The sequence below is a fragment of the Rana temporaria genome, chromosome 4, assembly GCF_905171775.1.
Source record: "Rana temporaria chromosome 4, aRanTem1.1, whole genome shotgun sequence".
In the NCBI taxonomy this organism is placed as follows: Eukaryota; Metazoa; Chordata; class Amphibia; order Anura; family Ranidae; genus Rana; species Rana temporaria.
In genome coordinates, this window is record NC_053492.1 from 3,689,973 (window position 1) to 3,813,868 (window position 123,896).

Genomic DNA, 123,896 nt, shown 5'->3' on the forward strand with positions numbered 1-123,896 from the left:
CCGGGACAAGCCTAACGTAAACGTCATAACTTTACTGCGTCGGCCGCGCGTACGTTCGGGAATTCGCGTATCTAGCTAATTTGCATACTCGACGGGGAAAACGACGGACGCGCCACCTAGCGGACAAAAAAAAATTGCATTTAAGATCCCACGACATAAGAGACTTACGCCTGTCGGATCTAATGGATATCTATGCATAACTGATTCTAAGAATCAGTCGCATAGATACGACGGCCCAGATTAGGACTTACGACAGCATACATGGCGCTGCGCCGTCGTAAGCCCTTTGAGAATCTGGGCCTGTGTCTCTATCTATCTATCTCTCTCTAACTGTCTGACTGACTTCTCTTTAACAAAGCCGGAACACACTACACGCGGCCGCCTTGCAGGCGGCCTTATATAGTGTGGGGCGTGTACTAAACCCCCTGAGCCATAATTGGCCAAAGCCACCCTGGCTTTGGCCAATTATGGTTCAATTTTTGCGTGCTGTGATTGGCCAAGCATGCAGGGTCATGGTGCATGCTTGACCAATCATCAGCGCGCAACGCCGCAGTGAATTATGGGCCGACGCGCGTCACTCGAATTTGGCGCGAACGACCCGTTTTGTTCGAAATTCGTCGAACGTACGATGTTCGAGTCGAACATACGTTCGAGTCAAACGACAAGCTCATCCCTAACAAGGACGTGTTCACAGTACAAGGGGTGCAGTTCCTCTGAGATCCACAAGGTGGTGATCTCACCTCTACTCAGACAGGAAGGGATGTCAGGTACAGACAGGAAGTTTCGGGTGAGAGGAGAGTCGGGAGGAAGTAGAGAGAAGACATCACTGGAAGGGCAGCAGAGGAGGTAATAAGATCGTATTTTCTATTTACACCCAGTAACCCCGTCATGTCCGTCCTCTTCCTCCATAGTCACTGTGACGTCTTTTATCTCCAGCAGATGATGATACACACATATATAGTGTGGAAACCTAGATTAACCCCTTCAGGGTCAGAATATTTAGTCACTTACGTGGCTGGAACATTCTCTTTATTTTGAAGATGTGTCACCTTTCCCACCAATCACCTTCTCACCTCATCGGTCTATACTAATGGATTATACCACTTTTATTAGTGTCTAGGAATGGAGAATGCTATGACATCACACCGACCTTATAGCCCCTCCTCTTAATGTCCCTCCATCTGGCATTTTTTTTTATTTGATGGTGTTAGGATGTGGGCAGAACCTTTGCATCCTCACAAGCAAAACAGGACTGTTGTTGTAATGACACCCTAATTGTTTTACCTACACAGTGGGGGTCCTGTGTGGGGAAATTATACCTCAGCCTGAAGTGGGGCTTTAATAAAATGGACGTCTGAATGGTGAGGTGAATGAGGAGGATTCTGGGAACATTGATGGATTGATTTTACTATTTGTGTTCAGATGTAGAGTTTTCCTCCTTTGAAGTCTGGAGATCCTATGACCATCACATTGCCTCCACCAAATAAAAAGAAGATTCTAGAAGTCACCAGAGAGATGATGGAGGAGAGGTGAGCGGTGCCGGGAATTCTGGGACATTATCCAGTAACAGACAAGGGATGTGTCTGGATGGTGACTGTATCATTGTGTGTGTCAGGTTCCTATAAGGTGTCAGGATATCACTGTCTATTTCTCCATGGAGGAGTGGGAGTATTTAGAAGGACACAAGGATCTCTACAAGGACGTCATGATGGACAATCAGCCGCCCCTCACATCACCGGGTAAGAGGAGACTTTATTGTAAAGGAGAGAGCAGTACGGAGGCTCCACCTAGATCCCCCATCATCTGATAAACACAAAGAAACAATTAGCCAGCTTCAGGAAACTTACGACGGGCGTATCAGTAGATACGCCTTCGTAACTCAGAATCTGCGCCGTTGTACATTTAAGTGTATTCTCAAATTGAGATACGCTTAAATGTAGCTAAGATACGACCTCCTACGCCGTCGTATCTAAGCTGCCTATTTACGCTGGCCGCTAGGGGCGTGTACGCTGATTTACGCCTAGAATGCGTAAATCAGCAAGATACGCCTATTCACGAACGTACGCTTGCCCCGTCGCAGTAAAGATACGCCGTTTACGTAAGGCGTTTTTAGGCGTAAAGATATTCCACCAAAAGATGGCGCAGCCAATGTTAAGTATGGACGTCGGTCCCGCGTCTAATTTCTAAATGTTTATGTCATTTGCGTAAGTCGTCCGTGAATGGGGCTGGGCGTAATTTACGTTCACGTCGAAACAAATGAGTCTTTGCGGCGTAATTTGGAGCATACGCACTGGGATACGTCCACGGACGGCGCATGCGCCGTACGTTAAAAACTTAATTTACGTGGGGGTCATGCTTTATTTACATAAAACACGCCCACCTCTTCACAATTTGAATTAGGTGCGCTTACGCCGGCACATTTACGATACGCCTCCGTAACTTAGGACGCAAGTGCTTTGTGAATACAGCACTTGCCTCTCTAACTTACGGTGGCGTAGCGTATATGAGATACGCTACGCCTGCCTAACGTTAGGCAGGTCTACTTGAATCTGGCTAAATGTATTCAGTCAGTGTGTGTGTTTCCTACAGATGGATCCAGTAATGGGAACCCACCAGAGAGATGTCCCCGTCCTCTGTATTCCCGGGATTCCTCACAGGAAGGTCACGCCATCCCCCACCATCATCAGGTAAATGATTGACAATTATTGGTAGATCTGATTTATACACAGCATGTTTGTTACAATGAATGTTTGATTTTATATTCAGAGTGGAAACCTTGAGGGTTATATTATTGTTGTTAAAGAAGAGTATAAAGAGGAGGATGAGGAGTATGGAGTGATGGAGGAGTTATCAGAAGGACACAAGGATATGATGGAGCCACCTAATACCAGGAACCCACCAGAGAGATGTCCCCGTCCTCTGTATTCCCGGGATTCCACACAGGAAGATCACACCATCCCCCACTGTTACAAGGTTGGTGAGATGGAGCATCTAGAACAAGGACACGTGGAGACAACGTGTGGATTTTTTTTAGCTTATATTTTACATATGATGTTTTCTCATTCTCTCGGTTTAGGGTGAAGATCTGTTAGATTTAAAAGTTGAGGTCAAAGAAGAAGAAGAAGATACGTATGTGAGGGATGATCAGCAGTCTATGGAGGAGGATGGAATAACGGGGACATTTATAGAGGAGGACACTCCTACAGAGATCAGCACAGGTGGGTCATTAACACTAAATACATTCCTCCACCCATACTGCTCACTGATTGGTCCAGAGTAGGGCGGGGACTGGGTGATATCAGCCTGTAATCCCCTGGTCACTTTCCTGAGCTGTGTTCCCCGTCCTGTATTCCTGTATTTTTCTCGGATAATCTTCCTTCTCTGTGCTGCAGACACAATTTATGTCTCTAGACTGGATTTATGGAGATTCTGGGGTTCAGCTGGCAGCAAAATGTTGATTTTCCAATAGGAGTAACTGGATCTAGGAATCTGAGGTACTGTATGTGCTTTAGGTCTTTTGACCCATTCCCAGGTCTAGCATAATCTCTGACAGAACAAAACTCCCAGGGTTACTTGCCCTGATGTTTGCTTGTTGTGCCAGTTGGAGGGATATGTCTGTATAGAGTTGGTTGAAGAGTTTCAGCCCAGCAAACAAGCAGCTCATACATTGTCCGTTTAGAAAACACCCAAATTTGCGTGGCGTTCAGTGGAAGATTCGCCCGCCAAACCCCCCACAATGCATTGCACAGTGCATTCTAGGGCCATAATTGGATGAAGCAATGCACCCCTGGTCAGGTGCAAGGCTTTGCCCAGTCAGGGCATAGAGCACAGTCAGAGCCATGATTGGACAAAGCCATGATGACTTTGCCCAATCACAGCTCAGTGCTCGTAGTCCCACCCTACATTATAAAAGGTTCCTTCCCACAAGAACCTTTACCAGTGTGTTGTTGGTGTGGAGATGGATGGAGCAGGGCTCAGTTTGCTACTATAGCTACTTAATGTGTTATTGTACAATACAGAGTTACATAACATTTAGTGCTGTATACCCTTTTTTTTGGTTGCTGCATTTTTTTGTTCTTTTTTTGTCCCCTGTCTGCCCCTCTTTTTTTTAATTGTCATCTGCAGTTTTTCTGACATTGAGATTGGGCTCAGGTAAGTATTGGGGGGCTGGGGGTGGCACTGCATAAGAAAGTTTTTTTACCTTCATGCATTGTTCAGCTTTTAGAGCCACTTTAAGCTACCACAGATTACTGAACAACATTACACTTGTAGCGCTCACCCCCAAGGTGAGCACAGTGATTTTGCCCCAGGTTCTTTTCCTAAGCTAGCTCAGTGGAAGCCAGGAACATAGTCACTTTTCTGGAAAGTGGAAAGATAGCGCTGGACCAGTAGGGTTATCATACTGGTATTGTTATCTTAGGACATTAATGTGTAATTGATCTGATTCCTGGGCAGGTGGCTTCTACACCCCAGAGGATCTCTACAATCTTCTTGGCTTGTAGTGTAAAATAATGAGAATTAAGATTGAAGTGCCACACCACTGCTAAGAGGTCCAGATACAACTTTATTCCATTAAAAGTCAGGCGTGCAATCCAAAAAGCAGCCTACAGGTTTCAGGGGTCCAAGTGCCACCTTAATCAGGGCTTGACTGCCAACAATGTGAACAAACCAGAGGTTTGGCTGCCAAACAAGCTGCTGATAAATCATGTGCTTGTAACAATACAATTGTAGGTCCAAGTCACTTCTGGTTTGTTCACATTATTGCTATTGATGTTCTGATGAAGGAAGCGCTTGGACCCTGAAATCACATTGGCTACTTGGATTGGACCCCTGACTTTTAATGAATAAAGTTGTATCAGGGGGGGTCGGCTGTGCGGGCATGTGAGCAGATACACACTGCACGGAGCTCCTGCTGTGATCCTTCTACATTGATTTTCCCCCGCTTCCTTTCTGTCTCAGCATCGGCTCCAACTACCCAGAAGATAATTGGCACTGACAGCTCCTCTCATACCACCACACAGATGAACAGGAACAGGGGGGACAGGCAAGCTTACCAGGATTAGATGACACGCTGCCCGTGGAGGTCTCCCCAGTTCCTAACCCTGACATTTTTGATCTCCCACTTGATAATACCAAACACTTACTGACATTCTACAGGCGGGCCAGAAATGCATCGCCTCGGTGGATGACCTTAAGGAACGGTTCAGGAAGACATACGGAAACAGTTTCCCTTCTCAGGCAAGACCTCCAAAACATTAGAGAGAGAACTACAGCTGTGGAGGGCAGAATCAGTCTGGAAGATCAACTACCGCCTCTTATCAGAGACACTAATAGCCAGATTCACGTATGGCTGCGTATCTTTATGCCGGCGTAGCGCATCCCTTTTGCACTACGCCGACGTAACATAGTGAGGCAAGTACTGTATTCACAAAGCACTTGCTCCCTAAGTTACGTCGGCGTAGCGCAAATGGCCCGGCGTAACCCTGCCTAATTCAAAGTATGTAGTGGGCGGGCTTCATTTAAATTAACCGTGACCCCATGTAAATGAGGGCCATTGGTACGGCGCATGCAAGCTCATTCTCAGAATCACATCGCAAATACTCATTGCTTTCGACGTGAACGTAACCTACGCCCAGCCCCATTCACGTACGCTTACGCAAACAACGTAAAATCCGACGGCTGTTCTGTCGTCCATACCTTGCATGGGCTGCGCTATCTTTTTGGTGGTTTATCTTTGCGCCGGAAAAACGCCTTACGTAAACAGCGTATCGGGCGCAAGTACGTTCGTGAATTGGCGTATCTAGGTCATGTGCATATTCGACGCGTAAATCCACGTACACGCCCCTGGCGGCCAGCGTAAATATGCAGCCAAGATACAACGGCGTAGGAGACTTACGCCGGTCGTATCTTGGCCAAATTTAAGCGTATCTGGTTTCCAGAATACGCTTAAATATACGACAGGGCGCATTCAGACTTACAACGGCGTATCTACTGATACGTCTTACTGAAGTCTTACTGAATCCGGCTATAAGATGACAGCTCAACAAGTCATGCAAGCTAATAACAAAACTGATGACATTGAAAACTGCCTAAGGCGTAATAACGTGCGTATAGTGGGGCTCCCTGAGAAGTGTCGGAGATCCTACTGCATTCATAGAACAATTGCTGCAGGAAATTTTTGCCAAGAAAGCCTTCACTCCGTTGTTTGTGGTAAAGTGCGCCCAGCAAACACCGCCTCGGCCCCATCTGCCTGGCAACCCACCTAGACTTTTATGCTAGGTCAATCTACCTTCTTTGAAATGGCTTTGGAGGCTGCTGCCTGACTGGATCACAATGATCTCTGACGCCGCCAAGCTGATGACAGGGGGGACTGACTTCCACGAAACCTCTCCTCAATAACCAATATGGTGCCTTATGTTTACTCTTAACTTACCTACTTCTGAAAGGGGACATGTTCCAGTTGGCTCAACTCAGCAATTGAAATAGCTCCTCACATACTGTTGGGTACAATGTTCAATGTACTCTACAAGCATATGAACTCTGATGCACCCTCTGCGATATAGCCTGTCACGGATCTTGTGACAATCCTACCTGTGCCTGGTTGGCACACAAGCATATATTTACAGCTGCCCATTTGGGATGAAAATGGTGGTGGCTCTCGCTCTCTTGTTAGGCCGCGTACACACGACCGGTCAAAACCGATGAGAATGGACCGAGGTTCAGTTTCATCGGTCCAAACCGACCATATGTCCTTCGGACCAAAATTTTAAAACTTGCTTTAAAATCGAACCGATGGACCGCTGACCAATCGGACCAAACCAATGGTTGGTACACAAAAGCATCGGTTCAAAACCCGCGCATGCTCAGAATCAAGTCGACGCATGCTTGGAAGCATTGAACTTCGTTTTTTTCAGCACGTCGTGTGTTTTACGTCACAGCGTTCTGACCCGATCGGTTTTTGAACTGATGGTGTGTACACACATCAGACCATCAGGCCACTTCAGCGGTGTACCGATGAAAACGGTCCGTCGGACCATTTTCATCGGATGAACCGGTCGTGTGTACAGGGCCTTAGAGATCGTGACCCCTCAGCATCTCATTGCGGTATTACTCTTCATAGATACTATTGTTGCGCAGTTACGCCACGTTATGCAAAGCCTGTGCCAATATCTCATCCAGTTTTTTCTTTACCACCTCAGTCCTCCAACTCCACTTGAAACAAAATGTGGATTAAAGATCACCAAGAAACCTTATTAAGGTTTCTTAACCCACCCTTCCACCCCGCCCAACTATTGAGAAGCAGGCTGGCTTCGCAGGACTTCAATCCTCCTGGGCTATTGGACTATATAACTGGAACTGGCAAGCATGGACTACACACAGCATGAGGATTTGCTACAACCCTCCCTTCTATGAGACAAGAGGTGGGGAGCATACTGATGAAGGGCAGCTACATCCTGCCCATTGATTGCTATATGTCATTTATGTGCTGCATCCTCACCAGTCTTTATTCACCCAGAAACATGTGGCTGTGAATCTCCTGTCAGAGGGTTAACTTACTTCTGCTGTTTATCCATAGACCTCATTCAAGGAACAGGCAGCTACTCCCATTTCCATCCCTCCCTTATCTCCCCATCCAGCCTGCAATAACCTCATTGCGGTTCTATTGAACACTCAGTTTCAGTTGCATTCTATGTGGATTGTTATACCCTTCAATTGGAGTAATTCCAGGGTTGGTCTCTGAGATTTACCATTGGAATAATCTCATCCTTTTTATCCCACTGTCTGTGGAAGAACCCATATATCCCCATAGACTTATTGCAGTGTGGACTGTGTGTGGTGGTGTATGAAGAGTGCTGCCAGCAGATATCTGAGTTGTTTGACAATGTTATAATTTTTTAATGTTGCACTAGTGGTAGTTTTTTGTATCAATTATTTAATAATTTTCATTAACCTTCTCACTACCGGCCGCCGTCAATTGACGACGGCACGATACCTCTCTTGTTTTGAGAGGACATCATATGACGTCCTCGTCTTTCAGAGCCGCTAGGGGGCGCGCGCGCGCCGCCGGCACGTGCACCCGCCGCGTTACTGGGAAATCGATGCGCGTGCCAGGCGGCCGCGATGGCTGCCGGGCACCCGCGATTGCCCAGCAACTGAGCAGGACCGTGGATCTCTGTGTGTAAACTCTGTGAGATCCATGTCCTGTCAGGGAGAGGAGACCGATGCTGTGTTCCTTGTACATAGGGACACAGATCGGTCACCTCCCCCAGTCAGTCCCCTTCCCCCACAGTTAGAAACACTATGCAGGGCACACATTTAACCCCTTTCTTGCCCCCTAGTGTTAACCCCTTCCCTGCCAGTCACATTTATACAGTAATCAGTGCATATTTATAGCACTGTTCGCTGTAAAAATGTGAATGGTCCCAAAAATGTGTCCGATGTGTCCGCCATAATGTCGCAGTGCCAATAAAAATCGCAGATCGCCGCCATTACTAGTAAAAAAAAAATCATAATTATGTCCCCTATTTTGTTTTGCGCAAACCAGTCACCGCTTATTGCGATTTTTTTTTCTTTTTTACCAAAAATATGTATAAGAATAGGTATCGGCTTAAACTGAGAAAAAAAAAACGTTTATAGCAAAAAGTAAAAAATATTGTGTTTTTTTCAAAATTATCACTCAAATTTCACCTGGGCAGGAAAGGGGGTATATGTGCCCAGTAAGCAAGTGGTTAAAGTTGTTTTTTTAAGTTCAGAGTGTTCCTTTATAAGGTTTCTTGGTGATCTTTAATCTCTATTTTTTTTTCATGACCTTAAGGAACCCCAGCATAGGGATACGGTTCTGACCTTGAACCACCCTGTGCATCAACTAATTATCAGTCTGCCTGGGTGTCTTTTTATAAATTCTCCAGTTGCATAATGAAGACCTTCAGTCAATCTAGCTAGTGGGTGCCTCCTCCTGAGGAAATTGATATTGTACGTTGCCTACCCTAAATGATTTTCCTACAGGTACACTATGTCTACTACCTCAATAGTCTCGTGGAACATCCAAGGAGTGCATAATCCACTAAAGCGCACAATGATTTACTCCTGTTTATGGAAATTTCACTCGGCTTATACTTGTAATAAATAAATAATCTTGGGCTTTATTTCAAGCTAGGAAAATTATTCTTATGGGGTGAAAATCAACCATCCCATCATTAATTAAATCCTGGATGCCACATATGGGAATACCCTCCTCCTTGAAAGATATATATATATACCAGCATAGGGGGAGGCCTGGCTGATTTGAAGAACTGTGGGCCCTCTGGCCTGATACCCCGGGACTGAGTCCAGATGAGACTTCTGCAATGTCTGTGAGGTTGAAGGTTTATAGGCGGATTGATTGTAGGGAGGATATCAGCATGTTTTAAAACTACACGGTGTGATGTAACATTTGTACACTCACTTTAATTGCAGCATCTTATGACTTCAGGCTGGGAAGTTCTCCTCCAGGACATGAACAGGACCGCCTCAGGCCCCAGACTATTTATGCACTCCCCAGCCACCTACTAGGCACTCTCCTCCAGGGATTGACTGAGTTCACAATAAAATATTAGGGCTGTCAATTTGCCTCTTCCAGCCCACTACATTTTAGAATATTTCAGAAGGCAGGGGAAAGCAGTACAAGCAGCGGCCTGGGAAGCCTATACACTCCAAAGCAATCACATACTGCTTTTCTGATTACAGGGGAGACAAAAAGAACTAAATGTACCCAGCCTATCTTATCTAGCAGCCTATCTAGGAGGGTGTTGCACACTACAAAATGTATATTACATACCCCTAACCCCTACACTATATACTCTATGTTGTACATTACATAATTCCGATACTAATCTGTTGTATCTTATACAATATGTTGTACATTACATAGTCCTGACTTCTGCTCTCTCCCCTCTACCCACTGCTATATATACACATAATATGTATGATCTTTTGTTACACCCATTTTCTATCAAGTGATAGAGGGGGTGGGGACACTCGTCCTATAATCCCCTCGTCACTGTCACGCCTATAAAAGACAGTTCTCGTTGTTTCCTCACTCTCTGACTAAGGTCCATGAATAAAGAAATGATCTGGTAGGAGATCAGATTAGCCATTTACTAGTTACCTTATGGGGGGAATTGTAAGATCCTCAGAGACAAAGCTGCCTGATGTGGGCGGAGTCCTGGTTTAGGGGAACCAATCAGCTCATGTCTAGTAATAATCTTTGTATTTTTATTTTAGTAGATGGACGGGAGATGAGGAAAACCTCAGAGGATTGTCTCACTTTGTCTCCAGACTGTAAAGTAGAAGATGAGGACATCACACAGTATAGTCCAGCAGAAAACCCGACTACCTCAAATGTCCATCCGACACCACACAGTGTAGATGGACCATCGTATTGCTCTTATCCTGAGGAACCTCAGACTGTGAGGGACGGTGCTGGACCATCGTATTCCTCTTATCCTGAGGAACCTCAGACTGTGCGGGACGGTGCCGGACCATTGTATTCCTCTTATGCCGAGGAACCTCAGACTGTGAGGGACGGTGCCGGACCATCGTATTCCTCTTATCCTGAGGAACCTCAGACTGTGCGGGATGGTGCCGGACCATCGTATTCCTCTTATCCTGAGGAACCTCAGACTGTGCGGGATGGTGCCAGACCATCGTATTCCTCTTATCGTGAGGAACCTCAGACTGTGAGGGACGGTGCCGTCCTTCCAACAGAGAAGAGCTTTTCATGTACTGAGTGCGGGAAGTTTTATTATTCTAAATACAATCTTAATGTCCATATTAGATCTCATACGGGGGAGAAGCCGTATTCCTGTGCTGAGTGTGGGAAATGTTTTTCAGAGAAGTCCAGTCTTTCCAAACATCAGAGATTTCACACAGGAGAGAAACCATATTCCTGTCCTCAGTGCGGGAAATGTTTTTCACAGGAGTCCAATCTTTTTACACATCAGAAATCTCACACAGGGGAGAAGCCATATTTCTGTCCTGAGTGTGGGAAATGTTTTTCAAACAAGACCAGTCTTTACACACATAAGAGATCTCACACGGGGGAGAAGCCATTTTCCTGTGCGGAGTGTGGGAAATGTTTTTCAGAAAAGTTCATTCTTTATGCACATCAGAGATCTCACACAGGGGAGAAGCCATATTTCTGTCCTGAGTGCGGGAAATTCTTTTCACAGAAGTCCAGTCTTTACAAACATCAGAGAGCTCACACGGGGGTGAAGCCATATGCCTGTGCCGAGTGTGGGAAATGTTTTTCAGACATATCCAATCTTTACAAACATCAGAGATCTCACACAGGGGAGAAGCCGTATTCCTGTTCTGAGTGTGGGAAATGTTTTTCACAGAAGTCCAGTCTTTCCAGACATCAGAGATCTCACACGGGGAAGAAGCCACTTTCCTGTCCCGAGTGAGGGAATTGTTCATCACTGAAGTCCTGTCTTCCTGTACATCAGGGATCCCACACAACCCTTGAGGTGTATTAGTGCCTTGAGTGCGGGAAATGTCTTGTATATGAATGTTGCTGGACATCACAGCTCTCATGTGGGGAAGAAGCACACCCTGATATACACTCCATGGCTGATCTTCATCATGTAAGAAACAGTTCATAATCAGAGATCACCAAAGACATGGATGAAGTGTTGTACCGTGTTGGCCATTGATAGCAGTATAATAATAAAAAGTCATTCCCTCTCATTGGCTGAGTAAATTTTGTGATGAAAGCTTTGCAAACACTTATGCCCTGTACACAAGAGCGGTTTGTCTGACGAAAACGGACCGATGGACCGTTTTCATTGGACGAACCGATCGTGTGTGGGCTCCATTAGAAAAAAACGATCGTCTGTGGGGAAATTCATTGGTCAAAAATCCATGCATGCTCAGAATCAAGTCGACGCATGCATTGGACTTCATTTTTCTCAGCACGTCGTTGTGTTGTACGTCGCCGCGTTGGACACGATCAGATTTTTAACCGATGGTGTGTAGGCAAGACTGAAAATGAAAGTCATCAGATATCTGATGACAAAATCCATCGGTTCGTTTTCATCAGATGAACCGATCGTGTGTACAGGGCATTAGAGGTTTATTTAAAAAAAATGTGACCATCATTCATTCAGCTATGACAATTTTTGGTCATATTATGCACAGTGGTGTAGTGGTTAGCACTTTCACCTAGCAGCAAAAAGGGTCGCTGGTTCAAATCCTGACCACAACACCTGCCTGGAGTTTGCATGTCCTCCCTGTGCCTGCGTGGGCTTCTCCGGGTACTCCGGTTTCCTCCCACACTCCAAAGACATGCTGGTAGGTTAATCAGATCCTGTTTAAATTGGCCCTAGTATGTATGAATGTGTGTTAGGGACCTTAGATTTTAAGCTTCATGAGGGTAGGGACTGATGTGAATGTATTCGTAAAGCACTGCATAAATTGACCGTGCTATATAAGTACCTGAAATAATAATAATATTATATTTTATACACTGTTTTCCTTGGCTCCATCTAATGGCCATAATGTGGTATTGCACTATTTTTTACTGATTGAGGTATTTCAGGGAAAAAAAACAATTATGTCCACTAGATGGAGCTGATGATCATAGGAAATCACTGTGTTAAATGATGGCCAGAATTTGTAAAGGCTGGATGAAAGATTGACAGATTCATTCAATATATATTTTTTATAAGTAGACCCCTTAGGGTTTACACTTGCTTCAAAACATGGCTTCAGACATGCTTTGTTAAAGCTCTCTGAACGCCAGTCAAAGCTCCTGTCACTAAATGATATGGTTAGCTTACAGTCCCTGTTTACACCTTGCTTATGCTTGGTGCTTTGATGAGGCTTCAGTGGAGCTTCGATGAGGCTTCAGTGGAGCTTCAAGCAAGCTTTGCCATAGACTTCTATGGAGGCTTTGAAGCACCACAAAAGCTGCATGGGGTATCATTTTTAAAGCAAAGTGTAAACAGGACTGTAAGCTAATCATTTAATTTAGTGACAGGGGCTTCGACCGGCGTTCAGAGAGCTTTAACCACTTCAATACCGGGCAATTTCACTCCTTCCTGCCTAGGACAATTTTCAGCTTTCATCGCTATTGCACTTTGAATGCCAATTGCGCGGTCATATGATGCTGTACCCAAACTACATTTTTATAATTTTCTTCCCACAAATAGAGCTGTCTTTTGGTGGTATTTGATCACCTCTGCGTTTTTTCTTTTTTGCGCTATAAACAAAAAAAGAGTGACAATTAAAAAAACTGATGGGCACTGGTAGGCGCCGTTGATGGGCACTGATGGACACAGATAGGCAGCACTGATGAAGAGCTACTGACAGGCATTACTGAGTTGCAACTGAAGGGCACTGACAGGCATTACTGATGGGGCACTATACAGGAAGAAGGAAACTGTAAGCGCAATCACTGGTGTACATATATCTAAAAATGTATTGCAGGGCACAAGTGAAAAATAAATCAGTCCATAATAGAAGGTGACAGTTCTTAGGGGGATGTGGTGGGCGGCAGCTGTCCTCAGAGAAAACCAACTCTGCAAGCAGGATAAGAGAGAAAAACAGGAAGTGCCACATAAGGTTGATTACAATTTATTTATGCACAAGTAATGCACTTACAACAGGTCGATTAAAAACAGGCTCATCTGTGACTCTCGGTGCAGTCCGGTGTCCTAGGCGACTCGTCCATGAGTAGTCAGAAGTCTGAAAACGGCAGCCATAAGTCCTGTGGCCCTCAGGAAGTCAGTCAGGGCCAGCGTGGAATGCAGAGGGATGACATCACCGGAAATGGAAGAGCATCGAGGGAGGAAAGGCTGGAGAGACAAGGATACGCACTCGGAGCATCGGCTCCTTCTACTGGCCTACAGGGGTACTAGCCGTGTTGTGCTATTTATGTGTCAGAGCCCTTCATAGAACAACAGGCTCCAGCACACCAACAGCAGTATATAAATGGCAACAACACTGAATAATTGATTCGACCAACCTTAATCTCAGACACATTAAACGATTTGAGTGCATGAATAAAAATAAAGATGAAAACAAAAAGGGGGTTGGTGGAGAAAGAACAAAAGGGAGGAGCACATTGTAAATAAATACTAACTACTTCCTGCTTCCAAGCATGCGTCGACTTGATTCTGAGCATGTGTGGGTTTTGAACCGATGCTTTCTGTACTAACCATCGGTTTGGACCGATCGGGCAGCGGGCCATCGGTTCGATTTTAAAGCATGTTTTAAAATTTTGGACCAAAGGACAACAGACCGATGGGCTATACACACGGTCGGTTTGGACCGATGAAACTGAACCTCCATTCTCATTGGTTTTGTCTGACCGTGTGTACGCGGCCTTAGAGATTATTTTTCAGAGAAGGCGGATTAAGCTAAATAAGATTACAAGTAACATCAGTAATCTCAAACAGAGTATGGACCCAAATGCGGATACAAACGACTATAAAGCTTGAGCAAAAAAATTGCAAGATTTTTTGGCAAAATTGGATAATGAAGTAAAAAACAAAAAGGTAAAAAAGTACCAGAGAGACAAGATGGACTATATAGCAGGGAAAATTTACAACTGGCAGGAGGTGGAAAGAGTGACTAATTCCAATAATACCTCACTAAACGATGAGGCAGAACAAATAGAGGAAGAGGGGGGGGGGACGACAGCACAAGCAAAAACCCCAGGAGCACCTATAGCGAAAAAGAAAGGTCCGGAACCTGCACCCAAGGATGGAACACATAACAAACCTACCCCAAAAAAAACAGAGCAAGGAACAGCACCCCAACCTTACCAACCGCCAATGGGCCAATACTATAGGCCATGGAGAGGAGACAGAGGGTACTATGGACAAAACTACGGACCCCCTCAGTGGCAGGGGGAATGGAGGGAACCCTACAGACCTCTAATGCCGGTTTTTCAGACGAGCAGAGGGTGGAAACACGACCCCCAAGAAGGAGAGGGGGAAGCAAAAACAATGGGTTATGAAAGGGAATTTTTAACCTAACCAACATTGTTTTTTCCCCAGGAAGAATTAATAGTATTGGACAAAGGTATAAAATTTGCGCCCAAGAAATCCTTTAACAAATTTGAAACCTTCATAGACCTGCAGAGGTTTATAAGAAAGTTGAACTTGAAAAAACATTTTGGAGCAAACGAAAAAAGAAATGAACAACAAACTACCTCAGAATACACACACACAGCACACTAAAAAAACAATCAACTTTTAATCCAAAATCCAACTCCTATCATTACAGTAGGTGTTTGTGATATTGTGCTTTTAGCACGACAGCGTCGCGCTGATACTCGGCGACAGGGTGCCGAGATCGCGCCGACATCTCACACTCACTGGAATAGTGACAGCACATCCCAGCAAGCGCGTCATAGAAGCGACGGGAGATCCGACTTGGATTCCCGCCAATTCTACACGTGTGCGGCGTTTGTTATGAATCCTGAGGGGGAAGTCCCCGCCGGATTTTAAATAAAAATCCGGCATGGGTCCCCCCTCAGGAGCATACCGGGCCCTTAGGTCTGTTATGGGTTGTAAGGAGAGCCCCCCTACGCCGGAAAAAACGGCGTAGGGGGTCCCCCTACAATCCATACCAGACCCGTATCCAAAGCACGCTACCCGGCCAGCCAGGAAGGGAGTGGGGACGAGCGAGCGCCCCCCCCCCCTCCTGAGCCATACCAGGCTGCATGCCCTCAACATGGGGGGGTTGGGTGCTCTGGGGCAGGGGGGCGCACTGCGGCCCCCCCCACCTCAGAGCACCCTGTCCCCATGTTGATGAGGACAGGGCCCCTTCCCGACAACCCTGGCCGTTGGTTGTCGGGGTATGCGGGCGGGAGGCTTATCGGAATCTGGGAGCCCCCCTTTAATAAGGGGGCCCCCAGATACCGGCCCCCCACCCTAAGTGAATGAGTATGGGGTACATCGTACCCCTACCCATTCACCTGCAAGAAAAGTGGTAAAAACACAAATAAACCACACAGTGTATTAAAATATTTTATTTTTCTGCTCCGGAGGCCGCCCCCTGTCTTCTTTATTAGCTCTTTTACCAGGGGGGGCTTCTTCTTTGACGTCTTCGGGTGGGTGGGGGCCGCCGTCTGGTTCTCTTCCACCGCCGGGGGGGGTGGCTTTTAAAAAAGCCCCCACCCCCCGGCGGGTTTCCTCCGGCGTCTTCGGCGGGGCTCTTCTTCTTCCGCTATCCCGACGGGTCTTCTCAACTCTCCGGGGTTCTCCTTCTGTCTTCGCCGCTCTCCGTTGTTGACTCGGCGCACCCCGGTTCTTCGTCTCGCTGTCCGGTGTCTTCTTCCGTGATGTACGTCTTCTCCTTCCGTGCTGTGATGAGTTCTTCTTCCGTGCTGTGACGTCATGTTCTTCACTTCTCTCCTTCTCCCGATGTTGCCACGCCGGTCCTCCTCGCTGAAATGACGGATGCGAGCCTTGCATCGGACCTATATAGGCCTCACAGTCCCATCATGCTCTGTACCTACCCATGTGATACCTACCACGTGGGTAGGTATCACATGGGTAGGTACAGAGCATGATGGGACTGTGAGGCCTATATAGGTCCGATGCAAGGCGCGCATCCGTCATTTCAGCGAGGAGGACCGGCGTGGCAACATCGGGAGAAGGAGAGAAGTGAAGAACATGACGTCACAGCACGGAAGAAGAACTCATCACAGCACGGAAGGAGAAGACGTACATCACGGAAGAAGACACCGGACAGCGAGACGAAGAACCGGGGTGCGCCGAGTCAACAACGGAGAGCGGCGAAGACAGAAGGAGAACCCCGGAGAGTTGAGAAGACCCGTCGGGATAGCGGAAGAAGAAGAGCCCCGCCGAAGACGCCGGAGGAAACCCGCCGGGGGGGTGGGGGCTTTTTTAAAAGCCACCCCCCCCCGGCGGTGGAAGAGAACCAGACGGCGGCCCCCACCCACCCGAAGACGTCAAAGAAGAAGCCCCCCCTGGTAAAAGAGCTAATAAAGAAGACAGGGGGCGGCCTCCGGAGCAGAAAAATAAAATATTTTAATACACTGTGTGGTTTATTTGTGTTTTTACCACTTTTCTTGCAGGTGAATGGGTAGGGGTACGATGTACCCCATACTCATTCACTTAGGGTGGGGGGCCGGTATCTGGGGGCCCCCTTATTAAAGGGGGGCTCCCAGATTCCGATAAGCCTCCCGCCCGCATACCCCGACAACCAACGGCCAGGGTTGTCGGGAAGGGGCCCTGTCCTCATCAACATGGGGACAGCGTGCTCTGAGGTGGGGGGGGCCGCAGTGCGCCCCCCTGCCCCAGAGCACCCAACCCCCCTATGTTGAGGGCATGCAGCCTGGTACGGCTCAGGAGGGGGGGGGGCGCTCGCTCGTCCCCACTCCCTTCCTGGCTGGCCGGGTAGCGTGCTTTGGATACGGGTCTGGTATGGATTGTAGGGGGACCCCCTACGCCGTTTTTTTCGGCGTAGGGGGGCTCTCCTTACAACCCATAACAGACCTAAGGGCCCGGTATGCTCCTGAGGGGGGACCCATGCCGGATTTTTATTTAAAATCCGGCGGGGACTTCCCCCTCAGGATTCATAACAAACGCCGCACACGTGTAGAATTGGCGGGAATCCAAGTCGGATCTCCCGTCGCTTCTATGACGGCTCTGTATCCATCGCGGCAAGCCAGCTCGGCGCTGGCTCCCGCGATGGGGCTCGTAGGTGCTCAATCTCGCTGAGAAAGAGAGCGAGATTGACACAAAATCGGGTTCACCTACTGTATATAGAAGTTTTTAAGAAAATGGTAGAAAAGGAATTAAAAAACATACAACCACAAAAAAAACATGAAACAAGACAAAGTATGGCAAGGAATAAAAAAATTAGAGAAACGGAACAACGTAGTGGTGAGACCAGCAGATAAGGGGGGTTTGGTAGTTTGCTAATTTTGACCAAACAAGACTATATGGAAGAACTAAACAGGCTGGTCAACGATATCACCACATACAAACCTTTGAAGAAGAACCCCAATAAAGAATTAAAAATAAAATTGAGAGAATTTTTGAACCGTGGGATAGCGGACCACATAATAAGCAAGAAAGAAGGAAGATATATATTGCCTAAAGCACCGAGAATCCCTGTAATCTACCAAGTTCCAAAAGTACACAAGAACAAGACTAAACCACCAGGCAGGCCAATCATCAGCGGCATCGACTCCATACACTCTAGATTGGGTGAATACTTGGATGTATTTCTCCAACCCCTTGCAACAAAAGGAGAAGCTTTCATCAAAGACAGCAAGGATGTCATAAACCTACTTTCAAAAATTGAGGTAGATGACTCCACGTTGTTGGTAACCATCGAGTCTCTATACACCAACATCAAGCAACCAGATGCAGTCGCATGGGCCCTGAAACATCAATCCGAACTAAAACTTAAACAGAGAAAGTTTATTTTGGATGGCCATGGGGAATAACTTTTTCTGGCATAACCACAATTATTACAGCCAAACCAAAGGAGTGGTGATGGGGAATAATATGCCCCAAGCGTGGCCAACATATTCCTAAACAAGTGGGAAAAGGAAGAAATTTTTGGAAAATGTTGGCCACACCTCCTGACCTACAAACGGTTCATAGATGACATCTTGATCGTCTGGAAGGAGAATGGAGGCGAACTTAAGGAATTTATTGAACACATTAACAACAACAAATATGCAGGGCTCGAGTCCTGCGGGAACGCATGGGAACGACGTTCCTATACCTTTTCCACAGCAGGAACGTCGTTCCCATAGTAACCAAGGCGCGTCCGTCCTCCCCTCCCTCAGTCCGCCTATTCCTCCTCCTCCAGCGACCGCCGTAACAAAGTCTCAGGTCTAGTGATGGGGTGCAGTTCACCCTAGCACCTGCAGAGGTAGGGCGCCAAAGTGCCATAATGCTCCCTTCCATCCTCCCTCTCCTTGTTTGTTTCACACACGAGTCGGGCTGTATCTGTTTGTCTTCCTAGCTCATCCCCCACTCGGCCGTCTGTCCAATCCAAATTCCTCCTCCCCTTTGTTTCCGCCCACACTCCAGCCTGCATGGAGCCTCCAGCATGGACTTATATGACTAACCTGAGTTGTAAGGTACGTGAGCTATCTGCAAAACTCCCTCTCCCCCCTGAATTATTATTTCTTTGCCTCTGCTTCTCTCTCATTTCTTCCCCCGTGCAAACTGGGGGGGGGGGGGGGACGTTGCGGTAATTGTGCAGACTGAGGGAGTAATTGTGGGGGATGGGGGGAGTAGTTGTGCAGACTGGGGGATGGGGGGAGTAATTGTGCAGACTGAGGGGATGGGGGGAGTAGTTGTGCAGACTGAGGGGATGGGGGGAGTAGTTGTGCAGACTGGGGGATGGGGGGAGTAGTTGTGCAGACTGAGGGGATGGGGGGAGTAGTTGTGCAGACTGAGGGGATGGGGGGAGTAGTTGTGCAGACTGGGGAATGGGGGGAGTAATTGTGCAGACTGGGGAATGGGGGGAGTAGTTGTGCAGACTGGGGGATGGGGGGAGTAATTGTGCAGACTGAGGGGATGGGGGGAGTAATTGTGCAGACGGGGGGATGGGGGGAGTAGTTGTGCAGACGGGGGGATGGGGGGAGTAGTTGTGCAGACTGGGGGATGGGGGGAGTAGTTGTGCAGACTGGGGGATGGGGGGAGTAGTTGTGCAGACTGAGGGGATGGGGGGAGTAATTGTGCAGACTGGGGGATGGGGGGAGTAATTGTGCAGACTGGGGGATGGGGGGAGTAGTTGTGCAGACTGAGGGGATGGGGGGAGTAGTTGTGCAGACTGGGGGATGGGGGGAGTAGTTGTGCAGACTGGGGGATGGGGGGAGTAGTTGTGCAGATTGGGGGATGGGGGGAGTAGTTGTGCAGACTGGGGGATGGGGGGAGTAGTTGTGCAGACTGAGGGGATGGGGGGAGTAATTGTGCAGACTGGGGGATGGGGGGAGTAATTGTGCAGACTGGGGGATGGGGGGAGTAGTTGTGCAGACTGAGGGGATGGGGGGAGTAGTTGTGCAGACTGGGGGATGGGGGGAGTAGTTGTGCAGACTGGGGGATGGGGGGAGTAGTTGTGCAGACTGGGGGATGGGGGGAGTAGTTGTGCAGACTGGGGGATGGGGGGAGTAGTTGTGCAGACTGAGGGGATGGGGGGAGTAATTGTGCAGACTGGGGGATGGGGGGAGTAATTGTGCAGACTGGGGGATGGGGGGAGTAGTTGTGCAGACTGAGGGGATGGGGGGAGTAGTTGTGCAGACTGGGGGATGGGGGGAGTAGTTGTGCAGACTGGGGGATGGGGGGAGTAGTTGTGCAGATTGAGGGGATGGGGGGAGTAATTGTGCAGACTGGGGGATGGGGGGAGTAATTGTGCAGACTGAGGGGATGGGGGGAGTAGTTGTGCAGACTGAGGGGATGGGGGGAGTAGTTGTGCAGACTGAGGGGATGGGGGGAGTAGTTGTGCAGACTGGGGGATGGGGGGAGTAATTGTGCAGATGGGGGGAGTAATTGTGCAGACTGAGGGAAGTTTATTTGTTAAAAAAAATTGTACATAAAACACACACATGCAATTTTTATTTTTTTGAGGCGGGTGGGGAATCTTGGGTGAGTTCCCACACTTTTTTCCCCAGGACTTGACCCCTGCAAATATGGAATTGCATTTACGGTCAACATACAAAAAGTCTGCCCACAGTTTTTGGATTTGGAGATTTTTAAGGCGGGAAATAGACTGCACACCAAAACGCACTTTAAGGACACAGACAGGAATGGGTATATCCCATATAGTAGCTGCCATCACCCACAATGGAAGCAGGCCATACCAAAAGGGCAATTTATTAGGATCAGACGAAATTGCAGTTCTATACTGGATTATGTTGCACAAACCAATATCTTGATTGGTAGGTTTGTGGACAAAGGATATGAGAAAACCAAACTGGAAAAAACTAGGGACACAGTCGGAATGATGACACGAGATAACATACTGAAAGAGAAAGTAAAGAAAAAAGATGGAAACAATGGCCTGACCTTCATAACAGGATTCAATACAGAATACAAAAAGTTTGAGGGCATTATAAAAAAGTATTGGCCCATTATTCTTGAAGACCCCCAACTAAGGGGTATTTTACCTCGAAAACCCACGTTCTTGTACAGAAGGGCAAAGAGAATCCGAGACACTATTGTAAAAAATGTCCTGGACCCACCCAAGAAGATAACGTCCTTCCTGGACCAAAAAGGATTTTATAGGTGCGGACAGTGAGTGGTCCTAGAAAAACCACACAGTTTAAATCTAATACAAACAAAGAGGAATATAAAATAAATAAACTAATAACTTGTAGCAGCACTCATGTAACTTATGTGTTGGAATGTGGACTACAATATGTGGGTAGAACCACCAGAAAGCTCTCAATTAGAATAGGGGAACACATTAGAAACATAAAGAAAGGTTTTAAATACCATAGCGTTTCATTGGACTTTAGAAAAATGCACAATAGAGATCCAACAAAACTAAAAATTTATGCCATTGATAAAGTAGAAAAAAATTGGAGAAATATTAACCTAAGAGAAATTTCAAAGAATTAAACATATTGGATTTTTAAATTAGATACACTCAAGCCTAAAGGAATGAATATAGAGTTGGATATAAACTGTTTTTTGGAAAAATACTGAGGAGCCAAAAATAGCCACACTAAATTTCCATTTCCATTTTATTTTATTATTTTTATTTATTATTATTATTTTTAATTTTATTCTATTTTTCTATTTTTATTATTTTATTTTTATTTTTGTTTTTATATTCTAGTGAGTGAGTGAGAGACTTGTAAAGCGCAACACATGCGAACTGAATCGCCTCTGGGCGCTGTATCCATTTCATGGGTAAGGAACCCCTTGACCTCAGAAGAGATGGGTTTTAATCTTTCTCCTGAAGGCCAAGTGGTCCGACTCCAGTCGGATGGTGGTTGGTAGTGCATTCCACAGGCAAGGTCCCTGGACTGCAAATCTTCGATCTCCTTTGGACTTGTATCTGGCTTTGGGTATCTGGAGTAGGTTTTGATTGGTGGATCGCAGAATGCGATTTGGGTTATGGGCTTTTATTTTTTCACATAGATATTGGGGGGCGTTTCCTTGAATACACTTATGCATTAGGCAGAGTGCATTGAAAGTGATTCTGTCTTTTACTGGCAACCAATGAAAGGATCTCAGCGAAGGTGAGATTGATTCCCATGTTTTTTTTCCAGTCACTAGTCGAGTGGCCGTATTTTGAACGACTTGCAGACAAGTGATTTGGTATTTGGGGAGTCCTAGATAGAGGGCATTTGCGTAGTCGAGTCTGGAATTGATGATTGTTCCCACCATGACTGCAATGTCCTCTTTCGGGATAAAGGGCGTGAGTCTGCGTAGTAGGCGCAGCAGATGGTGGGATCCGCAGACTACTGACCATGTAGACACAGGGTGATTTTTCCGGTTAGCGTGAAACAGGAGAAGTTCTGTTTTCGAACCATTAAGTTTAAGATAACTGTTTGTCATCCAGTTATCTATTAGGCCTTGTACACACGAGCGGATCTGTCCGATGAAAACGGTCCGCGGACCGTTTTCATCGGACATGTCTGCTCGGAGATTTTGGTCTGATGGTTGTACACACCATCAAACCAAAATCCGCGCGGACAGAATACGCGGTGACGTGAAGGCGACGATGACGTGGCGACGTGCGCGAACCCGGAAGTTAAATGCTTCTACGCATGCGTCGAATCACTTTGACGCATGCGAGGGCTTTCGGCCTGAGCGGACATGTCCGGTGAGTCGTACAGACGACCGAACATGTCCGATGGACAGGCTTCCAGCGGACATGTTTCTTAGCATGCTAAGAAACATTTGTCCGCTGGAAACCTGTCCGATCCCCCGGAAAATTGTCCGGTCGGCTGTACACACGACCGAACATGTCCGTGGAAACTGGTCCGATGGACCAGTTTCAGCAGACATGTTCGGTCGTGTGTACGAGGCCTTAGAGTAAGGCATTTCTCTAGACCAAGAGAATGATTATTTTTGTTGCAGATGCGGAAATACAGTTGTGTGTCGTCTGCATAGGAATGGTAAAGTAACTTCTGGTTACTGATGATTTCAAAGAGAGGGCGAAGATAGATATTAAACAATACGGGCGATAAGGGAGATCCCTGAGGGACTCCGCATGATACCGTACATTTTTCAGAAGTGAAAGACCCCAGTTTCACTATTTGTGATTGGTTTTCCAAGAAGGAGGAGAACCAGGGTAAAACACCTTCAGCGACTCCGGCTACTTCAGCTAGCCTAGCCAGTAGTAGTCCGTGGTCTACAGTGTCAAAAGCCGTGCTTAGGTCCAGCAGTATCAGGAGACAAGATTCTCCTTCATCTGCGGCCTCTAGAGCGTCATCCCATATTTTGAGCAGCGCCGTTTCTGTTCCGTGACCCGGACGGAAGCCTGATTGAAAGGGGTCGAGTAATTTATGGGTGTCTAAATGCAGTTGCAGCTGTTGTACAACTACTTTCTCCATTACCTTAGAGAAAACATTTAGACCTGTTATGGGCCTCCGGTTGTTTGGGTCTTTGGGGTCGAGGGTAGTTTTTTTTTAGAATTGATTTTATTGTACCTTGTTTCAGCAAGGTGGGCACCATGCCCTCCTTGAATGATTGGTTTATGAGCTGCGTGATAGCCAATATATCGGCACTTTCTTTCTAGTGTTGGCAACTAAGGAATATGCAAATTTGAATACATGTCCGAACATAATAAATTTAGATTACATTTTAAATATCAAACTTTAAACTGTAAAGTATCAGTATATTTTTATAGATTTTAACCTTTAACTTGTAAAGTCTGTCCATAGTTACCGCTTAATATAAATAATTTACCATATAATAAAGTAGCCCACAATGAAAATGGCGGAAGGGGAACATCCGGGATTAACATGAAATAAGCAATGGCGGAATAAGCACTTCCGGTAACAACAAAACACGTAATTGGCTAATGCAACAAGCATTTACTATAAATATCCACAAGAAGTAAACACCCACAGCTTTCTGATGACGCATGCGTACATACGAAACGCGTAGAGGCTTATGGGTAATACTTCACGAACGGAACTACGTCACCTCCGCGGCACTTCAGCACGCTGAACAGCAAAACACAGAGGCGTGGAACGCACGCCGGAGAGATACAAAGCAGTAACGCTGGACAGACTGGTGCCGGTTAGGCACACTTTTATGTTTTATATGTTTTTGAATAAACCTGCCACTTTTTATACATACTACACCATATGAGGCTTTTTCTTTTGGAGCAAGGAGAGCAGTTGGAGGCTGGTGTTGATGTAAAGCATTTTTCCACATGTTGGTCTGATACATATCTTGGAGGGAAAACGGCACTATTGTTGCAGATCGAGGAGACACTTACCTGGATATCTTACAGGCTATAAACTTATCTTGATCTGGTGAGCGCATAGTATATAAAAGAGGTGGTGGTGACACAAAGAAGGGTGAAAAGTCACAAAATTCTGGTCGATTCTTTTTTGGCATCATCTTTGGAATTAGCATAAATTGGACTTTTTAATTTGTTTACACATTGTAATGTTTGGGGGACCAGCTTGATCGCAGGACACAGGCTTTTAAATCAAAACGGAGGTTTATTAAACTTAAATGGCTTTGCAGCAGCAAAAACAAAAGAAATAACAGTCTCACCGACGTACAGCTCAGAACTGCTATTGCAGTTAAACAGTCCTTGCAGTTAAGTCCTTCAGTAGCAGGCTTTCAGGCAGGACACTGCCAAGTCCTTTTAAAGTTGTTCACAGCTTCTCATAGCTTCCACTGCTTTCACTTCTCCACCATTACCAAGCATAGACTCCACTACACTCCTTCACCCCTCACCTGCAACTTCCTGTCTGCTTTAAACTACTTCCTTAGACAGGTGCGTTAACCCTTTTCATTCCCTTCAAGGCACCAAAGTCCAAACAGAGGGGAAATATAACGTCCTTCCAGGACCCAGCCACGGCGTCCTGTACAACATATATATCTTTTTTGGGATTGTATACTGCAGGGTGGATCACACTTTGTTTGAGCACATTGGTGATTTTATATATATATATATATATATATATATATATATATATATATATATATATATATATATATATATATATATATATATATATATATATATATATCTTTTGACACAAATTATAGACTGAAGGTGTTATATTCACATTGTTTACATAATCATTTTTGCACAGGATCAGCGCAGTAGTATATGTTACACATATACAAGCACACATTTTCTTTAAATTGTACTAATTGCTTATCCTGCTATACATCTTTAAGACTGCTTAAAGGAGATACTGGGCGGAGCCTATATTTATGTAAACCCCGAAAACCCCAGCTCATAGTGTGTGGACGTCTCTAAATACATAATGATGAAGGGAAGATCAGGGCGAGGGGCAGCAGTAAATCTTCCTAGAACTAGTGCGAGCCCAGGAACCATTAAAAAATATATGACATATGAGGGGGGAAAAGAAAGCTCCAGAACAAAAACAGGACCTAAAATTAACACGGACTCAGCCTTTTCGATAGGTGAAGAGATGGAGGAGGAAGGGGGTATGGAAACTAGACAAAAAAAGCAACCATTAACTAAAGGTGAAATGGCAAAAATGCTTGCAAGAATGGAATCAAGATTGGAAACATCTATAAAAGGGGAAATAACAAGTCTACGCGAGGATATGAAACACATGTTAAAAAGAGTAGAGGAAGTAGAAGAAAGGCTGGACAATCACGGTTCCGAGGACTAAAGGAACAGGTGGAGGAAATACGTAAAGAACAAAGATACATGATGTACAAAATTGAAGATCAAGAGAATAGGAATAGAAGGAAAAAATTAAGGATCAGAGGGTTACCAGAACAACAAGGAGAGGAGAACTTACAGGAAAAAATGAATGAGATATTTGGACATATGATGGAAACAACAGAATCACAGAGTAAAATTAAGTTTGAAAGGATCCACAGGATCAGAAAACCTACAGAAGTTTCTGCAGACGTGCCAAGAGATGTGATAGCTAGATTTCACAATTACCAAGACAAGGAACAGATAAGGACTTATATGAAATCTAACCAACCCGCTAAATACGGCGAGACAACTTTGCAGATATTTCCAGACTTGTCAGCAGAAACTCTATCCCGGAGAAGAACATTAAAACCATTATTGGAGCAACTTAAGTTGATGAATATTCAATACACATGGGGATTCCCAGCCAGCCTAATCGGACGCAAAGAGGGTCGATCAGCAACTCTAAGGCCCCGTACATACGACCGGATCTATCCGCTGGGATTGATCCGCGGATCAGTTCCAGCAGATAGATCCGGTCGTGTGTACGTCCGAGCGGACGTTTTCAGGCGGATAAAAATCCAGCCGACGGATTCCCAGCGGATAAAAATATCTTAGCATGCTAAGAAATCTATTCGCTGGAATCCAGTCCAGCGGACTGATCCGGTCGTCTGTACAGACTCACCGGATCAGTCCGTCCGCTCCCATCCCTCGCATGCGTCATAATGATTCGACGCATGCGTGGAAGTATTTACGGGTCGTGCACGTCGCCGCGTCAACGTCGCGGCGACGGCGCGGCCACGTCACCACGGATGTATTCCGCCGGGATTTCGATCTGATGGTGTGTACAGCCATCAGATCCAAATCCGCCAGAGGATGTATCCGCTGGAAACGGTCCGGTGGACCGTTTCCAACCGATATCCTCTCGTCTGTACGAGGCCTTAGATTTCCAGAGGATACACTAAATTTTTGCCGGAGATTGAATGTCCCACTAATGGAGATTCCGGGTTGGTCTGAAAAACAAGAGCCTGCAGACAACCCAGAAGAAGTACAGGCATGGCAGCCGGCTTGGAAAAAGAAGCCACTGGGAGGAAATAAGAGATAGAAAAGAGGACCTGGCAATAGATATCAAGGGATTGGGATAGAGAAAAGGGGGGAAAAAAGGGAAAAAGAAAAAAGGAAAAAGAGAAGAGAGAGGGAAAAGAAGACAGAGGAGAGATCAAGGAAAGAGTACCTAGAAAGAAAAAGTGGACCGGGGGAGAGGTAAAGGGGATGCGAGGAGGGGAAGGGTAGTGAGGGTGGACACGGGTGGGCATTGCTCCTGTTCCGTGTGTCAACACAGAGTTCAACCTCAAGGGGGAGGAACCAGGGGCCAGGAGGTTTGAGGAGGGCCATGGTTCAAAGGGCCACGGGGAGGCCAGTTTTCTCTCAAAGGAATGGGGGGGAGGATGGGAGGGGAGGAAGGAGGAGGGTGAGGGAGGGAGCGAGCTTAGGGAGGGATGGGAATGGAGAACCCCAGGATATGCTAAAAACACTAGAAGGGACCTTTAGAAAAAAATACCAGAGTTAAATATAATCTCATACAATGTTAGAGGGTTAAATGCTCCCATCAAATGTGCAAATATTATGAAAGAATTGAGCTTACTGAAGGCGGATGTAGTTATGTTGCAGGAGACACATTTCTGTGCAGGTGTAAACCGTAAAAATATCACTCAGTCCTATCCCATTTGGTATTATGGAGATTCACCCATTAGCCGAGCTAAGGGAGTAGCCATAGGGTTTGCCAAGGAGATAAGATTCATTTTAGAAGAAAGAAGGTCAGACCCAGAGGGTAGATATTTGTTCCTGGGAGGGAAAATAAATGGAGTCGAAGTCTCATTGGCAAACATATATGGCCCAAACAAAAACTCTATTAGATATTTAATGGGGATTACAACAGAATTCATGGAGTTTAAAAGGGGAGGAGCTATAATAGCAGGAGATTTTAATTTCTGTATAGATCCGGAGATAGATAGTACGTCTCGTGTACAGGGGACCGGAAGGGCCTGGAGGAACAAATTAAAAAAGAAAATGTAGCAATATCAGCTAGTAGATGTATGGAGGATACAACATAATAAGCAACGGGATTATACCTTTCGCTCCCCTATACACGAGACATACTCTAGGATTGATTTTTTTCTGATCGAACATAGATTATTAGAAACTGTAAGCAGTACCAATCTAGGAATTTTGACCTTCTCTGATCATGCGCCAGTAACACTACAATTGAAAATAGGTGAGATACAACATAAAAAAATTAATTGGAGGTTTAACGAAGAGCTCCTACAAGATAAAGCAATAGAAACGAGAATAATAAAGGAACTAGAACAATTTTTTAAGGTTAATATGACGGAGGATATGTCTGAGGCGGTAGTCTGGGACACCCACAAGGCGGGTTATTAAAAAGGGAGGGTGCGGAGAAAAAAAAGAGAAATGAGGTGAATAAAACAACTCTAATAAAAGAAATATATGAATTGGAACAATAACATAAACAAACTAGAGCAAAAGAATCCCTATTAAAATTAAACATCAAAAGAGAAGCACTGAGAAACCAAATAGAGCAGGAAACCCAAATAACGTATAACCAAGTAAAGAAAGAGAGGTATCAATGGGGCAATAAGCCCGGGAAACACTTAGCGAAATTACTAAAAAATAAAAAAAACACTAATTATGTAGAGAAAATACAAACAATTAGGGGAGAACTAGTTCATAATACAGGAGAAATAGCGGAAACCTAGATGAATAGATGAAAACAATTATGAATGAATTAATACATGCCGATCAGGTTGGTTTTGTCCCAGGACGGGAGGGGAGAGACAACGGAATTAGAACTCTTTTAGCTATACAGGAAATTAAAAATGGCGGAGCCCCAGGTCTACTCCTGTCAGGGGATGCCGAAAAAGCGTTTGACAGGGTAGACTGGGGCTTCATATATAATACCTTAGAAGTAATAGGAATAGGACCAAGAATGCTTACCTGGATTAAGGCACTCTAAAATCAACCATCGGCAACAGTGAAAGTAAACGGGACCCTCTCGAGACTATTCAAATTGCACAATGGTACAAGACAAGGATGCCCTCTATCCCCCCCTGTTGTTCGTGTTAGCATTAGAACCCTTATTAAGAGGAATAAGGAAGAACCCGGACATAAGGGGGATAAGGGTCGGAGAGGAAGAACACAAACTTGCGGCTTACGCTGATGACATTTTATTTTATTTAACCAGTCCTAGAACAACTCTACCAAACTTAATGAAATCATTAAAAGGAAATGGAGAGATTTCTAACTTTAGAATGAACCCGACTAAGTCTGAAACCCCAAGCATAAATATCTTTAAGGCCTTGTACTCACGGCAGGACATGTCCGATGAAAACGGTCTGCAGACCGTTTCCATCGGACATGTCTGGCCGGGGACTGCCCGGGGACTTCTGTTCGATGGCTATACACACCATCGAACAGAAGTCCGCGCGTAAACAATACGCGGGGCGTGTCCGCGGTGTCGCCGCGTCGATGACGCGGTGTCGCCACGACAATGACGCGGCGACGTGGGCGGCCCGCCTTTAAAATGCTTCCACGCATGCGTCGAAGTCGTTCGACGCATGCGAGGGATGGCGGGCGGCAGGACATGTACAGTAGGTCTGTACAGACGACCGTACATGTCCGGGCGGACAGGTTTCCAGCGGACTGTTTTAAAGCAATGCCAGGAAACAGTTGTCCGCTGGAAACCTGTCCGATCCGCCCGAAAATGGTCCGCTCGGGCCAACACACGGCCAAACATGTCTGCTGAAACTGGTCTGCGGACCAGTTTCAGCAGACATGTTTGGTCGTGAGTACGGGGCCTAAGAGCGACCAAAAAATTTATCAAAACGAGTTCCCATTTGTCTGGGGTAAAAAAGACATAAAATATCTCGGAGTCAAATTAGCAATTACTATGGAGAGGTTATATACAGTAAACTTCTTGCCTCTGCTAGAGGATATTAAAACAGAATTTAACAGACTGACTGTAGGCCAAATATCCTGGGGGGCAGAATGAATATATTTAAAATGGTAATTTTTCCCAAAATTATGTATAAAATACAGATGCTCTCGATCCCACTACCACAGAAGTACTTTAAAATCCTACAAACGATGCTATTAAAATTTGTTTGGCAAGGGAAAAAAGCACATATCAGCTGGGTAACACTGACAAAAAAAAAGGCACAAGGGGGGTGGGGCGCACCAGATATTAGAAACTATTATAATGCTATTATTCTCACATGAGTTATAGATTGGATTAGAAACACTAAACAAAAGAGATGGATAAATATGGAATATCAAATGAGTAAGGCATCACTGGGGAGTATCATATGGATTCCACAACAATATAGAGAATTAAGTAGTGACTCACATGGTATCACACGGAATGCAATTAAAATTTGGGATAAAACACACAATAATGAAAAATGGGATTTTAATTCCCCGTTAATTCCATTAACAGACTCAAAATATTTCACACCAGGTATAGATAAGTTATTTGGAAAATGGATCACAAAAGAAAATGCACAGTTAAAAGACGTCAAGATAAATTAAGCACATACCAGGAACTAAAAAATGAAGGGGAAGTGGTCGAGATAAATGAATGGCGGTATGCCCAGCTAAAGCACTTCTTCGAGGCACTTCCCCAGCCTATGAGATCGGTAGAGAATTTACGACCCCTAGAGAAACTCAGTGAGGAAAAAGGAGGGAAAGGTGTGACCTCTAAGGCCCCGTACACACGGACGGACAATCCGGTGAAAACGGTCCGCCGGACCGTTTTCAGCAGACATGTCCGCCCGGAGATTTCTGTCTGATGGTTGTACACACCATCAGACAGAAATCCACGCGTAAACAATACGCGGCGACGTGGGCGGCCCTGGAAGTTCAAAGCTTCCACGCATGCGTCGAATCAGTACGACGCATGCGAGGGATGGCGGTCGGTCGGACGTGTCCGGTGAGTCTGTACAGAAATTTTTGTCCGCTGGAAACTGTCCGATCCGCCGGACAATTGTCCGGTCGGGCCTACACACGACCGGATCTGTCCGCTGAAATTGGTCGGTCGGACCAGTTTCAGCGGATAGATCCGGTCGTGTGTACGGGGCCTAAGGCCACATGGTCGGACAAAACTGATTAGAATGGTCCGACGGACCGTTTTCATTGGTTCACCTCTGAAGTGGCCGTACGGCCTGATGTGTGTACACACCATCAGTTCAAAATCCGATCAGGTCAGAACGCTGTGACAAATAACACACGACGTGCTGAATAAAACAAAGTTCAATGCTTCCAAGCATGCGTCGACTTGATTCTGAGCATGCGCGGGTTTTGAACCGATGCTTTTCTGTACTAACCATCGGTTTGGTCCGATGGGGCAGCGGTCCATCGGTTCGGTTTTGAAGCATGTTTAGAAATTTTGGACCGAAGGAAACCAGACCGATAGCCTATACACACGGTCGGTTTGGTCCGATGAAGATGAACTTCGGTTCATTCTCATTGGACCAAACCGACCGTGTGTACGGGGCCTAAGATTTATAAAATCTTGAAGTAAGCGAAGGGTTTGGAGATACCGCCATACATTTTAAAATGGGAGGAAGAACTGGGGTCACAGTTGAAGGAACTAGAGTTAAAACAAATATTGAAGAGAGTACATACCACATCAGTAAATAGTAAAATCACAGAGTTAAACTATAAATGCTTGGCCCGCTGGTATATAACACCAGATAAGGCACATAAATATAATAAAGAAACATCAGAACTTTGCTGGCGTGGATGTAAAGAAGTGGGAAATATGGCACATATATGGTGGGTATGCCGGGGAATAAAAAATGATTGGAGTAGGATCAGACAAGTAATAATGGAAATTACTGACGACCCATGGGGATGTTTACACCATGGGAGTAGAATAACATCAAAGCGATATCAGAAAACATTACTCCCCCATCTGTTAAATGCTGCTAAGAGCTTAATAGCCAGACATTGGCAAGACAGGGAAAGTCCCTCTATGAGAGAATGGTGCAATAAAATAAACGATATTCAAAACTTGGAGGGCCAGATTCACATATAACTGCGGCGGCGTAACGTATCGTCTATACGTTACACCGCCGCAAGTTTTCAGCGCAAGTGCCTGATTCACCAAGCACTTGCGTGTAAACTTACGGCGGTGTAACATAAAGGCGTCCGGCGCAAGCCCGCCTAATTCAAATGGGGCGTGTACCATTTAAATTAGGCGCGCTCCCGCGCCGGACGTACTGCGCATGCTCCGTTTTGAAATTCCCGCTGTGCTTTGCGCAAAGTGAACGGCGACGTGCGTAATGTACTTTCGTATTTCAGGACGTCTTACGCAAAAAAAAAAAAATGTGAAATTCGACGCGGGAACGACGGCCATACTTTAACATGGCTCGTCTAAATTTAAGCCATGTTAAAGCAGCCGTAACTTTGCGACGGGAAAAAACGACTAGCGACGACGTAACGAACGCAAAAACCTTTGTGGATCGCCGTAAAAGCTCATTTGCATACCCGACGCTGGAAAACGACGCAAACTCCACCCAGCGGCGGCCGAAGTATTGCAGCCTAAGATCCGAAGGGAGGTATTGGAGGCATAGGTATGATAGAATGGGGGGAGGGGGCAGAATTGGAGTCATAGGTATAATGGATTGGGGGGGAGGATGATTCAGACCTATGCCTCCAATTAACCTGCCCCTCAATCCAGCACATATGTTCTCTCAATCCCCCCTTATTCCCAGCAAACTTTTTGTTCAGTCCCCAAATGCCTCCAGAACATCACAACAGACTGTCTCATTCTCACATACCATTGTACTGCAGCCACTGGGATCAGGCATTGGTGCACTCATTGGATAAGTGGGAGAGGTGGAGAGGGGCGGTCCCAGACAGCTGGTACACTGTGCAAAGCTGCTAGCCTATGGTAGGTGGATCGGGGCGGTCCCAAGCGGAGGTGGAGAGGGCGGTCCCAAGTGACGCCGACTGATACATTGCTTTTCACAATTCTGCTGCTAGCCTGTGCACAGAGATGTGTGGAAGGTGGAGAGGGTCGGCGCTGGCTGGAACACTTCCTTCCTTTGCCTGTGTAGTGCGGGAGGTGGGGAGGGGCGTTCACAAATGTGTGGAAGGTGGAGCGGGGCGGCGCTGGCTGGAACACTCCCTTCCTTTGCCTGTGTAGTGCGGGATGTGTGGGAGGTGGGGAGGGGCGTTCCCAAGCGGCAATGTGTGGAAGCTGGTACATAACTTTGCAAAGCTCGCACTGCGAGTGTGTGCGCGGCGGGAGGGGAACTGGATACATAAAACAGCCCTGTCCATACTCGCATTGCTCAAAAATGTACTCAACAAATGCGACCAGGCGAGTGCAAATTTTGAGGGCTGCTATAAGGGATTCATTTATACTGTGAAATAGTGAAAGTAATATATCTTATATCATATATATAATAATAAATATACCCAGAAGTAGGATATATGGGGATTTTACCTGGGAGTCACACATGAAGATATATGGAGGGGGACTTTTATATTAAAGTAGTTTTACGTAAAGCTGAGACTTTTTCCATGGATATAATAATTTTATATATAATGCACAATATTATTAAACTTATACTTTATGTAATAGTAATGTCTTCTATCACCTCCAGTCTATCAGCCTCCACCTTCTCTGAGGTCAGATGCTGATCTTCCCTGTGCAGAGACCTTAAAGTCATTGTAAATGTTGGATTTCTTTTTTAAACAAACTCGTCATACTTACCAGATAGGACTATATAGTATCAGAATGATGTAATGCACAACATAGAGCAGGGGTGTCAAACTCGGTTTCATCAGCATTATGATTGCCCTCAAAAGGGCCGGTTGTATCTGTAAGATTAGATGTCCAGCGCAAACCCCTCCCCTTACATTAGCTGTCAAGAGCCACCCCACCATCAGAAGTTGAGTCCCCCACTCTCCCTTACATCACAGTGCACCCCCCTTTCCTTATGCTGCTGCTGGGAAGAAACTGGATGCATTGTTTGAAAGCAGAAAGTAAGGGTCTGGAGAAGGACCAGAGGAGGGCTGGAGCTCTCCTGCAGCTGCAGGAGAGGTGCGAGGGCCACATGAAATGACCTGGAGGGCCGTATTCGGCCCGCGGGCCTTGTGTTTGACACCTGTGACATAGAGTGTATAGTGCAGGGGTTAGGAGTATGTAATGTACAATATAGAGTATACAGTGTAAGGGTCAGGAGTATGTAATGTACAATATAAATTATACAGTGTAATGCCACGTACACACGGTCGACGTTTTTAAAAATGTAATTTAAAATGACCGTGTGTGGGGAAAACATCGTTTTATGTCTTCTGAAAAACGAGCATGCTTAAATTTTTTGTGTCGTTTTTTGTGTCATTTAAAATGATAGTGTGTGGTGAAAACAACGTTTAAAACAACGTTTTTAAACCCGCGCATGCTCAGAAGCAAGTTATGACGCGAGCTTGAATGGAGCAGAGTGCCGTTGTACGTGCTGAACATAACCGCGCTTTGCTAGAGCATTTTCAAAACACGATGGTGTGTAGGCAACATCGTTTTTGAAAATTAAGTTTGAAAAACGTTGTTTTGTTTCATGATTTAAAACGTTGTTTTATTTCATCACAAAAAAACGACCGTGTGTACGCGGCATAAGGGTCAGGACTCATAATATTGGTATTCAGTAATCAGTGATGACCTAAATGTTCACATGAGACAAGTTGCAGAGATCCCACACCACTGCCTCCCATCTCCTGAGACTGAATACATTTGCCCAGATTCACAAAGACTTACGACGGCGTATCTCCAGATACGCCATCGTAGTTCTGAATGGCCGCCATCGTATCTATGCGCCTGATTCATAGAATCAGTTACGCATAGATTTGGCTAAGATACGAGCGGCGTAAGTTTCCTACGCCGTCGTATCTTGGGTGCATATTTCCGCTGGCCGCTAGGTGGCGCTTCCGTTGATTTCCGCTTTGAATATGCAAATGAGCTAGATACGCCGATTCACGAACGTACGTGCGGCCCGTCGCATTTAGTTATGCTGTTTACGTAAGACATAGGCCGGCGTAAAGATAAAGCAGGTCTCTAGGTGGCGCAGCCCATGCAAAGTATGGTTCTGAGTAAAATACCTCACAGAGCTACCAAAGAAGATCAAATATAATACTTAAAAAGTAAGAAAAAATATATACAGTTCTTATATAACCAATTGTTTAACAAAGATATTTTTATTACATATAGAAAAGTCTTAAAGACACAGAACACAAGGTCACAACAAATGTATAGCTAATAAAACAGCTAGAAAATGGGTATGAGCTGTCTATACCTAGAGCTAAACCCCGGCATGCCTCCATCCCGGCATATATATGCAGGGCCGCTGATAGGGGGGGACCACCAGCCCTCCTGTAGGGGGCCCCGGCACACAGAGGGGCCCAGACAGCAGGAGTGTTGGTGGAGAACAATGCCCTCCATGCCTCTCACCCAGGTTTCTCCCCCTCTCCCTCCCGTCGGCTTTTAGCTGCTGGGTGAGAGACATGGAGGGATAATGAACCTGGCCAGCCGCCGCTGAGCTCCTTCCCCTGCCCCTAGAGGGGGTTGTGCTAGGAGGAGGGATTTGTGGGAATGTGTACTAGGAGAGGGATTGAAGAATGAAGATTTGTGCTGGGAGGGGAGATGCGGGTGATTGTGTACCAGGAGCCGATGAGGGAATTTGGGGCTAATAGGAGGGATTGGGGGAATTGTGCAGGCAGGGGAGATTGGCGGCCCATTAGGTAGGCTGTACGGGGCCCCATGATTCCTAACAGCGGCCCTGTATATATGTAAGAAGGAAGGGAGAGGTAGATTGGGACTTTGATGGAGGCATGTGGATGTATCTGATAATGTGTATGGAATGTAAATACCTTGAATGTCACAATCCCCTGGGGGGGGCTTCATGATAGTGATATTAGGAAACATCATTCAATAATATAATATAAGAACGCATTTATGATGTAAAAATACAATCATAAAAAATTAACATAAGTTGGCGACCTGTGAGGTGATGCGTGAGAGCGTGTGAGAGAGGGCGGGCTCTGATCTCACTATGCTAACAGCGAGGGACGCCTAGCTCCAGGTCTGATAATGGACCGGCCTTCCCCCCCACTAGAACCGACGGATTATACCAGCAAAACATAGCCACGGCGTAGCTGGCTTGATTCTCCCCTCAAGTGTGGACGGAGGGCTCCCTTTCCATTTCTTTACCCCAGCGCTGGACAGCCTGCCTTTTATATAGGTGGATACAGGGGCTGACAACCTTTCTCTCCAGCGTGGAGAGCTTGCCTTTTCCTTCCCCCTCTGCTAAAGTGCTGACATGCGGACAGTGGACGGGTGACGGCTTGTGTATCTCTCCCCCTTCCTGCTCTGCACAGCGCAGCTGAGGGACCGGACGACTCACTGTGCCAGTGCAGATAGATTAATCCTAGCCCCCGGCGAAGGACACGGTCGGTCAGCTGGATCTCCAGCTTGAACTCTTACCTGGCACGGATAAGCTCCGGATCAGACAGCTACAAGGCTGCAGTGAACAATCTCTGGTGGGCAGCAGCTGTTGAGCAGAGAGGAGAGAAGTAGTTGGACTCCAGCGTGTCTCTTTTCTATGGGATACGGCTTATCTACACACTTGCATAGCTCTGCTACTGAAAACAGAAGTTCGGCATCCCCAGCATCCCCGTTCTGTGTCTCTTTGAATTTTATTATGAGCACTCTTCTAAGCTGCATACCTTCGGATGAGACCCTCCTGGTGTAAACTTGTGAAGCACTGAGTCCCAATACTGTTTGTGGCTCTTATGAACTTCTTTTGAGCACTGTTCCAGCGGGGAAAAAAGAAGGAAGACAGCAAGAAACCCCTGCCAAGAGCCTGACACGCTGACAGCCCCACAGACCTCGAGCTGAAACACCTGGCAGAGCTACCTGCAGAGTCCTACATTGGAGAACGGTAGGCTTTAAAATTGTCAATATTTCTTTTTGGATAAAGAGAACTGTGTGGAGGAGGAGAAAGGCTGAGCAGGGAGATAATAATTTACTGAGCAGAGAAAAAGGTGAATAAATCGCTGTTACCTGATCCACAATTGCTTGCAACATTTGGAGAGATAATCCCTGTAATTATAAAGTGTGTACAACGACCCATAAGCCTTTGTATGAGCAATACTGTCAAGGGAGGGGAAATATAAAGGTATACAAAGGGAAGAATCAGAGGGAAACAACAAGTCAATGGCACCGACCAAACCCCGTGTAAAACCGCAACAGGTGACCCCCAGCTCCTCCCCTACAGCTATGGCAGCTAAAACAGTGAAGGTAACAGGGACAGCAGCGAAACCCTCACAATCCCCTCAAAAATCCCCAACAAAAGGGGTAACAGCAGAGACTCAAACTGGGAGAGGAGGGGAGGTGGAGTGTGGTCCATCTGGCAAAGATATCTTGGAGGCGATTAAAGTAAGCAGTGAGGTGTTGTTAAACAAAATTGATGCCCTGGCTGTAGATGTGTGCTCAATAAAACATGAGTTTGACAAAATACAAAAAAAAACGGCAGAAATCGAAATTCGTGTATCCAAACTGGAAGAGGATCTAAAAAAGGATAATAAAGGATGGCACATATTGAAAAAACAAATAAAAGAGCTACAGAACAGGGCGGTAGATACAGAGAGCCGCCTAAGGAGAAACAATGTGCGTATACTGGGTTTGCCAGAACGAGCGGAGGGAGATAATCCAGTCAAGTTTGCAGGAAAATTATTAACGGAAATATTGAATTTGACGGAAGCATCTACAACGTTTGTGGTGGAGAGGGCACACAGAATTTCTTTTCGCCTCCCTAAACCAGGGGCACCTCCCCGCCCTTTTTTGATACGTTTATTGAACTACAGAGATCGAGATCAAATTCTGTCAACAGCCAGGGAAAGGGCAGATATTAAATATGAAAATGTTAAGCTACTATTTTTTCCCGATTACCCGATTGAGATTCAGCAGCAAAGAAGAGAATATACAGAAATCCGTAGAAGACTGAGGGAGAAAGGGTTAAAGTACAGTATCTTATACCCTAGTAAACTACGAGTGACGGATGGGGCACGCACCCTTTTTTTTGAAACACCTACCCAAGCGGTGGAGTGGTTAGATACCAAATAGACAGATTGGTGGTAGAGAATGTTTCCCATGATAGGGGGACGGTCAGGACTGACCCAATGTATAAATTTGATATATGAGACTTCCTCTCCGTATAATAATAATTTTTTTTTTTTTTTTTTTTTTTTTTTTTTTTGGGGGTGGGGGGGGAGGAGGGATAGGGGGGAGGGTGAAGGTATAAATTGGAGTGTATAGGATAATATTATATAGTGTTATTTTATTCCCTTAGGGAAGAAGGGAATATGTATTTTGAATGAGTGATTGATCATGAGTATAAATTGATCTATTGGGTATAATTAATTAACAATAAGCACTTGGGCACTTAACACATGAGTGATGGGAGGTGGAGAGAAATTGTTCCTCTCTTCCTCCGCTCACTCTGCTATCTGGTTGAGGGTGGAAATGTTTTTTTTTTTTTTTTTTTTTTTTTGTTTTTTTTTTTGGATAGAAGATATAAGGAATTGCAAAATTATGTTAAAACTAAGCTAAAGTTAAATAAGGAATACACAAACACTAACGGTTCATTTTGTAGTTATGAAGTAATATAAAGCTATGTAATAAGAGGGAAGAAGAGGTACAATGGGGGATGGGGAGGGGGTTGAGTTTTTTTTTTTTTTTTTTTTTTTTTTTTTTGGGGAGGGTGAAGGTATAAATGGGAATATATAGGATAATATGGTACAATGTTTGTTATTCCCCTAGGGAAGAAGGGGATATGTATGATGAATAAGAGATGGATTATGAGTATGATTAAGTATATTGGTTATAATTAATTAATAATAAGCACGTGGGCACCTAGGTGTTTAAAAACATGTGAATGATGGGGGGGAGGGAAGCGGAGAGAAATTGTTCTCTCGCTCTCTCTCTCCTTTCGTTCACTCTGCTGTTTGTTTAAGGGTGGAGATGGGGTTAATTTATAATTATTATTATTATTATTATTTTTATTTATTTTTTTCTTCTTTTGGGGAAGGTCCTAAAATATGGAACAATATAAATACAGGTGTGTAGGTGAAATATGCAGCTGAGTAGAGGAGCCTGCCGCATAAGTGAATGGGAGATAGGTGGTCGTTTTTTCTAGGGATTAGGAAAGAAGGGTGGGTTATGTTAGATACTAGACCTAAAAAAGAGATTATGGTCAGTAAAATAGGGGGTAGAAGAAATTCCTCTCCACTCCCATCCCAGAATGGATGGGGGAAGATACAAGAGAGGGGAGTGGGGAGGGGTAGGGCGGGTAGGGTGGGGGGAGGGGGAATGAGTGTGAGAGTGAAGAGAGAATGGGGAAGTCAATGGTGTGATTTAGGTACCCAAGAGATACCACCCAGAAGAATGGAGTGGTATAGTGAACAATCGAAGTATAAATTCCTTACATATTCTAGATATCATGCCCGGAAAGGATAATTGTTTTTCGATTTTATCTTGGAATGTTAGAGGATTGAATTCAAAGTTTAAACGTGCATTAATGTTTCAGTATATAAAAAAATATTCTCCCCAACTGATTATACTACAGGAGACACATTTAATGGGGAAAAAATTAATCACACTAAAAAAAGCCTGGATACAGAAAACATATCACTCTACGTATTCTTCATATGCTAGAGGGGTGTCGATCTTGGTGAATAAATCTTTTACAGGAGAAATAGAAAAGGCTCATATAGATGCGAATGGAAAATATGTTATTCTAGTATATAGGATGGGTAAACAGAGATATGTTATAGCTGCTGTGTATATTCCACCTCCATTCTCGGTGGCAGTACTGAATGAGATAATGGAAAAAATCATTCAGTATATGCCAGCGAGATTGATATTAATAGGAGATTTTAATGCGGTCTTATCACCAGAGTTGGACAGACCAAAACCCCCTAAACAACATTCAACAGAATTGTATAACTGGGCTCAGGTAATGGGGGTAACGGAAGTTTGGCGGTGGAGGAATCCAGGAGAAAGGGGATACTCATGTTTTTCCACTTCCTATAAGACGGCATCTAGAATAGATTTAGCGTTTACTGACTCCACGATGTTAGCAGATATCGTGGAGGCCAAATATCTGCCGAGTGGTCTTTCAGATCATTCTCCTTTATATCTGTCAGTACGTATTCCAACTCCTAAAAATGCGTCTCTGTGGAAATTAACTCCGCAATGGGTGGATCACCCAGAAATAGTAGAGAAAATGGAATCAATAATGATGGAATATTGGGAGAATAACGCAGGATCAGCCTCGGTAGAAACGGTATGGGATGCGTTCAAAGCCTACACACGAGGGCAATATATATCAAATATTTCAACAGTTAACAAAAAACAGAAGGTGAAGGAACAAGAGCTGAAAATACAGATTGAAATACAAAGGGAGAGGTATGGGCAGGATTCCAGCAGCATTAATTTTGATGAAATGATGGCAGCACAGAGAGATCTTCACCTACATATGGAAGAAACAACTAGATTGGAAATGCATAAAAATAGACAGAATATTTTTGAACAGGGAGATAGGGGGGGCAGATTTCTGGCAAGGCTGGCGCAACAAGAACATCAAGCCACAATTATATCAGAGATTGAGGACTTTAATGGACAGATAGTAAAAGAACCCAAAGAAATATTGGAGGCCTTTAGAGAGTATTATAGTTTGCTTTATACCTCCTCTCTCCCGTCTGGCCCCTGCCCAGAGGATATGACGGACCTTTTGGACCGGATAGCCTTGGGGTGGCTGTCAGACGGGGAGAGGAGAGAATTGGTTCGGCCCATTGGGGTGGAAGAGATTATGGAGGTTATACGTACGTTTTCGGGAGGAAAGGCACCAGGCCCAGATGGAATTCCTGTAGAATTTTATAAAAGGTATGGAGCATTAATAGCCCCTAAATTAGTAGAAGTATTTACAAGCGGGTTAATGCAAGGAGCCCTGCCAGAATCTATGAGAGAGGCACACATAACACTAATATATAAGGAAACAAAAGATCCAAAGTTATGTTCATCATATAGGCCAATTGCATTATTAAATATAGATGTAAAAATATTGACAAAAATACTGACACTTAGAGTACAGCCCCTGCTTAGAAATATAATAGATTCAGATCAAACAGGATTCATGCCACAAAGGACAACAGATATTAATTTACGTAGGCTTTACACGAACATACATACACATCATATGCATGAGGGATCAAGGACAGTGGCCTCTTTAGATATTGAGAAAGCCTTCGATACGGTGGAATGGCCATTTCTCTGGGAAATACTTAGGAGGATGGGATTCCCTCTAGTATTTATTAAGTGGATTCAAACAATATACGAAAGGCCAATGTCTGCAGTGAAATTAGGGGGAAGATTATCGTCTTTTTTTCAATTGCATAGAGGCACGAGGCAGGGCTGCCCTCTCTCTCCAGCGCTCTTTGCAATTGCAATAGAGCCAGTGGCAGAGGCTCTTAGGACCACACCCAATATTCAGGGACTCCGGGTGGGGGGGCTGGAAGAGAGAGTAGCCCTGTATGCCGACGACATGCTTCTATTTTTGAGAGATGCGGGTCCATCTTTGGAAGGAGCTCTGGAATTGCTGAATGTTTATTCGGTATATACAGGGCTTAAAGTAAACTGGGGTAAGTCAATATTATTCCCTATAGATCAAGGAGCACAGGAAACCGCTGCCCCAAATACGCTGTTGAAATGGGTACTGGAATTTAAATATTTAGGCATTAGAATATCTAGACAGGTTGAAGATTTTCGGAAATTAAATTTAGATCCGGAGGTACAGGAGCTTGGGAGGAAAATAAAGATCTGGGCGACACTGCCTCTGTGTTTACTGGGACGTATAAACCTAGTGAAGATGAAGGTATTGCCTAAATTTTTATATGTCTTCAGAAACTCTCCACAGTGGCTCCCAAAAAGTTTTTTTGTAAAACTACATGGAATGCTCTCTGCATTTATATGGGCCAATAAACCAGCTAGAATTAAATTAAGCACACTTATGAGACCGGAAGTGCAGGGGGGATTAGCATTCCCAGACTTCCATAAATATTATACAGCGGCACAGTTAGTGACAGCAGGGAGATGGTTAGACCCGGATGGATACGATTCGGCCACTATGTTGGAAGCAACAGTGGTCCAATCGGTAGAAGCACTACAGGGACTGCTGTATAGGGGTATTAAAACAAGGAGAGATTTGACACCAGCGATGAGAACAACAGTCAAAATATGGAAATCCGTCATAGGAAGAGAAGGGGGAAAAAAAAATAATTTATCTCCAAATACCCCTCTGTGGAGGAACCCTGAATTACCACATATAGATTTGGTCCAAGACCCGGGAGCATGGACTAAATATGGGGTGAAGAAATTATCACAGTTGATACAGGGAGGAAAGTTTCTATCATATGTGGAAATGAGACAGCTTTGGAATATCCCCGAGAGTTATGAGTTCAGGTATAGGCAGCTCAGCCATGCCTTAATAGCCCAGTTCCCAGAGGGGACCCCGCAACTGATGGAATCAGATGTAGAACAAATGGTAAAAAGCGGGAAGAGGACAATCTCAAATTTCTATGGATACTTGATAAACACTACACCTTATGATATAAGCAAACTAAGAGAAAATTGGAAGAGAGAAGCTCCGGGTTTGGAGAACTGGGAGGAAGTATGGAGGTTCCCATTGCAGATACTGGTATCACTCCGAGATAAACTGATACAATATAAAATTATACATAGAAGCCATTATACACCATACAAGTTGTATAGGATTTCACCGACCAACTCGCAGAATTGCTGGAGGTGTGTGGTTGCTCCAGGAGACTTTATGCATATATTCTGGCTTTGTCCAAAAATAGCAGCGTTCTGGAGTGAGATTCTGAGAATGATAGCAAGAGTGACATCTGTAAGGTTGGAACAAGAAGTGGAGATTTGTCTCTTAGGATTAATAGGGGGTAATGTTATTTCAAAAGAAAGGAAAACGCAGATAGGCCTGTTGCTGTTCTATGCCAGGAAAGTAATAGTCCTAAATTGGAAAAAAACAGAGGCTCCTTCAATAGCACAGTGGAAAAATCTAGTAAACAGCAATCTGATATTATACAGAGAAACATATTGTAATAGAGGATATGGGGAGAAATATAGTAGAGTATGGGCAAATTGGATAGAGAACCCTATAACAGCATCAGGATAAAGGGGGGAATTGGGAAATTAATCACACCATTGGGGGAGGAGGGGGAGGGAGAAAGAGAAATGTATGGTATTGGATGGAAGGATATTGTATGGATGCTTTGAAGAAATAGAGGAAGGTCAATGTCAATGCCATTGGAATCTAAGTGAAATATGAATGTAATGTATGTGTACGATTTTATTTTTTGTATGGAAAAAAAAAGAGAGAAAATTTAAATAAAGAGATTTATAAAAAAAAAAAAAAAAAGATTTCATCTACATTCTCTAGCCGCTTGCTGATGAGGTTGCAGATTTCAGCCGTTAACGCGGTGCATGCATCCATTTTCTTAACAACGTACGGGGTAGTGGAATTATTTCGGCACATGGACTCATACTGTTGGTGCACTAACGCTTCTTTGGCTTTAATCTCGTTCAATCTTGTATTAAGGTCTTCAGTTGAGCAGAAACCTTTTAACTTTGTCCTACATTCCTTTGCTAGCTCCTTCCAAGAGTTGCACACCTTGTTGAATGCCTTTTCATTTTTCTTAACTGTTTCTTCGTGCATTTCTTTGCCCTTTTCTGTTAGGCTTCGCTCTCTAGAGCTGGATCGTACCTGTTGTGACTCTGTGGGTTTGTCTGTTTCTTCAGCAGGTGACAACATTTTGTTCTAGTGTGCCTTTGCCTTTCAAGTGTGAGTGTGCCTGAAACCTAACTTGAATAAGTGTTGGCTCAAACTTGCTACTTAGGGCTACGACAGATAACAGGTGTTCACACTTGTAACTAAAGATTAGCAAACAATGCATACAGTACTACAAAATGTTTTAAACGAATATACTGCTGACACTTTCTAACCAGACAATTAACCCTTTACGTAAATAACTGCAGTTTAGTGGATTAGGAACTTGGAAGATAGCGTTGCTTTAAATCTGACACTAGGCCTCTAAACATGAATATAATAACTTGATCACTGGTTTAGCAAAATATTAACTATTTGGCTCGCATAGTAGTTAAGGGCGGCTTCCGGATCACATATAAAGAGCCCGCTATATTTAAAAGTCCACGTGACACGTTTACTTTTTTAGCCAAGTCTCTGTTGCCAAGATGGCGTCCGCACGTGTCTTGCGAGGCGTTGGGAAGCCTTTACTCACAGTTCGATGAAGACAGCGACGCAGCTGGTGATGTCGAGTCTCCACCGCAGCGACGAGTTTTCACTGTTACGGCCCCTTTGGCATCGAATAAATAACAAGAGGAGAGCTTCTGACGGGTGCAGTAGTTTTATTCTTTCGGAACAAAGGTGCGCAGCAGGGTTGAATATTATTTTCTTTATCTCCTTGAGCACCGTAAACATGAATATCGTAAGCACCATAGCACCGTGAAAACTGTAAATGACATACAACACACTTATTTACAGTTGTCACCAAAAAGGGGGTTACAGGGTTAATTACAGTTGTCTGCACACACATCTAATTACATTGAACATTCAAAGAAACATGGTTACATGCAAAGTGCCTTGGATTATATAGTGTATTTAAAACCAAACAGCATGAACAGGGTTTATCTCTAGAACATATACACCTTTATAACAATGCACACTTTTCTGCATACCTCGATCCGCTTGCCAAGGGGGGTACAAACTTTAAGCTTTAGGGATTTTCTGCAGAGATCTTCCATGAAATCCTATGCAGACAGCTAACATGTGGCATCTGAGATACAGGAAAAGGCTTTCTTTCTAAGACAGGAAGAAGGAGTGGTCTTGTAATCCTGCTGATTAAAACATTCCCCAGGGAACCAAAGGGAGGCAGAAAGGTTCCACCCAGCAGTAAGTGCTGAACAAGATCCACAATGATAAGCGGACAGTTACAGATTGTAAGCTCTTATGAGCAAGGCCCTCTTAACCCTCTTGTATTGTAACTAGTAAAAGTCCACTCACTGTCATGGAACTTCAGATCAAAGGACCTTCATTCCAGGTGTAAGGCCCCATACACACGACCAAACATGTATGCTGAAAACTGGTCCGCGGACCAGTTTCAGCATACATGTTCGGTCGTGTGTAGGCGCGAGCGGGCAGAATTCCAGCAAACATTTGCCCGCCGGGCCTTTTCCCAGCGGGCAAATATTCCTGGACTTGTTTTAAAACCGTCCGCTGGAATCCTGCCCGCTCGGACATGTATGGTCGTCTGTACATGTCCGAGCGCCCGCCGTCCCTCGCATGCGTCGAATGACTTCGACGCATGTGTGGAAGCATTTAAAAGGCAGGCCCGCCCACGTCGCCACGTCATCGCCGCGTCATCGTCGCGGCAACGGCGCGGACACGCCCCGCGTATTGTTTACACGCGGACTTCTGTACGATGGTTAGTACAGCCATCGTACAGAAGTCCCCGGGCAGACATGTACGGTGAAAACGGTCCGACGGACCGGTTTCATCGTACATGTTTGCCCGTGTGTACCCGGCCTAAGAACAAAAGTCTATCCAATGGAGAGATATAGAGAGACCACCATAGGATCAGATGGGGGAAGACTGACGTCTGACCAGTTTTATGGCTTTCCAAACCTCCTCAGAGACTGCCCTGCCCCCAGTAGTGTACACCGCCCTTTATTACCAGACCAGAGACTTTCCTGTCATCTTCTGAGGAGAATGAAGAACATCAACTGCCGCTCTTTCCACTGGAACGTTGAGTTGGGCAATATGGGGAGATTTGGGTATAGAGAGACCTGTAATCTTACATATCAATAAAAAATCTTATTCCCGTACCCTCTAATTTTAGGGAAATCCCCCCATTTGTGTAACATCGAGTGTTCACAACCTCGGGAACAAAGGGGGATACTGATGGGTAAAGTTTATCTAATTTGGACAGAACTAGGAACCGTCACATCAGAACCTTCAGACTCGCCTCCACCAAGGTAATGTGTAACAATCCTTGGTAGGCGTGAGAGAAGACCCCATGCCATTCCTCCAAGTCCCGTACCTATAAGAGGTCTCTCTCCCATTCCACCATATAGAGGGGCTTAGTGAGATCAGCGGATAGTGACTTGTAGATCACAGATATTCCCCCCTCTACTCCATGGTCTGGTCACACCATTGTTCATAGGCCGTGATTCTGGGGGGTTCGGGTTTAGTCCCCCATAAAGAGTGTAAAAAATGGGAGATCTGGAGAAATCTGAACTTCTCTGTCAGGGACATATCCAGTCTACTTATACAAAAGCTCAGAGAGATCGGATCTGAAGACTTGAAAAGTGATCAATCCTATACAACCCTTTGTTCAGCCACCATGTAAAAGCTTTGATGTCCATCCCTGGAGGAAATTGAGGTTATGAAACAGATGGGCTAATGGGTGACTATCAGAGACCAACTCTGGGTGACCTCTAAGTCCCCCCCATAGGGTTACTGAATGAGAGAGAGTTGGAGGTAAGATAGAGGCACAAGGAGGACACCACATTAGGTAGTCCAGAGTGACCTGGGGATCCGCCTGTCATTCCATATCCACCCAATCGGGTTTAGTAACTCGGGAATATATGATTAAGATCTGGGCTAGTTGAGCGGCTTGATAGAACCATAATAGGTTTGGCGACCAAGACCACCTTTATCACGAGGGTGAATCAGAACCCTCTTAGACACTCAATGCCTTCCGACCCCCAGATGAAGTGAATCATTTTTGCTTGAAAATGCTGTAGATGGTCTTTAATGATAGGGAAGGATAGAGAGCGGGAGAAGTATCGTACATGGGAGAGAAAAGTCATCTTATTGGAATGACCCAACCTCACCAGGACAGATAGAGCTGTGCCCATTGTTGTAGATCTGCTTCTGATTTCTTGTACACCGGGAGTGGGGAGGTTGGCTGTATACACTTGGTCTATGCTGGCGGCTAGATTCACCCCCAGGTAAGGAATAACTGAATAACTCCAAATTAAGTCAAAATGATCTTTCAAGCGTGCGGCTAGTGTGTGCGGGTCCGTGATATTTAATGCTTGCGATGTGGACATGTTGGTGTACAGGTCAGAGAGCGCTCCAAACTGTGCCAGCTGTAGTGTAGCCACGGCCTTCTTCCACCTCTTACACACGTGATGGTGAGGGCGCCCCCTTAGTGAGTGTTGCTTTTTATTGATTTGTGGATTTTTATTTTTGCAAAATATGTTTTTTAAAGTGGAAGCAGTGGACTTGCAGAGAACAATATATTGAGCACAAAATATTGTATGTTTATAAGATTTATACTTTATTTAATATAGCATCAAATATCATAAGATGAATGAAGTAGGTGTAAAGTGGAAGCAGTAGATCTGCAGAGAATATTATTGGGGCCCCTAGCACTTTATATATGAATGTCTCCACATATTTTAGTGTATTTGTGATAATTGATGGGCGGCACACACAATAGGACAGCGCTGTGACACATAATGCTCTTCTAGGTGATAAAGGGAAGACTTACCTTTGTTACAGCAGCAGTCCGGTAGAAGTTATTTCTGGAGGTATTTGTTGTTACACATAGCGCAGGTTTTTTTCTATTTATATTGGGGACATAATTGCCCAAATCTGGGGATCAGGAGCCATTTCCACCCTTTACTTTTGGCTGGGGGTCTTTGTATCCATATAACAGATGTTCTACATGACTAAATCTCACATCAATTTTACTGCAAAATCAAAGGGGCCAAAATGTCTCCCCCCTCCCCCGAGCAGTAATATATTTCTATCCCCCTTGGTGGGAGTGGAGATGACCCATCTATAAGGATATACAGTACATACACACACAGCACAAGGACGTGTTCACACTACGAGACATTTCTCAGGGCTGCAGTTCCTCGGAGCTCCACAAGGTGGTGATCTCACTTCTACTTCTATGGAAGACAGGAAGTGATGTCAGGTACACACAGGAAGTTGCGGGTGAGAGGTGAGTCGGGAGGAAGTAGAGAGAAGACGTTGCTGGAAGTGGCAGCAGAGGAGGTAATAAGATCTTATTTTCTATTTACACCCAGTAACCCCGTCATGTCCGTCCTCTTCCTCCATAGTCACTGTGACGTCTTTTATCTCCAGCAGATGATGATACACACATATATAGTGTGGAAACCTAGATTAACCCCATTCAGGGGGATCAGTTGATGATTAATATATCTTTCTTCCAAAGCTGGCCATACATAGTACAGAGAGGGGGCGGGGCTCCATGTCTGAATGGATACACAGTGCTTTGACTCGGCTCGGGTGCCCTCATAGAAAGCTGCTGGCTGTGGGGGCCCTTGATAGGAGGGAGAGGCCAGGAGCAGCAAAGAGGGACCTGAGAAGAGGAGGATCTGGCCTTCTCTGTGCAAAACCAACTGCACAGAGGAGGGAAGTATAAAAATATTTTTTTAAAACAAGACATTACAATCACTTTAGGGCTCAACAAATCCCAGATTACCATGGTGACTAGAAATGGCATCCTGGGCTCTTGTCAGCTCATTCTCACTGTTGGTCTGAATAATGTTTCTGCCTGAAACCCGGGCACATTATTCAGACAGGAATGTGTCTCGGAGCGGGGCCAGGCGGGGGAGGAGGAGGCACCCGACCTGTAAAGTGAGGGGAGGACTGGACAGGACAGCTACATGAGAGGACTCATCTCACTGATCTCCCGCTGCCGATCTTTCTCCTTTCTGCGGCCGCATTACTGTCACCATCGGCTCCTGCTTCCCCCCACAGCTGCCTGTGTCCCTGCAGAGCCCTCCGGCAGAACAGAGAGGAAGGAGCGGGACCAAATCTCCAACATGGCGCCGCCTCGGCACTGCCACAAAGATCCCCACAAGGTGCTGAGAAACAGGACTACAGAGTCCTTACAGTAGTAACCAGGACAAGCCTGCAAAGCAGCCAGCTAAGAGACCAGCCAGGGAGGGACATGCTGCTTTATGTACACAAGACGTCCTCTCCATCCACTCTGCTCTCACACACTGCTGGGGGAGATGTACAGGACATGCAGGAGGACACAGGGGAGGGGGATTGTATTACTGTCCTGTGTTCTGCACCCCATGTCCTGTGTTCTACATCTTTCACCTGCACCCCATGTCCTGCAGTGAGCTGCACCCTGCACCACATGTCCTGCATTCTGCACCCACAAATTACTTACCTTGCCCCAGTCACTGACAACCCACGCTAATAAAATTTGTCTCCTAACTTTTTTAGCTGGCTCCTAGATTCAAAACAAATTTATCAAGCCCCGCCTTAGATGATTTCCTCCCCTCCCCCTCATCTCCTTCATTATGTAAGTCATGGTGAGATAATCTCCCATTGGCTGAGCAATATTCTCATTTGTCTCTGAGCTCCTTCTTGCTATTCCTCGTCCTGCCTGTTGTTTCCTTGGATTGATTTTCTGTGTAGTGACCCCGGCTTCATCTCTTGGATGCGCTTGTCTGTTGCTTGTCCTGACCTTTATCCTGATTCCTAATCTCCTCCTCATCTCTCCTCCATATCCTCTTACACAGCTTTTCTCCACACCTGCAGTGACCCTGGGGTTGGAAACTTGGCACCAGCACTCAGCAAAATCCATCCCCACCATTAGGAGCTCCGGAGAAAATTGTCTGGTATTTACATTCCATTCCTCCGCAGATCACATGAGAGCTTACTTTCACAGATCCCTGACAGATTTCTGTATGGTAAAGGTCAAAGTTCACTCTTCAGTTTAGGAGAGGTAGGACACACCCAGGAACAATGATTTGGTTTGCATGGGAGCCTCATATAGAGGGCCCCTCAAATCTCCACATCCATATGCTCATCCATCTAGAGTCTATGGCCCGGATTCACAAAGCACTTGCGCTGTCGTATCTCCACTTATTCGCGTAAGTGCAAATATGCGCCGTCGTATCTATGACGGACTCAGAAACCAAGATACGCCTGGAAATAGGCTTCATCCGACCAACGTAACTAGCCTACGCCGCCGTAGAGTGGGCGCATATTTACGCTGGTCGTATTTGGCGCTCCCATTGATTTTCTATTCACATATGCAAATGAGGGAGATACGCCGATTCACGTACGTACGTACGTACGTCCGTCCGTCCGACGCAGTGCGCGTAAAGTCATATGTCCGGCGTAAAGATATGCCCCATAAAGGAGGTGTAACTCAGCAGCATCCATGCAAAGGGAACACAAGCCGACGTATTTTACGAAGTTTTCATTGGACGTGAATATGACTAGGCGTAGGTTACGTTCAGGTCGTAGGCAGTGATCCGACATATCTTAGGCCTCGTACACACGACCGAACATGTCCGCTGAAACTGGTCCGCTGACCAGTTTCAGCGGACATGTTCGGTCGTCTGTACGTCCGACCGGACAATTTTCCGGCGGATCGGACAGGTTTTCAGCGGACAAATGTTTCTTAGCATGCTAAGAAACATGTCCGCTGGAAGCCTGTCCGTCGGACATGTTCGGTCGTCTGTACGGACTCACCGGACATGTCCGATTGGCCGAAAGCCCTCGCATGCGTCGAAGGAATTAGACGCACGCGTGGAAGCATTGAACTTCCAGGGCCGCGCACGTCGCCGCGGCGACGGCGCGGCCATGTCACCGCGTATCGTGTACGCGCGGATTTCTGTTTGATGGTGTGTACAACCATCAGACAGAAATCTCCGAGCGGACAGTCCGTCCGTGTGTACGAGGCCTTAGGGAATAGTTCCGACGTGATTCTGAGCATGCACACTGGGGATGCGCCGTTCGTTAAACATATCTGTCTGGCGCTTGGCCCATCATTTGCATGGGGTCACGCCTCATTTGCATGGCTCACGCCCACTTCCACATACGCCGGCTTACGCCTAGGAAACCCAGGGCAGTTTTGGCAACACTGGCTTTGTGAATACAGTGCTTGCCTCTCTGCGCTGCGTCGGCGTAGCGTAAAGGAGATACGCTACGGCGGCATAAATATGCACCGCTGTATGTGAATCCGGGCCTATATGTTCTATGACATCACACTGACCTCACAGCTCCTTCCAATGTTCCTCCAACTGCTTTTTTTCTGATGCTCTTAGGATGTGGGCGGACCCTTGGCATCTTCACTTACAAAGTGGGACTGTTGGTGTGAAAGAGAACCTGGTTGATGGAGAGTGTGATGAGGCTGAAGCATTATGGGTGGAACTGCATACAGATGTGCGTAGTTCAAAATTAATCATTGGAGTTTGTTATAAACCACCCAATGTTAATGAGGAGGTGGAGACTCAGCTCCTTGCACAGATGGAAAGGGCTGCAAGGTCTGGGACGGTGATAATAATGGGGGATTTTAACTACCCAGAAATTGACTGGATTAATGGCACTTCTGGGACAGTTAAAGGACAAAAACTTAAAAACCTATTGCAGGACAATTTTATGGTGCAGTTTATTGAGGCCCCAACTAGGAATGATGCCCTGTTGGACCTGATAATCTCAAACCATGCAGAGCTTATTACTAATGTTCAGATAAAGGGTAGCAGTGATTATAACATGATTTCATTTAATGTTAACTATAAGCAAGAAATACATACAGGAAATATTAAAACACTAAATTTTAAGAGAGCAAATTTTCCAAGGATGAGGGCTGCTCTCCAGGACTTGGACTGGGAGGGACTATTGGCACAGCTGAACACAGAACAGAAATGGGAATTCTTCAAAAAGACTGTGTGGAACCTCACTGCAAAGTATGTTCCCATGGGCAATAAGTTTAAAAGGCTAAAAATAAAACCTATGTGGCTCACGGTCAAAGTTAAAAAAGCTATAAACAATAAGAAAGTAGCTTTTAAAAAATATAAAAATGAAGGAACACTAGTATTGTTTAAATGTTACAAAGAATATAACAGGATATGCAAAAAGGAAATCAAGGATGCAAAAATTCAAAACGAACGACAGATTGCAAAAGATAGTAGGACAAACCCCAAAAAATTCTTTAAATATATTAATAGTAAAAAGGTGAAGTCCGAGCATGTAGGCCCCTTACAAAATAATCTAGAGTGGGTGACTGGGGACAAAGAGAAGGCAAATTTATTAAATGTTTTCTTCAGCTCTGTGTATACAATGAAGCATGGGGGAGCTCGTGTCCAAAATGGGGGTGGGAGTGACACAGCCTCAAATCCACAATGGCTCAAAAGTGATATGGTCCAGAAATATTTAGACAGAATAAAGGTGGATAAAGCACCTGGACCTGATGGCATCCACCCACGGATCCTAGGTGAGTTGAGCTCTGTCATTTCAAAGCCACTGTATCTAATATTTAGGGACTCATTAAAGACAGGAATAGTACCACTGGATTGGCGCAGGGCCAATGTGGTGCCCATATTTAAAAAGGGAACAAAGGGCCAAATCCACAGAAGAGATACTCCGGCGTAAGCCGTCGTATCTCTGGTTCTAACTTTGGAACTGATCCTCAGAAGCAGTTTTCCTAAGTTAGGCAGAAGATCCGACATCTGTAAGGGACTTACACTGCCGGATCTTAGGATGCAGTACCGCATCCGCCACTGGGGGCATTTCGAGTCGAAATGCCTCTGTTAGTATGCAAATTAGCACTTAGGGCGATCCTCAAAGCTTTTGTGCCTAGTTTTTTCGCCGTAAGTGTTAGTTTGCCTGGTGTAAAACTAGGGCTGCTTTTACAAAGTGTAAAGTTAGTCACACCTTGTAAAGGCCCATTCAAGCGACGGCATTTGGTATGCATTCCCGAGGGAGAACTCCACGGCAATTTGTAAATTCCAAACCGGCATGGGTTCCCCCCCAGGAGCATACCAGGCCCTTAGGTCTGTTATGGGTTGTAAGGAGACCCCCCCTCCGCCGAAAAATTGACGTAGGGGGTCCCCCTACAATCCATACCAGACCCGTATCCAAAGCACGCTACCCGGCCAGCCAGGAAGGGAGTGGGGATGAGCGAGCGCCCCCCCCCCCCTCCTGAGCCGTGCCAGGCCGCATGCCCTCAACATGGGGGGGTTGGGTGCTCTGGGGCAGGGGGGCGCACTGCGGGCCCCCCCACCCCAGAGCACCCTGTCCCCATGTTGATGAGGACAGGACCTCTTCCCGACAACCCTTGCCATTGGTTGTCGGGGTCTGCGGGCGGAGGCTTATCGGAATCTGGGAGTCCCCTTTAATAAGGGGGCCCCCAGATACCGGCCCCCCACCCTAAGTGAATGGATATGGGGTACATCGTACCCCTATCCATTCACCTGTAGGCAAAAAGTAAAAGTTAATAAACACACAACACAAGGCTTTTTAAAATATTTTATTATTCTGCTCCGGACGCCCCCCCTGTCTTCGTTATTAGCTCAATTACCAGGGGGGGCTTCTTCTTCCACTCTCCGGGGGTCTTCTCCGCTCTCCGGGGGGGGGTTTCTGCTTCCGCTCTCCGGGGGGGCTTCTCCGGACTCCGGGGGGCTTCTTCCATCTTCTCCCCTCTTCCGCTCTTGACTCGGCGAACCCCGGTTCTTCTGCAGCTCTCCGGTGCCTTCTTCTTCAGCGCTGGCTGCCTGCTATGTTTGTGTGTTAGCTCGATTTCTAACAGGCAGCCGGCGCGGTCTTCTGTGACGTCATCTTCTCTTCTGTTCTTCTCCCCTCTTCCGATGTTGCCTCGTCGCCTGTTGTCGCTGTAATGATGGAAGCGCGCCTTGCATCACATTTATATAGGCATCACCGTCCCATCATGCTCCGGTAGGTACCCACGTGGTGGGTGCCTACCCACGTGCACCCACCACGTGGGTACCTACCGGAGCATGATGGGACGGTGATGCCTATATAAATGTGATGCAAGGCGCGCTTCCATCATTACAGCGACAACAGGCGACGAGGCAACATCGGAAGAGGGGAGAAGAACAGAAGAGAAGATGACGTCACAGAAGACCGCGCCGGCTGCCTGTTAGAAATCGAGCTAACACACAAACATAGCAGGCAGCCAGCGCTGAAGAAGAAGGCACCGGAGAGCTGCAGAAGAACCGGGGTTCGCCGAGTCAAGAGCGGAAGAGGGGAGAAGATGGAAGAAGCCCCCCGGAGTCCGGAGAAGCCCCCCCCCGGAGAGCGGAAGCAGAAACCCCCCCCGGAGAGCGGAGAAGACCCCCGGAGAGTGGAAGAAGAAGCCCCCCCTGGTAATTGAGCTAATAACGAAGACAGGGGGGGCGTCCGGAGCAGAATAATAAAATATTTTAAAAAGCCTTGTGTTGTGTGTTTATTAACTTTTACTTTTTGCCTACAGGTGAATGGATAGGGGTACGATGTACCCCATATCCATTCACTTAGGGTGGGGGGCCGGTATCTGGGGGCCCCCTTATTAAAGGGGACTCCCAGATTCCGATAAGCCTCCGCCCGCAGACCCCGACAACCAATGGCAAGGGTTGTCGGGAAGAGGTCCTGTCCTCATCAACATGGGGACAGGGTGCTCTGGGGTGGGGGGGCCCGCAGTGCGCCCCCCTGCCCCAGAGCACCCAACCCCCCCATGTTGAGGGCATGCGGCCTGGCACGGCTCAGGAGGGGGGGGCGCTCGCTCGTCCCCACTCCCTTCCTGGCTGGCCGGGTAGCGTGCTTTGGATACGGGTCTGGTATGGATTGTAGGGGGACCCCCTACGTAAATTTTTCGGCGGAGGGGGGGTCTCCTTACAACCCATAACAGACCTAAGGGCCTGGTATGCTCCTGGGGGGGGAACCCATGCCGTTTTTTTCATTGAAAATTGGCATGGAGTTCTCCCTCAGGAATGCATGCCGAGCGACGCTGTCATTTTTTTTAAAAATTATTTGTTTTCCCGGCGCGTCTTTTTTTCACCCGTCGCAACTTTAGTGTCCCGTCGCAATCCACAAAGCCGCCCGGCGTCAATTACGTTCGCGCGATGCACGTCGGGAAAATGACGTCACACGCATGCGCAGTACGGCCGGCGCGGGAGCGCGCCTCATTTAAATTGTAAACGCCCCCCGGAGAGGAGGAACGCCTTACGACGGCGGCACTTAACTTACACGGCTTGAAATTTTTACGTAAGTGCTTTGAGGATCAGGCACTTAGGTAAAAACTTTAAGTCAGTGTAACTTAACTGCTGCAAGTTAAGTTACGCCGCCTGGCTGAGGATTTGGCCCAAAGTCTTTACCAAGTATCTACCGTGTTTCCCCGAAAATAAGACCGGGTCTTATATTAATTCTGGCTACAAAAAACACACTAGGGCTTATTTTCAGGGGATGTCTTATTTATTTATTTATGGTATGTACAAAAAAAATTCTCCCCCTGTCAGCTCTGGAGTAAGCATTGTGAAATTCTGTAATCCCAAAAATAAACCTTTGTTTAAAGACCTTATAAAATGATGTAATCCGTTCTGTAAAAAGATGATATCATGTGCAGTGTGTCTCCTTGTGTAACATTATTGTGGAAAATACCTTATTTACAGTGCCGATTGCTGCTCACGTGACCCACTGGAGCTCTTCTTCCCTACTTCAAATACTGCAGAGGGAGGGGCCAAGATCCCCAATGACGTCAGCCCCACTCTGAGTACTGCAGTAGGGAGGGGCTTAATAAAGTTTTTTTAAAAAAAAAAACAGCTGGCATCAGCCGGGAGGAGAGGAGAAGAGCTCTGGCGGGTCATGTGAGCGCCCAGCAGTGCTGTAAATAAGGTATTTTCCACAATAAAGTTACTAAAGGGAGACACACTGCACATTATATAATCTTTTTACAGAACGGATTACATGTTTTTACAAGGACTTTAACTAGGGCTTATTTTTGGGGTAGGGCTTATATTGCAGCCATCCCAGAAACTCACGCTAGGTCTTATTTTCGGAGTAGGGCTTATTTTCCAGAGAAACAGGGTATAGACCTGTTAGTCTAACTTCTATAGTTGGGAAGATTCTGGAACGTTTAATAAAAGACCACATGGATGAGTTCTTGCTGGAAAAAAACGATTTAAGCAGCAGACAACATGGATTCATGAAAGACAGAAGTTGTCAGACAAACCTGATTTCCTTTTATGAAGAGGTAAGTAAAACCTTGGACAGAGGCGTGGCTGTGGACGTGATATATTTGGATTTTGCAAAAGCGTTGGATACAGTTCCGCACACACGGCTCATGTGTAAGGTAAGGTCTACAGGATTGGATATATCAGTTTGTAAATGGATAGAAAATTGGCTGAAAGACAGAATTCAGAGAGTCGTGGTTAATGATTCTTACTCTGAATGGTCCAAGGTTATCAGTGGTGTACCCCAAGGTTCAGTGCTGGGACCCTTACTTTTCAATATATTTATAAATGATATTGGGTCTGAGATCAAAAGTAACATTTCTGTCTTTGCAGATGACACCAAGCTATGCAGTGGAATAACGTCCTTACAGGATGTCTCCAATTTACAAGCCGACCTCAATGCTCTGTCTAATTGGGCGACTAAGTGGCAGATGAGGTTTAATGTAGATAAATGTAAAGTTATGCACTTGGGGGCTAAGAATATGCATGCATCATACATACTAGGGGGAGTACAACTGGGGGGATCTGTAGTGGAGAAGGATCTGGGGGTTTTAGTTGATGATAAGCTCAATAATGGCATGCAATGCCAAGCTGCGGTTTCCAAAGCGAGCAAAGTCCTTTCTTGTATAAGAGAGGTATGGACTCCAGAGACAGAGATATAATTTTGCCCCTGTACAAATCATTAGTAAGACCTCATCTGGAATATGCAGTTCAGTTTTGGGCACCAGTTCTCAAAAAGGACATGGGAGAACTGGAGAAAGTGCAGAGAAGGGCAACCAAACTGATAAGAGGCATGGAGGAGCTCAGCTATGAGGAAAGATTAGAGGAACTAGATTTATTCACTCTTGAGAAGAGGAGAATAGGGGGGATATGATCAACATGTACAAATATATAAGAGGTCCATACAGTGAACTTGGTGTTGAGTTATTCACTTTACGGTCAACACTGAGGACAAGGGGGCACTCTTTACGTCTAGAGGAAAAGAGATTTCACCTCCAAATACGGAAAGGTTTCTTCACAGTAAGAGCTGTGAAAATGTGGAGTAGACTCCCTCCAGAGGTGGTTCTGGCCAGCTCAGTAGATTGCTTTAAGAAAGGTCTGGATACTTTCCTAAATGTACAGAATATAACTGAGTACTAAGATTTGTAGGTAAAGTTGATCCAGGGTAAATCCGATTGCCTCTCGGGGGATCAGGAAGGATTTTTTTCCCCTGCTGTAGCAAATTGGATCATGCTCTGCTGGGGTTTTTTGCCTTCCTCTGGATCAACTGTGGGTATGGAGTTGGGTGTATAGGATTTTACTGTGTTTTTTATTTTGTTTTTTTGTTTTTTGTGGTTGAACTGGATGGACTTGTGTCTTTTTTCAACCTGACTAACTATGTAACTATGTATGTAATGACATCAGAATGTCTGCTACAAACATTTAACCTGTGTAGTGTGGGGGTCCTGTCTGGGTAAATTATACCTCAGTCTGAAGTGGGGCTTTAATAAAACAGAAAACTGAATGGTGAGGTGAGGAGGATTCTAGGAATATCATTTAAATGTTGCTATTTGTATTCAGATCTAGAGTTTTCCTCTTGTGAAGTCTGGAGATCATATGAGCATCACATTGCCTCCACCTCCCTCCCTGATAGAATAGAGAAATACAAAGAAGATTCTAGAAGTCACCAGAGAGATGATGGAGGAGAGGTGAGCGGTGCCGGGAATTCTGGGACATTATCCAGTAACAGACAAGGGATGTGTCTGGATGGTGACTGTATCATTGTGTGTGTCAGGTTCCTATAAGGTGTCAGGATGTCACTGTCTATTTCTCCATGGAGGAGTGGGAGTATTTAGAAGGACACAAGGATCTCTACAAGGACGTCATGATGGACAATCAGCCGCCCCTCACATCACCGGGTAAGAGGAGACTTTGTTGTAAAGGAGAGAGCAGTACGGAGGCTCCACCTAGATCCCCCATCATCTGATAAACACATAGAAACAATGTATTCAGTCAGTGTGTGTGTTTCCTACAGATGGATCCAGTAATGGGAACCCACCAGAGAGATGTCCCCGTCCTCTGTATTCCCGGGATTCCACACAGGAAGGTCACACCATCCCTCACCATTATCAGGTAGATGAGTGACAATCACTAATAGTATCATTAGGATCTGTACATTATCTGCATTGTTACCATTGATGTCATTTTTATTCTATATTCAGAGTGGAAACCTGAGAGATTCTAAAGTTGAGGTTAAAGAAGAGATAAAAGAGGAGGATGATGAGGATGGGGTGATGGAGGAGTCAGAGTCTCTAAAAGAACACAAAGATCTCTACCAGGACACCATGGTGGAGTCATCCAGCTACAGAAACCCACCAGAGAGATGTCCCCGTCCTCTGTATTCCCGGGATTCCACACAGGAAGGTCACACCATCCCCCACTGTTACAAGGTTGGTGGGATGGATCATCTATAATATGGACTCCTAGAGATGATGTGTGGATTTTTTTATGTGATGTCATAATAATAAATCTTATAGTTTATGGATGATATTGACTTTCATTTTCTGGCTTTAGAGTGGAGATCCAATCGATATAGAATTTGAGGTTAAAGAAGAAGAAGAAGAAGAGACGTATGTGAGGGATGATCAGCAGTCTATGGAGGAGGATGGAATAACGGGGACATTTATAGAGGAGGACACTCTTACAGAGATCAGCGCAGGTGGGTCATTAACACTAAATACATTCCTCCACCCATACTGCTCACTGATTGGTCCAAAGTAGGGCAAGGATTGGGTAATAATCTTCCTTCTCTATGCTGAAAACACAATTTATTGATCTAGACTGGATTCATGGAGGTTCTGGGGTTCAGCTGGCAGCAAAATGTTGATTTTCACCATAAATGTTGCTCTACCTAGGCACCTTGTGCTTTGGGTCTTCTGCATCATGCCCAGGTCTAGCATGATGTCTAGCAGAGCAATTCTCCCAGAGTTACGTGCTCTGTTGTCTGCTGGCTTTGTTGGGTGGGTGGAGGGATATACTTGTGGATTGATTACAGATTGCCAATTGAAGGGATATGTCTGTATAGTCTCAGACCCAAGTCACTGAGTGCAGTCTCAGGAGATGGGAGGCAGTGGTGTGGGATCTCTGCAACTTGTCTCATGTAAATATTTAAGCTTCCACTGATTACTGAATACCAATATTATGAGTCCTGACCCTTACACTGTATAATTTGTACATTGCATATTCCTGACCCCTGCACTATATAGTCTATGTTGTACATTACATCATTCTGATACTATATAGTCCTATCTGTTGTGTCTTATACAATATGTTGTACATTACATAGTCCTGACTTCTCTCTCCCCTCTACCCACTGCTATATATATACACATAATATGTATTCTCTTTAGTTGCACCCATTTTCTACCAGCTGGCCTTTTTGTATCTGATGATTTGATTGGAGCACAGACTTTTACATGTTGATAATAATGTGATAATATCCTAAAACTTTGGAACCTTAAACAGAAAGTGATAATGAGGGAGGAGTCAATAACCCAATGATGGTGGTTTTCAGGATCAGTCCAGTTTTCATCTTGGTTTTTTTCCCCCCATCCTCACTCTCTGACCTCTGGTGGGGCTCAGCCCCGCTGTTATTCATGACTAGGGATGAGTCGAACACCCCCCCTATTCGGTTCGCACCAGAACCTGTGAACAGACCAAAAGTTTGTGTGAACTTTAGAACCCCATTAAAGTCTATGGGACTCGAACGTTTGAAATCTAAAGTGCTAATTTTAGAGGCCAATATGCAAGTTATTGTCATAAAAAGTGTTTGGGGACCCGGGTCCTGCCCCTGGGGACATGTATCAATGCAAAAAAGTTTTAATAACTGCATTTTTTTGGGGGACAGTGATTTTAAATGACTTTTTATCCTTCAGAAATTACACTTTGTGCAGGGACAGATCTAAGCGCGGGAAACAAGCGCTGCTTTACAGGCATACTTTACACACCGCCCAGGTACGAAATTTAAAGGACTATTTCACTTTTATTGTATCACTTTAAGCATTATTAAAATCGCTGCTCCTGAAAAAACGGCCTTTTTTTAATACTTTTTTTTGCATTGATACATGTCCCCTGGGGCAGGACCCGGGACCTCAAACACTTTTTAGGACAATAACTTGCATATAAGCCTTTAAAATTAGCACTATAGATTTCTCCCATAGACTTTTCCAGGTTTTTTTGCGGTTTTTCGAATTTGGCGCGAACACCTCAAATTGTTCGCTGTTCAGCGAACAGGCAATTTTCAAGTGGAACATGAATTTGACTCGAACTCGAAGCTCATCCCCATTCATGACTAAATCATGGATTAAATAAGGAAGTGCAGGACTGGTAAGATGGTAATGATTATGGTTGCACCGATACCACTTTATTAAGAGTGTACAAGTACCGATACTTTTTAGTACTCACCAATACCGATTACCAATACTTTTTTTAATGTCATGTGACAGTTTTCAAAGCACAATACAGACTAATGATATATGTGGCACTGATTTTCAGCACTGACTGATGGACAATAATATGTGGCACTGATGGCTGGCACTTACTGATGGGCACTGATATGTGTCACTGATGGGTGGTACTTATGGGCACTAGTATGTGGCACTGACTGATAGGCTCTGATTTGCAGCTTGATAGGTGGCACTTATGGGCAATGATAGGTGGAACAGTTTAGTAGTTAGTGGCACTGAAATGCAGCACTAATAATTGCTGGCAGCATGGCATGATAAAATTAAAATCGATAAAAGAGTGAGTATACAAGAGCCCATCTTGATGCACCCTGCACTCAGCCCCAGTAAGCCTAGTCAGAATGCAGCAGCAGACATCTTGTTCCACCCAGCCTATATAGTTAGTGAACTATATGGGCTGGGTGGAACAAGATGTCCGCTGCCGCCTTGTGACTGCAAGCTACTGAGGTTGAGTGCAGGGTTTACCAAGATGGGAGTCACAGTGTACAGTCTCTGACAGAGACTCGGGCTGTCACTTCCATTGATTCTGATGGCCCGAGTCACAGATGTTGATGGGTGGCACATGCGGCTGCGACCCACACCCCTGCCTCATAAGCTTACCTTCCACTACAAGGACTCGCTCTCACTGTGCCAGTACCTGCGCTCCACTCCGCCCACTGTTTTCCGGGAGCCAGTCTGCATGCAAAGCTATCGGGTGAAGCATCAGGAGCATTTGCCGGAGTACAAGTATCGGTGCAACCCTAATAATGAGTTATAGAGGGGGGTGGGACACTCATCCTATAATCCCCTCATCACTGTCACTCCTATAAAAGACAGTTCTCGTTGTTTCCTCACTCTCTGACTAAGGTCCATGAATAAAGAAATGATCTGGTAGGAGATCAGAGGACCAATTTACTTGTTACCTTGAGGGGGGAATTGTAAGATCCTCAGAGACAAAGCTGCCTGATGTGGGCGGTCATGGTTTAGGGGAACCAATCTTCTCATGTCTAGTAATAATCTTTTTATTTCTATTATAGTAGATGGACGGGAGATGAGGAAAACCTCAGAGGATTGTCTCTCTTTGCCTCCAGACTGTAAAGTAGAAGATGAGGACATCACACAGTATAGTCCAGGAGAAAACCTGACTACCTCAAATGTCCATCCGGCACCACACAGTGTAGATGGACCATCGTATTCCTCTTATCCTGAGGAACCTCAGACGGTGAGGGATGGTGCCATCCTTCCAACAGAGAAGAGGTTTTCCTGTACTGAGTGCGGGAAGTGCTTCCGTTATAAATGCCATCTTAATGAACACATAAGATCTCACACAGGGGAGAAGCCGTATTCCTGTACTGAGTGCGGGAAGTGTTTCCATTCTAAATCCAATCTTAATGTTCATAAAAGATCTCACACAGGGGAGAAGCCATATTCCTGCCCTGAGTGCGGGAAATGTTTTTTAGTGAAGTCTCATCTTTACAAACATCAGAGATCTCACACGGGGGAGAAGCCGTATTCCTGTCCTGAGTGTGGGAAATGTTTTTCACAGAAGTCCCATCTTGACACACATCAGCGATCTCACACGGGGGAGAAGCCTTTTTTCTGTCTGGAATGTGGGAAATGTTTTTCAGATAAGTCCAGTTTTTCCAGACATCAGAGCTCTCATCCAGGGGTGAAGCCACTTTCCTGTCTTGAGTGTGGAAAATGTTTTTCACAAAAGTCCAGTCTTTACACACATCAGAGATCTCACACGGGGGAGAAGCCTTTTTCCTGTCCTGAGTGCGGAAAATGTTTTTCACGGAAGTCCCATCTTGACACACATCAGCGGTCTCACACAGGGGAGAAGCCTTTTTCTTGTCCAGAATGTGGGAAATGTTTTTCAGATAAGTCCAGTCTTTCCAGACATCAGAGCTCTCACCCAGGAGAGAAGCCACTTTCCTGTTTTGAGTGTGGAAAATGTTTTTCACAAAAGTCCAGTCTTTACACACATCAGAGATCTCACACGGGGGAGAAGCCTTTTTCCTGTCCTGAGTGCGGGAAATGTTTTTCACGGAAGTCCCATCTTGACACACATCAGCGATCTCACACGGGGGAGAAACCGTATTGCTGTCCTGAGTGCGGAAAATGTTTTTCAGACATGTCCACTCTTTTCAGACATCAGAGATCTCACACGGGGGAGAAGCCTTATTCCTGTCCTGAGTGTGGGAAATGTTTTTCACAGAAGTCCAATCTTTCCAAACATCAAAGATGTCATGTGGGGGAGAAGCCACTTTCCTGTCCTGAGTGAGGGAATTATTCTACACTGAAGTCCTGTCTTTCGATATATCAGAGATCCCACACCACTCTCGAGATGTACTAGTGAATGGAGTGTGGGAAATGTATTTTACGTGAATGTTGCTCGACATCACAGCTCTCATGTGGGGAAGAAGCACACCCTGATATACACCTTAGATATACTCTATAGCTGATCTTCCTCATGTAAGAAATAGTTCATAAGGAGATCAGAGATCACCAAAGACATGGATGAAGTGTTGTATTGTGTTGGCCATTGATAGCAGTAGAACAATAAAAATGGAGTCATTACCTTTCTGTAACATACAGCACTGGTATTGATTGCTAACTGTTAATTAACCACAAGATGACAGTGTTATTCAGGTTAGTTATAACAGATTTCAATATAGTAAAGCAGTGGTCTCAAAGTACCGGCCCGCGGGCCATTTGCGGCCCGCGGACCAGTTATAAATGGCCCTCAGGCAGGGTGGAAGTGAGGGGAGCAAAAAAATAAAATCATTTTTTTTTTTGAGCTGGCGCCATCTGGTGGTGAGCCGTTGGTATTACAAGTTATTACCACCAGATGTGAGCTGGCGCCATCTGGTGGTGGCCGTTGGTATTACAAGTTAAGCATTACAAGTTAAACAGCAATTCTAATGTCATTTTACACTATTTTCACTGCCATATTCTTCCCTCTAATTAGAACCCCCAAACATTATATATATTTTTAACCTAACACCCTAGAGAATAAAATAGCGATCGTTGCAATACTTTCTGTTACGCCGTATTTGCGCAGCGGTCTTACAAGCGCACTTTTTTGGGAAAAAATTACACTTCTTTTAATTAAAAAATAAGACAACAGTAAAGTTATCCCCATTTTTTTTAATATTATGAAAGATAATGTTACGCCGAGTAAATTCATACCCAACATGTCACGCTTCAAAATTGTGTCCGCTTGTGGAATGCCGACAAACTTTTTTACCCTTTAAAATCTTCATAGGCGACGTTTAAAAAAATCTACAGGTTGCATGTTTTAAGTTACAGAGGAGCTAGAATTATTGCTCTCACTCTACCAATCGCGGCGATACCTCACATGTGTGGTTTGAACACCGTTTACATATGCGGGTGCTGCTCACGTATGTGTTCGCTTCTGCGCGCAAGCTCGTCGGGACGGGGTGCGTTTTCTGGCTCCTAACTTTTTTAGCTGGCTCCTAGATTCCAAGCAAATTTGTCAAACCCTGACTTACACCAGTGCTGGTGGTAATAATGCGCTCGCTGACACCAGTGCTGGGGGTTAATAATGTGTTCGCTGACACCAGTACTGTTGTTTTTGAAGTTTGCATGCGGCCCCCCATGGCATATGAAAACTTGTCTTGTGGCCCTCAGGTAATTTGAGTTTGAGACCCCTGTAGTAAAGCAAAGGATTCTTGAACTTGTGTGCTGATAGTAGGACTTCTCTTCCCGGACATACTGAAACAGACTACATTTCCCAGAAGAGAGCAGAAGGGGAGGGAGCATATATAAAGAAAAGCCCAGGGAATTATGGCATAAGAAAGGAGACTGTGAGAGGGGAGGATGTGTGGGAGAGCAGAGTGCCGATCCAGTAGGCCTCAGACTGGATCTGACTGAACCGGAGAGCCCAGAAGAGAGTTCCCAGAGCGCTGATCGTAGTGAGGAGCAGGATAGTTGGTCCTGCCTGCAGGTAGACTGGGTCATTGCCAGCAGCACCACTATCTCTGCAGGAGGAAAGGAGGCCCTCGAGCAACAGGGCCATAGTTCTGCACCGCTACTCTCCAGGACTGGGTGAGAGGGTTCCTAACCCGTACCACACCATCGCACAGTACAAGTTCAGATGTAGTTGTTAGTTATTTTTAGTCTAGAATTCCTGCAATACAGGCTGCCACATAGGGACACAGATGTTGTAGTCCAAATTGTGCGGTGGCCTATCCATATCAGTGGCCCACTCAAGTGCCACACAGCGTCTATCAACTTCAATAGACAGTTTGTAAAAAGGAGTAAAACCGCGCTAACCCAACAATGAAAGTGTGTTGTGTGGTGGTGCTAGATGTGGGAGTCCAGCGCACACACCACAGGTGTGGTTAATCAGACACACAGATTATGTGAAGATGGTATGAAACATAAATGAATAAAAAGGGATGTGAAAAAGGTGCTGCAATTAAATAATAGTTCGAATAGAGAACTAAGTGCTAGTGTGAAAAAATATATTTGTTAATGCGCAACCTGAAGGTCAGAGATCTCTGCGACTGTGAACCCAAATCAATGGTATATATTATATACAAACAGATATAAAAATAACTGTAGAAATAAAAATAATGATAAAATTAAAGGTGATTCCTAAAATACTGAAAAGGTGATCAGATCAGAAATACACCGCATTACATCTAACCCTCAAGGATCATAATAGATGGTCATTCAAGAATGAGGGGGTGTACTGAATGAACCAAGGTGACAGTCCAAAAGGGTAGCAAAAACAGGGGAATGAAGTCCGTAAATCATGCAACACTCTGGCAACTGGTTTGTAGATATCCACAACAGGTCTTCAGAACTAAACACTTCTCTTAAATCGATAAGATGGCAGCTTACCGGAATAAAGATCAAATGGGCTCAGCACATACAGGGTGACTCATCTGGCTCCAAACTTGGAAGTCAATCCGCGGTGGAGAACAGCTTTTGGTTGTGGTCCTGGGACCTTCACGATGGATCTCCTCTCAGCAGAAAGGGGAATTCAGTAGGCAATCGGTGAAGTGTTAGAAAAGAAAAAAAAAACTTCATGGTGCAGTAAAAAGATACTTGCTTCATACATGATTCATACACTGTTAACTTTTATTATCCCCGACAGGGTGTTAAATATGAATGAAAGGTGGGCGTTACCGACCATCGTCCACCAATAAGGGGTACATATTCAAATGACACCTTTCCTTTTATCATACATTCAACCAATCATAACGTCACAATATTATTAACTTGTTACATCTTTGTATCCAAGCAAACTCATTATGTCACATTATATTATGTCACCTAGACAGATATAAATGCAGACCATCTTATGACACACACGTCACTTCCCTATGCCTGGTTGCCATAGCAACACAAATTCACTTCTTAAATAACAATATATATTTATTTACTTGATCAGAAAAATTAGAGCTTTAAAATCAATTTGTGTATTAGATTGTAAAACACAAGGGGGGCTTTTTCATGACCCTTTCAGGAAGAACCGCCTCTTATAGCTTCTCATTGGACAGAGGACTACATGGGCGGGCAGGGGGTGTGTGTGTGGGTTGTGTCTAAGTGGGATTTAAAAAGTGAGGGAAATGATGAGTCTCTCTCTTTTCCCATTGAGCTCAGCCGAGAGACACCGAATACTGAGGACGACCTTATATAAAGTATCATCTATGCACTTTGTGTTTTATATGCTCTGTAGTATTCTTTTATGTTCGTATTTCTGATTTATTTGTCAATAAATGTGACCTTTGCTTATTTGAGCATTGTGTTTATTTCTATAGCTAACCTTATTATTATATCACCACCATTATCCTTATCAGAGCTCTGATAGACTATAGGAATAGACAAGATCATACATATTTATAATTAATTGGGGAAATCCAAATCCACCTCATATTTATTTCAGTGATATTCCTCATTCACAGGGATGACATCTACTCTGTGCACCAACCTAAAGAGCTCCACCAAAGCCGGCAGAAGAGTCTCTCTTGTATACTGTGATAGGTCATATATGGACTTTTTGTTTGCTGAAACCTCAGAGAGTTGAAGACCGGTTCTGTTTACTGGGAGCCCAATGTAAGCCGGCATACCTTCTTCATATCTCCCTCTTTGCTCCTTCGGGGGAAATTCTATCAGTAAGAGAGCTCTGACGAAACTCTAATGTCACGTACGCACAACCGTTTTTCGGGGTCTAAAAAATTACGTTTTTAGGGGTCTAGAAAAAACGTTTTTTTTTAACTCGATCATTAAAACGTCCTTGCCTACACACGATCGTGATGTACAAAACGTACAATGGCACTATAAAGGGAAGTTCCATTCGGATGGTGCCACCCTTTGTGCTGCTTGAGCTGATTTCAAGTTAGTAAAAGACGATTCGCGCTTTTCTGTCTTTTACAGCGTGATGAATGTGCTATCACCATTACGAACGGTAGTTTTACCAGAACGAGCGCTCCCGTCTCATAACTTGCTTATAAAGATGTGCGTTTTTTTCACATCGTTAAAGCCTACACACGACCATTTTTTACAACCTGAAAAACGACAACGTTAAAAACGTTGTGAAAAAATAGAGCATGTTCGAAAAAAAACATGTGCCCATTTTTTAGATCGTGAAAAATGCTCTGGAACCCACACACGATCGTTTTTAATGACATTAACCACTTAAGGACCGGACCAATATGCTGCTAAAAGACCCAAGGTGTTTTTACAATTTGGCACTGCGCTGCTTTAACTGGTAATTGCGCGGTCATACAATGTTGTAACGAAATGAAACTTGCGTCCTTTTCTTCTCACAAATAGAGCTTTCTTTTAATGGTATTTGATTGCCTCTGCGATTTTTATTTTTTGCGATATAAACGAAAAAAAAACGTAAATTTTGAAAAAAAAATATTTTTCTTATAACAAAAAGTAAAAAATATCGAATAAACTAAATTTTAGTCAAACATTTAGACCAAAATGTATTCAGCCACATGTCTTTAGTAAAAAAAAATCGCAATTAGGGTATATTTATTGGTTTTCGCAAAAATGATAGCGTCTACAAACTAGGATACATTTTCTGGAATTTACACAGCTCTCATTTCTTGAGGTGCTAAAATGGCAGGGCAGTACAAAACCCCCCCAAATGACCCAATTTTGAAAAGTAGACACCCCAAGGAAACTGCTGAGAGGCATGTTGAGTCCAGTGAATATTTTTTTTTGTCCCAAGTGATTGAATAATGACAAAAAAAAAAAAATTATATATTGCTCACACATGCCATGGTTATATGTGGAATTGCACCCCAAAATACATTCTGCTGCTTCTCCTGAGTACGAGGATACCACATTGTGAGACTTTTTGGGAGCCTAGCCGCATACGGGACCCCGAAAACCAATCACCGCCTTCAGGCTTTCTAAGGGTGTAAATTTTTGATTTCACTCCTCACTACCTATCACAGTTTTGAAGGCCATAAAATGCAAAAATAGCACAAAAAAAACCCAAATTACCCCATTTTGGAAAGAAGACACCCCAAGGAAACTGCTGAGAGGCATGTTGAGTCCATTGATTTTTTTTTTTTTTTTGTCCAAAGTGATTGAATAATGACAAAAAAATAAAAAAATTGTCACTAAATGATAAATTGCTCACACATGCCATGGTTATATGTGGAATTGCACCCCAAAATACATTCTGCTGCTTCTCCTGAGTACGGGGATACCACATGTTTGGGACTTTTTGGGAGCCTAGCCAAGTACGGGACCCCGAAAACCAATCACCGCCTTCAGCATTTCTAAGGGCGCAAATTTTTGATTTCACTCCTCACTACCTATCACAGTTTCGAAGGCCATAAAATGCCAAAATAGCACAAAACCCCCCCAAATGACCCCATTTTGGAAAGTAGACACCCCAAGCTATTTGCTGAGAGGCATGTCGAGTCCATGGAATATTTTATATTTTGACACAAGTTGCGGGAATATGACAAACTGATTTTGTTTTTGCACAAAGTTGTCACTAAATGATATATTTCTCACACATGCCATGGTTATATGTGGAATTGCACCCCAAAATACATTCTGGCAGTAACTTCTCTATGACAGCTCTCTCGGTGTCTCCCCCTCCTCCTCAGCTTGTAGGCAGCAAAAATAAAGATGGCGGCCCGGCAGCTGATGGCTGGAACCAAACTTGGGGGAGACGGAGGAGCCCGGCCTGCTGCCCCCCCAGCACTGCCAGGCCGCTGGTGTAGACGGGTCGCGCTGTAGTCATGGCAACTACGCTGGCTGGCCCCGCATTCCCCTGTGTCAGTGCTAATCATATGTATTTGTGCAGGCCGGATCCTCACTGCTTCCATCATAAGCGGATCGGAGGATTCCTGGCAGATCCCTGTAGCGGGGGGTGCAGCGGGCAGTGTGATTCCCGTGCACGGGGGATTCCTGGATGTGTTATTATTGGTAATCCTCCTGGAGGGCCAGAGTGGATGTTTATATAAGGGGGGGGGGGGGGGCGGAAAAAATATTTCTGCCCCGGGCACCCATAACTACGGTTACGCCACTGTTTGTATCCATATAGCAGATGTTCTACATGACTAAATCTGACATCAATTTTACTGCAAAATCAAAGGGTCCAAAATGTCTCCCCTCCCCCGAGCAGTAATATATTTCTATCCCCCTTGGTGGGAGTGGAGATGACCCATCTATAAGGATATACAGTACATACACACAGCACAAGGCCGTGTTCACACGACGAGATGTTTCTCTGGGCTGCAGTTCCTCTGAACTCCACAAGGTGGCATACAGGAAGTCTCTATGGAGGACAGGAAGTGATGTCAGATACAAACAGGAAGTTTCGGGTGAGAGGTGAGTCGGAAGGTAGAGAGGAGACATTGCTGGAATCAGTAGCAGAGGAGGTAATAAGATCTTATTTTCTATTTACACCCAGTAACCCCGTCATGTCCGTCCTCTTCCTCCATAGTCACTGTGACGTCTTTTATCTCCAGCAGATGATGATACTCACATATATAGTGTGGAAACCTTCATTAACCACTTCAGGGTGGAATTAGTTGACCATTCCCCTCATCATGACATTGGAGGGGAATGGGGGAATCCTCCCGCTGCACTATTGTACTCTGTCAATGGGGGCGCTCCACCGCTCTCAGAATACACGGATCAGTGATGAAGCTGTTGTCTGCAGCCGCTGATCAAGTGACTTTTATCCGGCAGTGACCACACATGGATGGAAATGTGACCGATCCCTGCTAAACCAGCTGAATTTCCATGTATCTATGGTCACCTGAAGTCAGGGCACAAATCCCAGGTCACCATGGTGACTAGAAATGGCGTCCTGGGCTCTTGTCAGCCCATTCTCACTGTTGGTCTGAATAATGTTTCTGCCTAAAACCCGGGCACATTATTCAGACAGGAATGTGGCTCGGAGCGGGGCCAGGCGGCAGGGGGAGGAGGCACCCGACCTGTGAAGTCAGGGGAGGACTGGGCAGGACAGCGGCATGATAGGACTCATCTCACTGATCTACCGCTGCTGATCTTTCTGTGTTCTGTGGCCGCATTACTGTCACCATCGGCTCCTGCTTCCCCCCACAGTGCCTGTGTCCCTGCAAAGCCCTCCGGCAGAACAGAGAGGAAGGAGCGGGACCAAATCTCCAACATGGCGCCGCCTCGGCACTTCCACAAAGATCCCCACAAGGTGCTGAGAAACAGGACTACAGAGTCCTTACAGTAGTAACCAGGACAAGCCTGCAAAGCAGCTAGCTAAGAGACCAGCCAGGGAGGGACATGCTGCTTTATGTACACAAGGGGCCAGATTCACAAAGAGATACGACGGTGTATCTCCTGATACGCCGTCGTATCTCTGAGTTCCGTCGGTCGAGTCTATGCACCTGATTCATAGAATCAGGTTCCGCATAGATCTCCCTAAGATCCGACAGGTGTAAGTGACTTACACCGTCGGATCTTAGGCTGCAATTCCAGGCAGGCCGGCCGCTAGGTGGCGTTTCGTTTTTTTCATGAATATGCAAATGAGGATTTCCACCGATTCAGAAACGAACGCCCACCCAGCGCTTTTTTTTACGTCGTTTGCGTTCGGCTTTTTCCGGCTGATAGTTACCCCTGCTATATGCGGCGTATCCTATGTTAAGTATGGCCGTCGTTCCCGAGTCTAATTTTGAATTTTTTACGTTGTTTGTGTGAGTCGGTCGCGAATACGGATGGACGTAATTTACGTTCACGTCGAAACCAATGACGTCCTAGCGACGTAATTTGGAGCAAGCACGCTGGGAAATTTAGGGGACGGCGCATGCGCAGTTCGTTCGGCGCAGGGACGCGCCTGATTTAAATTCTACACGCCCCCTAGCCGCGGAATTTGAATTCCGCCGGGGTATTTACGACCCGCCGGCGCAACTTTAGAGGCAAGTGCTTTCTGAATACAGCACTTGCCTCAAAAACTTGCGCCGGCGGATCGTAAATCAGATAGGTTACGCGGATCTAAAGATCCGCTAACCTATCTGAATCTAGCCCAGTGTGTGTATATATGAGCATATCTGTTCTGCAGTGTTTACTGGGCTGCTTTCAAACTGATTTGCAGGTGCAGAGCGGTTTACCTGCACTGAGCTATCATAGACTTCTGTTATTACCTGCGAGTTTTGTGAGCTTTCTGAAAGTGCGCCAAACCTGCAGAATATAATAGAAGTCTATTGCAAAGTGCAGGAAAGCCAAAGGTACACTACTTTGCACCCGTGGTGCAGGTAAACCGCAGCGCATCAGAGTAAAAGCAGCCTTGGGCCCCTTTCACACGGTCAATCCGACAGTCCAATCAATTGGACCCTCCATTCACCTCTAAATAGTGTCAGACATAAACCGACTCATGTCCTACCTCCAATCCGATCTGCATATGCAGCCCAGACACGGACATGCCATCCACCCACTCCGTCGTTTATTGTGGCCCATGACCAGTTACCAAGTGGCTTAAGTGGCCCTCGCTCTTCAAAAGGTTGGGCACCCCTGCTCTACCCTGTACCCCTCCACTGCATCCCATGTCCTGCGTTCTGCTCCCATGTCCTGTGACTACCTACACCCTTCTCCGGTACTCTGCACCCCATGTCCTGCATTTTGCATCCCTGCAGTGACCTACATCCTTCTTCGGTACCCTGCACCCCATGTCCTGCATTCTGCACCTCATGTCCTGCATTCTGCACCCTGTACGCCATGTCCTACATTCTGCACCTCACAGATTACTCACACATTACTTGCCCGGCCCCGGATGCTGACAACCCACACTGCTCTAAAAATAAAAACAATATCCATTTTTTTTTAGCTGGCTCCTAGATTCAAAGCAAATTTGTCAAGCCTGACTTCCTCCCCTCCCCCTCATCTCCTTCATTATGTAAGCCATGCTGAGATAATCTCCCATTGGCTGAGCGATATTCTCATTTGTCTCTGAGCTCCTTCTTGCTATTCCTCGTCCTGCCTGTTGTTTCCTTGGATTGATTTTCTGTGTAGTGCCACCGGCTTCATCTCTTGGATGCGCTCGTCTGTTGCTTGTCCTGACCTTTATCCTGATTCCTGGATCTCCTCCTCATCTCTCCTCCATATCCTCTTACACAGCTTTTCTCTACACCTGCGGTCACCCTGGGGGGTGGAAACTTGGCACCAGCACTCAGCAAAATCCATCCCCACCATTAGGAGCTCCGGAGAAAATTGTCTGGTGTGTACACTCGGTTCCTCCACACGTCACCTGATCACACAAGGGCATTACATTCACAGATTCCTGAAGGATTTCTGTATGGTAAAGGTCAAAGTTCACTCTTCAGTTTAGGAGAGGTAGGACGCACCTAGGAACAATGATTTGGTTTGCACAGGAGCCTCATATAGAGGACCCCTCAAATCTCCACATCCGAATGTCCCTCCATTCAGAGCCTATATGTCCTATGACATCACACTGACCTCACAGCTCCTCCTCCTAATGTCCATCTATCTGGCTTTTTTTCTGGTGCTCTTAGGATGTGGGCGGACCCTTGGCATCCTCACTTGGAATGTGAGAGTATTGGTCCTGCATTGTATGTAATGGCATCTGAATACCTGCTACAAGCTTTTAACCTGCATAGTGTGGGGGTCCTGTGTGGGTAAATTATATCTCAGTCTGAAGTGGGGCTTTGATAAAATGGAGACCTGAATGGTGAGGTGAGGAGGATTCTGGGAACATTGATTTATTTTACTATTTGTGTTCAGATCTAGAGTTTTCCTCCTGTGAAGTCTGGAGATCATATGACCATCACATTACCTCCACCTCCCTCCCTGATAGAAAAGAGAAATACAAAGAAGATTCTAGAAGTCACCAGAGAGATGATGGAGGAGAGGTGAGCGGTGCCGGGAATTCTGGGATATTATCCAGTAACAGACAAGGGATGTGTCTGGATGGTGACTGTATCATTGTGTGTGTCAGGTTCCTATAAGGTGTCAGGATGTCACTGTCTATTTCTCCATGGAGGAGTGGGAGTATTTAGAAGGACACAAGGATCTCTACAAGGACGTCATGATGGACAATCAGCCGCCCCTCACATCACCGGGTAAGAGGAGACTTTATTGTAAAGGAGAGAGCAGTACGGAGGCTCCACCTAGATCCCCCATCATCTGATAAACACGTAGAAACAATGTATTCAGTCAGTGTGTGTGTTTCCTACAGATGGATCCAGTAATGGGAACCCACCAGAGAGATGTCCCCGTCCTCTGTATTCCCGGGATTCCACACAGGAAGGTCACACCATCCCCCACCATCATCAGGTAGATGAGGAACAATCACTGATAGTATCATTAGGATCTGTACATTATCTGCATTGTTACAATTGATGCCATTTTTATTCTATATTCAGAGTGGAAACCTGAGAGATCCTAAAGTTGAGGTTAAAGAAGAGCTAAAAGAGGAGGATGATGAGGATGGGGTGATGGAGGAGTCAGAGTCTCTAAAGGAACACAAAGATCTGTACCAGGACACCGTGGTGGAGTCATCCAGCTACAGAAACCCACCAGAGAGATGTCCCCATTCTCTGTATTCCCGGGATTCCACACAGGAAGGTCACACCATCCCTCCTTATTTAAAGGTTGGTGGGATGGAACATGGACTTGTGGAAACAATGGGCCAGATTCTCAGTGGAGATACGACGGCGTATCTCCAGATACGCCGTCGTATCTCTGAGTTGCGCCGTCGTATCTATGCGCCTGATTCATAGAATCAATTACGCATAGATTTCCCTTAGCTCCGACAGGCGCAAATCTCTTACGCCGTCGGATCGTAACTGCATATTTACGCTGGCCGCTAGGGGCGTGTACGCTGATTTACGCGTCAAAATATATAAATGAGCTAGATACGTGAATTCACGAACGTACTCCCGGCCGACGCAGTACAGTTACGCCGTTTACGTTAGGCTTTTCCCGGCGTATAGTTGCCCCTGCTATATAGTGGCGTAAGTGCGGCGTACCAATGTTAAGTATGGCCGTCGTTCCTGCGTGGAAATTTGAAAAAGTAACGTCGTTTGCGTAAGTCGTCCGTGAATGGGGCTGGACGTCATTTACGTTCACGTCAAAACCAATGACGTTCTTGCGGCGTATTAGGAGCAATGCACACTGGGAAATTCCACGGACGGCGCATGCGCTGTTCGGGAAAAACGTCAATCACGTTGGGTCACAGAACATTAACATAAAACACGCCCCCCTGTCCCACATTTGAATTAGGCGGGCTTACACCGGCCGATTTACGCTACGCCGCCGCAACTTACGGAGCAAGTGGTTTGATAATACAGCACTTGCCCGTCTAAGTTGCGGAGGCGTAACGTAAATCGGATACGTTACGCCGCCGCAAAGATACGCGGATCTACGTGAATCTACCCCAATGTGTGGATTTTTTATGTGATGTCACAATAATACAGCTTATATCTTCTCTCATTCTCTTGGTTTAGAGTGGAGATCCAATCGATATAGAATTTGAGGTGAAATCAGAAGAAGAAGAGACGTATGTGAGGGATGATCAACAGTCTATGGAGGAGGATGGAATAACGGGGACATTTATAGAGGAGGACACTCCTACAGAGATTGGCACAGGTGGGTCATTAACCACTTAAACCCCCTTCCTAACCAGACCAATTTTCAGCTTTTTTTGTCCTTATTTTTCCACACAAATAGAGCTTTCTTTTGGTGATATTTAATCACCATTGGGTTTTTTATTTTTTGCACTATAAAAGTAAAAATAATACATTTTCTTCATTTCTTTTATAAAATTTAGCAAATTTGTAATTTTTCTTCATACATCTTGGCAACAATGTATACTGCTACACATCTTTGGTAAAAAATAAGTATAAATTGGTGGATATTATTTGGTCTTTGTGAAAGTTATAGAGTCCACAAGCTGTGGTGCCAATATCTGAAAATTGATCACACCTGAAGTACTGACGGCCTATCTCATTTTTTGTGACCCTAACATGCCAGAAAAGTACAAAATACCCCCCAAATGACCCCTTTTTGGAAAGAAGACATTCCAAGGTATTTAGAAAGAGGCATGGTGAGTTTTTTGAAGTTGTAATTTCTTCCCACAATTCTTTGCAAAAATCAAGATTTTATTTTCTTCACAAAATTGTCATATTAGCAGGTTATTTCTCACACACAGCATATGCATTCCACAAATTACACCCCAAAACACATTCTGCTATTCCTCCTGAGTATGGTGATACCACATGTGTGAGACTTTTACACAGCGTGACCACATACAGAGGCCCAACATGCAGGGAGCACCTTCACATGTGTGAGACTTCTACACAGCGTGACCACATACAGAGGCCCAACATGCAGGGAGCACCTTCACATGTGTGAGACTTTTACACAGCGTGGCCACATACAGAGGCCCAACATGCAGGGAGCACCTTCACATGTGTGAGACTTTTACACAGCGTGGCCACATACAGAGGCCCAACATGCAGGGAGCACCTTCAGGCATTCTGGAGCACCCAGACCAGTTCTGACATTTCTCTCCTACATGTAAAAATCATAATTTATTTGCTAGAAAATTACATAGAACCCCAAAACATTATACATGTTTTTAAGCAAAGACCCTAGAGCAGTGATGGCGAACCTTGGCACCCCAGATGTTTTGGAACTACATTTCCCATGATGCTCAACTACACTGCAGAGTGCATCTGCCAAGGTTTGCCATCACTGCCCTAGAGAATACAATGGCGGTCGTTGCAACTTTTTATCTCGCACAGTATTTGTGCAGCAATTTTTCGAATGCTGTTTTCAGAAAAAAAAATGGCTTTGTGCTTAAAAAAAAATCAAGTAAAGTTAGCCCAATGATTTTGCATAATGTGAAAGATGAAGTTACGCCGAGTAAATAGATACCCAACATATCACCCTTCAAAATTGCACACACTGGAATGGCGCCAAACTTCGCTACATAAAAATCCCCACAGGCGACGCTTTCATTTTTTTTACTGGTTACATGTTTTGAGTTACAGAGGAGGTCTAGGGCTGGCGAGGAAATGGAGTGTTGCCAATACCTTGACTAGTGGCTGCACTGCATGTGAGTGTCCCGTCTGGCTGGTGATGTCATCATGCTGGGCTGTGGCTAATTCCAGGATGGCATCAGGGCTGAATCTGAAGATGCGATACACCTCCGATTCCCCATGCCAAAGACGTTCATGCGCGTTTGGTATATCCTCTCCTGTGCCCTCCTCCGTGCCTGTGGACGCAGTAGTGCTATGACCATGGCATGTTGGCATACAGATGTGTTGTCCTGCAAGTGTGGTTGCTCTGCTGGTCCCTAACGGCACTGCTGCAGCTGCTCTCCATCTGACCTGTGCACGTCTGTTGCCGGGTTGCACCTCCTTTATGGGGAATAACTTTGTGCCGGACGTACAACTTACGCGCACCTCGCGTACCATGCGTCGGGCGCACTCACGTTCGTGAATCGCCGTAATTTCCCTCATTTGCATATTTGAATGCCTGATCAATGGGAGAAGCAACATGCGTCCAGCCCATATTTGTGCGCCGGCGTACACACATACGCACTATGTCGGCGTAACGTGATTTACGTTGGCGTAAGTGCTTTGTGAATCCGGGCTAATATATATTCTCTTTTGTTACACCCATTTCCTACCAGCTGGACATTTTATATCTGATGATTTGATTGGAGCACAGACTTTTACATGGTGATAATAATGTGATAACATCCTCAGACTTTGGAACCTTAAACAGAAAGTGATAATGAGGGAGGAGTCAATAACCCAATGATGGAGGTCTTCAGGATCAGTCCAGTCTTCATCTTGGTTGTTCTCCCCCATCCTCACTCTCTGACCTCTGGTGGGGCTCAGACCCTCTGTTATTCATGACTAAATCATGGACTAAATAAGGAAGTGCAGGACTTCTTGTGTTGGGAAAATGGCAATGAGTGATAGAGGGGGTGGGGGCACTCGTCCTATAATCCCCTTATCACTGTCACTCCTATAAAAGACAGTTCTCATTGTTTCCTCACTCTCTTACTAAGGTCGGAGAATGGATGGACAGCCGCACTCCAAAAAGTCTTGTTGAAAAAAGACGTGCTCTTTATTGTAAAAAGGAAAAAATGCACAGCACACAACAGCATACAGTGGGATAGACAGCTGACGCGTTTCGCATTAACAACTAATGCTTAGTCATAGCTCTTACTAAGGTCCATGAATAAAGAAATTATCTGGTAGGAGATCAGAGGACCCATTTACTAGTTACCTTGAGGGGGAATTGTAAGATCCTCAGAGACAAAGCTGCCTGATGTGGGCGGAGTCCTGGTTTAGGGGAACCAATCAGCTCATGTCTAGTAATAATCTTTGTATTTCTATTTTAGTAGATGGACGAGAGATGAGGAAAACCTCAGAGGATTGTCTCACTTTGTCTCCAGACTGTAAAGTAGAAGATGAGGACATCACACAGTATAGTCCAGGAGAAAACCCGACTACCTCAAATGTCCATCCGGCACCTCGCAGTGTAGATGGACCATCGTATTCCTCTTATCCTGAGGAACCTCAGACTGTGCGGGACGGTGCCGGACCATCGTATTCCTCTTATCCTGAGGAACCTCAGACTGTGCGGAACGGTGCCGGACCATCGTCTTCCTTTTATCCTGAGGAACCTCAGACTGTGAGGGACGGTGCCGGACCATTGTATTCCTCTTATCCTGAGGAACCTCAGACTGTGCGGGACGGTGCTGGATCATCGTATTCCTCTTATCCTGAGGAACCTCAGACTGTGCGGGACGGTGCTGGATCATCGTATTCCTCTTATCCTGAGGAATCTCAGACTGTGCGGGACGATGCCGTCCTTCTAACAAAGAAGAGTCTTTCCTGTACTGAGTGCGGGAAGTGTTTCCGTTTTAAATCTTATCTTAACGTGCATAGAAGATCTCACACGGGGGAGAAGCCGTATTCCTGTCCTGAGTGTGGGAAATGTTTTTCACAGAAGTCCCATGTTTACACACATCAGAGATCTCACACGGGGGATAAGCCGTATTCCTGTCCTGAGTGTGGGAAATGTTTTTCAGATAAGTCCCATCTTTCCACACATCAGAGATCTCACACGGGGGATAAGCCGTATTCTTGTCCTGAGTGTGGAAAATGTTTTTCAGAGAAGTCTAAGCTTTACACACATCAGAGATCTCACACGGGGGAGAAGCCGTATTCCTGTCCTGAGTGCGGGAAATGTTTTTCAGATAAGTCCAATCTTTCCACACATCGGAGATTTCACACAGGGGAGAAGCCGTATTCCTGTCCTGAGTGCGGGAAATGTTTTTCAGTGAAGTCCAATCTTTCCACACATCAGAGAACTCACACGGGGGAGAAGCCGTATTCCTGTCCTGAGTGTGGGAAATGTTTTTCACAGAAGTCCGATGTTTCCACACATCAGAGATCTCACACGGGGGAGAAGCCGTATTCCTGTCCTGAGTGCGGGAAATGTTTTTCAGTGAAGTCCAATCTTTCCACACATCAGAGATCTCACACGGGGGAGAAGCCGTATTCCTGTCCTGAGTGAGGGAATTGCTCCTCACTGAAGTCCTGTCTTCCTGTACATCAGGGATCCCACACAACCCTTGAGGTGTATTAGTGAATGCGGGAAATGTCTTGTATATGAATGTTGCTGGACATCACAGCTCTCATGTGGGGAAAAAGCACACCCTGATATACACCTCAGATATACTCCATGGCTGATCTTCATCATGTAAGAAACAGTTCATAAGGAGATCAGAGATCACCAAAGACATGGATGAAGTGTTGTACCGTGTTGGCCATTGATAGCAGTAGAAAAATAAAAATGGGGTCATTACCTCTCATTGGCTGAGTACATTTTGGAGTGTAAGATTTCACAAACACTTAGAGGTCTGTTTAAAATAGAAATAGTTGAATGAATGTGAGCGGCCATGATGAATATTGGATGTATTTTATTTCATACACTGATTTCCATCTAGTGGCCATAAAGCGTTATTGTGCTATTTTTACTGATTGAGGTATTTAATGAAAAATAGCGTTTTATGGCCACAAGATGGAGCTGACAATCATAGGAAATCACTGTATTACATTCTAGCAATATGTGTAAGAGCTGAATGAATTTCCTATATGTAGAGCCCTCAGTTTGCTCTGTCAGACATGATTTCATACTAATACCTGAGATCATACTCATACACTTATCAGTACAGCAGATATTGGGGGATAGAAGGGAAAGTGTATGGAAGCCTCACCTTCTAATACAACCCATTCAGTTTAAAATAGAAATGAAAGGCAAAACATTTGTGTATATATATAAAATATATTAGAAGTACTTTTCTCCCCTTTTTCTTCCCTCTGTTCTCAGCTGCATAAGAGTTGGAATAGGAGAAACAGCAGTACACCGGTCTTCCCAGTGAATGGCTGTTCAGGGGAGAGGTTGTAAGCACAAGTCTGATCATTGGAGGAGAGCAGGTTGACTTCCAAGCTCAGCACAGCCAGCAAACTGACCATGTTGTGCTGTCCTGCCTAGTGTGGTCAGTTCTTATCCCGGAAAGTAGAAGGAGTGGCAGGATCACCAGGGATTTCACACAAAGGAAGCAATACAAAGAGAACAGGAGACGTCTTCATACCAGTACATGAGACAGCAGACACATATCAGGAAGAGGAAATGTTGGACTTATATATTCTTTACACAGTTCAGCCTTGGGAAGGTTTTATCCCCCTCCCTTCATGACCAGCCCAGGCCATTGTTTGCTATTTAACACTGCGCTACTTTACCTGGTAATTGCTCAGTCATGTGACGCTGTACACAAATGACATTTATATTATTGTTTCACACCAATAAAGATTTATTTTGGTGTTTTTTGATCACCTCTGCGTTTTTATTTTTTATTATATAAAGAAAAAAACACTAAAATTTAAAAACAAAAACAATATTTTTACTTTCCGCTATAAAGCATCCAACAGAAAAATCAAAAAATCTAATTTCTTCATAAATTTTGGCCAAAATCTATTCTGCTCCATGTTTTTGGTAAAAAAAAATCCCAATAAGTGTATATTGACTGGTTTGTGTGAAAGTTATAATGTCTACAAACTATGGAATATATTGGAATTTTTATTTATACTACTAATGGTGGTGATCAGCGACTGCCAAAGTGTGACGGACAATCTGACACCAACTGATGCTGGGGGGGGGAAACTGACACTCACTGACATCACCAGTACTAATGACACCGGCTGGGAACTGACATCACCAGTGACACCAATACAGAGATCAGTGATAATTCTGTGATGGATTAGGTAAAATGCCCATTTTCTATGCATCTTTTCTATAGTAACAGCCAGAAGAGTGTGAGGGGACAGAGAAAGAGCGACTAAGAAACTTTGGGTTCTTGTTGGGAGGGCTCTGGCAGAGAAGAGAAGATGGGACAGAAAACAGTTAAACCAGAAAAGGGAGTTTCAGCATCTGACCTTGTGGCAGAATAGGAGGGGTGGAGTGAAGAGATTGCGAAAGCTGACAAAAGTATGTGGGATGACCGCGAGTGGAGGCCGGCTACAGCCGGAAGAATGGCGGAAGATAATGAAAGACAAACGAGACGTTTTGTCAGATAACAACTTACTGAAAACAGCAGAAGCCTGGTATAATGTGGCAAAGGCCGTCCACAGAGAACAATGGACAGAGCAGGAAGTATAACAGGGGAAACAGACGGTGTATGTGTATCACCAATGCATTGATAAGAGTGATCCATTATGTGTGCTGACTGAAAATAATCATAAATAAAAATAAAAATTGTGTCTTTCCATCCTCTACCCTCCCCCCTTTCTGCTGGGTCTTGTGTCTCTCCATCCTCTATCCTCCCCCCTTTCTGCTGGGTCTCGTGTCTCTCCATCCTCTATCCTCCCCCCTTTCTGCTGGGTCTTGTGTCTCTCCATCCTCTATCCTCCCCCCTTTCTGCTGGGTCTCGTGTCTCTCCATCCTCTATCCTCCCTTTCTGCTGGGTCTCGTGTCTCTCCATCCTCTATCCTCCCCCCTTTCTGCTGGGTCTCGTGTCTCTCCATCCTCTATCCCCCTTTCTGCTGGGTCTCATGTCCCTCCATCCTCTATCCTCCCCCCTTTCTGCTGGGTCTTGTGTCTCTCCATCCTCTACCCTCCCCCCTTTCTGCTGGGTCTCGTGTCTCTCCATCCTCTATCCTCCCCCCTTTCTGCTGGGTCTCGTGTCTCTCCATCCTCTATCCCCCCTTTCTGCTGGGTCTCATGTCCCTCCATCCTCTACCCTCCCCCTTTCTGCTGGGTCTCGTGTCTCTCCATCCTCTATCCCCCCTTTCTGCTGGGTCTCGTGTCTCTCCATCCTCTATCCCCCCTTTCTGCTGGGTCTCGTGTCTCTCCATCCTCTATCCTCCCCCCTTTCTGCTGGGTCTCGTGTCTCTCCATCCTCTATCCCCCCTTTCTGCTGGGTCACGTGTCTCTCCATCCTCTATCCTCCCCCCTTTCTGCTGGGTTTTGTGTCTCTCCATCCTCTACCCTCCCCCCTTTCTTCTGGGTCTCGTGTCTCTCCACTAGGGATGAGCTTTATGAACACGAGTTCGACTCAAACATTGCTTGTTCTCCTGTTTGTCGAAAAGTGAACATTATGGGGCATTCGCGCCAAATTAGAGCGGCGCGTCGTGCCCCATAATGCACTGTGAGATAGCAGTGCATTGCTGTCTGATGATTGGCTAAGCATGCACTATGACCCTCATGCTTTGCCCAATTACAGTGCCATCAGCAAAGAGCCATGATTGGCCAAAGACTGGGTGACTTTGGCTAATTATGGCTCAGGGGGACTAAGTCCACACCCCACACTATATAAGGCTATCTGCACGTCAGCCCCATGTAGTGTGGACCGAGAGCGTGTAATTTTAGATTGAGTAGGCAGGCAGATTATTCAGTTGGTTGCAGTGGCCCAGATTCAGGTAGATCCGTGCAATATTTGCGTGGGCAAAGGGCAACAATGTTTGCTCTGCGCCCACGCAAATATTTCCATTTGCCCGCGATTCACGGATCAGTAGCTCCGTAAATTGCGTGGGCGCTATGCTAATTAGCCCTGCGCAAGGGCGCCTAATGTAAATGATCCCGCCGGGGGCGGGAATCATTTAAATTAGGCGCGCTCCCGCGCCGAGCGAACAGCGCATGCTCCGTCGGGAAACTTTCCCGACGTGCATTGCGGCAAATGACGTCGCAAGGACGTCATTTGCTTCTAAGTGAACGTGAATGGCGTCCAGCGCCATTCACGAATCACTTACGTAAACGACGTGAAATTTAAATTTCACGAGCGGGAAGGGCGGCTATACTTTAGCATTGGCTGCCCCTGCTATAGCAGGAGCAACCTTGCGCTAAAGTCGCCGTACGGAAACTCCGTACCTTGCGTGCGCAGGGCCCGCGCAACTTTTGTGAATCGGTGGTAGTATGCAATTTGCATACTATACGCCGATCACAATGGCCGCGCCCCCTAGCGGACAACGCAAGAATGCAGCCTGAGATATGAAGGCATAAGGAGGCTTATGCCTGTCATATCCTAGGCTGCAGTCCGCATAGCGATGTTCCTGAATCAGGGGCATTCGCTACGCGGGAGCAAAACAGCTATTGCGCCGCGCAACAGCTTCTTGAATCTGGGCCAGTGTATTTAGTATATATATACATCCAGGTTTTTATATATATATATATTTATATACTGCAGACCATTCCTGGTGTACGTTTTCAAATATACTTCAGGCAGGCAGGTGATTCAGTGATCTGCATTGCATTAAATATATATACAGGGGTAGATTCACGTAGCTGCGCCCATTCGTACGGCGGCGCAGCGTATCGTATTTACGCTGCACCGCCGTAAGTTTGAGAGGCAAGTGCTGTATTCACAAAGCACTTGCCTCCTAACTTACGGCGGTGTAGCGTAAATGGGGCCGGCGTAAGCGTGCGTCATTCAAATGATGTTGAGGGGGGCGTGTTTTATTTAAATTAGGTTGACCCCGCGTACCTTACGTTTTTTACGAACGGCGCATGCTCGAAATTCTGACGCAAATCGTCATTGCTTTCGACGTGAACGTAAATTACGTCCAGCCCTATTCGCGAACGACTTCCGCAAACAACGTAAAAAATTCAAATTTCGAAGCGGGAACGACGTCCATACTTAACATTGGCTGCGCCACCTAATAGCAGGAGCAACCTTACGCCGAAAAAGCCTAACGTAAATAATTGCGCCGGCTGTTTGTGAATCGGCGTATCTAGGTAGTATTCATATTCTCCGCCGAAAACAACAGAAGCGCCCCTAGCGGCCAACATAATATTGCACACAATTCTACGCCGCCGCATTCAAGTTACGTCGGCGGAGGAAGCCTATTTTTGGAGCGTATCTGCCTTTGAGAATCGGCGTAACGATACACCGACGCAGATTTGAAATCTGGAGATACGCCGCCGTAATAGCTTCCTGAATCTACCCCACAGTCTCCTACTTGTATATTTCCATTATCCACTGTATTCTAATCTAGCCAAGCCTATATCTGACTGCAGGCCATTCCTGGTGTACGTTTTCAAATATACTTTCAGGCAGGCAGGCGATTTGATTCAGTGAGCTGCAGTGCATTAAATATATATACAGTCTCCTACACACACATATATATATATATATATATATATATATATATATATATCCACTGCATCCAGTCTAGCCAAGCCTATATCTGACTGCAGGCCATTCCTGGTGTACTTTTTCTAGTAAACTTCAGGCGATGTTTTGCTAATCAAAACTTACAGCATGTCTGGAAGGCCACCAAGGAGAGGCAGAGGCTTACAGGCCACTAAAAGAGGGCAAGCAGGCTCTGTGTCTACAGCCAACAGTGCTGGTCTTGGACAAGGTGCATCCTCAGCAGGTGGCCGTGGGACACGCTTGTTCATTTTTTTGGGGAACTGCCCATGTTGAGCCACAACATGCAGAAGAGTTGGTAGAGTGGATGACCAAGCTGCCCTCATCCTCTGTCACCCAACCTCAGAGTACTTTGGCTGCCAATGCAGCTGCCAAAGCGGCCTCTTCCATTGGCTCAATGTCATCAGTCACTCCTTCCCTAGCCCCACCATCATGCACAGAGGAGTCCCCCGAACTGTTTGACCACAGTGTCGGGTACATGCTGCAGGAGGATGTGCAGCGTTTTGAAGGCTCCAATAATGGTACCCAGCTTGAGGAAGGCCGTAACGTGAGTCCAGAGAGAATGGGTGCCCAAGAGGGACAGCAAACTGGCAGTCATGTTCCCCCAGCTGCAGCATACTGACAGGTTTGCTCCAGTGATGAGGAGGGAGGGGGTGATGAGGTCTCTGACTCTACATGGGTGCCTGATAGAAGAGAGGAGGAGGCACATCTCCAATGAGGCAGGATGCCCTCTAGGGGGCAGCTTCCCTATTGCATCACACCGCAGAGCTCCGCATGTGCAGAGCAATGCTGACTCCACACATATTTTGAAAAGTTATTTGGTGTGGGCCTGTTTTTAAAATGTATGCAGCAGACGCACCGCTGCTGTTTGCAACATATGTCTGAAGCGTTTCAAGCGTGGCCAAAACAGCAGCCGCCTGGGCACCACATGCTTGACCAGACATATGTTGAACTCCCATGCAGTCCATTGGCAAGAGTACTTAAAAGACCCACACCAAAGAACAAGGCGGACCGCTCCTTGCCCCTCATCAGCTGGGATCTCCAACCCCACTATACCTTCAGTCCTCTCAGAAACCTGCACTGAGAGGAATGGAGATGTAGAATTAGGTGTCCCAAGTACTTGTGGGCAATCTGCTATCGCTACACCAACATCGGATTGTAGCAGGCAAATTTCCCTACCCCAGTTGCCATCCACATGCCCAGCGGTTGAATGCTAGCTTGGCTAAATTGCTAGCACTTTGACTGCTGTCTTTTTAGCTGGTAGACTCTGCCCCCTTTCTTGAATTAGTGGAATGTGCGGTACCTCAGTGGCAGGTTCCCAAATGCCATTTCTTTTCACAGAAGTTCATTCCGACTCTCTATCAGCATGTGGAAGGCAATGTCTTGGCCTTGTGGACAGGGCAGTCAGCGGTAAGGTGCATATTACCGCTGACTCATGGTCCAGCAGGCATGGACAGGGACGTTACCTTTCTTTTACAGCACACTCTGTAACTCTCATAGGAGCTGGGAAAGATGCAGGACAGGGTGCAGTATTGTTGGAGCTTGTTCTGCCACCATGCCTCCAAAATGCTGGTAGTGGTGATTCTGCCACATCTCTCTCCTCCACCCCTTCCTCTACTTCTTCCTCTATGGCCTCTTCCCGTGCAGATTTGTCCTCAGAACCAGTGGTGCTCCGTAGGTGTTCAAGGGGCTACGAAAGCATTTAGGCAAAAAGATGCCATGCGGTGCTTGAGTTGGTCTGTTTAGGGGACAGGAGCCACACTGGGGCAGAGATTCTGACAGCTCTGCAGGGACAGGCTCAGAGGTGGTTGACGCCACACCAGCTTCAGCCAGGAATGGTGGTTTGCGACAATGGCACCAATCTCGTCTCGCCATCCGACAGGGACACTTGACCCGGTCATATAATGCCAGTGCTCATCAGTGACCTTCAAAAGGAATGCAACCTGTCCAAGAACCGCCTAATCTGTGACATGCCCAACAGGTGGAACTCAACGCTGGCAATGCTGCAGTGGCTGCTCACGCAGCAGAGGGCCATCAATCAGTACCTGTGCGACTATGGCACCAGGACAGGGTCAGGGGAGTTTGGCTTTTTTTTGCCACGCCAATGGGTAATGATCAAGGATGCATGCACTGTCCTGTCACCATTTGAGGAGGCCACGAGGAAGGTGAGCAGTGACAGTGCGTGCATCAGTGATACTGTCCCTCTTGTCTTCCTGTTGGAGCACACGCTGCATGGAATAATAAACAGGCACTTGAGGCAGAACAGAGGGAGGAAGAGGAGGACTTCCTTACCTCTCAAGGCCCCCTTTATCCAGAAAGTATTCCTGCGGTCCCGCCGCTCACACAGGAAGAGGAGGAGGATGAGGATTGTGTCAGCATGGAAGTGGAGCCTAGCACTCAGCATCAGCAGAAGTCTTCAAGGGATCGTTTACAGTCCCCAGAAACCCATGGACTTGTACGTGGCTGGGAGGAGGTGGCTACGGATCGAATGCCTCAGCAAACCTACGCTGCATGGCCTCCCTGATCCTGCAAAGCCTGTGAAAGGACCCTTGGATTTGTGGTATCAAGGAGAGGGATCATTACTGGCTGGCAACCCTCTTTGATCCACGTTACAAGGGTAAGGTTGTGGAACTTATCCAGCCATCGTAGAGGATGAAACATTTTTGGGACACCTTGCAGAAAGATTTGTGCAATGCGTTTCCGGAGACTGGGAGGTTGCAAATTCCTGGTCCTGGACAACGTCTTGCAGAGGCTTCGGTTAGTCACAGAAGGAGCGGTGGAGAAGGTGGCCGTCTGACTAATGCGTTCAGACAATTTTTTAGTCCGCAGCCCCAAGGTCTGATCGGTTCCAGCAACCATCGCCAGCGTTTGATTTACATGGTGCAGGAATACCTAGGGGCAAGATCAGATTAGGACACCTTTCCCACCGAAAATCCTCTGGGTTACTGGGTCTTAAAGATGGATCACTGGCCACAGCTTGCACAGTATGCAATTGAGCTGCTGGCCTGTCCTGCATCCAGCATTCTTTCGAAACACATTCAGTGCTGCTGGAGGCTTTGTAACTGATCACAGAGTGCGCCTGTCCACCAACTCGGTTGATCGGCTCACCTTCATAAAAATGAATCAGTCTTGGATCACCAGCTACCAAGCACCTGATGCTGATGTAACCGATTAATGTTTTTAAATGAATGTGCGATCCCTTGGAGACTGCCTATGCTGAGTGGCTATCCAATTCCTCCTCAATGTTCATGTTAATAGCTTCTAAGAAAATTTTTGGTTCTGGGCACCACCACCAGTGGCTAAGGCCCAACTTGTCTGCCCCTGTTTAACAGGGGTATGTAATTACAATTTTTGCTGTAATATTTTGCACCGGTGCTCGTTCCTGCGCTTAACAAGTGTATCTGTGAGGCTTTACAGTGTTGTGCCACTGCCTAAAGCCCAATTTTTCTGCCCCTGTTTAACAGGCATGTAATTAAAGGGGTTGTAAAGACAAAAATATTTTCATCTTAAATTAAAGTCTGACAGTAGCTGATAAAGTAAAAAGTAATGTTTTGCATTATAACTAGTTTGATACCTGTTGAAATCGAGCTGTTTTATTCACCTCTGTCACTCATGAATCATTATTCTCACTGACTTCCTGGTTTGCGGTGCGCATTCATTCTTGCTACATCACGGCCTAATGGGAACTACAGTTCCCATTAGGCTTAGCCTACATGCCTGTGATGGATAAGAGAGCATCTTCACCCAGGGCTGTAGTCATAGGGAGGGGGTGAGCACATTCTGCTTTCCACCATGCAAAACAGCTCAGATGCTGGTGGAAAGCAAGAAGAGGAGGGACAGGAAATGGCATTTTCAAACCTGGATTACTGTATTTTGGAGGTCAAAAGGAAAAACGCGGTAAGTGATATTTAAATGCTCTAGCTTACAGCAATCAATTGATCTAATAAAAAACTAACCTTTAGTGTTCCTTTAGCTGTGAGGGCTTACAGTGTTCTGGTACCACCAACACCTAAGGCCCAATTTTCTGCAGAGTATATAGGGCAGGCCGTATAGTATATACAATCGGTCCCCTACTTTCAAACATCCGACTTACAAACGGAGGGAGACAACAGGAAGTGAGAGGAAATTCTCTCCTGTCAGAGTTAATATGGGAAAAAGGTGTCTCCACTGATGTTTTATCACCAATCCTTGTTTCACTAATAACCCCAAATTTTCTAAATCCAATTGTCATTGGGACAGAAAGTGAGGTGAAATCTTCTGAACAGGGGCACAGACAGCAAAACAAATGTTGCAGGGGTGATAACCCTTCTTTATGTTTTCCAAAAAGCTTAAAAATAGATTTTTTGGCTGGAGCTACACTTAAAAAATTTACCACTTCCAAATTACAAACAGATTCTACTTAACAACAAACCTACAGTCCCTGTCTTTTTTTAGACTGCCTGTATACTGCTGTTCAAAGTATATAGGGCCTGGGGGCCCCACGCCTTTTCTTTTTTAATTTGGGTGCGGGGTTTCCCTTAATATCCATACAAGACCCAAAGGGCCTGGTAATGGGCTGGGGTGGTACCCATGCCGTTTTTCTCAATAATTTCCCTAGAGCTCTTGCAGCTATCGGTGGGGAGAGGGGGGTTAGCGTTACCTGATCTTCACCTCTACTACCTGGCCTCACAACTAGGGATGAGCTTCTTATTCGAGTCCAACTCACGTTCGACTCGAACATCGTATGTTCGATCGTTAGTCGAATTATGAACGTTTTGGACCGTTCGCTCCAAATTCGAGTGGCACGTCTCGTCCCATAATTCACTGCAGCATCGCAGTGCATTGCTGGCTGATGATTGGCCAAGCATGCACTATGACCCACATGCTTGGCCAATCACAGCGTGCAAAAAACTGAGGCTTTGGCTTATGGCTCAGGGAGATTAGTACACGCCCCACACTATATAATGCTGGCCTTTTGTAGTGTGTTGGTGGTTTACAGAGAGAGAGAGAGTCATTTTTTGGAGTTAGATAGAGCAGGCAGGCTAGTCAGTTAGAGTTACAGTGTGTAGAGGATATATATGCATCCCAGGTGTTGTATATATATTTATACACTGTATGGAGTTTAGATAGATCTGCTCTTCCTAATATAATGGCAGGCAGGTGATTGTGCTAGCTGCAGTATTTTCATGTGGTGTACTGTCTGTGTCCTCTGTACAGTGTGCACCTAAAACTAAGTCAATAGACTTGCTGGTGTTTCTTATATTAATTCCTAAAAGTAGTAGAGCTGCACGATTCTGGGAAAGATGAGAATCACAATTATTTTGCTTAGAATGAAGATCATGATTCTCTCAGGATTCTCAAAAAATGCACGGTGCTTTTGTTTTTTGTTTTTATTTACACACACATTTTTATATATATATAGTGTGTGTGTGTAAAAAAAATAAAAATAAATCACAAAAATAAAAACGCATGCTAACAAAAGGCCCATGCACGTGCTATTGAGGGGTGGCAGGCAGTTAATTCTCAAATTAATAGGCTGTTCTGCAGCAAGGCACATATTCTGATGCATCACATAGATGTGAAGTTGAACCTTTAAAACACAGTCAGAAGGCAGAGGGGCATCAAAAACCACAGCAGTGATAGCTGATAATAGCATGGCTGTTTTGTACAACGTCACTACAGTACTACCCTACCTCACTGCGCACTCACTCCTCTATGTTTTCCAAAAAGCTTAAAAAAAGATTTTATGGCTGAAGCTACACTTTAAAGAAGTACCAGTAACAGATTCTACTTAACAAACCTACAGTCCCTGTCTTGTTTGCACCGCCTGTATACTGCTATTCAAAGTATATAGGGCCAAAGGGGCTGGTAATGAATGAATGAATGAAGAACTTGTATAGTGCAGCACATGCGAACCAAATCGCCTCTGGGCGCTTGTTGTTCCTGTCTCTTTTGGTATCAGAAGAGATGAGTTTTGATCTTTCTCCTGAATGCTAAGTGGTTTTCCTCCAACCGAATGCTGGTTGGTAAAACGTTCCATAGTCTGGGACCTTGGACAGCAAATCTTATTTCTCCTTTGGACTTGTAATTGGCTTTTGGGATTTGGAGCAGGTTTTGGTTGGTGGATCGCAAAACGCGATTGGGATTATGAGTAGACATGTGCACTGCCAAAAAATTCGTTTTTTTCGTTTATGTTATTTTCGTTTTTTTTATTTTTTCGTAAATTCGGGAAATTCGAAAAATTATTTTTTTCCGTTTTTGTTTCATTAGTTTTTTTGCTTTTTTCGGAAATTCGTAAATTCGGGAAATTTTCGGATTTCCGAAAAAGCAAAAAAACTAATGAAAATAAAAAAAACGAAAAAAACGAATGAAACGAAAAAAATAAGAATTTTCGGAAATTCGGAAAAATTTCTAATTTTTTCAATTTTCGTAATTTCGAAACTTTGTATTTTCAAAATTTCGTATTTTCGTAATTTCGTATTTCTAATTTTTCAGTTTTCGAATTTTCAATTTTTGAATTTTTCAGTTTTCGAAATTTCGAATTTCGAATTTTTCAGTTTTCGAATTTTTCGAAATTTCGAATCTCGAATTTTTCGAAATTTCGAATTCTTCGAAATTTCGAATTTTTGAATTTCAAATTTTCCAATTTTCGAAATACGAAAATTCGGAAATACGAAAATATTCCGAAATACGAAAATATTCGGAAATACGAAAATTCGGAAATACGAAAATTCAAAATTTCGAAAATTGAAAAATTCGAAAATGGAGAAATTGGAAATTTGGAAAAATCTAAAATTCGAATTTTTCGATTTTCGAATTTTTCAATTTTCGAAATTTCGATTTTCGAATTTTTCAATTTTCAAATTTCGAACTTCGATTTTTTCAATTTTCGAATTTTTCAAATTTCGAAAATTAAAAAAAAAAATATTGAAAAAATCGAAGTTCGAAAATTGTAAAAATTTTCAATTTTAGCATTTTTCAATTTTCGAATTTCTAATTTTTCGGAAATACGAAAATTCGAAATTCGGAAATTGAAAAATTCGAAATTTGAAACATTTTTCAATTTCCGAAATTTCGAATTTTCGAAATTCGGAAATACGAAAATTCGAAATTTGAAAAATGTTAAAATTCGAAAATTCGAAAATTGCAAAATTCGAAAATTGAAAAATTCGAAAATTGAAAAATTCGAAAATTGAAACATTGAAAATTCGAAAATTGAAAAATTCGAAAATTGAAAAATTCGAAAATTGAAAAATTCGAAAATTGAAAAATTCGAAACTTGAAAAATTCGAAAATTCGAAAATTGAAAAATTCGAAAATTCGAAAATTGAAAAATTCGAAATTGTAAAAATTCGAAAATTGAAAAATTCGAAATTGGAAAATTCAAAATTGGAAAATTCGAAAATTGAAAAATTCGAAAATTGAAAAATTCGAAAATTCGAAAATTCGAAAATTCGAAAATTCGAAAATTGAAAAATTCGAAAATTCGAAAATTGAAAAATTCGAAAATTGAAAAATTCGAAAATTGAAAAATTCGAAAATTCGAAAATTCGAAAATTGAAAAATTCGAAAATTCGAAAATTCGAAAATTGAAAAATTCGAAAATTGAAAAATTCGAAATTGTAAAAATTCGAAAATTCGAAAATTGAAAAATTCGAAAATTCGAAAATTGAAAAATTCGAAAATTCGAAAATTCGAAAATTGAAAAATTCGAAAATTCGAAAATTGAAAAATTCGAAAATTCGAAAATTGAAAAATTCAAAAATTCGAAAATTCGAAAATTGAAAAATTCGAAAATTCGAAAATTCGAAAATTGAAAAATTCGAAAATTCGAAAATTGAAAAATTCGAAAATTGAAAAATTCGAAAATTCGAAAATTGAAAAATTCGAAAATTCGAAAATTGAAAAATTCGAAAATTGAAAAATTCGAAAATTGAAAAATTCGAAACTTGAAAAATTCGAAAATTCGAAAATTGAAAAATTCGAAAATTCGAAAATTGAAAAATTCGAAATTGTAAAAATTCGAAAATTGAAAAATTCGAAATTGTAAAAATTCGAAAATTGGAAAATTCAAAATTGGAAAATTCGAAAATTGAAAAATTCGAAAATTCGAAAATTCGAAAATTCGAAAATTCGAAAATTGAAAAATTCGAAAATTCGAAAATTGAAAAATTCGAAAATTGAAAAATTCGAAAATTCGAAAATTCGAAAATTCGAAAATTCGAAAATTGAAAAATTCGAAAATTGAAAAATTCGAAAATTGAAAAATTCGAAAATTCGAAAATTGAAAAATTCGAAAATTCGAAAATTCGAAAATTGAAAAATTCGAAAATTCGAAAAATTCGAAAATTCGAAAATTCGAAAATTGAAAAATTCGAAAATTCGAAAATTGAAAAATTCGAAAATTCGAAAATTGAAAAATTCGAAAATTGAAAAATTCGAAAATTGAAAAATTCGGAATTTCGAAACATTTTCGGATTTCGAAAATGTTCGAAAATTGTAAAAATCTTCAATTTTAGCATTTTTCAATTTTCGAATTTCTAATTTTTCGGAAATACGAAAATTCGAAATTCGAAAATTGAAAAATTCGAAACTTGAAAAATTCGAAAATTCGAAAATTGAAAAATTCGAAAATTCGAAAATTGAAAAATTCGAAATTGTAAAAATTCGAAAATTGAAAAATTCGAAATTGGAAAATTCAAAATTGGAAAATTCGAAAATTGAAAAATTCGAAAATTCGAAAATTCGAAAATTCGAAAATTCGAAAATTGAAAAATTCGAAAATTCGAAAATTGAAAAATTCGAAAATTGAAAAATTCGAAAATTCGAAAATTCGAAAATTCGAAAATTCGAAAATTGAAAAATTCGAAAATTGAAAAATTCGAAAATTGAAAAATTCGAAAATTCGAAAATTGAAAAATTCGAAAATTCGAAAATTGAAAAATTCGAAAATTCGAAAATTGAAAAATTCGAAAATTCGAAAATTGAAAAATTCGAAAATTCGAAAATTCGAAAATTGAAAAATTCGAAAATTCGAAAATTGAAAAATTCGAAAATTCGAAAATTGAAAAATTCGAAAATTGAAAAATTCGAAAATTGAAAAATTCGGAATTTCGAAACATTTTCGGATTTCGAAAATGTTCGAAAATTGTAAAAATCTTCAATTTTAGCATTTTTCAATTTTCGAATTTCTAATTTTTCGGAAATACGAAAATTCGAAATTCGGAAATTGAAAAATTCGAAATTTGAAACATTTTTCAATTTCCGAAATTTCGAATTTTCGAAATTCGGAAATACGAAAATTCGAAATTTGAAAAATTTTATATTTGAAAAATTCGAAATTGGAAAAGTGAAAAAATTCGAAAATTCGAAAATTGAAAAATTCGAAAATTGAAAAATTCGAAAATTGAAACATTGAAAATTCGAAAATTGAAAAATTCGAAAATTTAAAAATTCGAAAATTGAAAAATTCGAAAATTGAAAAATTCGAAAAATTCGAAAATTCGAAAATTTAAAAATTCGAAAATTCGAAAATTGAAAAATTCGAAAATTGAAAAATTCGAAAATTGAAAAATTCGGAATTTCGAAAAATTTTCGGATTTCCGAATTTCCGAAAATCCGAATTTCCGAAATTCGTAAAAAAAAACGGAAATACGAAAATTCGTAAATTCGAATTTTCGGAAATACGAAAATTCGTAAATTCGTAAATTCTAAATTTTCGGAAGTCCGAAAATTCGTAAATAAAAAAATTCGTAAAAACGAAAATTCGTAATTCACGAATTTCCGAATTTTCGTAAAAAAACGAATTAGAAACAGAACGAATTGCACATGTCTAATTATGAGTTTTTATTTTTTCGCATAGATAATGGGGAGCATTCCCATGGATACATCTATGCGTTAGGCAGAGTGCTTTAAAAGCAATTCTGTCTTTTACTGGCAGCCAGTGAAGGTGAGATTGATTCCCAAGGTTTTTTCCCAGTCACTAGTCTGGCGGCCGTATTTTGCACGACTTGCAGACGAGCGATTTGGTAGACCGAGGTAGAGGGCGTTTGCATAATCCAATCTGGAGTTTACAATCGCTCCCACCACGGTCGCAATGTCTTCCTTGGAAATAAAAGGAGTGAGTTTGCATAGTAGGCGCAGCAGATGGTGAGATCCGCTGACCACTGACCCTATTTGTGCGTCCATTGTCATGTAGGAGTCGAAGATGACCCCGAGACTTTTGACTTTGGCGCTAGGGGTGATGATTTTGCCCAGAATGGGCGGGGGCAACCAAGTTGTTGCAGGTTGATTCATACGCTTAGCGTGAAACAGGAGGAGTTCTGTTTTCGCTCCGTTGAGTTTAAGATAACTCTTTGTCATCCAGTTCTCTATCGAAGAGAGACATGTCTCTAGATTGAGATGGTGATCCTTTTTGTTGCAAATGCGGAAATACAGTTGCATGTCGTCTGCATATGAGTGATAAAGCAGTTTTTGTCTGCTAATGATTTTAAAAAGAGCCTGGGGGGAGGGGGGCAGGGAAACCCATGCTATTTTTCTCAATGATTTTCATCCATATTTCAGGGACCAGACATTACATTAAAGCCGCAAGCAGTTTTAACCACTTCCTTACTGGGCACTTAAACCCCTTCCTGACCAGAGGACTTTTTGCGATTCGGCACTGCGTCGCTTTAACTGACAATTGCGCGGTCGTGCGACGTGGCTCCCAAACAAAATTAACGTCCTTTTTTCCCCACAAATAGAGCTTTCTTTTGGTGGTATTTGATCACCTCTGCGGTTTTTATTTTTTGCGCTATAAACAAAAATAGAGCGACAATTTTGAAAAAAAATAAAATATTTTTACTTTGTTGCTATAATAAATAGCTCAATTTTTTTTTTTTACGTTTTTTTTTTATCCTCAGTCTAGGCCGATACGTATTCTACATATTTAAAGTTATAGCGCCTACAAAATAAGGGACAGAATTATTATTTTTTTTTTATTAGAAATGGCGGCGATCTGCGATTTTTATTGGGACTGCGACGTTATGGCGGACACATCGGACACTTTTGACACATTTTTGGCGCCATTCACATTTATACTGCAATCAGTGCTATAAATATGCACTAATTACTGTATAAAAATTTTTTTTTACTAGAAATGGCGGCGATCTGCGATTTTTATTGGGACTGCGACGTTATGGCGGACACATCGGACACTTTTGACACATTTTTGGCGCCATTCACATTTATACTGCAATCAGTGCTATAAATATGCACTAATTACTGTATAAATGCTTTTTTTTTACTAGAAATGGCGGCGATCTGCGATTTTTATTGGGACTGCGACGTTATGGCGGACACATCGGACACTTTTGACACATTTTTGGCGCCATTCACATTTATACTGCAATCAGTGCTATAAATATGCACTAATTACTGTATAAATGTGACTGGCAGGGAAGGGGTTAACACTAGGGGGTGAGGAAGGGGTTAAATGTGTACCCTAATTAGTGTTCTAACTGTGGGGGAGGGGGGGTGACTGGGGGGGGTGACCGATCTGTGTCTCTATGTACAAGAGACACAGATCCGTCTCCTCTCTCCCCTGACAGCACCGCTGTCTGCGAGAGCCGGGAATGAGAGATGATCTCATATGTAAACATATGAGATCATCTCTCATTGGCCGCACAGATCGCCTAGGAAACGGCCGCTCCGATTGGCCGTTCACGGCGATCTGTGACTGGCTGTGTCCAAGGGACACGGCCAGCACAGCAGTTCCCCGCTGCGCGCTCGGGAGCGCGCGCGGGGAACGCGAAAAGGGGAGGCCGTAAAAAGACGGCCTGTTAGAGATTGGGAGCCGCGCTGAGGCCGTACAAAGTCGTACGGCCATCAGCAAGTGGTTAAATTACTTTTTTCTTATAGTAACACCCAGCAGGTACGATCTTTTAAGGAATTTTTCATTTTTTTTTTCACTTTAAGCATCATTAAAATCACTGCTCCAGTAAAAACGACAGTTTTTAAAACTTTTTTTTTCCATTGATACATGTTCCCTGGGGCAGGACCCGGGATCTCAAACCCGTTTTACGACAATAACTTGCATATTAGCCTTTAACATTAGCACTTTTGAATTCGAACGTTTGAGTCCCATAGGCTTCAATGGGGTTCTAAAAGTTTGTGCAAATGTTCGGTCATTCGATGGTTCTGGTGCGAACCAAACAGAGGGGGGGGGGTGTTCGGCTCATCCCTACTCACAACTAGTGCATATACACTGGAGTATGTTTCCCCAGCTGAGCAATGCTGCCATTGCGGTTGAAGCGGCTGTGGTAACTTCTTACGAAAACTTTATTAAACTCTTTCTTTTGGGGAGAGGTCCCCACGGCGGGGGGCGGAGAGATGCTCAGCTCTGCTAAACGTATCATGGCAATCTGTTTAAAACATATAGCTGACGGCCCCCTAGCTGACGGCCCCCTACATCTATCACTCAATGCCCCATTGTGGTTCAATCCCTGTCTGAAGGAATTTTTACACCTGGAAGATGGGTATATAAGAACAAAAGATAATCAGGACAGCTGCACTCCAATCCAACGTAACTTTAATGTAAGAAAATGGAAACAGGCACTACAAGTCACAGCAACGAAACCCAGGAAAGCTGGCACGTCTCACACTAATTTCAGTGTTTACTCATAGCTTGCTCCGTTTGTAAGTAGGAGTCGTTTGTAAGTCGGATGTTTGAAAGTAGGGGACCGTTGGATTGGAGTGCGGCTGTCCTGATCATCTTTTGTTCTTATTTGCCATGTGCATTGCTAGCACCCTCAGTTCCTGAGAATAAGATTTGCACCCAACAAGACCTGCCTGGAGCGGCAATCTCTGTCCCTGGAAGATGGGCAAAATTTGGACTCACATATTTAGACCAATTGTATGACAACGGTGAACTAAAATCGTTTGCACAATTAACCACTTACGGACCGCCCGCCGCAGTTTTATGTCCTCTATTTGAAGAGGAATACCGTTGTTATGGTAGCAGCTAGCTCTGCAGCGGATACACCGCAAAATCACTTTTATCGGTGGCAGAAGAGGCCCCCCCTTCCCGCCGCTCTCCGGTGCCCTCCACCACTTACCGGAGGCAGCGGCAGAGGCATTCTGGTGCTCTCCCTTGCTGTGTATGGAGATGAGTGAGGGGAAGATGGCTGCCACCTGTCTCCATATCACTGTAGGGCGGAAGCGACGTCAAAATGTCACTTCTGCCCATAAGTCTTAAAGGGACATTTTTTCTTTCATTGCATTTAAGTCCAAATATGAGATGTCTCTTTGACCCCCAGATCTCATATTTAGGAGGACCTGTCATGCTTTTTTCTATTACAAGGGATATTTACATTTCTTGTAATAGGAATAAAAGTGACCCAATTTAAAAAAAACTGTTTTAAAATTAGTAAAATAAAGTAAAATAAATAAATAAAAAATTAAAGCACCCCGTCCCAACGAGCTCACACGCAGAAGCGAACGCATACGTGAGCAGCGCCAGCATATGAAATGGTGTTCAAACCACACATGTGAGGTATCGCCGCGATCGTTAGAGTGAGAGCAATAATTCTATCTATAGACCTCCTCTGTAACTCAAAACATGCAACCTGTAGAATTTTTTAAACGTCGCCTATGGAGATTTTTAAGGCTAAAGGTTTGACGCCATTCCACGAGCGGGCACAATTTTGAAGCGTGACATGTTGGGTATCAATTTACTCGGCATAACATTATCTTTCACAATATAAAAAAAAATTGGCTAACTTTACTGTTGTCTTATTTTTTTATTAAAAAAAGTTATTTTTTTCCCAATAAAAGTGTGCTTGTAAGACCGCTGCGCAAATACGGTATGACAAAAAGTATTGCAATGACCGCCGTTTTATTCTCTGGGGTGTTAGAAAAAAATGTATAATGTTTGGGGTTCCAAGTACTTTTCTAGCAAAAAAAATTGTCTGAAAGAGTCTGAAAAACAGGCCCGGTCTTAAATACCAAGGCCACTTGTGATTCGTTATCCTGAATAACATTCTGAACACCGTGGTAAGATTTGCCAAATTGAATACCCTGGAAACATATTCCGCCTTAAGCAGATTACTAAAGATACAGTAAGCTGAAAAAAGCTGATAACATCAGCCAGCGCTCAAGAGATCTGGACAGATGTTGCTCATTTCGATCAAGCCATTGGGCAGCACTCTTAGGGGTATCAAAAAAGTGGGGTTCCCCTTTCACCACCACTTGCAATTTAATGGGGTACAGCATGACATAGGGAATTTGTAATGTGTGCAGCCTGAATTTCACATCACCCTCAGCTTCTGGACCTCCACGAGAAATCCGTAAAAAAAGATATCTTTGGGGAGCAGATTTGGCCATCTTGGCTGCCTCTGGCTGGTGCCCCGGCCTCTTCTTCATTCCTCTGGGTCCTCAATCTAGTTGTCGGGCGCCCCTGCAGTGTTGGTCGGGTGGAGGAGCAGACTGCAGGGAAGCCCCCACACCATTGCTGGCTGCTGAGGGAGAGCTGTAAAGCTGATTATATGCTGATAATTGGTAGTAGCACAGAGCTCAGTGTCCACTCACCTCGGCAGCTTTGCCACGCCCCATCATTATCATCAGTATTTGTGATAATTTATGTGCACACACAATAGGACAGCGCTGTGACACATAATGCTCTTCTAGGTGATAAAGGGAAGACTTACCTTTGTTACAGCAGCAGTCCGGTAGAAGTTATTTCTGGAGGTATTTGAGTTGTTACACATAGCGCAGGTTTTTTTCTATTTATATTGGGGACATAATTGCCCAAATCTGGGGATCAGGAGCCATTTCCACCCTTTACTCTCGGCTGGGGTTCTTTGTATCCATATAACAGATGTTCTACATGACTAAATCTCACATCAATTTTACTGCAAAATCAAAGGGGCCAAAATGTCTCCCCCCTCCCCCGAGCAGTAATATATTTCTATCCCCCTTGGTGGGAGTGGAGATGACCCATCTATAAGGATATACAGTACATACACACACAGCACAAGGACCGTGTTCACACTACGAGATGTTTCTGCAGTTCCTCTGATCTCCACAAGATGGCAGACAGAAAGTCTCTATGGAAGACAGGAAGTGATGTCAGGTACAGACAGGAAGTTTCGGGTGAGAGGTGAGTCGGGAGGAAGTAGAGAGAAGACATTGGACGTGGCAGCAGAGGAGGTAATAAGATCTTATTTTCTATTTACACCCAGTAACCCCGTCATGTCCGTCCTCTTCCTCCATAGTCACTGTGACGTCTTTTATCTCCAGCAGATGATGATACACATATATAGTGTGGAAACCTTCATTAACCCCTTCAGGGTAGGGTTGCCACCTCATCCCTTTAAAACCGAACACATATGAATTACACAGGTTCTGAGGCTAATTTAATGCAGATAAGGCACCAAATGAGTCTAATTACAACCTTAATCAGCCGCAGAACCTGTGTAATTAATATGTGTTCGGTTTTAAAGGGATGAGGTGGCAACCCTACTTCAGGGGGGTATTAGTTGATGATTCCCTCATCTACACATTGGAGGGGGGTGGGGGAATCCTCCCCGCTGCACTATTGTATTCTGACAATGGGGGGCGCTCCTCCACTCTCAGAATACACAGATCAGTGATGAAGCTATTGGCTGCAGCCACTGATCGAGGGACTTTTATCCGTCAGTGACCACACATGGATGGAAATGTGACCGATCCCTGCTGAACCAGCTGAATTTCCATGTATCTATGGTCACCTGAAGTCAGGGCACAAATCCCAGGTCACCATGGTGACTAGAAATGGCGTCCTGGCCCCTGGGCTCGTGTCAGCCCATTCTCACTGTTGGTCTGAATAATGTTTCTGCCTGAATCCCGGACACGTTATTTAGACAGGAATGTTGCTCGGAGCGGGGCCAGGCGGGAGGGTGAGGAGGAGGAAGAACCCGACCTGTGAAGTCAGGGGGTGGACTGGGCAGGACAGTGGCATGAGAGGACTGATCTCCCGCTGCCGATCTTTCTCCGGACACATTACTGTCACCATCGGCTCCCCCCACAGCTGCCTGTGTCCCTGCAGAGCCCTCCGGCAGAACAGAGAGGAAGGAGCGGGACCGAATCTCCAACATGGCGCCGCCTCGGCACTGCCACAAAGATCCCCACAAGGTGCTGAAAAACAGGACTACAGAGTCCTTACAGTAGTAACCAGGACAAGCCTGCAAAGCAGCCAGATAAGAGACCAACCAGGGAGGGACATGCTGCTTTATGTACACAAGGGGCTAGATTCACGTAGATCAGCGGATCTTTAAATCCGCCCGATCTATCAGTTTTAAGATATGATACCGCAAGTTTGAGAGGCAAGTGGGTAATTCACAAACCACTTAACTCCAAACTTGCGGCGGCAGATCGTAAAACCCCCAGCGGAATTCAAATTTCTGGGGCTAGGGGGAGTGTACTATTTAAATCAGGCGCGTTCCCGCGCCGATTTAAATGAGCATGCGCCGTCCGCGAAATTTCCCGGTGTGCATTGCTCCCACTGACGTCACTAGGACGTCAGTGGTTTCGACTTGAGCGTAACTTGCGACGCACGGGTTTCTGAATCGGCGTACGCAAACGACATAAAAAAATTCAAACTCGACGCGGGAACGACGGCTATACCTAACATTGGCTGCGCCTCATAGAAGCAGGGGTAAGTATACGCCGAGAAAACCGCTACGGAAACATCGTAACAACACTGCGTCGGGTCCGCGTATGTTCGTGAATTTGCGTATCTCGCTGATTTACATATTATTCAGCGTAAATCAGCGGAAACGCCCCCCGCGCCATTTTCAAATTGAAAATAAGATCCGACGTTGTATACACAGTGTAACACTGTCGGATCTTAGCCATATCTATGCGTAACTGATTCTATGAATCAGGCGCATAGATACGACCAGTGTAAGTCAGAGATACGACGGCGTATCAGGAGATACACCGTCGTATCTCTTTGTGAATCTGGCCCAAGATGTCTTCTCCATCCACTCTGCTCTCACACACTTCTGGGGGAGATGTACAGGACATGCAGGAGGACTCAGGGGGAGGGGGATTGTATTACTGTCCTACATTCTGCACCCCATGTCCTGTGCTTTTTACCCTGCTCCCCATGTCCTGCATTGTGCACCCTGTACCACATGTCCTGCATCCCTCTCTGGTAACCTATACCCCGTGTCCTGCATTCTGCACCCTGTTCACCACGTCCTGCATTCTCTACCATGTACCCTTCCACTGCATCCTATGTCCTGCGTTCTGCTCCCTTCTCCTGCATCCCATGTCCTGTGGCTACCTACACCCTTCTCCGGTAACCTTCACCCCATGCCCTGTGTTCTACACCACATATCATGCATCCATCTTATGCACCCTGTATGCCATGTCCTACATTCTGCACATCACAGATTACTCACACATTACTTGCCCGGCTCTGGATGCTGACAAGCCACACTGCGCTAAAGAAAACTGTCTCCTAACTTTTTCAGCTGGCTGCTAAATTTAAAGCAGATTTGTCATGTCCCGCCTTAAGTGACTTCCTCCCCTCCCCCTCATCTCCTTCATTATGTAAGTCATGGTGAGATAATCTCCCATTGCCTGAGCAATATTCTCATTTGTCTCTGAGCTCCTTCTTGCTATTCCTCGTCCTGCCTGTTGTTTCCTTGGATTGATTTTCTGTGTAGTGACCCCGGCTTCATCTCTTGGATGCGCTCGTCTGTTGCTTGGCCTGACCTTTATACTGATTCCTGGATCTCCTCCTCATCTCTCCCCCATATCCTCTTACACAGCTTTTCTCCATGCCTGCAGTGACCCTGGGGGGTGGAAACTTGGCCCCAGCACACAGCAAAATCCATCCCCACCATTAGGAGCTCTGGAGAAAATTGTCTGGTGTGTACACTCCGTTCCTCCGCGCGTCACCTAATCACACGAGGACATTACATTCACAGATTTCTGTATGGTAAAGGTCAAAGTTCACTCTTCAGTTTAGGAGAGGTAGGACACACCCAGGAACAATGATTTGGTTTGCATGGGAGCCTCATATAGAGGACCCCTCAAATCTCCCCATCCAAATGTCCCTCCATCCAGAGCCTATATGTCCTATGACATCACACTGACCTCACAGCTCCTCCTCCTAATGTCCATCTATCTGGCTTTTTTTCTGATGCTCTTAGGATGTGGGCGGAGCCTTGGCATCCTCACTAGCAAAGTGGGACTGTTGGTCCTGCATTGTATGTAATGACATCAGAATGTCTGCTACAAGCTTTTAACCTGCATAGTGTGTGGTCCTATGTGGGTAAATTATATCTCAGTCTGAAGTGGGGCTTTAATAAAATGGAAACCTAAATGGTGAGGTGAGGAGGATTCTGGGAACATTGATTGATTTTGCTCTTTGTGTTTTAGATCTAGAGTTTTCCTCCTGTGAAGTCTGGAGATCATATGACCATCACATTGCCTCCACCTCCCTCTCTGATAGAATAGAGAAATACAAAGAAGATTCTAGAAGTCACCAGAGAGATGATGGAGGAGAGGTGAGCGGTGCCGGGAATTCTGGGATATTATCCAGTAACAGACAAGGGATGTGTCTGGATGGTGACGGTATCATTGTGTGTGTCAGGTTCCTATAAGGTGTCAGGATGTCACTGTCTATTTCTCCATGGAGGAGTGGGAGGATTTAGAAGGACACAAGGATCTCTACAAGGACGTCATGATGGACAATCAGCCGCCCCTCACATCACCGGGTAAGAGGAGACTTTATTGTAAAGGAGAGAGCAGTACGGAGGCTCCACCTAGATCCCCCATCATCTGATAAACACATAGAAACAATGTCAGTGTGTGTGTTTCCTACAGATGGATCCAGTAATGGGAACCCACCAGAGAGATGTCCCCGTCCTCTGTATTCCCGGGATTCCACGCAGGAAGGTCACACCATCCCCCACCACCATCAGGTAGATGAGGAACAATCACTGATAGTATCATTAGGATCTGTACATTATCTGCATTGTTACCATTGATGTCATTTTTATTCTATATTCAGAGTGGAAACCTGAGAGATTCTAAAGTTGAGGTTAAAGAAGAGATAAAAGAGGAGGATGATGAGGATGGGGGGATGAAGGAGTCAGAGTCTCTAAAAGAACACAAAGATCTGTACCAGGACACCATGGTGGAGAAATCCAGCTACAGAAACCCACCAGAGAGATGTCCCCGTCCTCTGTATTCCCGGGATTCCACACAGGAAGGTCACACCATCCCCCACCATCATCAGGTAGATGAGTGACAATTATTGGTGGTTATGATTTATACACAGCATGTTTGTTACAATGAATGTTTTATTATATATTCAGAGTGGAAACCTCGGGGATGATAATATTGATGTTAAAGAAGAGTATAAAGAGGAGGATGAGGAGTATGGAGTGATGGAGGAGTTATCAAAAGGACACAAGGATATGATGGAGCCACCTAATACCAGGAAGCCACCAGAGAGATGTCCCCGTCCTCTGTATTCCCAGGATTCCACACAGGAAGGTCACACCATCCCTCCCTTTTGCAAGGTTGGTGGGATGGATCATCTAGAACAGGCATGTCCAAAGTCCGGCCCGCGGGGCGATTGCGGCCCTTGTTGCGGTTTAATGTGGCCCCCCTGGTAAATTGGATATATATATCTTTTGTGGTCTCCCCCGGCCACTAAAGATATATACTGTAGCGCTACCTCAGAGGGGAGGGGGCAGAACAAGCGCTGTCAGATTACATACAAAAGAATCTCCTGTTGACTCAGTGGCATCTCTACTAGGAAGTCCTGTCTCCTGGGCTGCCATTGGACGACGTTCTGTCTATCATAGGAGGCGGGGCTTTGTATTAAAGAGGCAGCCGAGTAAACAGGAGATTCTCCTGTATGTAATCTATTGGCACCCGTCCCACCCCCTCCCTGTTCCCTCCAAGGCTGCAGATGGGCATGGTTTAGGCTGCACTGATGGCAATGGGGAGGCTGCATTCATGGCAATGAGGAGGCTGTAGATGGGCACTGACCCAGTTCTTTATTTTAAATTTTATTTTTTTCCTGAAATTTCCCTCTTAATGTGAAGGTGCGTGTTATACACCAATAAATACGGTATGTCCAAATAACACTCTCAAGCTCATCCTTAGTCCTGAGCGGCGCTAGGGAATTCATCGGGGGCCACAAAAGAGATAGAATTCTTGTTGAGCAGTGCTCTGACAAACGCACTTAGACCAAATTTTTAAAAGGTTGAAAAAATGTCAGGCAAAATGGTCGGCCCTCACACATGTTCACTTCATCAAATCTGGTCCTCTTTGATAAAAGTTTGGACACCCCTGATCTAGAACATGGACTTGTGGAAACAATGTGTGGATTTTTTATGTGATGTCACAATAATAAAGCTTATATCTTACAGATGATATTCTCTTTCATTTTCTTGATTTAGAGTGGAGATCCAATCGATATAGAATTTGAGGTTAAAGAAGAAGAAGAGAGGTATGTGAGGGATGATCAGCAGTCTATGGAGGAGGATGGAATAACGGGGACATTTATAGAGGAGGACACTCCTACAGAGATCAGCACAGGTGGGTCATTAACCACTTGACCACTGGGCACTTAAAGGGTCACTAAAGGAAAACATTTTTTTTGCTGAAATGACTGTTTACAGGGTATAGAGACATAAAAGTTAACTGATTCCTTTTAAAAATGATTAAAAATCAACCATATAATGTGCCTCTAGTTTCACTTTCGTTTTTAAACTGGTTTCATGTTTCTGTGAAGTAGAGAGAGACAGAACAAAAACAAACAAATCCAGGGCAGTGTTTTGTTTTTAAAATGAATCTTATTGGTTCTGAGGAGTTTTAGACACACAGCTTGGACCACAGTGAAAAGCTGCCATGAGATTTTTCATAAGGAGCCAGACAAGCAGGACGTGTGGAGATCAGAGCAGAATTACAGCTACTTCAAAGCAAAAACGAACAATGAGGACATGAAACCAGGACTGCAGTAAGGTAAAGGAAGCTATTTAGCAAAAAAAAAAATTCCTTTAGTGATCCTTTAAACCCCATTCCTAACCAGACTAATTTTCAGCTTTCGGTGCTCTCACATTTTGAATGACAATTACTCATACAACACTGTACCCATATGATTTTGTTTGTCCTTTTATCACACAAATAGAGCTTTCTTTTGGTGGTATTTAATCACCGTTGGGTTTTTTATTTTTTGCACTATAAAAGAAAAAAAAATGAAAATTCAGTAAAAAAATAATAATTTTTCTTCGTTTCTGTTATAAAATTTAGCAAATTAGTAATTTTTCTTCATAAATTGTGGCCAAAATGTATACTGCTACATATCTTTGGTAAAAATAATTACAAATTGGTGGATATTATTTGGTCTTTGTGAAAGTTATAGAGTCCACAAGCTGGTGCCAATCTCTGAAAATTGATCACACCTGAAGTACTGACGGCCTATCTCATTTCTTGAGACCCTAACATGCCAGAAAAGTACAAATACCCCCAAATGACTCCTTTTTGGAAAGAAGACATTCCAAGGTATTTAGAAAGAGGCATGGTGAGTTTTTTGAAGTTGTAATTTTTCCCACAATTATTTGCAAAATCAAGATTTTTTTTTTCTTCACAAAATTGTCATATTAGCAGGTTATTTCTCACACACAGCATATGCATACCACAAATTACACCCCAAAACACATTCTGCTACTACTCCAGAGTATGGCGATGCCACATGTGTGAGACTTTTACACAGTGTGGCCACATACAGAGGCCCAACATGCAGGGAGCACCTTCACATGTGTGAGACTTTTACACAGCGTGACCACATACAGAGGCCCAACATGCAGGGAGCACCTTCACATGTGTGAGACTTTTACACAGCGTGACCACATACAGAGGCCCAACATGCAGGGAGCACCTTCACATGTGTGAGACTTTTACACAGCGTGACCACATACAGAGGCCCAACATGCAGGGAGCACCTTCACATGTGTGAGACTTTTACACAGTGTGGCCACATACAGAGGCCCAACATGCAGGGAGCACCTTCAGGCGTTCTGAAGCACCCAGGCCAATTCTGACATTTCTATCCTACATGTAAAAATCATCATTTATTTGCTAGAAAATTACATTGAACCCCAAAACAATATGCATGTTTTTTTTTAGCAAAGACCCTAGAGAATACAATGGCAGTCGTTGCAACTTTTTATCTCGCACAGTATTTGAGCAGCAATTTTTCGAATGCTTTTTTTAAAAAAAAACTGTTTTGTGCTTAAAAAAACAATACATAGATAAATAAACAATAAATAGATACCCAACATGTCACCCTTCAAAATTGCACACGCTCGTGGAATGGTGCCAAACTTTGCTACTTAAAAATCCCCATAGGCGACGTTTTTTTTACTGGTTACATGTTTTTAGTTACAGAGGAGGTCTAGGGCCAAAATTATTGCTCTTGCTCTAACGTTCTCAGCGATACCTCACATGTGTGGTTTGAAAATCGTTTTCATGTGTGGGCGGGACTTACGTATGCGTTCGCTTCTGCATGCGAGCTCACGGGAACAGGGGCGCTTTAAAAAAAAGGTTTTCTTTATTGTTAATTTTACTTTATTTATTTTAGTTTAACACTTTTTTCCCCAAAAAATTATTTTTTGATCACTTTTATTCCTAATACAAGGCATGTAAACATCCCTTGTAATAGGAATATGGCATGACAGGTCCTCTTTACAGTGAGATATGGGGGGGGTCAATAAGACTCACATCTCACCTCTAGGCAGGGAAGCCTGAAATCCAGCAAAAAAAAAAGATTCTGGCTTCAATCGTAGCAGTAAGTCTGTAGAAGCATCGGAGGGGGGCGGGAGGGGGGACATCCACTCTTGCCTCCCGTAAGAACGGCCAAGTGGTGGAACAGCCACTGTGCTCATTCTTATGGTGTAGCGAATCGCCGGCTGAAAAAGCTGATATCTGAATGATGCCTGTAGCTGCACCCATCATTCAGATATCACCGCACAAATTCAAGGACGTCATATGACGGCCGGCGGGCGGGAAGTGGTTAAAACTATTTTTTTTTTTTAACACAAAATTGTCCATTTATACAATATTTCTAACACATAGCATGTACATACCAAAAATGACACCCCAAAATAGATTCTCCTCCTCCTCCTGAGTACGGCGATACCACACGTGTGAGACTTCCACACCCTGGCCACATACAGGGGCCGGGTATGGCCGGGTACAGCCGGTTATGGCCGAGTACAGCCGGGTATGGCCGAGTACAGCCGGGTATGGCCGAGTACAGCAGAGCATGGTAGAGTACAGCAGAGCATGGTAGAGTACAGCAGAGCATGGTTGAGTACGGCTGGGTATGGCAGAGTATGGCTGAATATCGCCAAAGATTGGCAGGGCACTCCCCTGTATGGCTGGGTATGGCAGAGTACGGCTAAGTATGGCAGAGTGCAGCTGGGTATGGCAGAGTGCGGCTGAGCATGGAGGGATGACTGAACATGGATGGATGTGACTGCAATTGTCACTGAGCAGCGCTGTGGGCACTACAGATCCAGCCCAGAGTGCTGCTGCCACCGATCTCTCCCCCTCTTCTCTCACACTGTACCGATCGGTACACATGACATGACGCTGGTTTGTTTACAAGTGATTCGATGGAGCGATCACGTGGTAAACGGCCGCTATCAGGGGCCATTTTCCGTTATTGAGGTCCTCCCAGGAGGTGCGATTCTAGGAGGACGTCAATGTACGCACTCCCAGAATTAGCGAACCGACCTGTATCCGTCAGTCGGCTATGGGCCGGTCGTTAAGTGGTTAACACTAAATACATTCCTCCACCCATACTGCTCACTGATTGGTCCAGAGTAGGGCGGGGACTGGGTGATAATCTTCCTTCTCTGTGCTGCAGACACAATTTATGTCTCTAGACTGGATTTATGGAAATTCTGGGGATCAGCAAAAGGTTGATTTTCACCATAGATGTTGCTCTACTTAGGCACCTGGGGTATGTGCTTTGGGTCTTCTACCCCATACCCGGGTCTAGCATGATCTCTGACAGAACAATTCTCCCAGGGTCACTTGTTCTGTTGTCTGCTGGCTGTGCCGGGTGGAGGGATATGTCTGTATAGTCTCAGACCCAAGTCACTGAGTGCAGTCTCAGGAGATGGGAGGCAGCGGTGTGGGATCTCTGCAACTTGTCTCATGTAAACATTTCATCTTCCACTGGTAGGAGATCAGAGAACCCATTTACTAGTTACCTTGAGGGGGGAATTGTAAGATCCTCAGAGACAAAGCTGCCAGATGTGGGAGGAGTCCTGGTTTAGGGGAACCAATCTGCTCATGTCTAGTAATAATCTTTTTATTTCTATTTTTGTAGATGGACGGGAGATGAGGAAAACCTCAGAGGATTGTCTCACTTTGTCTCCAGACTGTAAAGTAGAAGATGAGGACATCACACAGTATAGTCCAGGAGAAAACCCGGCTACCTCAAATGTCTATCCGGCACCACACAGTGTAGATGGACCATCGTATTCCTCTTATCCTGAGGAACCTCAGACTGTGAGGGACGGTGCCGGACCATCGTATTCCTCTTATCCTGAGGAACCTCAGACTGTGAGGGATGGTGCCGGACCATCGTATTCCTCTTATCCTGAGGAACCTCAGACTGTGCAGGACGGTGCCATCCTTCCAACAGAGAAGAGGTTTTCCTGTACTGAGTGTGGGAAGTGTTTCCCTTCTAAATACAATCTTAATGTGCATATAAGATCTCACACAGGGGAGAAGCCGTATTCCTGTCATGAGTGTGGGAAATGTTTTTCAGATAAGTTCATTCTTTCAAAACATCAGAGATCTCACACAGGGGAGAAGCCGTATTCCTGTCCTGAGTGTGGGAAATGTTTTTCAGATAAGTTCATTCTTTCAAAACATCAGAGATCTCACACAGGGGAGAAGCCGTATTCCTGTCCTGAGTGTGGGAAATGTTTTTCAGATAAGTCCAATCTTTCTACACATCAGAGATCTCACACGGGGGAGAAGCCGTATAACTGCCCTGAGTGCGGGAGTTGTTTTATCGAGAAGTCCAGTCTTTCCATACATCAGAGATCTCACACGGGGGAGAAGCCGTATTCCTGTCCTGAGTGCGGGAAATGTTTTTCAGTGAAGTCCAATCTTTCCAGACATCAGAGATCTCACACGGGGGAGAAGCCGTATTCCTGTCCTGAGTGCGGGAAATGCTTTTCAGGGAAGTTCATTCTTTCCAGACATCAGAGATCTCACACTGGAGAGAAGCCGTATTCCTGTCCTGAGTGCCGGAAATGTTTTTCACAGAAGTCCCATCTTTACACACATCAGAGATCTCACACGGTGGAGAAGCCACATTCCTGTACTGAGTGAGGGAAATGCTCCTCACTGAAGTCCTGTCTCCCTGTATATCAGGGTGCCGGAAATGTCTTGTATATGAATGTTGCTGGACATCACAGCTCTCATGTGGGGAAGAAGCACACCCTGATATACACCTCAGATATACTCCATGGCTGATCTTCATCATGTAAGAAACAGTTCATAAGAAGATCAGAGATCACCAAAGACATGGATGAAGTGTTGTACCGTGTTGGCCATTGATAGCAGTAGAAAAATAAAAATGGAGTCATTACCTCTCATTGGCTGAGTACATTTTGGGGTGGAAGATTTCACAAACACTTAGAGGTTGGTATAAAATAAAAATAGTTGAATGAATGTGAGCGGCCATGATGAATATTGGATGTATTTTATTTCATACACTGATTTCCTTGGCTCCATCTAGTGGCCATAAAGCGTTATTGTGCTATTTTTACTGATTGAGGTATTTAATGAAAAATACAGTTTTATGGCCACTAGATGGAGCTGACAATCCTAGGAAATCACTGTGTTACATTCTAGCAATATGTGTAAGAGCTGAATGAATTTCCTATAAGTAGAGCCCTCAGTTTGCTCTGTCAGACATGATTTCATACTAATACCTGAGATCATACTCATACACTTATCAGTACAGCAGATATTGGGGGGATAGAAGGTAAAGTGTATGGAAGCCTCACCAATACAACCCATTCCATTTAAAATAGAAATGAAAGGCAAAACATTTGTGTATAGATATAAAATATATTATAAGTACTTTTCTCTTTTTTATAAGTGATCACATTCCCTCTGTTCTCAGCTGCATAAGAGTTGGGATAGGAGAAACAGCAACCGGTCTTCCCAGTGAATGGATGTGCAGGGGGGAGGTTGTAAGCAAAAGTCTGATCATTGGAGGAGAGCAGGTTGACTTCCAAGCTCAGCACAACCACCAAACTGACCATGTTGTGCTCTCCTGCCTAGTGTGGTCAGTTCTTAACCGGAAAGTAGAGGGAGTGGCAGGATCACCAGGGATTTTACACAAAGGGAGCAATACAAAGAGAACAGTAGACTTCTTCATACCATTACATGGGACAGCAGACACAGATCAGGAAGAGGAAATGTTGGACTTATATATTCTTTACCCAGTTCAGCCTTGGGAAGGTTTTACCCCCTCTCTTCATGACCAGCCCAGGCCATTGTTTGCTATTTAACACTGCGCTACTTTACCTGGTAATTGCTCAGTCATGTGACGCTGTACACAAATGACATTTATATTATTGTTTCCCACCAATAGAGATTTATTTTGGTGTTTTCTGATCACCTCTGCGTTCTTTTATTTTTTAATATATTAAAAAAAAATTAAAACAAAAAAACATTTTTTACTTTCCTCTATAAAACACCCAACAGAAAAATAAAAACATTGAATTTCTTCATAAATTTTGGCCAAAATCTATTCTGCTCCATGTCTTTGGTAAAAAAAAATCCCAATAAGTGTATATTGACTGGTTTGTGTGAAAGTTATAATGTCTACAAACTATGGGATATATTGGAATTTGTATTTGTTTATACTACTAATGGTGGTGATCAGCGACTTCTAATGGGACTGCCAGAGTGTGACGGGAAATCTGACACTGGGGGGCCCTCACTAACATCACCAGTGACACCAATACAGAGATCAGTGATAATACTATATACTGTCACTGTACTAATGACACCGGCTGGGAACTGACATCACCAGTGACACCAATACAGAGATCAGTGATAATACTTTGATGGATTAGGTAAAATGCCCATTTTTATGCATCTTTTCTATACTATAAAGTCTATATTTTTCCTGTATATAAACTGCTTTTATATTCCTTGCTCAAAATGGCCGCTAGTAGCACCCCCTCCCATTGAGTGAAGAATGTAACTAAAAGATGGTGCCTCCGCCCAGGACTACACCCTATCTGATGACGCTCAGATCCTGGAGGAAGTTCACCTTACATGGACACAACCAATCAGAAACTACAAGTATTTAGATAACGTTATGCTAATGATACATTTGCTTACAGCATTAGTCGCTCACCTATAAAACCCCCCATGTATCCGGAACCAATAAAGAGAGCATCTTCAAGACGTGGCCTGGAGAGCAATGGAATAGGTCGCGTTTACTGTGAGCTCCGCTAGCCTGTACTCCTAATTTAGCATCCTGCACTAATCCTGCTCATCTTCAGCCATCCGCTGTGTTGGGGGATCTGCCCTTCCTCATCTGCTCACTTTGGGGGCCTGCCGGCAAGTTTGAGAGCCGTTCGGAGCCACCGCCACAGGGCCTCCCTGATCCTGCATCTCCCCCTAGGAAAGGCCCCGGCTTCGGCCTGCACTCCGGAGCGGCGGCCATTATGCTGCACCCGACGCGCGGCCTCCGGCGGACTCTCCCGTCTTCCCGGGCTGCCTGGCACTCGGCATCCTCCTGGAGCGAAATAAAAAGAGAGTCAGAACGGATGCACTGGGAGGATTCATCAGACAGAGAGGAAGCAGTTGTGACTACCCATAGAAGACTGCGAGTGTGCTGTTCATTTATGCCCATTAAGGAGGGCTGAGAGGTAAGAGTCCCAGGAGCTCAGTCAGGGATCTGGTTCATCTTCTGCTACACTGCTGTGTTTTTACAGTATCGAGCTGGTGCTTATCTTCATCCAGTGCATCCGTTCTGACAGCTGATTCGTGTATATATATTTTTTTGGGACTGGATTCTCTCATTTACATCCCTATGCACAACTTGTTTTCACAATTTTTGCACATTAATTCTCAGAGTACTGCATATATTTGTGGACTGATTACACTGCACTGTATTTTGGTTATATTCATTGCTGAATTTTGTCAGCTCTTATATCAACAGTGATTTATTAATATTTATCACTTTATGTTATTCATTTTTCATTTTTTATGTGACACTGTTAGTTCACTTGCGTGATACGTTGCGCAGAATCTCTTTTTATTTTGATTCTTGTTCAATGTTATGTAAACATTATTAGGTTTTGCTGCACTGTATTCATTTATTTTTGGTGGGTACATTTATTAAGGGTCTATTTTAGCGCAAAAGCACTTGTCACTTTATCCTCCTGGAGCGGCCCCCGATCCGTCTGCTGCCGCTGGTGGAGAGCATCCGCACCCTGCTGAGGAGATAGGATGGACCGCAGTTGTGGCCTACATCCCGGAGCGGCGGACATTTTTATACACCCTCCGGTAAGCTCTCCTGTCTCCCCGGTCTGCCTGGAGCTCGGTGTTCTTCTGGAACGGCCTGCGGACTGCCTGCCGCCACTAACGAGGCGCATCTACACCCGGCTGCGGCCTGTATTCCGGAGCAGCCATCTTGCTTCACCCGGCAGAGGCCTTGGTGTGTTCCCCAGGCCTCCCTGTGTGCTCTGCATTGTGAGACCCCCTGGAACAGCCCCCATACTGCTTGAGACAGCTACCACAGTGTGCCCACACCATTCCTGGAGCGGTGGCCGGCCAGCTGTACACTTTACGCCCTGAGGCAGGGAGGAATCATGTCTCCGCCGAAACGGACATCCGAGGCGATCGACAAGCTGGCAAAATTCCGCCACCAAGAACAAGACCCGCAGGCCAGGGAAGGCAACAGTGCATGCTCCACGACGGTTCATCAGGGCGCTGACACAGCTAAGGTTCTAGATGCCATTGCAATGCTGCAGGGAACCCTTACCGCCAAAATAGACGAGGTCAAGATTGATATCTCTCTCTTGCTCCAGGACCTGTCCAGGGTAAGAGACAGGGTCACCGAAGCCGAGACACGAATCGGAGCAGCAGAGGACATCCTGCATCCCCTGAACCACGCCACAGAGGACCTGCAACGCCAGATTCGCCAGCTACACACCCATCAGGATGATATGGAAAACCGTTTGAGGCGCTGTAACCTCTGGTTCATCGGTCTACCTGAAAAGGCCGAAGGCACCAACCCTGCTGAATACCTGGAATCGCTCCTGATCCAACACTTTGGAAGAGGCCTTTTCTGTCATGTTTGCGGTGGAACAGGCGCACCGCATCCCAGCTAAACCTCCGCCTGCGGGAGCCCCCCCCAGGACCTTTATCGCCAAATTACTCAATTTCAGAGTCAGAGATACCATCCTTCGGCTGACCAGAGAGAAAGGAAACATCACCCTGGGTAACGGTCGTGTCACGGTGTTCCCTGACTTCTCAAGTGATGTTCAAAGAAAGCGTGCGCAGTTTCAGGATGTTAAACGGCGGCTCAGGGTAGTGCACCTTAAATATGCCATGTTGTTCCCTGCGAGATTGAGAGTGGAGGAGAGCGGTAGAGCCCTTTTTTTCGAGGACCCAAAGGAGGCAGCGCGCTGGTTGGATCAACGCGAACGACCGGAGGGTTGAGCGGGTGCACAGCCGGTTGCTGTAAGTACTGTTGCCATTGTCGAAAGTTGGCAGGCCCCACTTTTCTTCTAAGTAGCCCATCCGCTGTGGGGGGGTAGTTACTCTTATTCTCATCCCCCGCTCCTCTTTATAACCCGTGCAGTATGTAAACTCTGTTTATTTTTTTGGGGTTAGGGGACCCCCTACCTGTGCTACTATTGGGGGGGGGGGAAGGACTCTGCTTGATGATATCCCTGGACACTCGGCCCCTGGCCTGGAGTTACTTGGACCATAGAGGCTTTTATTTTGTGCTTCTTGCTGCTTCCGCGGCAGTTTCATGAAGATGTTATGGGGCGGAGGCCCCCAGAAGAAACGCTGGTACACCAGGATGACTGTATATCCTTGTAGCGAGAGTTTCACTCAAAGGCGAAGACGCATAGAACATGCATCGTGCCCTGCGCTATGCAGTGAATAATCGCCCCCACTATGTTTGCAACCCCTTCTTTTCCCTTTTTATTCTGCACTTTTCAGTTCACCATACTCTAAGTACTGTACCTCCAGCCAGCGTTGATGGTTGGAAGCTGATTTGTCTGAAGGTTGCAAGGGAATGTATGCTTCCACCAGGTTGGGGAGGTGAGAAGTCGGGAGGGAAGGAAAATGCCAGATCCCTTGATCAGAGCATTGGGAATGTTAGCACCATTGTGCATTTGTTATTTACTTGGAATGTTTTTAAGCAAGCACGTATCACACTCGAAACAGGTATGTTTGGTTATGTCATGGATGTGTTATCTCAGCCTGGGGAGGGTGCTGCCCTTCCGATCCATATGCAATCTCAGTGCCAATGAACACCATGGCGGACATTAAATTTATGGTATGGAATGTGCGGGGTATGCAGGATAAGATTAAGCGGACAGCCGTGTTACAATATTTGAAAGGTCAGAAGGTAGATATTGTCGCATTGGTGGAAACCCATTACACGGGCCACTTACAGGCGGCCTAAAAGCGCCCTTGGGTGGAGTGGGCCTATCACAGTACCTACATTACTATGTCTAGAGGGGTTACGGTGCTCATAGCAAAATCTACGCCCTTTGAGTTGATCTCCGTGGTGTCAGATCGGCAGGGTAGATACCTCTTCCTACATGCAAAAGTGGGGGGTGACCCCCTGTTGATTTTGGCTAGTTATATCCCTCCTCCATACAAATCGGATGTGGTTACAGAAGGCCTTGCATTCATAGCTCAATACCCGTCCATACCTGTAGTGTGGATGGGGGATTTTAACAACACGATGACTCCATCCCTGGATCGCCCAGCGCAGGCTGAACCCAGACCTGGAGAACCACTGCACACTAGGTTGTACCGCACTCTGACTGAATTTGCCCTTAATGACGTCTGGAGACATGCCAACCCCACGACTAGAGCATACACTTGCCACTCGGTCAGCCATAATACCATGTCAAGAATAGACTTTATGCTAGTTTCCAGGACCCTTCTGCCAAAAGTCACAGGCTCCGGCTTTGCTCCCAGGATCCTGTCAGACCACTCTCCGTGCTGGCTGACGGTGTCCCTGCGGGTAGCCTGTCCTACCAAACAGTGGCGACTGAATCCACACTGGCTGTCCCTTCTGAAGGATCGTGACTCCTTTGTAAGGGAGTTGCGGTTCTTTTTGGAGGGGATACAGGAATCCCATGCCCTCACCACACGCTGGGACGACATTAAAACTCATGCCTGTGGGATACTGTCCTCCAGAATAAATAGGCTGAAACGGGAGTCTACCACTATACTCCAACTCACTTCGGATCAACTGCGGGACCTAGAGGAAGCATATAGCTCCAGCCCTACCCTTGAAAACCTGGATAGGGTGAAACTGCAGACCCGTTTGGTCACACAGTTGCACACGGAGAAGGCTAAACAGCGTGTTTTTTTGTAGGCAAAGGGTGTATGAGCAGGGGGAGAGGGCTGGGAGAATGTTGGCCTTTTTGACTCATATGGACGATAAGCCTCCGGTCGTGGTGTCGCTTTGTGACCCAGACGGACATACTATAACAGACCCAGGGCAAGTAGCAGCGCAATTTAGACGGTTCTATGGTAACCTATACAAATCCTAGAGAACGTACATGCGACGGGAGATCCGCTCGTACTTATCTACCATACAGTTCCCCCGACTGAATCGAGAGCAAGTTGAGCTTCTTGATGCACCTATCACGGCACAAGACGTTGCAGAGGCAATTGCGCAGCTTGCCAAATCTAAGGCTCCAGGGATGGAATTTTATGCGACTTATTCAGACATTTTGGTCCCCAAATTGAAAGCTTTATATCAGTCAATCTTTGATCAGAACTCACTCCCCGAGTCTATGTGGGAAGCCCAAATCATAGTTCTCCCCAAACCGGGTAAAGACCCACACTACCCTGAATCCTACCGGCCTATCTCACTCCTTCGGGTAGATATCAAAATCTTAGCTAAAATTATGGCCTCAAGGTTAAACACTGCTATTTTAACATTAATTCATTCGGACCAAACAGGCTTTATGCCGGGGAAAAACACAACTATGAACATCAGGCGTCTGTACATGAATATTCAAGCCCGACATGATAACTCTGGGACGAGGGTGGTGTTGGCGTTGGACACAGCTAAGGCCTTTGATTCTGTAGAATGGCCATTTTTGTGGGAATGCCTGCATAACTATGGATTCGGGTCACACTTTATAAAATGGGTGCAGCTCCTGTATCAGACACCCAGGGCGAGAGTTTTTTTGAATGGATGGCTCTCAGAACAGTTTCCATTAGAGAGGGGTACCCGACAAGGGTGTCCCCTTTCCCCCTTGATATATGCGTTGGCAGCTGAGCCAATGACAATTGCAATCAGAGCCCACCCTGACATTCAGGGTCTGCGGCGAGGCCCCACTGTAGATAAAATAGGAATGTATGTTGATGATACCATCTTATATCTAGCGGACCAGGGACAGCAACTCCAAGCTGCGTTACAATTAATTGAACAAATGGGGGGATACTCGGGTCTGCGTATAAATTGGGACAAATACCAAATTCTTCCAATAGATGCGTTTCCCCCCCCTTTCACAAGCCCCCCTTTACCACTCGCTAGGGTATCCAAAATTTAATATTTGGGGGTGGAGGTGACTAGGGACCTAGTTGACTATACACCCATGAATGTAGGTCCCCTGTTTGAATTACTTAAAAGCAAAACGCAGACGTGGTCCAGACTACCCTTGGGGGTGATGGGACGCGTAAATCTGATTAAAATGATCATACTACCCAAGATTCTATACCTAGTGTGGCATGCCCCCCTATATATCCCCTTAAAACCTTTTAAACAGATGGAAGCCATTCTTAATTCATTTGTTTGGGGTAATGGTAGACACAAACTAGCTTGGCAAATCTTAAAGAACCCAACAGATATGGGGGGTGTATCCCTCCCGGACCTACAAGACTACTACCTGGCCTCGCAACTATCTCACATGTATCATTTCCACAAGTCGGAAATGCAGCCCTACAGATCCTTGGTTTGTGACAAACCGGGGCATCCGACATACACACCTGTTCAGACGATCCTTCGTGGGAAAAAAGCACCCGGTTCTGCCGCACGGTACAACTCGGGCATGTTGTTACATCACCAAAGGATATGGGAAATATCTCTTAAAAAGCAGAATGTGGGGAAATTTTATTCTCACACCACGCTGTGGCTTAATAGCCATATGCCAGAACTGGAAACTGTTCCAGACTCGATAGTTTGGGCTAGATATGGAATACTATTAGGTAGATTCAGAAAGAGTTAGGCCGGCTTATCAGTAGATAAGCCGACCTAACTCAGAATCTACGCCGACTTATGTTTAAGTGTATTCTCAATCAGAGATACACTTAAACATATCTAAGATACGATGGCTTGCGCCGTCCTATCTTAGGTTGCAATATTTCGCATGGCCGCTAGGTGGCGCTTCCATTGCGGTCGGCGTAGAATATGTAAATTAGTAGATACGCCGATTCACGAACGTACGCCCGGCCGACGCAGTACTTTTACGCCGTTTACGTTAGAGATAGGCCACCTAAAGTTAGAGCTAGGCCCTAGTTGGAATAGTAATGTAATGTATGGCCGCCGTTCCTGCGTCAAAATTCTTACGTCGTTTGCGCAAGTCGTCCGTGAATCGGGATTTACGTCCATGTCGAAATCAATAGGCCCGTGCGGTGTACTTAGCCGCAATGCACACTGAGAAATGTAGGCGCCCGGCGCATGCGCAGTTAAGAAAAACCGTCAAAAACGTAAGGACAAGCCTCATTGACATAAAACACGCCCCCTTACACACATTTGAATTAGGCGCCCTTACGCCCGCCCGCTTTAGGCTACGCCGCGGTAACATAGCAGGCAAGTACATTGTGAATCATGTACTTGCCTCGCTAACTTACGGTGGCGTAGCTTAAATGCCTTAAGCTACGCCGCCGCAAAGTTGCGGCAATGTATGTGAATCTAGGCATTTATCTCCATCAGGTTTTGACAGATTCAGGGCTCAAACAGTTCCAGACCCTTAAGGAGTTCTCCCTCCCACACCAACTAACATTTAAATGCCTGCAGCCCCGGCACGCGCTTAGAACCCAGATACTAAACCTAGATGTAGGGATGGAGCCACCCCCTGTGCTGGATGTTATTTTGGGGGATGACCCCTCCAAACTCATATCACGCCTGTACTACACGATAAGATGACGGGGTGCAGCTTCTATTGTCCATAGGGCCAAGACAGGGTGGGAACAGGACGTAGGACCCATAGCTGACAATGAATGGAACGAGATCTTGGAGGGAACCAAGACATTGTCTCCCAAGATGTCCGACAGACTGACACAACTGTATATCATGCACAGAGCCTACCTGACGCCTATGCGATTGGCAAAGTTTCAGCACACGCCGAACCCGACGTGTCGCTTGTGCAGGGCTGACCCTGGATCATTCTACCATCTGATATGGACCTGTCCCCATGTTCAGACGTATTGGACACAGGTTGTCCGTTTCCTCCATGACAATATGGGTTCCCCTGTGGTGCTGGACCCTAAGCTATGTATTTTGGGGCTACTGTCAGATGTGGAAGTGGACAAATATCACACAATATTTATCTGTGAAACATTATTCTTGGCACGTAAGGTGATAGCTCGGGGATGGATGCAGACTTCCCCCCCACACTTCGGCACTGGAAAAAGGCAGTTAATGACACCTTGCCCTTTAAGAAGCTAATCTACACACACAGGGGGTCCACCCAAAAATATTCCAAGATCTGGGACAGATGGTTGGAGGATGGGGAAACATGTGTGTAGATGTTCTGTGCCTGGTGCATGATCCCTATGTATCTGGGGCATACCTTGTTAATATAATATACTTGTGTATGTATTTTCGCTGTCCAACCATACGAAAAACTCTCTGAGGCTAAATGTAACTGAATGACTTGTAAACTGTGCTTTACATCAATAAAGTTGTTTTTTTCCAAGTAAAAAAAAAAGAGAGCATCTTCAATCTTCAATCTGAGCACAGTCTCAGTGTGGTCCTTTACTCGTGCATGCACTACATCATATAGGCCTAATCAGGACGGGGCAGATACTCACCAGACGATTAGTCTGATCCATATCAGCTGGCGCAATAACGTAGGTTGTGAACCAATGGACAGTCGAGGTGGACCAACGCGGATGGCTGGAGACTGATCACCTCCAGAGTACGGTAAGACATGCCTTTCAGTACCTTACCAGTACGTGACCTATCTCCGTTGTTGGTCTATCTCTGTCTGATGTGGCTGCCGGCGGTCACCAGAGACAGGTAATTGCTTGCCCAAGGGGGGTAGTTTGTATTGAACCTGTACCTGAGTATCTGCTGCCCGGTTTTGTGTTTGTGTAAATGTGCCATCTGGTCTCGGAGAGAGGGAGAACCTGAGGGGGAGTGCTGTGCAGAGGGTATTGAAATGACACAGGAACGCCTCGTTCACAGCAGCGATGTGTGCGCATCATGAGAGGTGTCGGGTGCGCGTCACGGGTGGTGACGGCGCAAAGACTCTGTGGGGGCCCATTTCTCTCTCTGTCTTTGCGGCCGGTTGATATGTCATGTCCTAAGTGTGTTTGTGGATTAATGTTTGGCATCATGAGGGTGTTTGCGGTTTACTAAGAGTTAAGGAGTCAGCATATAGTCAGGAACTACTAGGACGCCATCCTCTGCTGTCCAAAAAACCTGAAGTCTTATGCCTCGTACACACGATCGGTTTTCCCGTTGTAAAAACTGATGTGAGCTTTTGGCCGAGAATTCCGATCGTGTGTATGCTCTAGGGATTGATATAGACTGTTTCCTGTCTCAATACAGGAAAGGCTTGCAGTGTCTCACTGATATAATCTTTTGAAATAAGGAGAGACAAACAAACACACACACACAGCTTCTTGTGGAATGCAGCAGGAAAATGAGAGAAGAGGAAGCTCTCTCTAACCATCCCTTGCCTTTATAGTGCTCATGACATCACAGATACATACATTTTCATTGGTTCACATTAAGTACACACCCATCGATCCCTCCCAATCACCCTGGACCCTACCCATTTACCCTCCCCTCCTGTAAGCACATGGCAAGACTCTGGCCCAGATTCTCAAAGGCGTTATGCCGGGGCACCTTGATTTGCGCGGCGCAATTGAACAGATGCGCCGTCGTATCGGTGCGCCGTACCCACAGAACCAGGTACGCCAGAAATTAGTCTTGTTTCGATCGGCGCAACGTTTGTGCGCCGGCGTAGCGTAGGCGCACATTTACGCCGAGAACGCCCAGCGCTCCCATTGATTTCATAATCAAATATGCAAATGAGGGATATACCGAGATTCCCGAACGTACGACCGCCCGACGCAGGCTACGAGCGGTGCGCGTAAGCTGTTCGTCCGGTGTAAACTTGCCCCTCATAAAAGCAGGGGCAACTTTGCACCAGACGTGTGCAGGTCAGCTGGAGAGCAGCTTTAGCAGCACCCTTACGGACGAGCTCAGCAACCACACTTGCAGGACAAGACTTCTGTATGCCAACATGCCAGGGGCAGGCATGGTCATAGCACAACTAGTGTGCGCCCAGGCGCTTCGAATGAGAAGGAGAAGGAGGAGGGCACGGCAGCGTTTTTACCGAACGCCATTAGACGTCTTGGCCATCGGGGAAGCAGAGGTGTATCGCCTCTTCAGATTTAATACTCAAGCCATCCAGGAAATAACCACAATCCTGCAGGATGACCTTACAAGCCCAACACACCGCTCACATGCAGTGCAGCCACTGATCAAGGTCCTGGCAACACTCCACTTCCTGGCCACTGGATCTTTTCAGCGCACAAGTGGAGGTGTGGCTGGGATGTCACAAACCAGCATGAGCAGATGTGTGCACCAGGTTGTACCCGCAATCCTGAGACACATGTCCAACCAAATCGTCAGACCCACCCAGGAGGTCCAGCGGAATAAGGCAAGGGCAGATTTTGTCAAAATTGCAGGATTCCCACGCACCATCGGGGCAATTGATTGCACCCATGTGGCACTACAGCCCCCCCGTGACACAGAGCACCTATTCCGCAATCGGAAGCACTGGCATTCTATCAATGTCCAGGTTATCGTGGATGCCCATGGCCTCATATGGCACGTCTGTGCCAAACACCCCGGATCCTCTCATGACAGCTTCATCTACCGCCAAAGCGACATCCCAATGGAGTTTGACCAGAATGTGTACGGGGACAGCTGGCTGGTTGGTGAGTGACATGGGTGTCAGGTATGACTGTCCCCCCCATGACGCAGACATTACGAGGGACACATGCATGACTAACCTCCTCCTGTCTTTTCTCTTCCAGGTGACTCTGCATATGCACTTGGACCTCATCTAATGACCCCATTCCGGAACCCACAAACCCCAGGAGAGGAAAACTACAATGCTGCACACATAAGTACCCGTGCAGTGGTGGAACGAACCTTTGGCCAACTGAAGTCCCGTTTCCGATGCCTGGATAAGTCTGGGGGGACCCTGTTGTATTCCCCAGACTTTGTGTGCCAGATCATCGGGGCATGTTGCATTCTGCACAACTTCGCAGTGAGAAAGGGCCTGGAGGTTGAACTACGTGATGACCTGAGCCCCCAACCCGACAATCCCCCCCTGCCTGAGGTTACCCCGTCTGCTGAGGGATCAGCAATCAGGAGATGCCTCGTTGAACGTCTCTTTGAACGTTAAACACACACATTAAAAATGGCACAATGTGAATGCACACGTGCACACCACTGTGGTCCCTAGCACACACCCCCCACATGCACATCGAATTGGATTAGACCCAATCAAACCACATTGTTTTAGGGAGCAGTAACGCCGCGCCAAGGCTCCAATTATGTTACTGTACATTCATACACCTTTCACACGGCAGAGGGTGACACCCCTTTGCTGGCAGGAGTGTCAACCCCCCCCCCATTCTCACACCAGTCACACTATTCTGCACGCCTCACCGTGTGCATTTGTCAACACTAACTTAAAAAACTCTTTACCAGAGCAATACTTTGAAAAATAAATAAAAAAACTCTTTACCAGAGCAATAATCAACCCGAAAAACTAATTGGCCTGCCTTCGGCCACGGCCCCGGCCCCGGCTCCTCAACTGCCTGGTTGAGGGGGGGGGGTTTCATCAGGCAGAGGAGCATCCACCGTGGCTGGAGGCCTGCCCTCTAATGCCACCGCTATCCTCCTCAGGAGGTTATTGGTCTCGGTTTGAACACCAACAATGGCAGCTGTGTGCCCCTGGACGGACTCATTTAGGGTCTGCACCTCTTTCACCAGGCTTGCTGTGGTGGTTTCGAGATCCCGCAAACATGTGATAATTGCAGTGGTGTTGCCTGCAATGTCCTGAATCACATCGGTGACATGTCCCCTCTCCCCTAGGCTGTCAGCCACTCGAGTGAAGTCCTGGCCCATCGCACCCATAAGGCGGGTCTGGTCTTCCTGCGCAGTGGTCAGGGTCACAGACAGCAACTCGGGTACCCCCCTGGTTCTCCGCGTTGACCTCCTTGGTCCACGAGAGGCTTCAGGCCTGGCATAGGGTGAGGGATTAGATGGAGGGGGTGGGTTGGAGATGGAGACAGAGGGAGTGGCTGGGTTGGAGATGGAGTCCGAGGATATGGAGGATCGTGGGCTTGAGGTCCGGGATGGACCAGCCAAGCTTCCCAAATCCTCCAAGAAAAGGGACAGTGACACCTCCTCCCCCAAATGCTCCGCATCCTGCAGAACCTCCTCAATGGAGGCGTGGCCACCACTCTCCTCCACCAATGCCGCTTGCCTTCCCTGGGGGTCAGGGGCATCTTCATCAGATGAAGATGGTGTGTGACGGGCAGGGACATCAGCATCAGGGGATGGTGTGGGACGGGCAGGGACATCATCATCAGGGGATGGTGTGGGACGGGCAGGGGCATCAGCATCAGGGGATGTTGTGGGACGGGCAGGGGCACGAGACGGGCCAGCTTCATCCTGGACACCTGTGGATGACACAAAACATTCACATGTTGGTGGACCCACAAACTTGTCACATATTCCCTACCTCCCCCCACACACATGCTACACACCAGATAGTTGAAATAAACACTTACCTGTCCTCAAGGGCGGATGAACAGAATCATAGCCCGGCATTCCCTCAACTTGAACCCTGGTAAGGCACCGGGCAACTACCTCCTCATCTGGTGTCAGACGGATCCTTGAGGCAGGTCCCCCACCAGTGCCCCTGGCATGCCTCGCCATGAGGGCCATCTTGTCCTTGACCCTCCTCCTAAGATCATTAATTTTCTTGCCTATATGATGGGGCCTCCTCGCCTCATTGCCCACAGCATTCACTTGATCCGTTATCCTCTGCAGGATCTCATCCCTTCGCCCCTTGCTTGTGGTTTTACTCCTGGACCCATGGAGGCGGTCATAGTGCCTCTCCATGCCTGCGAGAATGATGGCCCTCTCCTCATGAGAGAAATTCTTTTTCCTTCTACTTGTACGCTCAGCAGACATGGCAAAGCACTGCAAAAGTAAGCTCACCACCAACAGTAAACTAACAGGTGTACTTTTGCACATGATGGGCGCATGTCTGGGCGTATTTATGCACTTGTTTGGAGCAACTCGCCAATCGCGTTGTGCGCATGCGCATAGGGGCGGGGGACACCCGGTCACGTGACGGCGCATGCGCCGTCCGTTCAGACCATCATTTGCATAAGGTCACGGTTCATTTAAATGTATCACGCCCACTTCCTTCCTACTTACACTTACGCCCACATACGCCCACGAATTTGCACTACGCCGGCGCAAATTTGAACGCCGGTGCTTCGGGAATACGGAGCTTACCTCTCTAAGTTAGGAAGGCGTAGCGCATCTTGGATGCGCTACGACCGCATAAGGATGCGCCGATGTACGAGAATCTGGGCCTCTTTGTTCAACCCTAAATTATAGGGGTCTCCTAATGAAATCTACAAGGAATATAATGAGATG

The 123,896-nt window shown here is 45.2% G+C and overlaps 2 protein-coding genes across 2 annotated transcripts; both read left to right on the forward strand.

Annotated features, from left to right (window-relative positions):
- Positions 1 to 6,032: 6,032 nt before the first annotated feature.
- LOC120935227 (zinc finger protein OZF-like) lies at positions 6,033 to 63,268 on the forward strand. Its single transcript, XM_040347393.1, has 4 exons — positions 6,033 to 6,096; positions 10,705 to 11,377; positions 61,894 to 62,081; positions 62,250 to 63,268. The coding sequence occupies exons 1-4, from the start codon at positions 6,033 to 6,035 to the stop codon at positions 62,798 to 62,800; spliced, it is 1,476 nt and encodes a 491-aa protein (XP_040203327.1). The 3' UTR covers positions 62,801 to 63,268.
- Positions 63,269 to 69,817: 6,549 nt separating this feature from the next.
- Positions 69,818 to 109,191, forward strand: LOC120935228 (zinc finger protein OZF-like). Its single transcript, XM_040347394.1, has 3 exons — positions 69,818 to 69,865; positions 78,010 to 78,536; positions 108,376 to 109,191. The coding sequence occupies exons 1-3, from the start codon at positions 69,818 to 69,820 to the stop codon at positions 109,064 to 109,066; spliced, it is 1,266 nt and encodes a 421-aa protein (XP_040203328.1). The 3' UTR covers positions 109,067 to 109,191.
- Positions 109,192 to 123,896: the final 14,705 nt, after the last annotated feature.

What these genes read in the sequence shown, in the direction of transcription:
- LOC120935227 (XM_040347393.1), top strand. Translation starts at nt 6,033, where the DNA reads ATGACAGCTCAACAAGTCATGCAAGCTAATAACAAAACTGATGACATT. An exon ending in CATTGAAAACTGCCTAAGGC is followed by an intron (nt 6,097 to 10,704) that starts GTAATAACGTGC and finishes CCTCTTATCGTG; the next exon opens with AGGAACCTCAGACTGTGAGG. An exon ending in TGTGGGAAATGTTTTTCACA is followed by an intron (nt 11,378 to 61,893) that starts GAAGTCCAGTCT and finishes GTGTTTCCATTC; the next exon opens with TAAATCCAATCTTAATGTTC.
- LOC120935228 (XM_040347394.1), top strand. Translation starts at nt 69,818, where the DNA reads ATGGTGACTAGAAATGGCGTCCTGGGCTCTTGTCAGCCCATTCTCACT. An exon ending in CTTGTCAGCCCATTCTCACT is followed by an intron (nt 69,866 to 78,009) that starts GTTGGTCTGAAT and finishes TACACACATCAG; the next exon opens with AGATCTCACACGGGGGATAA. An exon ending in TCTCACACGGGGGAGAAGCC is followed by an intron (nt 78,537 to 108,375) that starts GTATTCCTGTCC and finishes AACAGAGAAGAG; the next exon opens with GTTTTCCTGTACTGAGTGTG.